Source organism: Cryptomeria japonica, chromosome 10, assembly GCF_030272615.1.
Source record: "Cryptomeria japonica chromosome 10, Sugi_1.0, whole genome shotgun sequence".
Lineage (NCBI taxonomy): Eukaryota > Viridiplantae > Streptophyta > Pinopsida > Cupressales > Cupressaceae > Cryptomeria > Cryptomeria japonica.
In genome coordinates this window covers 896,537,531-896,681,709 of record NC_081414.1, presented here as the reverse complement: position 1 = coordinate 896,681,709, position 144,179 = coordinate 896,537,531, and the positions used below count along the sequence as shown (strand labels likewise).

At 35.0% G+C, this 144,179-nt stretch overlaps 1 protein-coding gene and 2 long non-coding RNA genes across 9 annotated transcripts; 2 read left to right on the top strand and 1 right to left on the bottom strand.

Annotated features, from left to right (window-relative positions):
• Positions 1 to 13,371: 13,371 nt before the first annotated feature.
• LOC131046403 (uncharacterized) lies at positions 13,372 to 14,627 on the top strand. The gene is made up of 2 exons (XR_009105993.1): positions 13,372 to 13,865; positions 13,966 to 14,627. It is a non-coding gene; the product is annotated as an uncharacterized LOC131046403 (long non-coding RNA).
• Positions 14,628 to 46,151: 31,524 nt separating this feature from the next.
• LOC131046378 (serine/arginine-rich SC35-like splicing factor SCL28) lies at positions 46,152 to 128,009 on the bottom strand. 7 transcript variants are annotated; one of them, XR_009105989.1, is made up of 4 exons: positions 127,917 to 128,009; positions 124,439 to 124,511; positions 49,360 to 49,437; positions 46,152 to 46,642 (listed from the first exon to the last, which is right to left on the bottom strand). XR_009105989.1 is itself a non-coding variant. In XM_057980130.2 (3 exons), the coding sequence occupies exons 1-3, from the start codon at positions 79,959 to 79,961 to the stop codon at positions 46,474 to 46,476; spliced, it is 432 nt and encodes a 143-aa protein (XP_057836113.1). In that variant the 5' UTR covers positions 79,962 to 80,197; the 3' UTR covers positions 46,152 to 46,473. The 7 variants fall into 7 exon arrangements, 3 of the variants coding, with proteins under 3 accessions (XP_057836113.1, XP_057836107.1, XP_057836101.1); XR_009105991.1 differs by having other exon boundaries at positions 124,445 to 124,511; XR_009105990.2 differs by lacking the exons at positions 124,439 to 124,511; positions 127,917 to 128,009 and adding an exon at positions 72,304 to 72,577.
• LOC131046408 (uncharacterized) lies at positions 48,270 to 49,119 on the top strand. Its single transcript, XR_009105996.1, has 2 exons — positions 48,270 to 48,362; positions 48,796 to 49,119. It is a non-coding gene; the product is annotated as an uncharacterized LOC131046408 (long non-coding RNA).
• Positions 128,010 to 144,179: the final 16,170 nt, after the last annotated feature.

Genomic DNA, 144,179 nt, shown 5'->3' with positions numbered 1-144,179 from the left:
AATGTGGCCACAACTGTAGATCCTCTACCCCCAAACACCCAATGTTGATCGATATGATGAACCTCTTGTCCCCAGCCTTTGCAGCTATTAGTAATATGCAAGTTGGGACTACACCTAGATGCTCATACATCATGCAACTTAATTCCGGTGTAAACCAGGAGTTGCTTGCTCGCATAACAAGTTGCTTACAAGCCCCTCCAAACTAAGAAAACACCTCTGCTGGGCTTGGATATGTGACACCTCCTTCATTTAATACCCATGTGGGTAATTGATCTATTATGTGATTATTTTTTGAGCACTTCGGAGAGCAAATTTTGAGTTTAGATATAACTATGATATGATTATAAAATGACACACTGCCATATTTTGTAATGTTTTAAAAAATTCATTGTTGTTTTTCAGATATCTCATATGATTATACCAATCAATTGATGATATTGTTATAAATCTCATATGATTTTTTTTTGTCTTCAAATAAGTGTGTTGCTTGCAACGATATATATGTGTTGTTCCATTGTTTTTCTGAAATCTCATATGATTGTACCAATGAATTGATGTTGTTGTTATAAATCTTATTTGATTTTTTTTAATGTCAACTAAGTGTGTTGCTTGCAGCCATATGATTTTTGTCTAATGATTATACCAATGAATCTCGGATTATTTTTTTCTAATGTCAACTAAGTGTGTTTCTCACTATCAAAATAGGCCACATAAGTGTTGAAATTAACAAGATATGACATAACAAAAACATAAGAATATAAGAAGAAGAACAAAACAAGATATGCATAAAAGTGTTGAAATTGATCACTATAAAAAAGGCCACATTAGTGACATCCGATTATTCAGATGCCATTGATATGCCCTCTTTTGATAGTGAGCAATTTCAACACTTATAAGTATTTAAATTGCATGCATTATATATAAACAATCCACAAAGACAAGATTGAAACATAAAAAATAAAAGAAGACAACAATTCACAAATTACAGTGTCTACTAGGTCTACTAGGTCATTACCAAAGTAAAGTAAAGACTTGCATTGAAATGATAAAAGGAAGTGTCCTATTTGTAAAAGGCACCAGAGGAATAATTATTTTCTAGTGCCTTACAAGATATTTTGTTAGCTGCCAAGTTTTGGTTATTAGCAGTATCTAACAAAAATCTTGTAAGACACTATTAAATAATTTATCGTCTGGTTTTTAATGTAAATGGGACACTTCCTTTTGATCTTACACACACACACACAGATAACAAGAACAACAAAACAATATATGCATATAAGTGTTGAAATTACAGACATTATATATATATATATATATATATATATATATATATATATATATATATATATATATATATATATATATATATATATATATATATATATATATATATATATATATATAAGAAGATAACAAGAACAACAAAACAATATATGCATATAAGTGTTGAAATTACAGACATTATATATAAACAATCCACAATGAGAAAATTGAAACATAAACAATTCACAAATTGCAGTGTCTACTAGGTCATTGCCAAAGTAAAGTCATAAAGACTTTACTTGAGAGGAAGGATTGTTGTCTTCTATACAACTCCTTATCGCATCTCTAGATGTCTGCCACAACAATCACAACAAAATGCAAAACAAGTCATTTCTATATAACATCCACTAATACACAAATTAATAAAAAATGTAAGAATAAAAGGCATAATTTCCCAAAGAATTAAACTGTGTTAACAAACACATTTACATTGGTATAATGATCTTCCACAAGTATGGTTCTTCCCTCGATGCTCCAACATGCTTGCAAAAAATTGTAATAATCAGAGGTAGTAACGTTGTCACAACAAATCATCCATATATTAATTGCATGCACAACAACTTTTTGACCGTCTTCAACATTTCACAACATTCATACAATCCTTACACACATTCATACATACATATTCAAACGTATAAGTACATACATATGCAAATATACATAGAATTTGACAAATGCACATATACATACATATGCATATGCATATAAATAGTTACATAAGGAATGTGCACAGGAATATGCAGTGAATTGGATTGTAATGAAAGTGACATGGGAAATTTCGTCTTATAAAATAATTCAAATGTAGAATATGAATGCATTCATTTGTAGTAGTTGATTTTTAAATTTGAATTGTTGTGGGAAACAATTGGTCATCTCATATTTAATATGCAATCATTCAATGCAAGCAAGGTATGTTTTCTTCATTGGCTTCAATGAATGAATGTATATATATATGGGTTGTTATAAACAAAGAGAAATCATTGAAGTGAAATCATTTGTATACTTGTTAATATTTTTTACAGTGCATAAAATATATTATGTTCATTGCAAAACGTGATTATGTAATTCATGAAGATTTCATATAATTGCAGGTTGTTTGTAAGTTAAATGAAGCAATGAAACTGGAGTCAAGTTCACACTATAATGAAGCAAAGAAACTGGAGACAAATTCACACTATAATGAGTCAAGTTCACACTATAATGAAGCAAAGAAACTGGAGTCAAGTTCACACTATAATACAGGGACATTGTAAACAGAGAAATATCATTGAAATGAAACCCTCAATGTCATTAAGAGAACTGATGAAAAAACAAATCAATTTCTGCAGGTACCAATGGGTACAATCCATCATTGAAAACCTTTGAACAAAATAAAATGCTATTGTGTGTAGAGAGCATTGAAATGAAACCGTAAATCACATACAAAAAAATCATCAATATATAAAGCATAATGTAGTTACGAAGGAGCATAAACCATCATTTGACATCCAATATGCCTGTTAATATTATTTACAGTGACTATATTGAATGTAAAACTTGGAATGAAATACAATTACGAGATATTGAAATAAATATATGAAAGAAATATTGGTTTACTGAAAACAGTATAATTTAAATTGAAAGATTTATAATATTAAACATTGTCTACAGAGCGAATTTAGTTATTTTGTGTGTACCAAGCTAAATGAGTGCCCTTGAATAAGGAATTTAGTAATTTTGTTGTTGATTACAACAAGTATATACTCACAATAAATAATATTATCAGGCATACATATTGAAATAAAAAATATTAACAATTTTTTAAGTTTTGAGGCTATATGGTTATTGTCCATATATATATATATATATATAGAGAGAGAGAGAGAGAGAGAGAGAGAGAGAGAGAGAGAGAGAGAGAGAGAGAGAGAGAGCCACAAAACTTGAAACAACCATCATTGAACATCTTTGAACAAAATAAAATGCTATTGTGTGTGTTTCTATATGTATATATATACAAATGCATGTATATGTATATGCATATATGTACACACACACACACATGGACAATAACCATATAGGTATAGAACCTGAAACTTAATATCACAAGGACAAAAAATAAAAGCATGAGATGCAAGATTGAAAGATGTAACTGTGATGTGATTAAAAACTAGATATTACTGATATTCTATTAGATGCGGATTCATTTCTCATATGATTAATAACTAAATGATGTTGCTATATTTCTCATATGAAATTTATTGGAAGTAATAAATAGAAAATATTAATGTTGTCTGAAAACAATGTAATATGTATGCTTGATAATATTATAAAGTTGTTTGAAAATAATATAATATGTGTAATGTGGTGAAAAGGGTTGATGGATAAGTCAAGACGAAAGATTTTCTCTCCTCAAGGGAAGGAGTGAAAGTTTTGCAAAAGATTTTCTTCAACCTCACACACATTACATTTAAAAGAGAGGGGAGAGTTCACTAGATCCAATCTCAAGAGATTGAATGCTAAGTGAATTGACAATGGATTTGGAAAGTGAAAGTAACCCCTCTTTTAGAATGCAATAGGTTGAATTATGTGATTTAAGACCAAATGTAAAAGCGACAAAGAAATGATTATAAGTTGAGATAGAAATGCGGGGTGAAGTTGTGCACCTAAAATTAGCAGTAATATGTCGAGGGGAAGCTCCCCTGCAAATTTTGGCAAAAGTTGTTGGGACCATGTTGAAAGTGCACACGGTCCTTCAAAAAATCCATGTGCCGAAAAGGGTTTTTCCGCCTCTGAGAATGGAGTTTGAATCTGCAAATACAGTTGCGCACTTGCAACCTACACACAAAAAAGAGAGGAAATGTTGTTGGGATTGGGGGTTTGCCTTCAGGTCAAACCCCAATTTTGGAATTAACCAAATGATGAAAAGTACAAGCAAGTAATGAAAGTAAATGACTGAAATAGAATTCACCTCAAGAGAGGATGCAATTGAAATGTTGATAGAGTTATTTGGAAGGATATGTAGAATTGTATGTCACAAGATATCTCCTCTTCAATGGTTGAATCCTTGACTTGAATGCAACACCTAGCCTTGAAAGGACACTTGATAATGCTCGATGCTTGAAAGGAATGCTTGAATGCTTGAATGCTTGATTTTGCTTGGGATCACAATTTCCACTTCATGTATGCTTATTGAACTTCCTATTGCTTATTGAACTCATCATATGCAAATAGGAGAGAAGAATGCATTTTATATACCTGTCAATTAGGGTTAATTGACTGATTTTTCATCATAGGCTGACATAGGGAAACTTTTCCCGCTTTCCAAATGCAAAGCCCAATGAAGGATAAATGCAGATGGGGCCCAAAATAGGGCGTGGCGCCCTTGTCCTACCCTAATTAAGGACAAGAAGCAACAAAGGAGAGTGTGGGATGCAAGGAAATGCAAACGTCGGGTAGTGTGAGCATGTCTCGGGTCTCCAATCAGATTGAGGGATTCGTTTCACCAATGTGAAGACCCAAATGTGGTTGAAAATTGCAAGGTTGCAATTTTATGATGCTACATTTAGCCCCCACTTTAGCGGGAGTATAAGCATACGCCAATACTTCTAGTAAAGTACAAGGAAACAAGATTGAAAGACTTTCACCACGCCAAGGAGGCAAGATACACCAATCCCCGGATGGACTAAGGATCTTACGATGTCAATTGACAAAGTACAAGGGAAGATCAAGAAGGAAGGACCACGACTTCATGTAGCAAAGTTTCCCTCACTATGAGTCATGAAAATAAAGGATACCAAAAATTATAAAGTAAAGCCAAGTTCACTAAGTAACTTTGAGTATCAAGAAGGAAAATATGAGCAGAGTGTATGCCCCCACATTAAAGTGATCGCGCATGCCTTATCGGGAGCGATTGCTTTAAGGTAGGATACACCTAAGAGAGAGAAAGAGAGAGAGAGAGAGAGCATGTTATCACAAGGATTTAGCACCCAATTGAAAAATAACCCAAGGATAATAAATACAAACACAAATCATGAGGTAGTTTCTCTTTTCTCGGGGTCAATATGTTGTATGATAACTCATGTATATCATATATATATATGCATAGAATATTCGTCATTCCCCAAAGAAAGGAAACTACCTTGGAAGAAAGGGAATAGAAGGTGCCTTTTGAGTCAACATGAAAGAGACCAAAAGAGATCTCAATGCTTTGCATCATTCTCAAGTAGACATTACTAGGGAACATAGAAGAAAAGGGATACACATAGAGGAATAGTCACAAAAGAGTAAGAAGAGAGAGCGAGATAGAGGATCTATGGTGCTAATGAAGCTAATCTAGCACGTCTTCCACCTCTCGATCTTGCTGATCACTATTTCGAGAAGGTGGGAAACACACCAAAGGAGCGACATCGAGCAAAACAGATGGAGCTATCACAAGATCCAAACAAGGAATATGCTCATGTGCTAAGTTGCTTTGTTTGTTTCTAGGAGCTAGGATTAAGGCTTTTAAAAACTCTGCAAATAAATGTGTGTCCACATCAACATATTCATAGTCACTATCAGAAGCATTAGGAGTTGTATTGCCATCATGAATAATATTTTCACTTATTTCTTCATCAAGATTTATAGAAAGAGGAGCACGAACATGAATGGGACTAAAACCATCACATGTTTTTTGCAACTTATGATTTGGAGATGTAGGTTCAACATCTTGTGAGGAGAAGAGGGAATCATGCCAACTGTTGGAGTTTTGGGAGATTGAATATTCTGAAGCATAGCTTCACGAGCTCGAGCACAATGCTTTCACCGACGGTCTCTCGCACAACGATTTTGTCAAGTATTAGTAGAAGACTGAGAAGAAGGAGGAATATTTATGAAAGGAGGAATATTTGTTGAAGGAGAAATATTCTCATATTTGGTAGTTGAAGGTTTAGGTTGAGGTCTTTTAGGTTGAACAAGAGGAGAGGCAAGTATCTTCCCTCTATAAGAGCAAGGAGATGGAACTACACCATATAAAGGAGGAATGTTTGGTGTAGGAAGGAGACCAAGTCCATCATGATGAGGAGGTACAAGTCTAACCTTAGGAGGAATATTGTTATTCTTCTTAGGAGAAGACATAGTTTCATCCATTGGAATAGGTTGGGAATCTTCCTTAGGAGGAAGTTTAGTTCTATCCATCAAGGGAAGAACTTCATCTTTAAGAATGATAGGAATGTCAAGTTCTGGAGTTCTAGGTTGGCTTAAGGATAAGATCATATCTTTCTTCCACTTTTGATAAGATTGAAAGAGAGCATCACTTCTCGGTGGAAGAGATTGAAATTGTTTAGGCCAAAAGAAATCAATAGGAACACCTGCGCTTCTTTCAGTTGGTCAAAATAAGCTATGGTTAATAGTTATGATTTCTCCATTGTGGGCAAATTTCAAACATTTATGGATTGGAGATAATATAGCCTTCATTGAAGATTGCTAAGGATAGCCCAACTTCACACATAATTGCTTAGAGGAAGGGATGATAAAAAAGTTGACATCCATAGATTTAGTGTGAACCTCAATAGGAAGTGTGATAGAACCAATGGTAGGACAAGAGAATCTATTAAATAACTTAACAACCACATTATTGTCATTATAGATTGGTTTATGCAAATGTAAAGTGAAAAGATACTCCTTAGTGATGACATTAACCATGTAAGAGGGATCGATAAGCACACCATGACAAGGCATTTCTTGAATCTTTGCAACTATATATAAAGGCCCATCAGGTGCTCTAATGGTCTCACTAAGGTCAAATGTGATACATAAGTCCTTAGGTTTTCTTTGTTTCTCTACCATATTCACCAAAATTTTTGAACCGTGGTAGTCACATCAGAAGGAGAGAAAGAGGTATGTTCAATCTCAATCACATTAGAGGTGTGAGAAGGTAAATGATCGGTAAAAATCTTAAGATTTTGATTAGGAGCTACTGATTTGTTTCCCTTGTCATTCACACCGACCACATATATAGTATTATTATCAATCAGGTCCCGAATCTTACTTTTTAATGCAAAACACTTCTCAGTGTTATGACCAGGTTGACGATGAAATTGACAAAAATAATTATTATCAAAGTAAGGTGAGGCTGCCTTAGAAGGGTCAACTGGTTTTATGGGAGGAAGTTTGATAACATTTATTTGTAACAATTGAGACATAATGCTATGTAAAGATTCATTCAAAGGAGTAAATTGTCTTTCTCTTTTGAAAAATTTAGAAATAGGAGGCACACTTGTTGTAGCATCCACATTGTTGTTGTTGATGTTGTCATTGAGTTTGATGAATCCTTTGCTTGGTTTGAAGTTCACAAATGGTTGTTGAGCACTATCACCTTTATCACTCGAAGCCATAGGAGTGGATTGCTTCAGTTGACTCACAGTCAGTTGATAATTGTGAAGTGTTGCGCACAACTGCGAAAAGGAAGTAAACTCTTAAAGGAGAAGATTTTCTCTAATATCTTTTTGCAAATTAGAAATGAAAATTATTTGAATATCATTATCAGGCACTTGAAAATAAATTTGAGAACAAAAATGTTTATATCTACCAATGAAATCAATCACTTTTTCTTTAACACCTTGTTTACAATGCATTAAATCAGTCAAAGTGATCTTAGGACCTATGTTGTTTTGAAATTGTTGAATAAAAACATTTGCTAATAGTTGAAAAGAAGTAATAGAATAGGAAGGAAAAGAGAAATACCATTGTAAATCTTTATCTCTCAATGTTCTAGTAAACAATTTAGCAAGCAATCTTTGATCATAAGTAAAGTCAGTACACAAAGTTTGGAATGTCTTGACATGTGTTAAAGGATCACCTTTTCCATTATAGAGTTCCAATTGAGGGACTTCAACATGTTTAGGAGGGTCGACTCTAACAATATCAAGAGAAAGTGGGCTCGCAACATCAAATGTGGGCACACTAAACTTGGATTGACTCATGGAAGTGATTTGTTGTTCCAATGATGACACAGTTTGAGCAAGATTATTAATGGTTGCTTCAGTTGAAGAATTCATATTAGACATGTTTGATTGAGAAGGTGGTGTGATGTTGTTGAAAGAAAGCATTGATTGAGAATAAGGTGGAGGAACACTATGGTAAGTAGGCATAGGAGATGATTGAGTAGGAAATGGGACACTGAAAGGAGAAATAGAATGATTGGATGAATTACCCCCTTGTGTCACATTTATTGGGTGAGAGACAAGGGGAATACTTATTGAAGGCATGGGTAAGGATGAAGGATTGATTGAAGAAGAGGGATTGCCCCCATGACTAATGGTGGTAGGTATGACATGTTGAGTGGATGTAGCCATGATATTTGAAGTGAAAGTAAAAATACTAGCCATCAGAGTGGTCAAAGGAATAGAATGATTGATTTGTGTAGAAGGTTGTGAATAATGCAAGTTCTAAGAACAACTCTTTATAGGCATGACATTAGAATCAACAATATGAGCAATGCCACATAATATATCAATTCCATTCTTATCACTTTGAATCATACACTTTAGGCCTTCAATTAATGGAAGAGCATCACTATTAGGGTATTCTTGGGACATCCATTATTGAAAGTTGTCAAATTGATTTTCCAATTTTGAAAGTTGATCTATGGAAAATCAATTGGGTAGATAGGGATGTTATTAGGAGGAGAAGAATTAGCATTATCCTCATTGAAAAAGTCACCCAAATTAGGCTCCATCTCCTCGGTAATTAAACCTTGGGAAGCCTTAATTCTAATGCTTCATCTAACAGGGATAGTGTAGGTAGGACTAATAGTGGTAAAACTCATGCAATAGAGTGAAATTTGAATTTTGAATTTTAGGAATAAAATTTGCAAAATTCAAGGAAATTATGATACACAATTTGACTTGTGTTGAAAGGAGAAATAACACAATTTCCAAAATAATTTAAGAAATTGAGATTTAAAATTAAGGCCAATTGAATACCACTTAATTTCAAAATTAAATTTGTTAAAATTAGGACAAATTAGAATTAACCACTTAATTTCAATTTTTTCCTTGAAAGTTGTGATATTGAAATTAGGAAGTATTTTTTCTTTTAGTGAGAGAAAAATTCGAGAAAATCAACCAATTTTATGAATTTAAGCAATTAAATACAATCATAATAGTCTCCCAAAATTTTGGGAAAAAAGCTAGGGACTGTGTTGAAAGTGCACACAGTCCTCCCAACTTTTTCGAAAATTTTCAGGGATGAAACTTATGATGATTTTAGAGCTAGCCCCCAAAAATTGGTTGATTTTACGAAATTTAGATAGGCAAAATTGAGGTTTGAATGTGAAAATAGGACCTTATTAGGGTTTTGAAAAAGACAAGAAATTGAATTGCAAATTTGAAAAAGGTCAAACCTAATGGGTAGAGCCACCTTGAATAATGTTTAGAAAATTGAAATTGATTGAAATTTGCACAAAATCCAATTAATTTTCAAAATTAGGGATTTAGGACTTTAACCACTTAATTTTAAAATTTTGAATTTTGGTAAAGGGAGGGAAATTGAAAATTTGAATTTTAGGCCAGAAGACAAATTTGAAAATAGCTCTAAATTTGAAAATTAAATGTGAATTCAAGTTTTGCACAAGTTGAAATTGAGTTTTAAAATTTAGGGTTTCGACAATTAACCACTTAATTTTGTAAATTTGATTTGCAATTTAAACAAGACAATGATGAATTTGAATTTGACGATCAATGCAATTTTCAAATTTAAAAACAATAAATAACAATTTTTACAAGACAAGTTCAATTCCAATTTTTGAAAACTAGGGTTTTGATTGAATTAACCATTAAACTTTGTAATTTTACACTAAAATTAAACTTGTAAATGAAAAATATGCAATAATTTGAATTGTCAAGCATGTAAGACGTCGGGTTCACCAAAATGTAATGTGGTGAAAATGGGTGATGGAGAAGTCAAGAGGAAAGCTTTTCTCTCTTTAAGGGAACTCACACACATTACATTTAAAAGAGGGGGGAGAATTCACTAGATCTAATCTCAAGAGATTGAATGCTAAGTGAATCGACAATGGATTTGGAAAGTGAAAGTAACCCCTCTTTTAGAATGCAACATGTTGAATCATGCGATTTAAGATTAAATGTAAAAGCGACAAAGAAATGATTATAAGTTGAGATAGAAATGCGGGATGAAGTTGTGCACCTGGAATTAGCACTAAAATGTCGAGATGAAGCTCCCCTACAAATTTGAGTGAAATTTGTCGGGAGCCTGTCGAAAGTGCACACGGTCCTTCAAAAAATCCGTGCATCGAAAAGGGTTTTCCGCCTCTGAGAATGGATTCCGAATATGCAAATATAGCTATGCACTTGCATACACACAAAAAAGAGAAGAAATGTTGTTGGGATTGGGGGTTTTCCTTCAAGTCAAACCCCGATTTTGGAATTAACCAAATGATGAAAAGTACTTGCAAGTAATGAAAGTAAATGACTGAAATAGAATTCACCTCAAGAGAGGATGCAATTGAAATGTTGATAGAGTTGTTTGAAAGGATATGTAGAATTGTATGTCATAAGAGATCTCCTCTTCAATGGTTGAATCCTTGAATTGAATGCAACACCTAGCCTTGAAAGGAGACTTAAGAGTGCTCAATGCTTGAAAGGAATGCTTGAGTGCTTGAATTCACTTGGGATCACAATTTCCACTTCATGTATGCTTATTGAACTTCCTATCGCTTATTGAACTCATCTTATGCAAATAGGCGAGAATAATGCATCTTATATACTCGTAAATTAAGGTTAATTGACTGATTTTTCATCATAGGCCGACATAGGGAAACTTTTCCCGCTTTCCAAATGCAAAGCCCAATGAAGGATAAATGTAGAGGGGGCCCAAAATAGGGAAAGGACAAGGGCTCCATGCCACTGTCTTGCCCTAATTCAGGACAAGAAGCAACAAAGGAGAGTGCGAGGTGTGAGGAAATGCAAACTTCGGGCAGTGTGAGCACGTCTTGGGTCTCCAATTAGGCTTAGGGATTCGTTTCGCCAATGTGAAGACCCAAATGTGGTTGAAAATTGCAAGGTCACAATTTTATGACGCTACAATATGTATGCCTGATAATATTATAAAGTTGTTTGAAATCAATATAATATGTATGCTTGATAATATTATTTATAGTGAGTATATACTCACTGTAAATAATATTATTTACTCACTGTAAATAATATTATCAAGCATACATAATATTGAAATAAAAATATTGACAAATTGTTGGAGAAATGGCAGAGAACAAGGGATTTTGCAGAGAAAACAATGAAAATGGCCCCCAAAAACTTCATTTCCCAAAGTTTTTAGGGCAACGTAGTTGGCGTTAATTCATGCTAAGTGAGCCCATAATGTGTACGCACGAAGGCAGCAACAAACATACATATTAATGAAATGATAAATAATGAAGGCGTTTCAAATAATTATGAACAATATTCAATTTGTTTTCATTCTTTGTAATGATTTTGGCTTTATAAACAAAGAGATACCATTTAACAACACACCCATAAAATGAAATGATAAATAATGAAAGGGTTTCAAATAATCATTAACAATAATCAATATTTTTTGCATTCTCTGTAACGATTTTGACATTATGAATAGAGAGACCATTTAACAACGCACCAATAAAATGAAATGATAAATAATGAAGGGGTTTCAAATAATTATTAAAAATAATCAATTTTTTTTGCGCTCTGTAATGATTTTGATATTATAAATAGAGAGACACCATTTAACATCGCAAACATAAAATGAAATGATAAATAATGAAAGGGTTTCAAATAATTTTTTAACAATAATCAATATTTTTTGCATTCTCTGTAATGCTTTTGGCATTATAAACAGAGAAACCATTTAACAACGCACCTATAAAATGAAATGATAAATAATGAAGGTGTTTCAAATAATTATTAAAAATAATCAATATTTTTTGCATTCTCTATTATGCTTTTGGCATTATAAACGAAGAGACACCATTTAACAACGCACCCATAAAATGAAATGATAAATAATGAAAAAGTTTCAAATAATTATTAACAATAATCAATATTTTTTGCAATCTTTGTAATGATTTTGACATTATAAACAAAAAGACACCATTTAACAACGCACCCATTAAATGAAATGATAAATAATGAAGGTTCGAAGAAAACAAAGAGTTAATCAATTTTTTTGCCATTCTCTGTAAGGATTTCGACATTATTAAACTGTAATAGAGCATTAAAATGAAACCCTAAACCGCATACAAATAAATCATCAATAAACAAAGCATAATGCAGCTACAAAGGAGCTAAACCATCATTGGACCTCCAAAATGTGAGGAGGAAGAGCGCGAGCGTTTCCTGGGAGCGCAAAAGACTCATTTTTTGCATAGCAAACAATGAAAATGCCCCCAAAAATCTTCATTTCCCTAAGTTTTTAGGGCAACGCAGATGGCGGTAATTTGTGCCAAGTGGGCCCATATTGAATATGTGGGAAGGCGGTTATGGGTGGTCAACAATTTTTTCGACCACCCATTTAAAACTTTATAATATGAAAACATTTTTTAATAATATGCATAAGATGAAATATTTAGGTTAATTTTATTTTATAAAAAGGTGAAAAACATACTAGTTATTAGGTATTTTAAATGGATATTGACTTTTTCAAATGAAGATTAAGTATCGGGCGACACTTTCAAATGACCACTTTTTGATCTTTTGACACATAACGACCCGTAGAAAACAGATCGTTACTACTCAGAAGCTAGATCAATAGCTATAAACAGTTAAGTCGCATACGAAGACAACTAAAAAAAATTTCAAAATTTGATGGACCATTTCTATGAGTATGCAAAGTTAGCTATAACAACTAGAGGTGCTCTTCCCCTAATAAAAAATTGATATTTACTTTCATATCGTACACGTTGGATCCCGGCCCTAAAATTAATACTTAAAATACTGGACGAGCATTGATTATAATTGAGAAAAAAAAGAACAAACTACTACACGCCAAGAAACTTAAAGTTCGAAAAATTAAACATTAATCTCCTGCTTGCAAGACGCGTGTTCGCTTTCTTCTTAACAAATTTATGGATACAGGAAATGCATCCGTAACAATTTAATAGTTAAAAGAAAGAATTAGAAATTCTACAGGCCAAGAAACTTGGCAAGGTGAAACTGTTTGGCATTAAAAATTATAGAAAATTCGATTTCTAAAACCCACAGAATAGGAATTAATAACAAAAAGAAAATTGAACATTAATCTCCTGGATGCAGCCGCGTGGAATAACTTTTGCAGTCTCTTTCCTTTTAAAAAAATGTCCGGATAGAGATAATGTATCCGTAATAATCTAAAAGTTGAAAAAGAATGAAGAGTTCATCTGATGATCTGAGTAAATGGGGTCAAAGGAGAAGGAAGTAAAAAATCGGCTTCGAGGATGTGCAGAATTGTAGACGAGAGTCTGTTAACTCTGAATCAGACCTTCATTGCCTTATTGCAGGGAAAGTTTCTTCAGTAAGCTTTACATTACCAGTAAATCGGTAACAACAAATTGGGTGTGCAAACATGTTTTCCAAAGTTATTTTCTATTTTGTTACTTTTACTTTGCAAAGTTGTTACTAAAGTTAGTTCGCTTTTTTTCTTTTTTCTTTGTAGTACACTGTTTAAGAATGGCTGTTCATAACGGTTCATTGCTGAGGAAACGGACTATTTTACCCTTCATTTGGGAGGAATCTGTTGGCAGTTTGTTAATTTACAATGATTTTCTGGGTTATACTTGTGTAGTTTTTACCTAAACAAGCTACAATTCAACATACCTCTGCAGTCTAACCTAGAGTATCATACCAGAAGATAATCGAAAATTGGAATGATCTTCTGGGGCTGACTCTGTATGTTGTTGAAACCTATTTAACCGACAATTTAAACAGTTTAAAAAACCTAGCCAAAAATATTATTTTAAACTTTATCATAACTGTAATAATGTTCTTGGTTAAATTGTGTGGCTTTTTTTGTTAAAATTTAAAGAACCTCTGCATTTTATCCCAGAAAATTATATCAACTTTTATCATTAGCCTAAAATAAGAGACCCTCTAACATAGTTGCAACTGTTCTTGGGGTTAGACTATGTGGGTTGTTTTTAACAGCATTGCAAAATTGATCGTTATTACAATTGATAGGCCCTTCCAACACAATAGCAATGATCTTCTGGTTACAATACATAGATGCAATGGTCTTCTGATAAGATTGCATAGGTTGTTTAGGCAATGGTTTCTTAGAACCTAAACCACCTAAGCAGTTAACCCAAAACATCATACCAATTTTATCCTTTGTCATAATTGATAGGCCCTTAAAACATAGTTGAAATAGGTTAGACTGCGTGGGTTGTTTGTTAGAACCTAAACAAACTACAGAATCCACCAAGAAGATGGTTGCAAAATTTACTATTATTGATGGGCCTTCCAACATGACTCTAAATTACAGTTAATGAAAGTCATTGCGCTATCTACCACTCACCCATTTCCAACGGGCATTCATTTTTCATCATCAATCATGAAATCTTGCTGACAAATCTAAAGATTCCTCATTCGGTGTTAGCTTTCTTTGAAGTTAAGCTTCATTATGAAGCAACAAAATGGTCTTGTTTTGCTTTCAAACATAAGATGAATTTGTGTGGCTTGGTGGATTTGAAATTGTACAAACTTTTTGCCTATTAAACATCAGTGAATGTTCCATGCCCCGGTGAGTTGGAAATTGAACAAAGGTTTTGGCATTCAAACACTCGAAGAATGTTCCTTGCTGTGGTGGGTTTGGTTTTGCAGTAAATTTTACATCGTTGTCTTCAAAGATCAAAATCAGCTACTTTGACTGTGTTTATGGGACACTACTTAAGGGACATTAAATATTCCTTTTGTTTTTTCATCTCTTTGGACAACACTGACATATTCCTATCCAATTGATTTTGGAAGTATAGTTTTGTAGATATTAGAAAAAATGGTTTAGATGGGGCAATGAAAATTATAAAATGAAGTTCCAAATCTGTAGATGGTGCTCCTGAAATTGAATAAATTTTTAGGGAGCTGCACATTAACCAAACAAGATATGGTCAAATTTGCAATGAAACATTATTTTCTTGTGGTTTGAAAGTCTGACATAGCTGTCAATATTGTTTTGTCGCTTTAGTTCAATGGCATGGGAGAGCAACAAAATAGCAGAGCAAAGGGCAACTTAATAAGAGAGGAGTGCAGAGGTTCTACAAGTATAACAGCAACAACAGAGCTTCCAGAAATCCTAGTTTTGGGCTCGGAACAAGTAAGTAGAAAACCCCAGCTCCCCAGTTTTTTAAATCTATTTTATGATACATTATTTAATATAAACAAGCTGCGACATATTACATGTTCTTAACAATTAAAAAAGCAACTAACTAGACTTTCATCATCTCAGAAGCATGAGTTTAAAATCTATATTAAAAAGGTCATTTTAGGAGTTTGTGTGTTCACTATTCAGTGAGGGGACGGCTTATCATTGAGAAATACAATCCAAATGAGAAGAGCTTAAGGGGCTAGGATGCTGTTCTCATTTGGGGTTTGGATGCTCCAAATAAAGAACAACGTGCTGGCTATTTAAGCTCAGATATTAGAACAGAGATAAGATATTAGAGATCAACAGCTCCTACTATTGAGCAGAATGACACAACCAGACACATCTTTGTGAGTGGAGGGTAATGATGGGGGGCCAAATGCTTCCAACATATTCATGCCTGAATCTTTTCTCTTAGGGAGGGGTAGTTGGAGCATGTGGGGCATATGGTTCACATACTTTCTGTTCCCCCCAATGAGAGTTTCCCCATACGTTGTTGTTGGACCTTGCTCATTGGATGTAGCCCCCTTAGAAGTAAATACAAAACCAATCTTTCTCCTAAGTAATAGTATTAGGGTAATAAGGTGCTAGCAAGATTAAGCAAGGGCAGGGATTATGAAAGGGCTAAAAAAACAGATACAGACACAGAAGCAAGAACAAGCCCATGGTAAAAGAAATATCCAATGGTTTTACGTAAAAGAAAGCAGAAAACTCAATCAGATCCAGACCTGGGGTGGGGAAGGATAAAAGCAAGGTACATGAGGTATTGGTAACAGAAAAAGACACTGTTAATTGGCAATGCAACAACCAAAAGCCATAGAAGGAAGGGATCAGGCACTTGCACTTGATGTTAGAAACCTATTAGGTGAATCTCAAGATGATGAGGAGATCTACATCACCACAAAATAATCTGCTCATGTGGTCACTGATTTTTTATGTACAAGATGTAATGAGCATTCAAAAGAGACTAGAGAACATAGATGCAATGTAGAAAGTGAAAGATCTCAAACTAGAAATGTAAAGACCAAGAAAAAACAGGAGGATGACAAAATGTTCAAAGAGCAAGCAGCAAAAGTGTAGAATCTTTTGGTTGTTGGGTGACGGAAGTGTTGTACCCCAAAGCAAACTATCTCTCATCCAAACAAGGACAAGGACAGTTTTTACTGATGGAATGAGCAAGCGGTGACTGTATAAAGGAACTGCAAAGAGGCACTAAAAGACATGCAAATGAAAGAAAACAATCGAAGAAATGAGCTAGAAGAGTTGAAGACATGGGCACAGGCAGCAGAACTGTTAGATAAACAAACCAGCCAAGTTAAAACAGATAAGGAGTTGGGCTCCTCTGCAATCAACTTACATTAGTAAGCTGGAAATGTAGAGGGTACCTTTGGTTAAAAGGACCTTGATTAGGGCCTATAGCTAAGGACAAAGATACAATCATAGTCACAAAATGGCATGAACATGTTGGGTGCAGCGCTCTAGATTTTGAGGGATCGGATATGTAGCAGTATGGAACAAGGCAGCAGAAAATACCAAAGAACACGGGAATAGTGGTTTTAGTAAAATAAATTTGGGACAGAACTAGGATAATAGAGAAATAAGGAAGCAAATGACACTGTATAAATGAACTAGAATTGGAGAAGATGATACAATAGTTAGTATAGTGATGTTTTATTCTACCCCCCCAAAAAAAACCCTTATAACAAGTGTGACTTAGATTGTAGGATCTTTACTCATCTTTAAAAAGGGACATTTCAGTTTACGATAAGCTAGGGAAGATAATGCTAGCTAGGGATTTACAAAATGCAAGGAAAACAAAGAATCAAGCCAACATTGCATTAAAAATGATTGCTAGGTTACCAATGTTTTATGGCTTGAACAAAGAGGAAAGTGACCATCAGACTAGAGTCTCAGAAGATGAGCATGGGACCATTACTTCTTTGAGGAAGAGCTGCCAGGTTTGTTTAACATATACAATTTGTTTGTTTGCGATAGAATGAGCAAATGGTGTAAATTGGAGAAATATACATGCAAAACCTAAGATGCTGGTCTGCCTCTTAGAGGACCTAGGTCTTGGTTTTGTCCAGCTTGGGTTTGAGGTTTGGATCTGATCCTTCAATGCGGCCAGGGCTTGTTATTTGACTTGTGGGTTCATCCTGGACGAACCCAAGAGAACCCATGTTGAATTTTGTCACTATGTCATAGGGTTTGGTGTTAACTTTCACTCAGTGGCTTCTCTTCCTATCCAATGTCCTTTGGCAACGGTGTTTAATATTACTTTAGGCCTTTGACCTATGTTTTGGATGCATGTATGACATTTAACCTTTTGTCACATCCCCTTTCCATCACACAATCAACATTTTCTCTACATCCATCGCCGTATGAATGGCATATTTTCTCTGCAGATCAGCGACCACCTTTTTGGGTGGTGAGCAAGGAAAGAGCTGAGATAGACCTTGGAGACGAAGCTGGGAGTTGTGATCATTGGAGGGGGGGAATGTGTGGTGCACTTTCTCTCACTCCCAAGAATAGTGATGAATCCTATTTGCCGATATCTTTTTTCATATTTTATATTTGTATTTTCATATGAATAAATTAATCATTGATATTAAAAATCTAATATTAATATTAATGTTAAAATATATTTTATTTATATATTAAATATTAATTAATTAAAGAATTATTACATTAATAAATTCTATATATATATAAAATTTTGATGGATGAACCCAAAACAAACACAACCCCAAAAGTTTTTTTGACCGAGCCCTCAAACCCAAACTTGAACTTGGACCATTTAGTAATTTTGCATTTATTTTTCTTCTCTGAACATGGGTCAACCCATGTATAGATAATTGTGCAATTTAATATATTTCAATTGCCTTCTTGTCCAACAAAGCTCGAAAATAGTGTCATAACTTTGACACAATCTATCCTTCAATCTTGGTCTTAAAATGCCTTTGACATCAACGATAACAATTTCCAACAATCTCCCCCTCTGTCATTGATGGCAATCTTGTAAAGAAATAGTTTGTTAATTGCAATAGGACCATACATTTCCCCCTGATTGAAATGCTCCTCCTTAGTCTCCTCCTCCCCCTTTGACATCTATGGCAAAGGCTTTCTGGGGTCAAAAGATAGACGATGAATAGCTCCCCCTAAAGACATGCTTCCCTCGAAGAATTTAGTGAATGGATGGGAGTGATATCACTTCCAATTTCTCCCTTAGATATTCAAAGGTCTCTTTTGGAAGAGGCTTTGTGAAGATGTTTGTAATTTGTTCCTTTGTAGCGATATATTCCAACTTTTCTTGCTGATCGGCTACCTATTCCCTTAAGAAGTGATAATGGGAATATGCTTTGTTCTGGAGTGCATGATTGGATTCTTCGAAATGTTGATTAACTTGTATTATCACAGAATATAGATATAGGATGATCATATTCTATTTTGATATCTTTCAATGATTGCTTCATCCATAAAACCTCAGTGCAACAAGATGTTGCTGCAATGTACCCTTTGTAGTGGATAGGGAAATTGATGCTTGTTTCTTACTCAACCAAGAGACAAGATTATCTCCTAGAAAGAATGCATTGCCACTTGTACCCTTTCTATCATCAACAGTACAGGCCCAATTTGCATCTGTATATGTTGTTAAGTAGAAATCTTCACCTCGTGGATGCCATAAGCCAAAATCCAATGTGCCTTTCAAATATTTGAATTTCCTTTTGACATGAGTTTCTTTAGGTGCATCTTGAAACCTTGCTACCTTACCAATTGCCTGCATAATGTCAAGCCCAAGCCTTGAAGTTGTTACATACAAAAGGATTCCAATCATCAACATATAGAGTATTTGATTTGCCTCAGGTGATTCATCATCCTTAATTTACATCTTATTACCATGGGTGTGTTGATGGGATCACAATCCTCCATTTTGAACTTCCTCAACATTTCCTTAATATACTTGGTTTGTGAAATGAATTTCCCTTTATTTGATTGAGAAATTTGTTTCCCAAGGAAGAAAGATAACTCACTGAGCATAGACATTTCGTATTCTTTTTGCATCTCCTTATCTTATCAAAGTTTTGATACATATTGTCACTACTTCCCCCGAATAGAATATCATCCATGTACACTACAACTATCAATTGTGCTGGTTAACATATTTGTCCTTCCAAAATAATAAATAAATCGACTCTATTTACCAAATATGAAGACAATTTGATAACAAATGGTTGGGTAAACTATTGATTAGTTTCCTTCTGAATTTTAATACAAGGCACAACTTCTTTTATAAGATCAAATATTTTAATTTTTGTGAATATTTAAGTGGGGTATACTTTTAACCAGAAAGTAGGAAAGGCATCTAACATTTGCACATCACTATGCAACAAATGCGAAGAAAATTGAAATAAATTTAAGATATCAGCTTTTGGGCTCACTCACCATTTAATTTTCTGAAAAATGAACCACCTTTGACACCAATGCATAGATTGAAATGCCATTATAGAAATAGAAATCTTTAAATTAAAACTTTACCAAGTTTCTAAGATGATGAAAGTTACTTATATGAACATCAAAAATTCTTAAAGGAAATGACATTAAGGATGCTTAAGTTCACAGACTTAAAACAAAATATAAGCACACTTTCAATTTCTACGCTTATAGACAAGGAAATTCTTAGAAGCACAACAAAATTTTATTGACCTTCAAGTTTGATTATTTCTCACTCTGGCACTACAATGCAATGGGGATCAAAATTTCAGACCCCACAATAGTCCATTAACCACATATTTATAATGTTTAACTATGTAGCTGCCCAAAGTTCTTGAAATTGATTCTTTTAAAAGAATCATTTAAATGGAGTCTTTTAAATACATTTGAATTTTTAAAACATTAAATTTTATAAGTAAAGAGAGAAAGCGCTAAGGTTGAGGTGACACTTGTTGTTGGTCCACATTGGCACCATCTGGGTTATTTTGTTGTTGAGTTGCCACTTGAGCTTTGTAGTCCGTTAGCACTTGCATTACTATCGAGATTCCTTCTTGATTAGGAATGAGGACGTTCTTAGTCTTGAGCTTTCATAAGGCTTTGTTGGCCCGAACAACTTCGTTTCTAGAAGAGGTGGTCTTTGTGTGGTTCACATACCAAGACAATGCCAAATCAATTCTGGCTAGTTTGCTCAAGTTTTCTTAATTGAAAGCTTTTGGGTTCGAGAGAGTGTCGATTGTATTTTGGAACTCAACTTTTAGCTCTTTCGTAGTGGCATCTCTTGAATTGTCTTTCCTTTTAATTTGGCACCCAATATTTGTGAACTCTTGGGCTATGTCATTCAACATGCAGTTGCAATCCTTGAGCAACTTGCCTTGCTCTTTGATGTTTTGCTTGAGAAAAGTATCCTTCCATTTGATGCTCTCTTTCCATATTATACATTGAGTATCTTGGGCATTTGGGACGATATTCTCCATTGCAGCTTTATCCATGCCCATCACAACAATCTCCATAAACCATGTGGCTTCATCTTGCATGGTGTTCTCAATTTTAGTATTAATGCTATTATGTGTTACAACTAGACAGCCATACACTTTTCTCATAATTTCAATGAACGTAATTCCTTTGGTTTTTATCTTTCCGATCGATTCTTGTGTAGTCCTACCAAAGAAACTATCATTTTGCACTTTGTTTACCATTTCCTTACCTACATCAGAACTTGGATCAAAAGAGGCTCTAGATGAGCTAGTGGACCAAGGAGATGGGTCCACTAGTGACTTTAAGCAATCAGGAAGCAATCTTATTGTTGTCTTTAGCTCCTGTTTTTATCTTTCCGATCGATTCTTGTGTAGTCCTACCAAAGAAACTATCATTTTGCACTTTGTTTACCATTTCCTTACCTACATCAGAACTTGGATCAAAAGAGGCTCTAGATGAGCTAGTGGACCAAGGAGATGGGTCCACTAGTGACTTTAAGCAATCAGGAAGCAATCTTATTGTTGTCTTTAGCTCCTGTTTGTCATATTTATCCATTTTTGTTCTTTTCATCAACTTGGTGGTAGTCACTTGAAAATTGTTTACATCCCCATCTCTACTTGGAGGTCTTAGGTCTATTCTAGTCATGTTAACATCAGCAACAATGGCTTGGTTGGACTCTTTTTAAACTGAGGGATGTGCAATTTCTATAAAAAGTGTTCAAAATTTTCATCTTCTATTAATCTAGTAGTAGTCTTTAACCATTAATCTAGAAGTAGTCTTTAACTTTTTGGCATTGGGAGATGTCTATAATAACTTACTACAATATCATTTGTTGGCAATTTAACAGGCTCAACTTTTCTCTTCTTTGACAATGTATTTTCCAACCATGATGGCTAAGAAAGGGGGCCTAGAGAGCTTTTCAAAGAATCAAGCGTGAATTGGAGGGTCCTCTTAAGTGGGGGAGTCTTTGTTGCATTTTGTAAATTGAAAGGAAACGAGGAAGGAGCCTTATCTTTGAAATGATAAGCACAAGAAAAAATGTAGATAATCGAATATTTACAAAGGAGTGGAATACTCCTAAAATAGAGATTACAAACAATGTTTCTAAAACAAAAACGATCTAGAACGAAAGACTTAAAAGAAAGTTTCTAAATACTAACTAGCTGACTTACATGATCATTATAGCAATATAACTTTAATACCCTTCCTTAATGGTCATTCTACTAACTACACCAAGTTTGTCCCGAAATATTAAAAATTTGTCTGGACTCAGGGAGTTGGTAAGAATGTGTGCAATCTGATCCTCAGTTAGAACATATTTCAACACCAGTGATCCATCTTCAACTAGTTGTTGTATGAAGTGACAATGGGCTCCTGGAAGACTGGTTTCTTAGCAAGCTTTAGCACCCCTTGATTGTCACAAAACAAGTGTGAAGGCCTTGTCTAAACCAATATTATCCTTTGTACGAATTCTGCAATCTACTACTTTGTAACCAAAATGATTGTATGAGAAACAATGGCCATGAAAGGAATGAGGGAACTTGGTTATGCATGGCTGTCTTTGATGAAAGGGCTTTTTGAGGTTGTCCTTGTTTGCCTTTGGAGGTGGGTTGTTCTTTTGTGGGACTTTATACTCCTCCTTGTTCTCCTCCTCTTTGCCTTCCCTTTTGGTGGAACTCTTGAGAGCCTTAATGTATGTTTTCGGCTTTTCTTCACTTGTCTTTTGTGGCAGATCCATAGCATTGGAACTTGTAGCCTCCTTTGTCCTCTTTTGATTTTCAACGAAACCAAGACAAGTTTTAATAAATGGCGACCTTTGTGAATTGGTTATATCATCCAATATTTTGGGACTTTTGTCAAACTTAAAACTTCGATTCAACTATTCAATAGATTTCTCCAACTCCTTTCCTAAAGAAATGATTCCAAGTTCTAGTTTTTCACAATCAGATTCTTTTGCCTTAAAGCTAATCTCCTACAACCTCCTCAATCCATTTTGGCTCTTCTAATTGTACTTTCAGATCTACAATCATTTTATCCGATTTTTCAAGACTATGTTTTTGGTTTTTCTTGGGCTTCACTATCCTCTTGAATTTGTAGCTCTTTTTTTGAAATTCTTTTCTTAAGCTTCTCATTTTCTCTGTAAGCATAATAGAGTTCTTCGTAAAGATCAACTTCCTTGTCATATTCATTGCTCACCTCTCTTCCTTCCTTCTCTGTCTCTATCATCCTTTATTTTATTTCCATGAAGAGTATTTCTTCTCCATTACTACTTGAACTTTCTTCGTTGCTTCCCTCTAATTAGCTATTGTCATTCTTGAATAAAGACTCTTTTTGTATTTGCGAGAATCCTCCTTTTCACATTGAACTTTCTTGTGACTTTTCTTTTGATGATGCTTTCTTCCTTTCTTTATGTAGTGATCATCTTCATCCTCATTGCTCTCATTCTTATCTTGCAAACATTTAGAAGCAAAATGTCCTATTCTACCACAATCAAAGCATTTGAATGGTAACTTACCTTGTGTTTCTTGGATCCTTTCTTTAGCTTTCTCATGAAGCAAGTCTTCCTCATTCATTTCACTACTTGAATTCTCACTTGGTTCGCATGCTTTATTCTTTCCCTTCCTTGATGCTTTAAAGGTTTTGTTTCTTGGATCCTTTCTTTAACTTTCTCATGAAGCGAGCTTCTTCCTCGTTCGTTTCACTACTTGAATTCTCACTTGGTTCACATGCTTTATTCTTTCCCTTCCTTGATGCTTTCAACGTTGTGTTTCTTGGATCCTTTCTTTAGCTTTCTCATGAAGTGAGCTTCTTACTCATTCATTTCACTACTTGAATTCTCACTTGGTTCACATGCTTTATTCTTTCCCTTCCTTGATGCTTTAAAGGTTGCCTCCCTTTTTGATGGCTTGTCTTCAATCCTCATTACATGGGCAGTAAGAATCCCAATGCAATTCGTCCTTTGTCATTTTGTCTAGATTGCTCATTTCTTCAATTGTTGAAACTTTGGAATCAAATCTTAGAGGTAAAAACCTTAGTATCTTTTGAACAATCATGGCTTCTTCAACTTTTTGACCAAGACCTTTTATTGTGTTCATGATCTCATCAACACGAAGCAATAAGAGGCTACGGTTTCTTCTTCGTTCATCTTGAGTCTTTCAAAGTGTCTTTGGTGAGTTTGAAGCTTTGCTTTGTAATGTCCCCTTATTTGATTATTTAGAAAGTAGGGACAATTATCTATTAATAAGAGATAGTTTCAATGAATACAATTGTTGAACAGTAATAATAATAATCAACAGTACCTAAATGTGAACGGAAGGACAGATGGATGCAATATGTGTTACAACCCTTAGTAGTTTGAATGTTATATTCTTTGGATATGCAATTTAAAAAATACAGAGATACGAGCCCCTTTCTGATATTCTGATATGAGTACACAACAACTCTGTGGTAAGGTTGATAAACCTTCCTTTTTCTTCCAAATTGACGTAGAGTTTGATAAGTGTGATATCGATGCCCACTTAAGTCTTTACTATATCTGATATGTCAATGAATATGTAACTATAAATATGTTTATATCAGCCTGAATAATTGGTTGCTGTTCTGATCTGAAAGTACATATTTACAGCCACGGATGTGCTTTATCTGGCCCAAGTCGTGTTCTCTCCAACCTGTTACTTTCCAAATGTTTTTATTAAGGTTCATTTTATAATGCTCTTGCAATACCGAAGAGATTGCATCCCTTGATTGTTAAAGAGACATGTCTCTTCCAAATCGCTACTCTTCATAATAATCGATTTGTTAATGTTTATTTGTTATTTCTTAATTACTGCCACCCATAACCATCACATTCGAATATGCATCTTACTACTTTATTCTTCTTCCTAATGTGTCTGTCTATTGTGAGGGGACAAACTCTGACACCAAAAATCTTCTTATATTTAATTTAATAATTAACTACTCTATTTATTGTTTAGGATGATTGTTATTCTAGTATATATTATTTTATTTTTTGTTTAATAGTTGTTTTTCTGAATTTATTTATTATTATATTTGTTTTCTTATTACTTTGTTATTTTGTCAATAATATAATATGGTAAAATTTATATTATTATTTGATAACTATGAAATTAATATTAATATTTAATAAATATAAATTATATATTAAATCTTGTTTATTATTATCATTAAGATTTTATTTAGTTCATTCTATTCATTTATTTGGTTATATATATATTTTAATATCTTAATTGTATTATTATTTATTATTAAAGTCTATTTTAGAGTGGGTATTATCATGTTTTGATTGTTTAGATGGGGACATCACATGCTTTCTTCACTTTATCGTCTATGAAAAGATATTCTTCAACTTATCTTACATTTCTTTAACTAATTGCAATGCATAACCTTTAGAAGCTTTGATTCACATAATCCACACAAAATTGCATACTTGGCTTTCTCATTGTTCTCACTTCCTTTCTTCCTAGCTTCATCCGTTGTGGGAGTTGAAGGGACTTGTTGATGTGTGTTTTATGCACATAACATTCAGAATAAAATACCAAAGTACTTTACCTTCTCTTGAACAAAATCACCTCAGATGCTAAGGATAAGATCAACTAAAATGATTCCAAGGTTTCTACAGTCAGGTCTTGATGAGCGGGTAACTCGATGGTCGATGTGAATTGTTTTCACTCGGGGACTTACATAATTGTTCGAATTAACTTCATTTATCCTGCTATGGAATGGGTGTGTTGATAACTTAGGATTTGGCAATGTAGTTCTGAACTTAATTCTAACAAGACTTACTTAAAAATGACAAAAGGGAATAGGGTTCAGGAAATCTTTTCTAAGCCTAGGAATGCAGGAAATGATGAACAAATTTAGTGGAATCAAACTAGGCAAGGTCTCACCATCAAATGGAATAGATCTTGACACGAGCTTAGTGCAATCATCTAAGGTATACTTCATAGATTTTCAAACTATTACCATCAAGCATTGAGACCATCCAAGTTGATGCATAACAATGGGTATGTAATAATCAAAGTTAAGTTTGCATAAATTTCCAGTTGACCACGCAAGGCACACTTACAATCAGCAAGAGGCTAGTGGTATGGATTAATAGATTCCACACAAATATACTCAACAATTCTTCATTCAATCTAACAAACATTGAAAACAAATTCTAATCTAACTTGGAGGAATTGAGAACCTTGAATGCAAGACAACACTTGAAAAACAAAGTCACCATCAAGTCGAACAATGATTTATATTCGAAAGCTGTAGCATATACCAACAATTCTACAAAATCTCTCTTACAAATGAGAGGCAATGAAGTATATATAGTCCCATACAAAATGGATGGCCAAGATTAAAACTAATCAAGGGCCCAGATCATGTCAACAAAACCCTAGAATTGCCCTAATTAGGGTTTACATAAAAATGGAGCCACCAACATATGGCTCAATAAAAAGATACTTAGTCATCAAGTAAGGAATCTTCTAGAAGATTCCTCCCTGCATCTCTCTCTCTTCTAGCATACTCCAAGAATCTAGCCAATACAAAATCTAACTCCTCCATGGCAATGCTGGGTAAGGTATCCTACTGTAAATCAATCACGTCCAAAGCATCCGAGCAAGCATCCAAAGTGTTCTCCCAATCTAGCATGAGCTTTTGCAAATTATGAACATGAATCAACAAAGAGACCAAATCATCGATCTGATCCTTCTTCAAAGAGTCCAATTGATTGAAATACATGAATTTCATTGTCTCTTAATTTTGCTAAGTGTAAACCACTGGCTTCATTGACATCAACTCCCAATAACTCCTCAATTGAGGCAAGGATTTTCAATTGAATATCATGAATAGATCCTTCCATCTCTGCACAACTCATTTGTGCGCTATCATAAGTTGATTTCTACATGGCTAATGAACAATACCAGCCATGGAAATCGTATCGATCTCCATTGTGCACAACATTCTCCTTGATCAACGTGGACTTAGGAATCTTTTTCAAAGCTTTGAGGTGTGGAATAGTCTTCTCTTAAATAGGTCGGGATTCCTCCCAAACTCCCTCCAAATGCTGTATTCTGAATATGAGCCTTGTTGTGCTGTCAAATGCCTGGACAAGCTAAGTAAGGAAATCATCCGCTTGTCTCTTTGTATTTTCAATCCATTTCTCCACCTTCGAGAGTGTATCTCTCAATGCCTCATAATGTGAATGTAGTCCACGATCGATTGCAATAGGGGAAATAAGGGTGGGATTCTCACGCCTTATCCCTACAATATACTCTAAGTTTGATATTCTCTGCTTCGTACTTATCTCTTTTCTCTATTTCTCCATCCAATCTTGCACTGATTGCCTTGAGGGTATCACCAACCTCCTGAAATTCCCACTCTTTTGTAGTACGACCAAGGGCAATTGAAGTAATCTAGAAATCCATGGGAGTAGCAATGTCCGTTGTCACACCTCCAATAGGAACAACCACCTGTGCAATCCGCATTTCTGTCTCATCTCTAGGTACGTGTGACGAAATCTCAGCTCTTTTAGGTTCTTTCTCCTTATTGCTTCTAGCTAAGTAGTCATCAATGTCATCAATAGGCTGTGCCTCTATCATTTTCTTACTTTTCTCCATACTCTTCATTAGCCAATCAGGAATAGCGGCCATCTCCATACCATCATCGAGACACATCTCTCGATCAAGCCCTCTCAATGCTGAGATAACATCATCATCATCATCATCATCAGGATTATCCCTGGTCAAATCATATACATTCTTTCCCAAACTAACCTCCAAAAGGACAGTAGGGGATCCCGACTGATCATCATCCTCATTTGGTGGAGCAGATGTCGTTGTGGCATGCAAATCTTGAATGGTCTCTGGCAACATCATTGTGTTGGAACATTGCTCAATCTCCTTGTTTTGTTCTAGCACTTCAACTTCCTTGATTGATGAGACATTGAGGGGTGGTGAAGGAATGCTAGTCTTTTGCTGCTTCTTCTTAACCTCCTCAATCTTCTTCCCTCTAGCCTTGACTTCTCCTGGTGCATTCTTCCTTCTCTTGGGATCTTGGCTCTCCTCATCCGCATGAATCCTGAAATCACTGATAGTCCTCTGATCATCTTTGGAAGAGGATTTCTCCGGTTTCATCTTTTTATAAGTGAAGGCAACACCCATATCAACTAATTTGTTCATCTGAATATCCATCCATGCTCGGGAGAAACTCAAGACCTCTCTCATCAATATATTCAAATCTATTTCTTTTGGTTCTGACCAATTAGGTAATAAAATCGCCCTCTTCATTTCATTTTCATATTGTGGATGCGTATGATCCTTATCATCTAATACTTGATCAGGAATGAGGAAAAGTCCACACTCCTCGTGAAATCCACTGACATTCTGGACCACATTCTTCTCTTTACTGCTTGCTCATCCATCAAGTTGGCCCAATAATCTTCTATGTCTACCTTGTGGATGAAATTTTCTCCCCTGATCCTTCCAACTTTCTTATCTGGATCAAACCTTTCTCTTCTCTTGTATGTTGCAAATCGATAGAATGCAAGCTCCTCACTTGCTGTGCTAGCTGTTAAGGCGCACTGACAAACCTCCGATGTCTTCTCCACCGAAATAGGAAATGACATGCCCGTTCTGTGCTTTTCCTTTTGGATAGAATCAAACTCCATAAGCTGTCTCACCACTTCCAACGAGATCACTCTCGGAAGGATACCTAGGAAGCCTGTAGGGTTCGGATTGAAATCCATGAATCCTTAGGTATGTGAAAGTGGGAAAATGTATATACCACGATCCATATTTCTCTATCAGCTCCGTTGCCTCTTTGGACAACCTCCTGTGGACTCCTCCTTGCAAAATTCACGTTATGTACATTGTGAATACATCATTCACTCTCTTATAATCTTATTCGATGCATATTCAACTATGGATAGCACTCAAAACTCCTGAATTGTCCTTGTCTATTCACAACTTTTACAAATTGTGCAAGCAGGTACACCAAATAGGAAGTCATGGCGAATGACCTGGCTTCAGCTGAAAATCCAGATTGTCACTTATGATTTTTGACCAATTAATAAGTGTTCCTTTTAGACAATCCTGGACGAAATAGAACATCCATCCATCGTATATTGCACCCTGCGGCATCCCCATCACTCGGTTAAGCAGGAATACTAAATCACTATGTTCATCTTTGAAGTCTGTGCACATGAGTGTCTTGGGAGCCTTGGAATGATGAGTCCTAAGCTCAATCATCAACTCCTTGTTTACTACGGTCTTGCACGCATCCACCACCTTCTTATATGTATCTTCATATTCATCCTTAGTTATATCTTTCATGTTTGCTCCACGTTGAATTCCAAACACCTCAACAATCGCATCCTCAGCAAGGTAGATAATGATGGCACCCTTAAGAGTCTTGATCATTTGGGAGCGAGAATCACAACATCGTGCACACTCCAGGATAAACTCACTGCACTGTATGGATTGTAGAAATCCAGCGGCTTGATAAATGCCACTCTTCATAATGTTCACATACGCTAGGGAAAGAATCTGGCTTCCAATTCGGAACATCTGTTATCGCATCTGGCTTCCAATTCCAAACATCTGTTGTCGCATCTGGCTCATGTTCAGGAAATGCATGTTCGTGTCCCTAATCTCCTTCCATCTGGATGACATCTTGGATTCTGGATAGAATCCAGTCTCAACTATCTTCTGTTCTCTCTTTTCCTTGAGTCCAGACTTAGACATCGTACCTGTACGAAGCTAGAAATTAGAACTTCGGAAAGTATTCTTGACAAAAATTCTGATTTCCTAATGATTTAGACAAGTTTGGGTATGGAAATCAGGAAAATAATCCACATTCTCAATAGATTTCAACAATAGAATGCAAAATGTGACAAGGTTAGGGTATAAAACCCTCATGAAATTCATTAAAATCAATAATTTTCAGACCAAAGTGTGAAGACACCTCCTTATACTTAGAAATTTTACCAAAATAGAGTGCAAAGGAGTATACTGGATCAAACAATGACTATGGAAAGGTGTGAAAGGTTATGTTTTCACACAAAACTATGTTTGAAGACACCTTCCGAGGTCAACAATGGCTGCTAACAAGTCTGAAGACAACCTGCAACTTCACAAATTAATCTCTAAAAAAACATGTTGCAATTACCCGAATGTGCACAAATTTGATGAAAATCGATTTTCCAAGGCAAACATGAGAAAATCTATGTATGTAGGTAGGGCTGGAAATGAAAACTTAGTTTGAAGACAAGTCTGAAAATGGAGTTTCAGACTTACCAACACCCTTAGGAATTATAATAAACTCAAAAAATGGCCCTGGAATGAAGCAAAAATGCTTCCCAAATGAAATCGCCAAGTTAGGTAGTTGGCTGGAAATGAAAACTTTCTGAGGACAGCCGTCTATCAATGAAGTTTCAGACCTGTGACAACGTGTAAATGGTCTGAAAATGCACACAAAACTCCACAAAATCTTTCCAAATGCAAATCGTCCAAGATGGAATTAGCTGGGCAATGAAAAATGAAGTCTGAAACTTAATTTCCAGCCAACAATGGAGGTCACATAGGTCTGAAAAATGGTGCAAATCAGGTCTGAGAATAATTATCAGCAATTTTCCAACGATGGCACCACCCTCCAAGGAGATGCAATCACCAAAATGGAGGTAAAAACCTCCCAAGACAAAAATTACCCAACTCCCAAAAATGGCGCCACCTTCCCAAAATCGCCAAAGTCTGAAAATGATGCTTCAACACACTCAAATGGCTGCCAAGAAAAATCGCCTTGGCTAGGAATGAGGAAAAAATATATAACAAAACCAACTTTCAGCCCAATGTGTCAACTTGACACCTCAAAAAAAATCGCTAGCTGGAGGAAAATTGCTTGTCTGAAATACACCTGACAAATATAATAATATAGTAATGTTGGCCTCCTCCCTTTAAACTTGATTTTGCCTTTTACTTTCACCACACAAGCAATGTGGGATAAAACACTTGTACTTATACTTGCTTGGTAAAAATCGATTTGGTTTTAGAAGGTGAAAATTATTAAATGCTCATTGCAAATAATTTATTACTTGTTTTTATTTTTTTAAATAATCGTTGCACTTCGTAAAAACAATTAAATTTGGGGCCCATTCATTTAAAATATTTCAAAATTTGAATCAAAATGGCCGCTTGGGGGAAAATCAATTTTACTTGGGATAAAAATCCCAATAAAATTCATTAAAAATCATTAAATACCCCTTCAAGGGAAAATCGAACCATGTAGGGATAAAAATGCCAACAAAAATCTTCAACTTTGCACAATTGGGTCCAGGGGAAAATCGACCCCTATTGGGATAAAAATCCCAACTAAAAATTCATCACTTAGCACAAAAAATCATCCTAGGGGAAAATCGACCCATGTTTGGACAGTTATTCGGACTCAAAATTGTCAAAACATCTCCAGTGGAAATTCACCTAGGGTCTAGAATGAGTATCTGCATAAAAATCCACAAAATCTCGTCACAAAAGTCCTGATAGAAAATCGATCCATGTCAAGAATCATCATAAAGTCATCCGCAACTTTATCCACACTCTCAGTGGAAAAACGTGCGTTGTCAAGAAAATCTCCAACACTGAAACAAACTTTCAAGCTTCTGGTGGAAAATCGCCCTCAGTATGGATTTTGAATGGTGGAAAAACAGGGCATGTTTGGATTCTAGGGGAAATTCATGTCCACTCTAGATTTTGAGTGGGGAAAACCATGGGTAGTTAGGAATATGAGGTGAAAAGCACCTCTGGTGTGGAATTTTGACCTTTTAACCCTTAGAATATGGATTTTCATCCGGAAAATGATGATTTTTCCACTCAAAACCACTAAGAAACTTCAAAACTCAATAAAACTCATCTGGACTTGGGCAATTTGACCAAAAATTGGAGCGAAACACAAGGAAATCTATCAGGATAAGTGCAAAATCAATTTGAATAACTTCCTAGGAGCGAGAAAACAACTCCAAAAGGTCTTGAAACACCTTAGCACTTAAAAATCACCAACAAGGACTTTCAAAACAAGTTAACGCTCAAAAGGTCTACACTTAGACAAAATTAGGATCATTTAAAATCTCAACTTTACGAACTTGATCCTATAACTTCAAAAATCCCTAAATGACAATTAGGCATGATAAAAAAAATCTGAGACTTGGGCACAGGAAACTCAAAATTGCCCACTATGCTGCCAAAACCCTAAACTAACAACACAAAAAGCAAGAAAGAGGGGGGTCCTTGTTTGCAATGGGGTGATGTGTGAAAAGGTCACAATAGGACTGTGTAGCCATTTACAACTGATTGCTAAATATCATACGCTTGGGCATTCAAATAGTTATCCATCCTTATGCTCCAAACGACATAATTTGTTTTATCAAACAATGGTGCCTTGTTTGATAAGAACCCATATCCTTATTGCTCGGGCATATGTGCTCTCTTAGATCTTCCTTCAAGCAGTTAGGCTATATTTGAAGGAACCATCTTTGATGCTAATTGATGAACACATGATTATATTGAGAGAGGGGGGAGGAGGGAATTAGCATAACAACAAACTTTTACTTTTCAAAACTTAGTTAATCACAGTAACAGTACTTCAAAACTTAACCATCCACAACAATAACACAAATGCAAGATCTAGAGCAATTAGGAACATAAGAACACACAATTTACGTGGAATTTCTTGTGGGAGAAAACCATGACGAAATATTACTTGTATTAGAAACTTCTTACAAACTTCATAGGCACCAACACACAAGCGACACCAATCCCCTTTAGATGATTCATGGGCATCAACCCATTGGAGACACCGATCTCTTTGACTACGAGGCACCAATCTCCAAAAGAATGATGTGATGAGTACTTGATTGTCTTCTTGAATTAGACCTAATTGTCCTCCACAAACCTGCTCAAAAAAATTCTTCTTTAAATCATCTTATAGTCTTCAATATTTTCTGCTCATAGGTCTGCCATAATTCACTTTAAAATCTGCTCATAATCTTCAATATTTTCTGCTCATAGGCCTGCAATAATTCACCTCAAAATTTTCTCATAATCTTCAATATTTTCTGCTCATAGGTTTGGTCTATATCTTCTCTAAAATGGGAATAATATTCAATGAATGCTTGTTGAAATAAACCCCAAATGATCTTTTTATACATGCAAATGCACCCCTTTACCCAATGGATTTAACTCTCTATGCTGGTCAGTTAACATAACATTATTATTTTTTATTTATATTTATTTGTTTGCCCAAAGTGGGCACTCATCTCAATGAGGTTGGCCCAAGAAAAAGGTTTTTAATTAATTTATTTGCAACCCCCAAGTTAGGGTGCACCTCTCAAGGAGGTCATCATCCCTCATTAAAAAATATATAAATGCATTTTAAATTCCCTTAAAGTAGGGTGACATTAAGAGGAGGTCATCCCTTGTATTGCATGATAATTTTGCATTTATTTTTCTTCTCCAAACATGGTCGGCCCATGTATATAATTGTGCAATTTAATATATTCAAATTGCCTCCTTCCTCATTCTATGAAGTTTGAAAATAGTGTAATAACTTTGGCACAATCTATCCTCAAATCTTGGTCTTCAAATGCCTTTGACATCAATGACAACAATTTCCAACAGTTTGTGCAAGGCACAATTGATAGATTTTGCATTATGAATGTGGCATTTTCCATCAACTATGACTTGACACGTATTCAACATTATAGTGACTATAGCATGCCAACTTTGTGGTAGCCGTGTTTCTTGAATAGGATATGAAACATGGTTATCCTTGATTGTGACTTCAATTGTGAAGATAATTGAGATTTGCAACGAGGGATACATATTTTATAGATGTTGTGATCGTGATTATGTTGATGTTATAGCGTCAGTCGATCTCCTTCAAGCCAACTAAGCAAATCCAAATGTGTGAATGGCCTATTGGCCTTACACATTGTGTGTTAGGATTATCTATTTAATAATGCCTTATACCTTATTCGATATGCATGATTAATAAGCTTGCTAATGATATTTGGTATGTGTATAAACCGATTGGTCATTTGTTAATATTTGTTAAGTAGTCGACTTATGTTGAAAGTCGCCACCCTTCATTGGGTTGTGATTCTTTGTAGGGTGCCAACCCTTGGGGAAGGGTCACCCTTGACGGATATAAAGGAGATTATATTTCTCCTCCTTGATATCAGATAATGCAACAAGCAGATCGATATTGTATGGCAGACAATCAACGAACACATACAGCAAGTTCGATAGCTACAGCAGTTCGATATCACAGTCTATTGATATTTATTCATTGCAGTCGAAATTCATTTGTGGCAGAGCAAATTTCTTGTGGCAGTCCGTATTCATTCATGGCAGATGATATTCATTCTGTGACAGAGTGAAGTCATCTTCAGGCAGATTGAATATCCACAGTAGATCGAGTTATTACATCAGTGCAGTTCAGATTTCATGTATTGCTGTGTATGGTGATTTATTGATATCATCCATTGATATCAGATTGTGATCAAAGTACAAATAAAATTTTAAAATTACCTGCTTATTCAAATCTGATTGAAATTTAACAGATTAATCAATTGGTCTATTACTTGAAAACTTTATATAAATTTGAGGGTTGCAAACTCTTTTGGCCAATATGGTTTTGATGTTTCCCAATGGTAGTTCAGTGTTAGTACTGCTAAACTCTAATCATGACATCCTTTAGTCTGGGGGCATGAACTTTGTGCTGAATCTTGATTGATAGAGGATTAATACAACTTCTTTTTAATTTTGCAGATCTTAGATGGGCAACTTAAAAACCAAACATGCATTGAAAAGTTGTAATCCTTTTGAAAAATAGTATCTAAAATGTGTCTGGACTGAAGGGGGTGGTCAGTTGTCCCTTAACGTACCGACCAAGGAATTTTAACAAACTTGGAATTGTTTTTATTTTTTGGTGGAGCATTAGAATTTACAAATTTACTGATTATGAACATCTGTAACTATTAATTAATCTCATAGGAATTATGATAGATGGTTGTTCTCCATCCATTTCATGCTTGAATGATCACTCAAATTTTAAGGATAACATGGAAAGGCTGATCTCATTGATTTCTAGATAAATTTACACAGTTCCTAATACTGCTACAATTCAAGTTGTTGATACAAATCAGGAATTCATTTATAACAGAGTGGATTCTAATTCTGACCTGGAATGCTTCAAATTTATGCTAACAAGATTGTTGACTTGCTTGAATAAAGATGACTGAACTGAAGTCTGATTTAAACATTCAAATCACCTTTTTGACTCATAGGCATTTTGTCAAACATTTGGTAGAACAACAAATAACATTATTTCTGAGTTTATACAATATAGATCAGCTACAACCTTTATGTGTGATCATAGACATTCTCACAAACAGTTTGGAGACATGGAATAATGGATAGACATTTTGACAAACATTTGTCATACAAGTAGCTAAAGCAAATATTTAAACATACAATGCCTCAAATTAACAATTTATGACTTTTTAGCTGATATAGAAGATGCTGGTATAATATTTTTGAGTATAGTGATCAGCAGATACAAGAAAATGGAGGAGTAACCTTGACCAAATTTAATACATTAATTGCTGAAACTGATTTACACTCGTATTAGTGATAATAGTGGACTGCTCTGCAACCATTTTTACCTCCTTATTCTTTCCAGAAGATAGCAGCACGCCCAAGAACCATTAGTAATAGCCCTAGAATCTCCTTCAAGTTGGTATGACCAAGAAAAAGTAAGACTGTCCTTGGATTTATTATTTGAATCACAAATCTTCAATAAATTTATAACTTCCAACACTCATAAAAATAAACACCAAACTGGAAGAATAGTTGTCTTCTCAGCACAAATCTTTAAACTTGAACATTCAGCTCCAATATATATCCTGTGTGAATCCACTCGTGTTGGCTAGGGAATATCTTTTACTCCCAAAACCAATCTTCGTTTGAGGGTTTTTGTCCTAGAGCTGTAGAAATCTGCTCGACTCTAGAATATCAAGAATAAGGAAATGTTTTCTCTCAACCTCCTTTCATAACTCCTTGGGAATATTTCTAGAAGTTATATTTTATAATTTTTTATTAACTTTTTAGAAAAATACCATATTTTATCTGTTTATAAAGTGACTTATTTTAATTTACTTTTGAACTGTACGAGTCACTTTATAATTATATTTCCACACAACCATCAAGTTGTGGAAAACATTAAAATAGGCCAATTATGAATTTTGACCATGCCAACGTAATCTTGAGTTTGCAAGACATCAAACTTATTAAGTTTGGCATTTTCCAAAATTAGCAGACTGCTCTAGGAAACAAGTCAACAATCTTGTTAGCAGCAATTTGAAGCATGCCACGTCAGAATTATAATCCACTGTGTCATAAATGAATTCCTGATTTGTATCAGCAACTTGAATTGTAGCAGTATTAGGAACTGTTCAAATTTATCTTTAAATCAATGAGATCAGCTTTTCCATGTTATCCTTGAAATTTGAGTGATCATTCAAGCATGAAATAGATGGAAAACAACTATCTATCATAATTCCTATGAGATTAATTAGTAGTTACAGATGTTCATGATCAGTAAATTTGTAAATTCTAATGCTCCACCAAGTGTTTGATGAAATGTCTATGAACAAAAAATAAAAACAATACCAAGTTTGTTGAAATTTCTTGGTTGGTACATTGCAGGGACACTTGGGAAGTACCACGGGACTCGCCTTGGTTTTTTGAACTCACTGCCATCATTGAAATTATGTCCTAAAAAGATTGGTGGTCTCCAAGAAAGTTGGATTTCTTGAAGATACTAGAAAGGCCATAAAATGGGGACTTTATAGTTGTCCCTTCCCAAGATTGCTTGTCCTCAAGCAATCACAACTCAACCATTGACCATTCCTAGATAAAATTCTTTGAGATTCTGAGATCTCAAATTAATCCGAAGAACACTACACCATGCTTTTTCTGCACCAATCTGATTAAAATTCAAATATCAATGTAAATTTCTTGTATTCTCATTTCTTGTGGCTAAGTTAAAATATTCACAAAATTCGGATTCTTCTTCTGAAAAAGGGAGCACCTCATACTAGGTGTGTTATGAAATCTTTTATCTATTTGTTGTGACGTTTTCACACATCACCCCATTGCAAATGGGGACTTCCACTTTTTTTTCTTTTTCTAGGATAGTTGTAGAGTCTTTGCTATGAGCCTTTGCTTTGAAGAGGTGTAGTTGGTCAAGATTTAATCAAGAAAGGGCTTTCTCTCTTTAGGATGAAATGAGGTACAACACTTTCTTTACCCAACCAAGCTTCCAACCTGCCTCTCCCATCACTGCTAGTGGGTGCCCAAGCCCGATCTCTTCCCTTCCATCTCCCCTTTCATTTCCATCTTCCCTCACTTATCCATCTTTCCTTCGTACCTTCCCATTCTAACATCCACTCCCATCTCCTTTCACTATCTCTCCATCAGTCATATCTTCCACTTCACCTTCTCCCATTCTCCATCCATCCTACATTTCTACTTTCCCTTACTCCCTTCTATTCCCTTCCTTCCTACCTATCCACTACCCTTCCTAACCTACTCATCCACTATGTATACTCCCTTACCACCCTACCTCCTACCTCAATCCTATCCTAATTAACCTTCCTTTCTACCCTCACTAACCCCAACCCCATCTTAACCTACCTATTCTAACCCACCGTCAATCCCTTAACTACCTCCTACACCCTATCCCTTACTTGCTACAACCCCTTTGCTATCCCCTTATAACTCCCCATGTCCCGATACCTCACTTATCACCTTTCCTTAGCAAACCCCCCTCACACCTTCCACTCACCCCTACCCCTGCGACTTCTACTTACCATTCTCTTCTTCCCGTGGCACCCTTTCCACCTTATTGACTTCCACTGCACCCTTTCCACCTGACTAGCTCTAACTCTCACTACCATGCCACACATTGCTTGGGCCCCACAAACTATAGGATGGAGATCAAAAGTTTTTTTAATGCATCATTCTAATCCACCGACATAAGCATTCCACATGCCTTGCGATTTCTTATGACTCCCAAAGGAGGGTGAAAGTTTTCAAAGGCATTTACAATGCCAATTTATAAACCGACCAGATCATCAACATTTTCTTTGCCCATTCAAGGGCACAAACTAAGCCTTGTCCTTTCCTATGCCCATACAAGTCAGTGACCAGATCACATTTCCTTTGCCTAGCCAAAAGCAAATTAAACTCTTCTATTTTCTTTGATGCTTTTAAGGCACGAATTTGGACTTGAATGAATCACCTTAGATATAAAAATTAGGCTAAGGCATGGAAATCAAGGGACATCTCGTCCCTTGACTAAGGATGTCTATATTGCAGTATGCTTGAGCCTTCCTAGGCTAGGAACGTTTCGTCCCTTGGCCAAGGACATTTCGTCCTTTGACAAGGGACGCTATTACTAAGACAAGACATCTCGTCCTTTGACCAAGAGCATCTACAACTTGAAATTTTAGGACCTCTCCTGGCAAGGTTAAGTATGTCTTAAGGATATATCATTCAATCAACACCAATTTGAGAGATGATATTGCCTTGGGTTTAAAACAACATGAAGCAATCCATTCAATGGGCACAATGCATGTATGATTGGTGCTTCTTCAAAATTAAACTTCACCATGATGCAAGTTGGACACATGCATTTAAAATATGAACTTCAAGGCTCAAAACCGACCACAAGCGTTGATTGCAAGGCATTTAATGAAAGTTGCTGTACTGGGGGTGTGACATTTGATTTGATCAGCACAATATGATATGATTCAATTGATACAAATATTTATTCTTCCACATGTGTTGATTGAACCATATTGAATATATGGCGTTTGCATTCATGAATTGATCGTGAGGCATTTAATATAGGTGGCGATTTGAAACCAATTCACTTCCAGGACCCCACGATTTTGAAAAGGATGCTTTCATTTAAAATCTGAAATTGATAATTATAAAACATTAAATGAATGCAACTAAGTCGGCCTATTGTTTTAATTACAAAACATTTAATGGAATTCACCAGGCCATTTGTGATGAGGTTTTGGATCTTCCAAGTAATTATAAGTTTGTGTTGATCATTTCATTTGATCAACACCAGATCGATGTTGCAATTGATCCCATCAAGGCAGTGATTCCACTTCAACCAAAATTGTTATTAAGGAAGCTTTGAATTCATTCATTATCAACAGTGATTTTGATCAAAGTGAAGTGAATTTGCCATTGAAGATGCTGATTGTTTGAAATCAAGCGAATTCTATCTTCAGCAATATCAATTCAGGTTCGTGTAACACACAGCTACAGGGAATCCACTTTGGAGGCGCGATTCTGATCCAGGTTGCATCATGCTCACACAGCCACAATGAATCCATCCAGAAGTGGGATTTTGATTTGGAAAAGGATGAGTATATCCAAGGTGTCAAACTTGATCATTAGTCACAGCGAACCGGCCTCATTGACTCAATAAAGTGATCTTGTTAAGGGCAGCAATATTGAGGTTGTTAGATATCAGCGATTTCATAATGAAGCAATCAGTCTAAAATCGTCATTGATAGGAGGCAATCCCATCGTAGATGCTACGATTTTCAGTCTAGACAATAATATGCGACAACAATTCAAATTTGGAGATGTGGCGTATCTGTCCCAGAGATACGATTCAGATTGGACTAAGGCGAGTCGATCAAGGAGGCAAAGTTGACAATCAAATTCCACGAAAAACCACAGCAAACTGACTCCCAGACAGCAATGTTAATTCTGATTGTGCAGCTGATTCCATAATGAAGCAATCAGTCTAAAATCGTCATTGATAGGAGGAAATCCCATCTTAGAGGCTACGATTTTCAGTCTAGACAATAAGAAGCAACAATGATTCAAATTTGGAGATGTGGTGTATCTGTCCCAGAGATACGATTCAGATTGGACTAAGGCGAGTCGATCAAGGAGGCAAAGTTGACAATCAAATTCCACAAAAAACCACAGCAAATTGACTCCCAGACAGCAATGTTAATTCTGATTGTGCATCTCCGGAATCATCATTACATATCAAAGCGAATTCTCCTTGAAGTGCGATTGTGACTTAGACTGAACAGATACATCCAAGGCATTGAATCTGATCATTATTCGCAGCAAGCAAGCCTCTTGACTCAGCGAATTCGGAGAGAACTATTGAATCTACACCACAATTTGACAACATACAGTGACTGATCAAAGAAACATATTCATTGAGAGAGGGTGAGTTTTGTAAAGGGTAATTGAATTAGTGAAATCAGTCTATTCAAAATTGTTTAATGGCCTGAAATAACCTTCATTTGGTCATTTTTATAAAATCAGATCTCATTTAGAGACTGATCTAATTCCTTATTCATTATTTTGAGGTTTTTGTCTTGGATATGTTAATTTGATGTGCTTTAATTGCTTTAGGAGACGTGGATAGAGTAATTTTGTTTAAAAAATTAGATTCACAAGATTTAGGGCCTAGGTTTTGAAAGAATTGCCGTTCTAATGTAGAGATGTTTTAACGTAGGCAACCGATTTTATTTGCAAGCGTTATTGTCATCATAAAAAATAAACATAAAGGATGAAATTTTCACAATCTTGTATTTCCTTCGAAAATCCAAGAATCATTGCCAGTATAGCCAAACGGAAGCTCCAAGACAAAAGTGATCAAGACAGGAGATAGTTTCAGAATAGTTAATCAAAGTTAGAAAATCATGCAATTTGGGAATGTCTCCTACCATCGTCTCATTCATTGATCAAGCTTGGACATGTTGAGTATCTAGAGATATGCCTCATTCATCCACAACTTGTGATGAGTTACAAAGATCAATCAAGTCATCATTTATCCAATCACATCATTTCAAGCTAAGGCATCCAGATTCAATGCACCTAGCTCATCCAACAAAGAGGATAACTACCACATGTGGGCACAAAGTTTGATGCACCTACCATCATCATCTATTGGTGAATAATTCAAAGGACATCTGTCCCATCAAATGTAATTTTGTCATTGGTCAAGCATTAAACACTTTGTAATGGGTTCAACAAACCCTAATTAGGGTTTCTATCTTTCAATCTTGGCCATTGATTGTGAATCAATCTGAGCCATTCAATTGTAATGAGAGTACTATATAAGGCTCCACTCTTTCATTTGTGAAGGTTAATAGATAGCGAATAGACAATAGTTAGTAGTTCAATAGCAAGCAGCTAGGTTAGAGTAGGAAGAGAAGACAAAGATTGTTGCCAAAATATTGTTGTAAAAGGCATGTAAACTTCATTGAAGATATGGTGAAATTGATATGTCGATTTAACAATTTGCATGGTGTCTACTTCTCATTTTGATTTCATGTTGTTTAGATGAATGGAAAACTGTGTGCATGATCAATGGTGAAATTCTTACATCTATACTACTAACACCTTGCCGATGGTAAAGTGCCTTGAGTAGTCAATTGGATCCATCTTAGCCAAGCTTAAATTCAATTATCGCTTCTTCATTGATATACATCAACTTGTTGGTGTCCATGCTTGTGGTGGTGATTTGAAAATCAAAAAGCTATCTTTAGAAGATCGCACTAGCCTTGTGGAGATGTTCGTTGCATGTCAAAGCAAGACTTAGTTGAATTCCACCAAAGATTGTTCATTGCACTTGCATTCCTAGGATTAGAATAGCTTTCTCAAACCTTACCCTTTTTCCTTTTTTTTCAAATCAAGTTAATTCCCATGTTCCAACGATATTTCAAGCATTTAATGTAAGTCCACCTTGTGATTCTAGCAATATCACATCATATACAACTAAGTCTATCCAAGAGCACGTCAAGACCTGGCATTTGAGAACCTTGGAGTCCTCCCATTTGATTACATAGCTTAGCATTTGGGAGATTTTTTCAAGAGAGGATAGAATACTTACTATTTTATTTTGTGTTGCATAGTGCGTAAAAACACCATTAACACTATCCCACTCTTTATGTGTCATTAGAAACATTCCCAAATTATTTTCATGCGGGCTGAAAGAAAAAAAGATGCATACCTCACTATGCCATTCGTGTGAGCTTCCCACTTTGAAGTCAGCAATGTGAGCAAACTTTTCAAATATTTCATTTTGACTTGAAGACAAATGGGGAGATTTTTTCAAGAGAGGATAGAATACTTACTATTTTATTTTGTGTTGCATAGTGCGTAAAAACACCATTAACACTATCCCACTCTTTATGTGTCATTAGAAACATTCCCAAATTATTTTCATGCGGGCTGAAAGAAAAAAAGATGCATACCTCACTATGCCATTCGTGTGAGCTTCCCACTTTGAAGTCAGCAATGTGAGCAAACTTTTCAAATATTTCATTTTGACTTGAAGACAAATGATATCTTCTAGTGTGTGCATTATTGGATCTTCACTTTCAGCTTTATTTTCATGAGTTGTCTTGCAACCCTCTTGAATGGTTGGCATGGTAGTGTTGTAGTCAAGGAATGAATTACTAATAAGTTCATTTGCTTGCTCCATTTTGACTTCTCGTGGGTATCCCAAACAATCACCTAGGTCCCACATCTTGTTAAGGCCACAAGCTATGTTACTAGAATCAGAAAATACCTCACCACCCATTACAATAAGTGGATTATCAAATGATAACTCTTCCTTCATGTCAAAAAGGGATTACCAACAAATTGCCCGTTGAAATGTTTTGTAACAGCAAGCTGCTTGTCTATGTTTCTAATGGTTTCCTTGCAAACTTCCTGAATAGATAACACTTTTGCTTGAGCAATGAATCATCAATAGTTGTTGCCGATTTGGCAAATTCCAAATCAGCATTTCCTTCAATCTGAACACTGTCATGACAACTCATGTACTCACTTATGGATGCACCTGAAAATTTAGCTTCATCATCATCTTGACGTTTTGTACTTTGCATTGAGGAAGTCTCTTATTCCGAGATTTGAAATTGCTGGGGTGGTTATCTTTTTTTGTTGTCACACATGTAAATCAACACCATCATTTGTTCTTGACCTTATTATTTAGTCATGTCTGTCATTTTTATTAGGATGCTCTATTTCAAGTAACTTAAAGAATTCATCAAAGGAAAGTTGACCTTTGAACTCATCTGGAAATTCTGGAAATTCTTGATATTGATCAAGAATTTTGGTGTCTTCATGTATATAATCCCATTTATCCTTATCGCTTATCAATGATGTTAGGTCCTTCTGATATTTTTTAAATACTTGCAATAGCTCACTCATGGATTCTTGAAATGAACTTTTATTTTGCTATAGCCACTGAACGCTGTCATGCACTTTGCTAAAACCAACCTAATTATTGAAATTGACATTCACTGTTGGAACTTTGTCATGCAACTACAAATCTATTAAAAGTCTCCAACAGCGATTAAACACCAATAGGCTGTCAAGACCACTAGCTCTGATACCACTATAATGTCCCTACCAAGGAATTACTACTAACTTGGAATTGTTTTCAATTTTGGCACTCAGTCATTTTGTCAAGCACTTGGTAGAACATTAGAATTTACGAATTTATTGATTATGAACAACTATAACTACCAATCAATCTAATAGGAATTATGACAAACAATTGCCATGCATACATTTCTCATTTGAATGATTACTCAAATTTCAAGAATAACACAGAAAGGCTGATCTCATTAATTTCTTGATAAATTTACACATAATTCCCAATTCTGATACAACTCAAGTTGCTGACACAAATCAGGAATTCATATATAATAGAGTGGATTATTGTTCTGACTTGGAATGCTTCAAACTGCTGCTAACAAGATTGTTGACTTGCTTGAATAAAGATTATTCAGCCGAAGTTTGATTTAAACATTCAAATCACCTTTTTGACTCACGGGCATTTTGTCAAACATTTGGTAGAACATTATTTCTGACTTTTTACAATTTAGATCAGCTGCAACCTTCATGTATGATCATAGACATTCTCTCAAATAGTTTGAAGACATGGAATAATGCATAGACATTTTGACAAACATTTGTCATACAAGTAGCTGAAGCAAATATTCAAATACAATTAATTTCTGACCTCTAAACTGATATAGAAGATTCTGGGATAATATTTCTGAGTATAGTGATCAACATGTACAAGAAAATGGAGCAGTAACCTTGAACAAACTTAATGCATTAACAGCTGAAAGTGATTTACACTCATATCAGCAATAATGGTGGACAGATCTGCAGCCGTTTTTACCTCCTTATTCCTTCCAAAAGATAGCAGCACACTCAATAACCATTAGCAATCACCCTGGAATTTTCCATTAAGCTGTTATGACCAGGAAAGAGAAAGATTGTACTCCAAAATTTTATTATTTGAATCACTAATCTTCAGAAAATTTGTAACTTCCAACACTCATGAAAGTAAATACCAAATTAGAAGAATAATTCTGTTTTCAACACAAATCTTCAAACTCAAACATTTAGCTCCAATGTGGATCTTGTGTTATGTTGGTTATGGAATATCCTTCACTCCCAAAACAAATCTATGCTTGGGGGTTTTTGTCCTAAGGTGATAGAAATTTGCTCAACTCTACGATTGAGGTTTCAATAAAAAATCAAATGCCAAGAATATCAAGAATGAGAAAATGACTTCTCTCAGCTTCCTTTTATAACCCCTTGGGAATAATCTTTTAATAACTTTCTAGAAAAATATCATAATTTATCTCTTTATAAAGTGACTATTATTTTAATATACTTTTGAACTATATAAATCACTTTTATATTTAAAAATAATTATATTTCCACACAAACCATCAAGCTGCGAAAAATATTAAAATAGGCCAATTATGAATTCCGACCATGCCAACATAACCTTGAGTTGGTAGGATATCAATCTCGATGAAGTACGGCACTTTCAAAAATTAGCAGACTTCTCTAAGAAATGTGAAATGCTCTCAAAATGTCTAAACTGCATTCAGAAAGTACCATGGGACTTGCCTTGGTTTTCCGAACCCACTGCAATTGTTGGAATGCAGTCCTGAGAAGACTGGCACTCTCCAAGAAAGTTGGAGTCCTTGAAGATATTTGAAAGGCCACAAAAAGGGGACATTACAATCCCCTAAAAAAATCCGTGCTCATTGGGGATATATCAATTTTTTTTTGCAAAATAGGGGATGTGAGGGGACATTTCCTATCTATCCCCCCAGGAAGCTTTCATATTTTATGATGCTATATGTCTGGTATTTTGTAAGTTAAGGGGTGATAAGAAATCTAGATATTTGGAAAGTTGGATCCATTGTTGGTGAACTCGAGTAAGGAATGTCTTCCTAGTTTATGGTTCATGGAAACAGAAAAGAACTTCATCATATAAAGGCCAATTTATGAGGACATTTGCTTTAGGTGTATAAGGACATTGTAAGTAGACTCAATATTGTAGGCTATTTGAAAAGATTTGGATAAGGAATATTCCAAAACAGTTGATTCCAATCAAAAGGAGAAAATGCAAACTATGACCGAATATTGGAGGCTATTTGAAAAGATTTGCATAAGGAATATTGCAAAACAGTGGATTCAAATCAAAAGGAGAAAACGCAAACTATTTACTTTGTCCTCAAATTCAGCAACATTGGGTAGTTGAGAGTTTAGACATCTGTAACATTTCTGGTCCAACTCAATTAAAATCTCTCTCTCACACACGATATCCAATCAGACAACTGTCATAAGTCATATTGTTAAAATTAGCTCATATCATTAAAATTTCTTTCACAAATATAAACTTATCTTTCTGACGATAAGATATTCAATTTATAACTAGTGTCCCATAATGTAGAAGAAATGCCCACTTTCTTAATAACTTCGTAGTGAGAATGTTGAGCACATGTATTTTGGGAAGCAAAAGGAGAACATTAAGTGAAGAAAACTGAAATAATTGACAGGGAACAGGTTTTTGTGCACTTGAAATACTAGAAATTTCGAAGATCTATTCGTTTGGAATATGACATATGTACAGCTTCATGATCAGACAAGCAAAGAAATGACTCATGCATGTAGGCATGCTTCAAACAACATGGATAGACACTTGAGGCTGCATTGGTAAAATAGTCTGATAATATTACCATGTATAAATGCTTAACATATAGATATCTAACAAGGAAAATTAAATTTGCATGAGAATGTTTGTATTTATGACTATATACTTGCAAGATACTGTGTGAGGAGGACAGGACAATCCTACAAGTATCTTATTTTCATAATAGTAACTAATCTTATTTTCATAAAGTAACTAAGAGTCGTGTTCTTTTGCAAGCATCTGTTCTGGACGTTTAGCATCCTCCTTAGAAAAGACAACACTGATCTGATGCCCGCATATAATTTGATTATTCATATGGTGTTTGGCTTCTGCAGCATCCTCAGCGTTTCTGTACTTAACAAATCCAAAACCTGTTGGCTTTCTGCAGGGTCGATCAACATAAATTGTGAGTTGGTAGTAAAAATTCGAGAATATCCATATGATTTTTACTTTGTAAACTCTATTCATAAAATATAAAATCATTCTAAATTGGGTTTTAAATTAAAAAACTTACAGCCATCACACTCATTGTGTTTTAAAAGTAAAATAAAATAAAATACTTCTAATGATCACACTCAGTGTGTTTTAAAAATAAAAAATTTCTAAGTTCTAATGGTCACATTCATTGTAACGGGTAGCATGTTGACCAAATTTCAATTTTTTCCCAAAAGCAATTAAAAACGTGCACACATACAAGGGGTGGATGGGTGGCATTCAATGCTTGAAGCTCTTCTTGATTGATAATTTTTTGTTTAATTTTAGGGACTATAATGGAATTTGTTCTACTACAATAGGCTGAAATAATAAGCGGAAGATGCCAAGGGAGATAGATTTTGTTTATATACCTATGTTTTAGCTCCCATAAATTTCTATTAAAGACCAAATGGTTCCACACAGTTTTCTTTTCCTTGGAAAATTGTCTTCAACCACTATCTATAAGAAAATATAGAACTAGATAAAGAGCTATTCATCAGTTGCTATCAGTTTTTTACATCGGAGAATCCTCTTTTGGAGTAAAGATCAGTGGCAACTTTCTAGAAACTGCAGTTCTGAATTCGGATTGCATATATAGATTGCAGAAAGTGCATCACAGAACCATAAGATTAGTATTTGAATTTTGTTGTCTTGAAGCCATAGCGATGATTATATGATGTGGAATCTATGTCATGAGTTATTACATTATTATATTCTGAACAACACTTCTTCCATATCTAGAATGTGATCACGACCATACAAACAACTTTAGGAATAGCATTAAATTTACTGCTTAAGTACTAGAATTTAAAAGAATCAAATGTTCATCCATCATCTCCAAATATGATATAAATGTTAGTATAAGATCAATATAGATTAATGTTAGCATTATAGGAAATATGTTAGTATAATGGAGTATATGTTAGTCTTATATTTATTATATTATTATTGAGATGTAAGCTGTAAAATGTAGGTTGTCCTGTGTAATAAGGTTGGTTGTTTCATTTTTTGGCTTATGTGATGAGCCCTTCCGCAATGTAAGATTTGCATATTCCCGATGATGAATCACTGCGTGATTCGAAACGTCGATAAAAAATTACAGTGTAATTCCAAAAGCTTGTAGTCTAATTCTATGGACTGTGGAAAATTATTTCCTTCTAATATTCATCGGTTCAAGAATATAATGATAACATGGTATCAGAGCCATATCAATATATCTGTTAATTATTCTAGTGCTGGAGCAGCTGTAATCATTATATTTCCCACTGTAGAATAGGAGGTGACTAAGTACCTGGCAGTGATATGAAGGACTTGGAACTGAGTGAATTAGATGCTGGAAGCGGTGTTGGAGCTGTAGGATGTTCAAAGACTGCTGTATTTCCATATGGGTAAGCTTGAAAGGGTGTAAGAATATAGGACTGCTGTTTTGACTGCAGTAAAGTTGTGGGATAGCAGTGAGGCGTTTAATTTTTTGACATTGTTCTTAGTTGGCATTATAGTCCACAGCTTCAAACAGTCCAAGGTCATATTACAGATCAGCTTGCATTTTGTGAGATCAAGCTTTGTTGAGATCGGTAAGGTATGAGGGTGGTAGAGAGGAGTCATGGCAAGATCGTTTGCAGCCAAGAGTAATCATTTTTTGCTTTTCTATTTAATTATTAATATGAATTCTAAAGCTTTATAAAGATTTAGGATTTTATCAAATCATATTTTATAATGTTTGAAATTTGTAGGTTCCTAAATTTTTCCTTATTGGCCTAATTCGTGTTAACTTTGTATCTTCTAATCTAGAAGGAATTTTCATTTGAAAATTGGTCACATTTTAGATAGTAACCGGTAACCCTATAAAGTCGCCTATCAATTTGTTTTGTTGCAGCATTTATAGTCTCCAAATTTAATTGTTATTGCAATTTGTTGAAAGTTATTGCTGATCTACCTATTGGGTGGAATGATTTAGATGTTTACAATTTGTTGAAAGTTATTGCTGATCTACCTATTGGGTGGAATAATTTAGATGTTTACAGTGAAAGTTGCAACTGTTGAGTGGATGTGTATCTACAGGTTTGCTGCTCGTTTCCGTCTTTTTTTTTATGGTTGGAGTATCTACAGGTTTTGCCATGTCTTTCACTTCTGCTCTTTCGTATGCTATGCAAATTCTGTCCATGATGACCTTGCATGGCCTTTTGGTAGTATGCTATGGTATTAGTGTCCTTGCATGGCCTATTACTGCTGTTTTAGTTACTCATGAGCTTCTAAACGGTGACCCTGCGTGGTCTAAGGTGTTTGATATATTTTGTTAATATCCTCTGGAATGCAGTTACACCTGAACTTGGATCTAAAATCTTTTTTGTCAGAAATGTTTGGTAGAGTTTTTCTTGTACTTTATTCATTTGAAATAATTCGTGGGTCTCTTACTACCAAGCTTACTTATACTATCGGGTCACATAAAGATTGTGAAATGGGAAAACTGCAATAGAGATTGGTCGATGAAGCTTTAATCCCATAAAGCAAAACCCAAACATCATTATAGGATACAAGATGTCAAATAACACATCAATTTTACAGAAAAATGAATAGATTTAAAGAAAGAAATGAGAGACTGCGAAGAAGCAAAAATAAACATACCCTGTATGGTAATTTTTAGGAAGATATACATCATTCATAGGTCCAAAGCTCTCAAAGGGAATGCGAAGATCCTCTGGCCTGTAAATAGAAAGTCATATGTTAATCCAAAATTTGAAGGTGGTAGCAAGCATAAATATAACAAAAAATCTCGCTCAAAAAGGTATCATATTCATACACAAATATTAATGAACTAGAAATTACTTATAGTCAATGTGATAAGATGAAACAAATTTTTACATTGAAAATTGTAGGGTTATTCAATTCTTCTGTAATTATCAAAGTTCCATTCTCCAAATTGTCTGTCCTTACGTGGGAAGTTTTTATAATAAATAAAAACTGTATATTGATAGTATCTTTTCAAATTGGCATCATTTTTTATGTATGAATAACAAAATACAAAAAATGTTTTTGGGACGTGTAGAGGTAACATTGGTTCTATATTTTACTTCAAAACTATTGATGTGGGATCCGGTCTCAATTTAAAAGTTGATATTACGAACAAACCTAATGGCTGTAAGAAAACTCTCATATCTAGCTAGGAAGTTTTTTGATTTCTCTTTATGTTTTCCCCCCTTCTATTGTTTAAATGGTTCTTGTTGTGATACTATATGATTTTATATTTCTAAGAAGTTGTAAATTTTCACACCATTCATTCTTCTAATGGCAGCTCCAATGTTTTTAGGGGGAAATCATTTTTTTTACAAGAGGAATCCAAGGTTAGTTTGATGACTCGAAGCTTAGCTCTTAGTTACGGGGTGGGCGCTCCCCCTCTCAATCTCTCATGCAATGGACCTCACACCACACATTGCATTTAAATAAGCAAAAAGATGTCAGTTGAGACCAAGTGAGTTGACCCAAGGGGCCTTAGTGGGAACCCATTATTAAACTCATGTAGACTATTCTCCTAATACCTAGTTGTGGGTGTGTCAATCCAATGATTCTTATCCATATTATTACCATACCATACAACTTTATGTTTGCATCTCTTTTGTCAATTAGACTTCATTGCAAATTAATAGTTGAGTTTGAGAAAAGTCGTGTTCCAACATTCAACACTAGTTATATAGAAATGTTAATAGTGCATCTTTTTGATTCTTAATGCCATTTTTAAATAATTTTATTAGGTTGGGTTTTGTTTGGGTCCACCACAACACTTAAATTTAGGACAATGGATTCTAAGCTTCCTAGTTAATTAAATCTTCAAATGAAGATCTTCTAAAAACTTCAAATGAACCCTTGATTAGGAGTTATATTGTGGAATCTATTCTGCTTTGCATGAGAAAAAACAGTAGTTGAGGTAAAGCCTTGGGTGCCTTCCCTTTTAATGTTCCCCAAAATTTAGCCTTTTCTACTTCTTCATGACTTTGGCTATTGTAGTTGAAATAAATGTTCAAACCATATTTCTTATGAAGCATTGGCTCCTCTTATGAACTTTAAACATCAAATATTTGTTTCAGTCGAGTCTTTCCCACCTTGTACTTGTAAGGCTTGTTTTCATGGTTCTAATTTCATTTAACACACTATTTCAAATTTGGTTCAACAAATGTTTTTCTTTATGAACCAAGTATAATGCCCTTGTTGAGAAAGATGCCTTTCAATAAATCATAGCTTGCAAATAAATAGAAAAAACCCTAGGCGATGAAGTAAAAAATAATAATGTTTCCACTCTAGGGGTCAACCTAGATAGGAATTTAACGAGGATCAATTACACAACGGAGGTTGACCTGGATTATAAAGAATCAAATTGCCAACAGTTTATTTAAGGAGCTGACTTGAGTAAAAAGGAAATTAATATAATAAATTATGTTTATTGTTGTTGGGCCGACCTCCTTGAAAGGATATGACCTTTGGGGGAAGAGTCATCTATTGCATATAAATAAGAGTTTTAGGTGGTCATTTGGGGGGATTCATTCAAGGAATATCTATCCAACTAAGAGCATAAATAAAGAGCCGCGAAAGGGCAAAAATGGAGAATATCTCCTAGATTTTGTAGTAGATTTAAGAGCAGATTAGACAATTTAAGGGATAGGAAGGTGCAATTACCTCCAAAAAGGGCAAAGATCATTTGTTAGGAAATTGGACAAGGTAGTGATCATCCTAAGAAGAGAGTAGCAATATAATTAATAATTAACACACAAGGAGAAGACAGAGATATAAAAAAGGAGTAGACTTCCTTGGAGGTAGGCTTAGAACCCTCAAGGAATCAATCAATCAACATCAAAGAAGAGAAGTCAACCAATCTTAACTGACTATTTGACTTGAATGTGTTAATTGATAATTTGATTATAGAGTTGCTAAGGGAAAGTCATCAGACTATGATAAGTGCTTGGGACAATGCAAAGAATTTTGTTATGGTTGATTGGTTATCTTGTTTTCCACTTGATAAATGGTAGAAATAATATGCAGTTAATATATAGACTTTTAAAAACTTTAACCAATGAATTGTCCCATTATGGAGCGAAGAAAGTGCATACAAGGAAGGCAAGTAGCTAGGAATCAATTTATGTAGAGACACCCTAAGTGGTTCTAGGAGGTCGAATAGTCGATGCCATTTCGTGCTCTTGGACTTGATGGAATGGCTTGAGGTGCTTTGTATGATCTTCCAATGGTGCTCCATAATGAGGATAGGTCGTTAGAGAAAGTATTATTGGAATACATAGTAAGGTATGCATATAGCTAGGGACCCATTCGGGTAGAGACACCCCAAGTGGGGTTGGGAGGTCGAATGGCTAGGGTCATTTTGTGCTCGTGGGCTTGATGGAACGATGGTGCCTTATATGACTTTCTAATGAACTCATTTAATGAAATTAGTTATATCATATGATTGAGTTAATGTTCCTGACTTTAGTAGGAAAGATCTATGTTTTTTGATTGAGATCATAGTTCTAGGAGGAAAGATCTATATTATGGATTATACTTCAATGGTTACCAAACATAATTGCAAGTTCTCAATCAGGATCTATCTTGTTCCACAATTGGTAAATGATATCGCTAACTCTATCCCATTTCTTGTTTTGGAATGATAATTTTAGGGCAAAACCTAGGGCATTGGAAATAGGGACATTACACCACACCTCTAAATATAGGCATGAAGAGTATGGTTGAAAAGTTGTTCATAAGATTTTGATTTAACAAGCACATTCTCATCATTATATGTAGCTTTGAGTAATATTAAGGATTTTATAAGATACTAAAATTTGTTCTTTATGAGGAGCTATATTTGATTAGTTGTTTTTCCTCATGCAATGTTTTCTTCATATTTGACTAAAAAAATTTAATCTCTCACAAAAACCAAATTAAATCCTCATCCAACTCAATTAATTATTTGGTCATTTATATTTTCATCTCAGATTGGGAAAACTACCATTTGTAATATAACAAGTATTTAAATCCCCTATTAATGGGGTTAGGAAGGATGTTCTTCCTTTAAACCCCTAGATTGGAATAGAGTGGAAAGATCTTGAACAAGGTTGGGTTAAGGTGAATTTTTCTTGGGTTATGTCTAGATTTGTTGGGAAGTTTGATTCTTATTTTCGCTACGACGACAAAGCCGTTGGATCGGGATACTCCTCCCTAGGTTCTCCAACTATGGGTGGCGTCGAGTACATAGCACACAATCAAACTAGTAGAGTTATAGGAAAAAAAATTGAATTCTTGGGCGATACAATGAACAACATTGTAGATTTTAGGTTGCCCTCTTAGGCCTAGAACTTGATTTGGAATTGAATGCAAACCGATTGCATCTTGAAAGAGATTCCTTAATTACGACAAACACTATACACTGAAATTCAGCTCCCAATTAGAAATTGGGTCATAAGACCAATTAGGACTCTCATCAATCGATTCACGAAATTCAAATTAATACATGTTTATGAGATTGCCAAAAAGGCATTTGACTATGCTTCTTAACCGACTTGGCATTTGTATTCAAGTGAGTGATAATCATTTTTAATGATATTGGAATGCCGTGATGACTTGTTCTAGGATTGACGTCACCCCATTATGAATGCAAGTGGGTTGAGGGGTATGAGATGACAAACGTTCCCAATTGTACGAGCTCTTCCTAGTACCACGAGGCCATTGGAAAAACAACCACTAAGAGGTTGCATTTAGAGCGATGCGATGCAAAAATGATGGCGAATGTGTGATTGTTTCTATTGCCAACATGCTAAACATTATTACTTGGTTGCTCGATGATCCTCAAGAGTGTGCTAAGTGATTACATTGCATTTATATCTTGACTTCTTTACATATATGGGAGATATGACAAGACAGGGTCAGATTACAAAGACATCATGATGAGATTGCCTTGGGATAGAAGCTTATGTTATGGTGACAATAGGTTGAGACACCTATTTATTGCTCTCAGTAGTTGTGGATGACTCACTTCTTTGGTATTGCAAGTATTTGATGTCAACAGTAGATAATGGATACTCCTATCAGGCCAGTTTCAAAGAAGCATTAACTATCAGGGGGAGGGAGGTTTTTGAGAAGCCCCTCAAGACAATTCCTACCTTTGGTCATTGTCTAGTTGTCCATGTCGTGTAGACCATTCCTAGTGATGAGTTTCTTAGAGCATGTCATTGATACTGGGTTAAAACGAATGTGACAACCATGTTCTTGGCCACCATTTTGGAAGTAGGGGAGTCACAGGAGAGGGTTATGGTGCTATGTTAGAACCTTTTCAAGAAACCTCACCTTGGTACTATATGTAAGTTGAAATGGTAGTTTTTTATCAAGGTAGTAGTGGGGTGTTTGGTTGGCTCATCAGGCAGGGTAAAGCTATGAACATTGTACTTTTTTTATTCTAATACAACGGGTGCTGCCCCTAGTAGCTATTTACTTACCCAAAAAAATATAACAAGTATTTAAATAAAGATATTAGCATGGTTATGGCTCTTGCCTACACAAACACTAATCACATAAAATATTATTGGCAATTTAAAAGTGTTTAGAAGTGAAAAGTTAAAAGTAATCCTTAGATGAAGCAAAAATATTTTGCAATGATTTGTCTCTCATGATAGGAAATGTTTTACCAACCTACTTCGAGCCTTATAGTGTTGCCCCCATATTTTTAGCAAAAAATGATTTTGTATTCTTCCACGCAATAGTAATTCGATATAAATTTTAGTGTTACTATGATATTACACTTGCACTTTTTTAGATTAATTGATCTACATTTTGTTAGCATCCTTTTTAAAATCACATGACTTACTCTTTGTTTTTATATTTATGGTTATTGACGAATCCTTGCGTGCAATTTTGTCATTGGTGCCTAATCAATTTGAATTATATATGTTTGAATGCATGTTGTAGTAATAAGAATAATCAAATTTTATTCAACTATATAATGTGGGTGTCTTTATTAGATTGTAAAATGAATTCTTACAATCTAATTTAAATGATTTATCATAATTTAAAAATAAAAATATATAAATTTCAAAATTAATTAGTTAATGTAATTTCTGATTCGAAGCTAAGCCTTGATCTTCTAAAATCATTTGCATGTTCGCAAATTGCACCAACACTTTCTACTAACAAGAACATACATTTGAATTCTTGTGATTAATAATGATTGCAACGACCATACTAACACTTTCCAAGGGCCACTCCATTTTTGCCTGCATCTTAATTGACCTTGACATCTCCTCGCCTCTTCTTGGGGTTGTGGTTCTTATGGTTGGGGATAGGCCTTGGACTCAACTGTTGGATTATGAGGACCTCCCCTTTTGCTGTTGGAGATGTTTTTCTAGTAGTCATTTAGCTTTGGATTGCTTCTTTTTATATCACAAAGTTGTAGCTACTTGGTGGATGCTACAATAGATCACTTGATTGTCTATGCTTTTGACTTTCTTGACTCCTCTCATGAGGATGTGTCCTCTCGGAATGAAGTTCTTACTGCCATTGATGTTGCTATTAATGTTGTTGTTGTTGTACTTGAGGTTTTTGTCCCTCTCGCTTCTCCTGTTTTGTCGCCTCGATCTATTGTTGAACATGCTTCTGGTATACTATCGCAACACTTGTTGTTTTGCAACAACACTCTACTAACACTACTGATTGTAATCTTGCGTGGTCCCTCCCGATTGATCTCTCTTGTTGTCCCTCTCGCTTCTCCTGTTCTGTCGCCTCAATCTATTGCTGAACATGCTTTTGGTACACTTTCGCAATAGCCTGTTGTTGTTCTGCAACAACACTCTACTAACACTACTGATTGTAATCTTGCGGGGTCCCTCTCGATTGATCTCTCTTGATGGTCCTACTGACAATATCGCCTAAACAATGGTTTCTCGTAGGAGAACGAGGAAGTCTTCTCCCCTCCCCTAAACCCCTCCTTGTTTGGATTCAGGTGTTTCTCCCCCTCCTTGATTGGGGTTTTTGGGTGTTTTCTGGTTTGACAAGTTTTTCTTTGGACCCTCCAATTGTGTTTTTTGGGGTTTGCCCCCTTGTTTTGTTGGTTCTTACTGCCTTCGGGTTGTTGTTTTAAGGGTCAACATCCTTATGTTTTGGTGTTGTTATTGTGTTGTTGATAGTCTTTGACTATGTTAAGGGCCAACGCCCTAATTAACGTTGCTTTTCTAATAAAAAACACTATCCAACATTCTTTATTTAGAAGCAACACAAATGAGTAAGGCCTTCATTTTCAAAACTTACAAAAGTTTCTAACAAATATTTGTGTTTTTGGCATATACATCATTAAATGAATATAATGATAAAAAATATATATACAAAACATTTTTTATCTCCCATCTTTCTCCATGCTAAAGTGTAATGAATAGCAAGGTGTATTAAGGAGACGTTAGGTCATTTTCCTTTTATTATTTCTAATGGTAAATGTATGATAACATGTTCAATTGTTTTGCCTCATCAACTTATAGTTTGAATGAGTCATCAATAGTATCATTCGTGCCAATCTAAATTTTGAATTAGTTTTTCTCTTAGCATCATTCTTCTTGTATCATTTTTGTGAGCTAGTAAACTTATTATTGAGTCAATCTCATTGACCCATATTTTATAACTAGTTGTTTCCAAGAACCCATCTCTCATGGGCATGAATGGTTGATTTGGTACTAATTCATCCAGGTGATACTCATAGAATCGAAGAATCAAGAGTTCCCAATATGTCACCCAAATTAGTACAACTCATGTATGCTCAAGAATAAAGATTTTATACAACTTCGACCACTGAGCTTGCTACCCCATTTACTAGACCTTTAGCAAGTATTTTGTCTTATGAATTCTTGGAACTCTCAATGTCTTTCATTATCAATATTTCATGTTCTTGCAATATACCATTATGTAATATGAGTTTTGGGAATAGAGTGCAATAGAAACAATCCAATGCCATTAAACAAAATTCAATGCAAGCTAGCTTCATAAGAACCCATCTCATGAACTTGAATTGTGTAGTTGGCACTTATCGCATCCAGGTGCTACTCATAAGTATGGACTCACAAATTTTGTGAGGCTGTTCATTTTAGTACAATATTTTAATATTTCGTAATAATTTACTAGATAGGTTACTATATATAAATCATTAAGATCAAAATATTGATTGCCAACAATATCTTTCACAAAATATCACACACAAAAAAAAAATCCAATGTCAAAGAGTACTTGGAACAACATTAAAATCAAAGACTATATGCTTATAATCTCATTTATTGTTGCTACTCTAGTGTTTACATTTGTATGATTTAGTGTAATGATAGGAATTATTAGGTTCTTAAAACAAATATTAACTAGCACTTACATCTCAATTATCGAGTACTCCAACACTTATAAGTACAACAAAGGCAATGGAATATCTTGAGAATTGGTAAAATTATTTTTTTCATTATGTACAATAAAATCTTTATTTGCATATCAATAAAGATGTCCATATTCTTGGGTACCTTAATTATGCTTATTTTCATCATCTAGAATTCCACAATACCTCTTTATATTTGACCACCGTTTTGCATACACAATGTTAAATTTATGGAGTATGATTTTACCATTATTTATAGTAAAAATTGTCCTTTGGTATCTTCATAGTCAACATAAGTTGCAAAATAATGAAAAAGAAGGCACCTTCTCTTTCCTTAGAGTACTTTCATTTCTATCTCTCCATAAGTAGCATGTGATTTAATTAAATAGGATGGCCCGAAAATCTTTTTAAATCTTTGTCAAAGTGTTAAACAAAACAAAAAATAAATCACACCAAGTTATAACACCTTTATTGTCCCACCCTCTATTTTCATTAAAAGACGAGGACCAAACATTTTTTTGAAAAATTACATTTTGAAAATAAAAATAATAGAATGAAAAACGTAAGGAGTAAGGTTAACAAATTCAAAATAAAGCCAACAATAATTTGTTTAAGGCCTAATAACTATCTAAAACAATACTTTAGTTTCTAACTAGAAGGACCACATATTCTAAAGTATGTTTCCTTTACTAGATATGTTATGTTTCCATAACGTAGTATATTTAAAAATTGGGTATGAGTAAGCATACAATATATTTCTTTCATTTTTACCTTAATGAATGAAGAACCATATCTCCATTTCAAGTTATCAAGAATCTTTATGTTGGAGTTTTTGGTTGAATGGAGTGTTTTAATATCATTTAGAGCTTTGCACGTCATTGAAATCTTTTGTTTGGATTTCGTTCCATGTCATTAAAATTAAAAACCTTTTGCAACCCACCCTTTTACAAAGCAACTTTTTATTGGTGATAAGGATTTGTTTTACATGTTAGACTCCACCAAATGGATTAAAACTAAATTTATCATCTTTCTTAGAAAAAAAATCATACCTAGTTCACAAATGCTTCATTGGTCCCCAATCTCTCCATGTGGTACAAAAACTAAACTAAATTTATCCTCTTTCCTAGAAAAAACTTCATACCTAGTTCACAAATGCTTCATTGGTCCCCAATCCCTCCATGTGGTACAAAAACTAAGCCACTGGGTTTAACAATAAATTTCCCCAATGGAATATCACGGGGATGAAGACTTTTACACTCTCTGGTTTTCTTTGAAGTGATCACATTTATATTATTTCTAATGTAAACTTTTCTACAATTTAAGCCCTTTAGGAGCTTTGGGAATCTATATTGTTGCCAATGTATTTGTTGGATTTTTAAAACTTTACAAGTAGTCTATCAAAGCTAGTGGATTTTCTATTTTTAATGGATTTGATTGAGACAGAGAGATTTTTTCTTTTGAAGTTCTTTGTCTTGCTCCAAGGTATCTTCATCATCAATGTATTTTGGGGACAATTCTCATACACAAGTTCCTAGCTTCTTCATTTTCCTTAACCAAATTCAGAAAACATGGTCTTGAACAAATTCATGAATGTCTTTTATGTAGCTTTAGGATTTGCATTCATCTTTCCTACAACATCAATAAGAGCTACCCATTTTTTAGCAAACTTAGCTTTCAACATGTTAAACCAGTATTTAATGCCTTTATCTCCCATTTTAGTCCAATTAATCTGAGTTCTTAGTTTAGCTTCTAGGGCTAAAAGGATTTGATGGCATGTTACTTGTGCCTTAGTTTTATTAGTTTATTTTTAAGGTCATCATTGTTAGGGTTCTCAAAGTAGTTCTTCACACAACCATTTTTTTTCATACCCATCTCTCATCCTTGCTCTATTAAGAGCATTTAACATGCTTAAAAATGTTTTCCCAACCATTTGTCAAGTTGCTTCAAAATTCATTAGCAAAAATGGAAGGAAATATAAGCTCATTCAAATTTTAATAGTATGCATCACATTTTTATAATCTTTATTAACTAGTAATTCCACTCTCAGTTCATATAACTCCATTTCAATTCCCTTTTTATTTGTAATTTCATCCTAAAATATAGCCATCACTCGAATTGAATGATTGCCAAACATGTTGGAGAGTATTACCTAAACGATTATTAGCATTACCTTGAAACTATTATTAGCATTGTATATTTGGAAGAAGAATCCATTTATATAGAACCTATCTAACCTTGAGTAAATCCTTTTATTTCCCTTTTCATTATGCTCTATGTATACCAAATAATTCTACACTTTTTTTTCTTTTAATCTATTAGATTTGAGATATTAAGGAACCTTTTTTATTTGGACTAGAACATAAACACATTTCTTTTCTAATTTGATTTATTTCCTCCTAGCTTATCTTCTTTATGTTCACCATGTTAAAGTTTCCACATAATAAACATAGAATTTTCTAAATTTTGTATGTCATCCATCTCCAAAGTTCACATCACTCTATATGGTCATTAGATGTTTAGACAAATGCATTACCACTTTTTTCCTTCACCTTAATGGTAATTTATACAACTCGATGACAAGGTGAGCCTCCATAATTATTTATCGAAGGGGACCATTTAGGGATAACCAAAATAGAAACACTTCTCTTTTCATTGTTTGAAAAAACAGAATTTTGATTCTTTTTAGGAAAATTTTAAGCTACATTTTAAATTAAAATCAATGACTTTAATTTCCTAAAGTAGCAAACAATCTAAATCCATATTTAAAATTACAAAGGGATTTTAAAACATATTTTCTATCAAGGGTCTCAAAAGTCCTTATGCTTGAACTCACACTAATCATTTAAAACTTTGGAGATTGGGAGGGTTTGGGTCCTTTATATAGCCTATCAAATAGCTTGGGATTTCCTCTCCTTTCCCCCTTTTTGTGATATTGGATTACCAAGGGAAGGGTCTATTGATTTCCCCTTTGGAAGGTCATCCACTATTTCATTTATTAGATTGTCTTATTTTTTCACTTTTCTTGACAAATTCAATTTCCTACTCTTCCTAAATAAATTGGGATGCTTGAGACATATGGTTCACTTCTACAATTTAACCAATATCATTTGACAAATACAAGGGCCCCTATTATTTTTGTTTTTAATTCTTCCACTATTTGTAAGAGGGAGCTCAACTAGAATTACAATATATTCTCCAATTAGTTATCTTCAACTGATGAAAAAAATCATTTCCTTGATAGCATTAACTACTCTCCAAAATAATTTTACCAATGACACTCTCGTCCACTTTGATGCAGGAGCATTGGACTAGTTTTAATTTTTTTGTTTGCCTATTTTCATTTCATTCTATTTATTCAAATTTGGCTTGGATACAGTTTTGGGGGGTAGTAATGGATGTTAAAGGAAATTGTATAGAACGGTTGAAAGGCATAAGAGAAAATGGACAACAAACATCAGAGGGGGAGAACAAATAGGTGCCTGGGAAGAGTGATGCCAGATTGGAAATGGAACATATAATTTTGGTCATGTGAAATTGAGTAGAAGGAGATAGAAGAATCAAAGATGGATCAAGACGAATAGACTATGGAGAAAGGGGATTATAAACTAGAGTTCAAGAGGTGAGAAGTTGCATCAATCTTAGAGGAAGGAAGATTGGGAAGTTCTGGTTTGGATCATGCAATTTGAATAAGATTGCAACAATGCCAAAATAAATTGTTCACTGGTTGTTGCTTTCCAAAAGTCTAATACTGTAATAATAGGCCATATAATTCTACTAAGTTTTGTTAGTTTCTATTGCTTCTATGTGCGTGCATGAGCAAACTATCTTTGTGCTTGATAAAGTTACTACCATCATCTGAAAGGTTTTTGATAACATTATAGTTCGTCACCATCGACAAAGTGGACAAATATAGTTAGCGAAGTTGTTTGTCATCAGTTTGGTATTAGAGCTTGTATCTGTCATCAATTTGATAATCATTGGAAGTGTCTCAAGTATAACTTGGAAGGAGTTTGTTGCAAAAGAGGAGTCTATAATTTCATATGGCTTGAACCCTAGAATAATTTGTTGCAGGTGAGAGAAGACATGTAATTGTAGAGGGTAGAGAAGGAGGCATAAAAGATTGCATAAGATTGTGAAAGAAAATTTGTTTGTGAGGGACATGAGAGTCTTTGAGGAAGACAATGAATTCAAAGGGAAAGATGAGACGGGACATGCGTAGACCTGTAACAATCCCATTTTGGGAAGAGTTTTAAGTAGAAGTGGAGAATAGAGAGCTTTGTAAAGAATTGGCAAAGATTGAAAGTAGAGTGGATGTCTTGGAAAAGGTTTATTTCCCTAATAATGGCGTGTTTGCAAGAAGTGGACAAGAGGTAGAAGATAAGGAGTTTGCCGCAAAGATATGTCTCTTGGAAGACATGCAAGAAAAGAATGAAGATGAGAAGATAAATCTAGTAGTGGTTGAAACTGAAGCAACAAAGAATGCGATTGTAGTAGTTGACAAAGTTACAACAAATAGAAAGAGACTCTCTTGACAAAATGCTCGTGTCATTCCATTGATGACCTCATGTGTAGGAGCAACACAATTTCTTTTATCTCTAGGGGAGCTTGATGCAGGAGCATTGAACCTATTTTACTTTTCTTGTTTACCTATTTCCATTTCATTCTATTTGTTCAATTTTGACGGGGACACAAATTTGTGGGAAAGTTATGGACATTAAAGGAAACAGTGTGGAATGGATGAAAGGCATAAGAGAAAATGGAGAACAAATTTCAAAGGGGGAGACTAAATGGGTGCTTGGGAAGAGCAGCGACAAATTGGAAATGGAACATATAATTTTGGTTGTTGTGTGGAATCAAGTAGAAGGATAGAAGAGTCAGAGATGGATTGGGAAGAATAGAGTGTGGAGAAAGGGGATTTTAAATTAGTGTTCAAGAGGTGAGAAGTTGCATTGATCTCAAAGGAAGGAAGATTGACAAGTTCTGGCATGGATCATGTGATTAGAATAAGATCGCCAATCGATGTTTGTAATCAATGCGTTCCTTTATAATGCCAAAATAAATTGTTCACTATGTTTCATTGGTTGTTGCTTGTCAAAAGTCTGATCATGTGATAATAGGTGTGTGAAAAAATTGTCTTTGTGCTTGATAAAGTTCCTGCAATCATCTGTAAGGTTTCCATTAGCATTATAGTTCCTTACAACCATTAGGGTTTCATAGTCCATGATAGTAGATGTGAAGTAGAGCTTCTGGATTTGACTGTATATCTTTTTTGCATCAACATTTCGAATCATACTCTATGATTCATCATAAGAGCTAGAGAAGAAAGTCAAATCCAGAAGTTTTAATTCACATCTATTATAATTCCTGTCACATCGGCAGAGCGAGCAAAGATAGTTAGTGAAGTTGTTCATCATCAATTTAGTATCAAAGTGTAGGCTGTCATTATTTAGTATCAAAGCTAGTGTCCATCATCAATTTGGTATCAGAGCTCATGGCGGTCATCAATTTGGTATTAGAGCTCGTGGCTATCATCACACTCCTACACCCCTAGATTCACTTTCAAAAAAGTTTTAGTCATCTTTCATGAATCCCATTTGCAAAACAACCATAATACCTTATGAACCATTCATTTTGAAGGCTCATGACTCATTTTTTATATTTAGTAGTTTTGTAATGTATTTTGGTGTATTATCATTTTTCTAGTATCAATTATATCCTACTTACCAACATTTCATTAGCTATTGAGAAGAACACATCCGTCAAAACCATAAATGATCAACTTTACATATCACATCTAGCTTCTCCAAGATCCAAAACTAGTATGCTCCTAATACTTTACATGTATCTTTCATATGAGATCAACAAATAATAAAATATTTATACGTCCATCAATTTATCTTTTCATAGGTCGGATAGCAGGAAAAAGAAACCAAATGTTTTCTAGTATATGTTCCCAGAATTAAATAATAACAAACACTTTCAATTTAATAAATAATGTTGTCCTTAGTCACTGCAAGTGTAGTGACTCTTTGGCTATTTAATGACAATTTCACATTAGAATTTACAACTATATGTTGATTATCACATTTGCACTTATAGTTAGAAGTTTATTAAAAATTTCATGCAGGTTTTGATGTTGGTTGACTCTACTAGGGTTTTTCTAGTTTTATGATGCCTTAGTCTTTCTTGTTATATTGTTGTGATATCTATGGCGATTTATTAGTTAGATTTTTCATAGACAACCTTTATATTTATCGTGGGGTCTTAGTTGTTTGTACCTAGTATGGTTGCCTTTTATTTTATTGCTTCACAACCTCTACAAAAATAACCATATTGTAACTACTACTAGAGAAGCTTGATGGTACTCAAAGAAGCTAGGGAATTTATCCCTAAAATTTTCCATGAGGTAATAATAATCCCTTTAAGATAACCTAATGTTTCACATTTGTCATATTGTGATGATACATGTAAATGGCTTGACTAATACACTCATATTGGTTATTTTGTGCATGGATCTCCATCTAAAAGTATGTTACAAAGTTTATTCAAGATTTCTTGGAAGCAATATGGCATAAATTTTGATGCAATCTAAAATACAAACATCATTTATTTATTTAGGTTTTGAAACATTGATCATAAAATGACCATCATGAACCACATGTCCTATATTATTAAAAGCAATTTCCTCACATTTTCATTGGACCTATATGACTTTTTGGCATCCAAGAAAGATAGTTTCAAATACGCGTCTAGGTTGCGTTTTCAAGGTTCTCTCTTCCCCTATAAGCATTTAATTACAATCTAATTTCTTTAATTCATCTCATTTGCCATGAATAAAAGAAATTTTGCTAAACTCTACTCAAAAAAGGGTTTATATAGAACTTGATTTTTCTATGAACTGCCAAGCAATCCATTATTTTTTAGGTTACTCAATGTGTCGCATTAATTTTTCCAACAAATATTGTCACCAATTGGAAAAGCATAAGATCAAAGATTTCTTATTAAAGATATAATTAATATCTCATTGTTTAACCCACAATCAATAAAGGGAGAATCTCAACCGAGTCACATCATGACTATAACAAATTTAAAGCAAAATAGTTGAATATTGCGCACAAGGATTTTGGATTAAATCCCAAACCCTTTCTAGTCATGGTAGTCCCTTCTCTATGCTCTATCTTCCATTCCACAACTAATCTTGCTACTCCTTCAAAAGCTAGTATTTTTTCAACATCTCAAATTATTGTAAGAACATAACCTAGTTTCTCAGTGACAATGTTCCCTACACAACCGTGTGATATATTGCTATGGAGGTCAAAAGAAAGGATTTATTGTGTAGCTCCCACAACCCATGATTTGTGGATGTGAATGAATAAAAACACTATAATAACGTTGCTCTTTTCAAATGGGAACATTTATGTTAATCAACTCAAATTCCTTCTAAACAACCCTTGAGAAATTAGAGAGTGAAATGAACTTCATTACTATTCTACAATAATATACTAGGAATGTTAAGAGGTTTGATTGACTCAATGTGTAATTGCATCATTGAGGACATTCATTGGATATTTTTTTACCTTATACGCATTGTGATTGTAGGAAGCCAAAATCATGGGAGTTTTTCTTCAACCCTTTATCAATGTATATTCTAGAATTCTTTCTTTTCATAGAAGCCACAAGTTGGGAAAATGAGGTTTCATCACCTCTCTCACCATAATAGACTAAATGTATCATTGAGCAAGGAGATAACTCTTCTATTTAGACGTTTAGATTTTGATAATGACAACCATTCACTTGGTATTGTCAAACGTTATGCCTCCAACAATGTTGTTGAGTAACTGACCTTTTGGGATTCATCATTCATGGCATATTGGAGATCTACTATATCCTTTGTGGACATTTAATATAGTGGGTCTTTGGAAGAAAGGAGGGGTTTTTCTCCATGCTTTCATATCTTTGATGAAAAAGAGAAAAAGTGTAGGGATTTGATCATGATTTGTAAAGCTAGAAAAGTTACTTTGTCCAACCATTGTCAAGATCCAACTAGAGTTCTTTAATGCCTTACTATGGGCATGTTCATAGGCCAATAAATTTTTTTCTTTTGTTTATCATACTAATCAACTAGTTGTTGTATTTTTTGATCCTCTTTTGTTGGAACAATTAGCCACCAAGGTGATGTTTCATGGGCAGGTAAACAAGCTAAGGTTTTCTAAAGCTAGTCTCATTTCGAGATTTTCCATGAATGGAAAAAAAACACATTAATGTGGTTAGGAATCTTGTTCCTCAACCCACAATCGATGCCACATGTATTGGTTATGGATAGCCGACTATCAAATGCACTATCAATTTCCTTTGTACTATTGGTAGTCAACTTGTAGCCATCCATTAATGTTAGAGGCCACATTTAAGGAGCTATCCCACATAAAGTTGTTGGTGGCTTCTCAACAAAACTTTAAAATTTGTTGACCTTAATGTGAAGCCTATAGAGAAGAATTATGTGTTGTCTCAAATGACAAATTTGTCAACTACTCAAATTGATCAATTGCCTTGGTTCTATAGTAGAGCCTAGTTTGTATAAAGGTGGGTTCCCTCCAAAAATCTTATCACAAGAAATTTTGACATGACTTACAAGGAGATTTTGGTTGACTTCATACAAAATTCAAACAAATAGTTTGACAAATACTTCAATTGAAATTTTTATTTCAATTAAAAAAATAAAAACAATAAAATATTCTTAAATAAATGACATCTAATATTATACTACAAAATGAACTAGACCTATATAAATTTAAGACAAGACATTGGACTCATCATGAAGATACCAAAACATACCCTAGATTCTCTATAAACTCTACCCCTAACATAATTTCATCACCCATACAAATTAATGGGTATGCTCTCATAATGATATAACATTAATATCTAAAAGATTGTATTTAGAAAATCCCGGCTCTGTGTCACTTTCAAGTGTACCTTCACTGTACTTATTCTCTAGGAACTTTATGTTAAGAGTTGACTATTTTTTCAACATATTTTATCCTCACAATACGTCCTCCCTAAAGATCAAACCCCTATATGTGTCGTGACATTCTGAGATCTCTAATCCTTAATAATAATCACACAACTAATTCAGTAAATCATCATATTAACTTTAGTCACAGCAATATTATTATTATTATGGTATATGTTTTTAATCTCTTAGTTTACATAAGTATTTGATTGTCTCTATTATTAATACTATGCTGTCCTGTTCAATGACAGCGAGTGTCTCGAAAGACGTACACCAAAGTTGTGAAATTTCCCGGGCCAATTAAAATCTTCCAGCCAAGTACTTAACCCATGCTGCCTCCACATTCAAGTCGGAGAATATAATTGAACAAACACTCACGGGGTTGGTTAGTTTACCAGATTGCCATCAGTACTGAACGGTTGATGTTCATTCCAGACAAAAAATAAATCGGAATGGAATCCAGGTGGTCAGAGGCTGAGAATTTCCGCAGTCTATAATGTAATTGTGTGAGTTCGATGTTCATAATGTAATTGTTTATTATTGTGGTGAGTATATTTTTTCAGACTTTTTATGAATTGTGGTGAGTTTATTTTTTCAGATTTTTTAAATCAAATCACATGATCTATCATCATGAAGTTTATTGCTTATGTAGCAATAAACTTCGAGGAAATAAACCCATGCAGCTATTAACAGTAATTATGCACAATAACATGAGTCATGTTATTTCAAGCTTCAATCTAATTTACACCTTCAACAAGAAAATAAATGCTAGAACGAGAGAGATTATCCTATCTGAACACCCTCCCTCCCACTCAGAAAGGAGAGAATTTGCTAGCACAAAGCTATGCTATGCACATCCACCTCTGAAACTAGTTTAACAACATGATTCTGTTGTAGACATGTGATTTACAGAGTCTGAGTTTATTTTCTCGACACTTGTTATTGTGCATGAGTTTATTTCTTTGATGAACATAGAAGAAATAAACTCATGCACAATAACAAGTGTCGAGAAAATAAACTCAGACTCTGTAAATCACATGTCTACAACAGAATCATGTTGTTAAACTAGTTTCAGAGGTGGATGTGCATAGCATAGCTTTGTGCTAGCAAATTCTCTCCTTTCTGAGTGGGAGGGAGGGTGTTCAGATAGGATAATCTCTCTCGTTCTAGCATTTATTTTCTTGTTGAAGGTGTAAATTAGATTGAAATAAACTCACACAGCTATAATCAAAAGCTATGCACTATAACATGACTATTATTTCAAGATTGGATCTAATTTACACTTTCAAAAAGAAAATAACTACTACAACAAGAGAGATTATCCTATCTGCACACCCTCCCTCCCACTCAGAAAGGAGGGGATTTGTTAGAACAGAACACTCAAACTATAAACAAAGAGCAAACAAGATTGTCTGTAGAAACTCCCACACGGAAGAAACGAGGGTGGGCAAAAGATTTCTCTATTTGTTTCTGAAGTAAAGAGCTAAAAAGATTATCGGCACAGTGGGGATAAAAAAAACTCCATGTTTTTGAAAAAAAGCAGTGCATCAAGGAGAGGAGGGTTCACGATTTGAATGAATGAATGTATGTTTTTAATAATGAAATCAAATAGTTTATGAAATTTATGGATAGCCACCAAACAGATAAACATATAAAATTCAAAACATTATGTCAATTAAACTTTCTACTTATCTTGATCAGAAAATGCAATGTAGAAATTAAAAAACAAAAACAAAAACAAAAACGTTCAGTGCAAAATTGGCACCTTGTGGTTTTGGACAGGTTCCTAACTAGCAGAGTTGTGGGATATGCTGTGTAACGAGTTGCAGAGGGGTTGGCATCATCATTAATGGAAGATTTTTCTCGTCTTTCACGCCGAGGAGGAGGAGAAGTGGGGCTCGGCGTTCGGCGCTTCAGCTTTGGGTTACGATTGCGGCTGCTCATCTTCACTTCACTGAAATATCCACGTCTATTTTCTCTTCTCTTCTGTTGTGTTCTGTTCTGTGTGGGACTGAGCAACTAAAACAGGAGTTTATAAGCGTATGCTAACTATTTGCTGGGGTCCGTAGATTCTCGTGCTTTGCTTCTTATTACAACCGGTCCTTGAGCTAAATTCAATTCCAGTGAGTGCAGGACTCGTACCATTATATTCAATCTCTCATGATAGTTTTCTGTCTTGTTTACTGTCGCAAGATCTCATAGACCAAACTTAAGATCGGTCATGATCCTAGACATTTTTTGTTTTTAACAATGGTGAGAGAAACAAATTATTGCCTCTCAAAAGATATAAACTCCTGGTTATTATTTTAAGTTATATGCAAAACATTTGTTTATGTATTATAAACATTCCTTAATTGTGTTGGAAATGTGTAAATTTGATGAAGTGGAGGTGAATTTTGAGTCAAAGTTTATTGTATCTATATTTCATAAGTAGTGGTCTTTTAGAATCCATCTTTTATAACAATGAATGATCCATTTAGCACTCATTGCATCTAGATGGTGCATCTTTTATGAGAATGAAAGATCCACTTAGCACTCATTGCATGTAGATGATGCATATTTTATGACAATGAATGATTTACTTAGCACTCATTGCATCTAGATGATGCTCATTGGAGTGAAGTTTCGAGACTTTGCAAATGACCACACTTGCTTAATTGTAAAAATTCTTTTAAAATTGCTTAATTGCTATCCATTTACAAAACTACAATGATGACTTGACTTTTAGTATATTGGTGTGAATAAGGTTTTATACCTAGCTAGTTCCTAGTAGCAGACTTATTTACATGACTTAAGTTTTACTTAAATCCTAGGTGTTGTTTCTAGAAGAGATAAGATCTTATCATATTTTTATCTTTATGAATTTTATTTACTTTTCATTACCTAGACATTTAATGTTTGTGTCATGTTACTTAATCATGCTACATCACACATTGCCTTTATAAACAAGGCATCTCATTGTATATTTCATATTCAATCAATCAATCTTGCTTAATGAAGCAAGCTATCCTTGCCATTTTCTCTCTCGTGGAAGATATTTTTGGTCCAGTAGCTAGTCCTAGGAATGTTGAGGAGTCCCCATTAACTCCTACATAATATAAAGAATACATGTAACTGAAAAACTATTTGGTGTATAAAGACACATATGCAAACATTATGCAATCTGACTTGCTTCCATCCAAACCAAAAAAAAAGTTTAATTAAAGATATTAGGTTTTGACAATTCATAGTGTTTAGGACCTATTATTTTTGGGTTCAACTATATAAGAATTATTTTGCATGGATCAAAGAGAGTGATCATCAAAAACATTTAGGGCTTGGAGATTCAAACAATACTTATTGCCCAAATCACTATCAATATTCCAAATATTTTTGTTGCTAAATATTTGAAAAATGTAAGATCCTTGGAAGTTGAGCCATTGATAACCACTCTTTGTGATGGTTTCTATTTATAACTAAAAAAAGACAAGTACTTAGCTATCATCTTTATAATTAAAGCTTTCAAATTTATTAAATGGGGCATTTGTGTCATTGTTCATATGTTATGTGAATCTTGGCACTTTTGTCTCTCTTGATCCAAGTTTAAATCTCAATATGATAGTTTTGGGATGGACTTTGATATCGACAATAAAATCACTATGACTGATTTAAATAATACAACCATAAGAATGGCATTTACCCTCCCTATAATTTGTGAAGGGAATGAAAATGATTGGTAGACAAATCTCACTCCTTATAAGCTGAAGCTTGGATATGATTGTTGCAATCTAAACCCCCTCTAAAAATCTTAATTGCATATAAATTTTCAACTATTCCCCATCTATTTTATATGGGTGATTCACTAGAAAGCTCTTATTGAACATAATAGAAATCTCAAATCAACTGTAGTATATCATATCCCAAGGCCTCATGATTAGTGACAATATGAGACATGGAAATTTTCATGTTTTAAATAACAAATTTGTGAGCTACTCAAGTTGATCAATTGCCTTAGTTCTATTGTAAAGCATAATTTGTATGAAGGTAGGTTACCTTCTTCAAAGCATTATCAAAAGAAATGTTCACAAGGATTATGATGTTGCTAGGGGATATTGGTCGACTTTGTACAAAATTCAAACAAATGATTTGACAAACACTTCACTTGAAATTTTTATTCAAATTTAAAATAATAAAATATAATACATTATTTTAAAATAAATGCATACCCAATTTTTTTCATTTATATCTTAACCTATATAACTATCTACTGATATGTCATGAATTCAAATTTATATCTAAAAAATGATCTTAAAGATTCAAATACTTTTAAAGTTGGAATTGGCTATGCAGCCATAAATTTAGCAAGTTAAATAAGAGGCACATCTTTGTCCTTATATAACTTGCTAAATATATAATTGGATAACCACTTCCTTTAAACTTTAATAACTTTGATTCAACATAAGAACACTTTGAAATACATTAAATGTAAACATACCTGAGATTCTCTAGGGGAAGAGCACCGGTAGTGGATAGCTTTTTGTCAACCCAACCCCCCAATTACTAATTTTAAAGGAGCCAGAAAAATGATAATGAAAAGCTCATTAATAAATTTCATATGTACCAATAGTCGATATTTTTTTACCTTTTTTGATCTATAATTGGCTCATTTGTGCACTACTATTGGGACATTTGTGCACAAAAACTGGGGCGTTTGTCCACGATTACTGACAATTTTGAATTGATGGTTATTGGAACATCTGTAAGTAGGTATCGGGTGACACTTTGAAATGTGTAATTTTACAACATGCATCGTTACTACCCAAAAGCTAGAACTTTAATTATACGCAGTTAAGTCACATATGAAGACACCAAAAAAAATTCATCAAATCCGATATACGATTTAATAATTCTAAGTGAGTGAAGTTAGCTATATCCACTATTGGTAATCTTCCCCTATAAACTCTCTCCCATATCTTAACATAATTTCACCATCCATGAAGACTATTGGGTGTGGTATTATAATGATAAGATTAATATAAAAAGGTGTGTTTAGAAAAGCCCGCCTCTATGTCTAACCACATAGACACTTTCAAATAAGATGAAATACACTTCCCGTGTAACCAGAGCCATATTCCATTATTCTCTATGAACTTCATGCTAGAGTTGACTCCTAACACAGTCGTTTATAATTTAAGTCAGAAAAGAATAAATAGGTACCTGGTTTGTTAGTTTACCAGATTTCCAAAAGTACAGTACAGTACTGTACTTTTGGCGTCCTGTTATGAAAACATGCAATTAGAAACTAATTGAAATGGTCGGAGGCTGAGACATGAGACCAGTGAAGAATCTCTCTCTCTCTGACTGACACACAAATCTCAGGCTGCAGTGAACCAGACATATAAAAGCTGTACTATGCACACCGACCTCTGAAACTAGTTTAACAACATAACTAAATTATATCAAGATTCAATATAATTTATACCTTCAACAAGAAAACAGCCACTAGAGCATGACCATATTTTTTTCATTAACGTTCTAGGATCTATTATGAGAATAAAAAAAGAGAAATCATTTCTTAAAGCTTGCTGGAAAAATTTCACACCATCAAATTTAATAATCATCAAATTAAACTATATATAAATTGTGAAAACTTCATGCATTTCAAGAGGAGAATTTGTCAGAACAAAATACTCCACTGAAAAATGAAAAACAACTAGAGTAAATAAGATTATCTGTACAAAACCCCTCACAGAAAGGAGGGCAAAAAGATAAGATTATCTGTACAAAACTCCACACAGAAAGGAGGGCAAAAAGATAAAATTATCTGTACAACCCACACAGAAAGGAGGGCAAAAGGATTCCTCTGTACAAAACTCCACACAGAAAGGAGGGCAAAAAGATAAAATTATCTGTACAACCCACACAGAAAGGAGGGCAAAAGGATTCCTCTGTTTTTATTCTGGAAAAATAAAACAAGTAGAGAGCTAAGAAGATTATCAGCACAGTCGTGCACAAGGAGGACAGAAAAAGATTTACATGATTTGGAAAAAAAGTAGTGCATCAATAAGGAGGGTTCGGGATCAGTACAGGAAAGGCAGAAATCAATCATTCCAGAAGATAAAAACGACGGCTTGAGGTAAATGATTCTATTGCCTTGTCTGCAACAGGAATTATGAAAAAACCAAAACTTTCAGTGCAAAATCGAAACCTTGTGTCTTGAGAGAGGTATCTAACTAGCAAAGTTGTGGGGTATGCTGTGTAACGAGGTGCAGATGCAGAGGCATTGTAACTTTCAGGTGTTGCTGGAGAAACATAAAAAAACCAAAACTTTCAGTGCAAACTTGAAACCTTGTGCCTTGAGAGAGGTATCTAACTAGCAAAGTTGTGGGATATGCTGTGTAACGAGGTGCAGATGCAGAGGCATTGTAACTTTCAGGTGTTGCTGAAGAAACATAAAAAAATCAAAACTTTCAGTGCGAAATTGAAACCTTGTGTCTTGAGAGAGGTTTCTAACTAGCAAAGTTGTGGGGTATGCTGTGTAACGAGGTGCAGAGGAGGAATCATTGTCGTCATCCTCTGAAGATTTCTTTCCTATTTCACGGCGAGAAGGAGGGCTCGGCGTTCGGCGCTTCAGCTTTGGATTGCGGTTACTGCGGCTACTGCTACTGTTACTGCTCATCTTCCCTGCAATGAATAAATACTCTTCTATGTGGGATTAATAGTCAGTCTTCTATGTGGGACTGGGCAACCAGAACAGGCAAGCGTTATGGTGGGGTGGGGATCTAGAGCTTAAGAATCTCATCTCCTGCTCTGCGTCTTTTTGAGCTTGCTTAAATTCGATGGTTTTCTTTCAGCACTGGTATCTACTGTTGGTTATAATATTCCATCAATATCTCTTAGTATAACGTTTTCTGTTTGTTCGCTCTTATAGACAAACCTGAAGGTCGGTTATGCGCGTCGACAATTATTTTGTTTTTAACTACGGTGAGAACAAAAAATTATTTGCTTTTCAGATTTAGGGGTTAAAAGCATTTGATATAGACTAATTTCGGTTTTGGTTTGAGGAATATTTGCATTGCCTTCATAGTGTAATTATAAGTTTACATTTATAATCGTTATGTGGGTCAATAGGTCTTCAATTTAGGAAAAGCATTTCATTAGATTTTGTTAATTAAAAGTATATTAAAAAAATTAGTGGGTTAATAATGGTTTATTTTTAAAATTAGGCATTATTTTGTCAACGTGTCTTCAATTTAAGAAAAGCACTTCATTAGATTTTGCTAATTAAAAGTACTAAAATAATTTAGTGGGTTAATAGCGATTTATTTTTAGAAAAAAGATAGTATTAGATCAATTGTGCAACTTTATTGGTACCAATAGTGCATGATTATTGGGGCATTTGTGCATAAGTATTGGATCAATTGTGCAAGTTTTTTGATTGTTAAAGCGAATGGGTAATGGGACAATAGGAATATGTTTCAAGCCACATCGTTTGTCTTTACTACCCAAAAGCCATATCAATAGCTATAATCAATTAAGTCGTATACAAAGACAACCAAGACAAAATTATCAAAATCCAATGTACCATTTAAAAACTTAGGGTATGCAAAGTTAGCTATAATGACTATTAGTGCTCCTCCCCTAGTGATGTATGCTAATAGAGTATGTCGTTGCATTATAATATTTATGTTACTTATTTTAGTTGTATGTGCAAAACATTTATGTTGTTTTCTAGTACATATTTTACTCTATACACTATTTTAAAATAAATGCATGTCCAATTCTTTTCATTTATATCTTAACCTATAGAACTATCTAATGATATATCAAGAATTCAAATTTCTAGCTAAAAAATGATCTTAAAGGTTTAACACCTTTAAAGTTGGAATTGGCTATGTAGCCATAAATTTAGCAAGTTACTTTATATAACTTGCTAAATATATGACTGAATAACTGCGAACTTCAAACTTTAATAACTTTGATTCAGCATAAGAACACTTTGAAATACATTAAATGTAAACATACCCTAGATTCTCTAGGGGTAGAGTACCAATAGTGGATATAGTCCCAATAGTGGATAGCTTTTTGTCAACCCACTCCCCCAATTACTAATTCTAAAGGAGCTAAAAAAATGATAATGAAAAGCTCATTAACAAATTTCACATGTACCAATAACTAACAATTTTTTAGTTTTTTTTCACCTTTTTTGATCTAAAATTGGTCCATTTATGCACCATTATTGAGACATTTGTGCACAACTACTGGGGCATTTGTGCACAAGTATTGGTAATTTTGAGTTGATGGTTATTGGTATATTTGTAAGTAGGTATTGGGCGACACTTTGAAATGTATATTTTTCGACACTTGTGCACATAACTGATCCCACAACATGCATCGTTACTACCCAAAAGCCAAAACCTTAATTATAAGCATTTAAGTCGCATATGAAGACAACCAAAAACAATCATTGAAATCCGATGTACAGTTTAAGAATTCTAGATACGCGAAGTTAGCTATATCCACTACTGATACTCTTCCCATCCACCATCCATGAGAACTATTGGGTGTGCTATTATATTGATAAGATTAATACATTAAAATGATGTGTTCAGAAATTGCCCGCCTCTATGTCTAACCACATAGACACTTTCAAATAAGATGAAATGCACTTCCCGTGTTACTAGAGCCATACTCCATTACTCTCTATGAACTTTATGCTAGAGTTGACCCATAACACAGTCGTTTATACCTAATTTAAGTCAGAGAAAAGAAAAAATAGGTACTTGGTTTGTTAGTTTACGAGATTTCCAAAAGTACAGTACTGTATTGTACTGTTGGTGTGTCCTGTTATGGAAAACACGCAAATAGAAACTAATCGAAATGGTCAGAGGCTGAGACATGAGAACAGTGAAGAATCTCTCTCTCTGGCTGACATACAAATCTCAAGCTGCATTGAACCAGACATATAAAAGCTGTACTATGCACACCGACCTCTGAAACTAGTTTAACAACATAACTAAATTATATCAAGATTCAATATAAGTTATAGCTATTAGAACAGAGCATTTCTTTTTCATTTACGTTCTAGGACTTATTATGAGAATTAGAAAGGACAAATCATTTCTTAAAGGTTGATAAAAAAAATTAATACAATCAAATTCTTATATTGTTAGCAGTTTCTGGATTAGATTGTGTGTATGAATGTTTTGAATCACACTCAATAACAGGACAGAATGCCAAAAAGTTCAAAAAGTTATAAAATAATGAATTGCAGACAATCAAATTCAACAATCATCAAACTAAACTATTTAAATTGTGAAAACTTCATGCATTTCAAGAAGAGAGTTCGTTAGAACAAAAATACTCCACTGAAAAGATAAAAAACAACTAGAGAAAATAAGATTATCTGTACAAAACCCCACACAGAAAGGAGGGCACAAGGATTCCTCTGTTTTTATTCTGGAAAATTAAAACAAGTAGAGAGCTAAGAAGATTATAGGCACAGTCGTGCACAAGGAGGAGGACCGAAAAAGATTTACATGTTTTGGAAAAAAGTAGTGCATTAATAATGAGGCTTCGGGATCTGTACAGGAAAGGCAGAAAACAATCATTCCAGAAGATAGAAACGATGGCTTGAGATAAATGATTCTATCGCCTTGTCTACAACATGATATATAAAAAAACGAAAACTTTCAGTGCAAAATTGGAACCTTGTGTTTTGAGAGAGGTTTCTAACTAGCAAAGTTGTGGCATATGCTGTGAAACGAGGTGCAGATGAGGAATCATTGTTGTCATCCTCTGAAGATTTCTTTCCTCTTTCACGCCGAGAAGGAGGGCTCGGCGTTCGGCGCTTCAGCTTTGGATTGCGGTTACTGCGGCCACTGCAACTGCTGCTCATCTTTCCTGAAATGAATACTATTCTATGTGGGACTTTAACGATTTTATCTTGATTGTGGGACTAATAGTCAGTCTTCTATATGGGACTGGGCAACCAGAAGAGGCAAGCGTTATGGTGTGGTGGGGACCTTGAGCTTCAGAATCCCATCTCCTGCTCTGCGTCTTCTTGAGCTTGCTTAAATTCGATGATTATCTTTCAGCACTGGTATCTACTGTTTGTTATATTCCATCTCTATCTCTTATTATAACGTTTTCTGTTTTTCACTCTCAACTATCTTATTGGCCAACCTGAAGGTCGGTTATGCTCGTCGGACAATTATTTTGTTTTTTACCATGGTGAGAACAAAAAAATTATTGCTTTTCAGATAGACGAGAGTGAAAATTTGTTGTTTAAGTTGGGTGACCCGTTTTTATAAAGTCTACATTTATAATTACACTTTGGGGGTTGTGCAAATAATCTCCCCATCACGGAGCTATTTGGTCAATGGGTCTCAATTTAGAAAAAGCATTTATTAGATTTTGTTAATTAAAAGTTTATAAAAAAATTTAGTGGGTTAATATGATTTATTTTTAGAAAAAAGATAGTATTAGATCAATTGTGCAACTTTATTGGTACCGATAGTGTACGATTATTGGGACATTCGTGCATAAGTATCGGATCAATTGTGTGCAAGTTTTATGATTGTTAAAGCAAATGGGTAATGGGACAATAGGGAATATGTTTCAAGCCACATCGTTTGTCTTTACTACCCAGAAGCCATAGCGATAGCTATAATCAGTTAAGTCGTATACGAAGACAACCAAGAAAAAATTGTCAAAAACCAATGTACCATTTAGGAACTTAGAGTGTGCAAAGTTAGCTATAATGACTACTAGTGCTCCTCCCCTAGTGATGTATGTTAATAGAGTATGCCATTGCATTATAGTATTTATGTTACTTTTTTTAGTTGTATGTGCAAAACATTTAAGTTGTTTTCTAGTACATATTTTACTTTATACACTATTTAAAAATAAATCTATGTCCAATTCTTTTCATTTATATCTTAACCTATAGAACTATCTAATGATATGTCATGAATTCAAATGTATATCTTAAAAAAGATCTTAAAGGTTTAACACCTTTAAAGTTGGAATTGGTTATGTAGCCATAAATTTAGCAAGTTAAATAAGAGGCACATCTCCAATGTGCTTTATTCTCCTTGTCTTTATATAACTTGCTAAATATATGACTGAATAACTACTTCCTTCAAACTTTAATAACTTTGATTCAACATAAGAACACTTTGAAATACATTAAATGTAAACATACCCTAGATTTTCTAGGCCGTGACAATTTTGGCTCCAAAACGGACCTTTCGTATAGCGTGATAGTGATGTGTTAGTCAATCGTAGTTGTTTATTGCAAAATCGCCGGTATAAAACGCACGACTAACACACATGTTAATCAATCCGTACTGCTGTTTTGCAGCCAGAATAGATGCGTTCGATTCTCTAGGGGCAGAGTACCAATAGTGGATAGCTTTTTGTCAACCCAATCCCCCAATTACTGATTCTGAAGGAGCTAGAAAAATGATAATGAAAAGTTCATTAACAAATTTCACATGTACCAATAACTGACAATTTTTTTAGTTTTTTTTTTAACCTTTTTTGATCTATAATTGGCCCATTTATGCACCATTATTGAGACATTTGTGCACAACTACTGGGGCATTTGTCCACAAGTAGTGGTAATTTTGAGTTGATGGTTAGTGGAATATCTGTAAGTAGGTATCGAGCAAAACTTTGAAATGTGTACTTTTTGACCCTTGTGAACATAACCGATCCCACAACATGCATTGTTACTACCCAAAAGCCACAACTTTAATTATAAGTACTTAAGTCGCATACAAAGACAACAAAAAACAATCATCGAAATCCGATATACAGTTTAAAAATTCTAGTGCGTGAAATTAACTATATCCACTACTAATACTCTTCCCTATAAACTCTCCCTCGATATCCTAACATAATTTCACCATCCATGAGGACTATTGGGTGTGCTATTATAATGATAAGATTTTTACATTAAAAAGATGTGTTTAGAAAAGCCCGCCTCTATGTCTAAACACATAGACACTTTCAAATAAGATGAAATGCACTTCCCGTGTAACCAGAGCCATACTCAATTATTCTCTATGAACTTTATGCTAGAGTTGACCCTTAACACAATCGTTTATAATTTAAGTCAAAGAAAAGACAAAATAGGTACTTGGTTTGTTAGTTTACCAGATTTCCAAAGTACATTACTGTACTGTACTGTACTGTACTGTTGGTGTCGTGTTATGAAAACATGCAATTAGAAACTAATCGAAATGGTCGGAGGCTGAGACATGAGACCAGTGAAGAATCTCTCTGTGGCTGACACACAAATCTCAGGCTGCAGTGAACCAGACATATAAAAGCTGTACTATGCACACCGACTTCTGAAACTGGTTTAACAACATAACTAAATTATATCAGGATTCAATATAAGTTGTACCTTCAACAAGAAAACAGCTCATTAACGTTCTCGGACCTATTATGAGAATTAGAAAAGAGAAATTATTTCTTAAAAGGTAAAAATTAATACAATCAAAATCTTATATTGTTAGCATTCTTGATTATAGATTGTGTGAGAAATTTTTTGACCATCAACGTTTTGAATCACACTCTCTATAAAATGTCAAAGAATTCAAGAAATTATAAAATAGTTTTCTTATAAATCACACTCTCTATAGAATGTCAAAGAATTCAAGAAGTTATAAAATAGTTTTCTTATAAAATAGTGAATTGCAGATAATCAAATTCAACAAAACTTCATGCATTTCAAGAGGGGAGAATTCGTTAGAACAAAATACTCCACTGGAAAAATAAAAACAACTAGAGCAAATAAGATTATCTGTACAAAACCCCACACAGAAAGAAGGGCAAAAGGATTCCTATGTTTTTATTCTGGAAAAATAAAACAAGTGGAGAGCTAAAAAGATTATAGGCACATTCGTGCACAAGGAGGAGGACCGAAAAAGATTTACATGTTTTGGAAAGAAGTAGTGCATTAATAATGAGGGTTCGGGATCTGTACAGGAAAGGCAGAAATCAATCATTCCAGAAGATAAAATTATGGCTTAAGATAAGTGATTCTATCGCCTTGTCTGCAAAAGGATATATTAAAAAACCACACACAGAAAGGAGGGCAAAAGGATTCCTCTGTTTTTATCCTGGAAAAATAAAACAAGTAGAGCGCTAAGAAGATTATAGGCACATTCGTGCACAAGGAGGAGGACCGAAAAAGATTTACATGTTTTGGAAAGAAGTAGTGCATTAATAATGAGGGTTCGGGATCTGTACAGGAAAGGCAGAAATCGATCATTCCAGAAGATAAAATTATGGCTTGAGATAAGTGATTCTATCGCCTTGTCTGCAAAAGGATATATTAAAAAACAACACACAGAAAGGAGGGCAAAATTAAAAAACCACACAGAGAAAGGAGAGCAAAAGGTTTCCTCTGTTTTTATTCTGGAAAAATAAAACAAGTAGAGAGCTAAGAAGATTATAGGCACATTCGTGCACAAGGAGGAGGACCGAAAAAGATTTACATGTTTTGGAAAGAAGTAGTGCATTAATAATGAGGGTTCGGGATCTGTACAGGAAAGGCAGAAATCAATCATTCCAGAAGATAAAATCATGGCTCGAGATAAGTGATTCTATCGCCTTGTCTGCAAAAGGATATATTAAAAAACCAAAACTTTCAGTGCAAAATTGGAACCTTGTGTCTTGAGAGAGGTTTCTAACTAGCAAAGTTGTGGGATATGCTGTGTAACGAGGTGTAGAGGCGGAATTAGAGGCGTTGTTGTCATCCTCTGAATATTTCTTTCCTCTTTCACGGCGAGGAGGAGGGCTCGGCGTTCGGCGCTTCAGCTTTGGATTGCGGTTACTGCGACTACTGCTCATCTTCTCTGCAATGAATACTGTTCTATGTGCGACTTAATCTATTTTCTCTTGAATGTGGAACTAATAGTCAGTCTTCTATATGGGACTGGGCAACCAGAACAGGCAAGCGTTATGGTGGGGTGTGGACCTTGAGCTTAAGAATCTTATCTCCTGCTCTTCGTCTTCTTGAGCTTGCTTAAATTCGATGGCTTTCTTTCAGTACTGGTATCAACTGTTGGTTATATTTCCATCTCTCTCTTATTATAACGTTTTCTGTTTTTTCACTCTTATAGGCCAACCTAAAGGTCGGATATGCTCGTCGACAATTATTTTGTTTTTAACTATGGTGAGGTGGAAAAATTATTGCTATTCAGATTTACGGGGTAAAACGATACACGTCAGGGAAAACTTGTTATTTAATTTGGGTGCACCGTCTTTCTAGTATATTATAAGTCGACACTTATAATTACATATGGGGTCGATGTGTTTTGAATTTAGAGAAAGTATTTTATTAGATTTTGTTAATTAAAAGTCTATTAAAAAATTTAATGACTTAGCAGTGGTCTATTTTTTAAAAATTGATAGTATTAGATCAATGTCATTAGATTTCCGCAATCCATTAATCTATTTGTATAATGCTTCTAGATTTGATTGTGTGAGTTTTTAGTTTTTTGCAATTTTATTGGTACCAAGTTTTCGATTATTGGGGGCATTCGTGCATAAGTATTGGATCAATTGTGCAAGTTTTTTTTTATTGTCAAAGCGAATAGATAATGGGACAATAGGGAATATGTTTCAAGCCACATTGTTTGTCTTTACTACCTATAAGCCATAGCATTAGCTATTAGCCGCTGAGTTGTATATGAAGACAACCAAGAGAGAATTGTCAAAATCCAATGTACCAATTAGGAACTTAGGGTGCAGAAAGTTAGCTATAATGACTATTGGTGCTCTTCGCCTAGTGATGTATGTTAAACGAGTATGTCATTGCATTATAATATTTAGATTACTTATTTTAGTTGTATATGCAAAATATTTATGTTGTTTTCTAGAACATATTTTACTTATCATAATGTTATTTCCTATTTATCCTAAAATATTTGTTTATGTATGTTAAATATTTAGTAGTAGAGGTGATTTTTAAATCAAATATATCAATAGTGGTGGTGTGCATAAATTCATCTTTTGTTACAATGAATGATCCACATAGCACTCATTATATCTAAATGATACTTACTAAGTGAAGTATTCACACATTCCAAACTAGCCAATAATAAAACCTTAGATCATAAGGCCCACAAATCTATTTATTTAATTGTAAAAATTCTTCCACCTACTTCATTTACTTAGTACTATTTATTTAACCATGGGTTGATTACAGCAAAATTAACCATGAAATTGATGGTGCGAGGTGAATATTACCTAAATATAAAGATATTTGTTTTCTCTCAAAAAGTATACACTTTTTAAACTTATGTTTATTACCGGTCAATGGCGGTACAGATGTAATGTGACAATTAATTTAAAAAATCAGATTTGAAAGGCTATCGACGTTTTATTCCGAGTCGATTCGACTTTCCATGAACCAATACAAGCGTTACACGTGGTGTTGAAGTTTCTAGGCTTTATGATGACGCACGGACAAAATTATTCCAAGGACGGTGTAGATTCTAGAAAATCTAAAATTGTATGATACGTCACTTTCTCATGCGATCTTTTCGCGATTGAAACCCCGAGCAGCGCGGAGTTTTCCCCCCTCCGTGGGGAACACAACTAACTATTTAGCGGACTCTGTTACAGCTGTTAAACGATACAGCTGTCATTAAATGTCTAGAAACTTCTTATAATCTTTGGATTGAACCTCAAAACATTTTTGACAATTTTAAGGTAAGATATAGGTCGGTCTCATAGGCTGTTTGACCTCATAAATGTTATTAAAAAATATTCATTTTCATTTGTCCATCTATCTGGTCCAACCAATTATAACTCTCTTAAAATAAAAATATATTTCAAAATGATAGCAATTTAATCATTTTTTTTATGATAGTACTTGTATTATTAAAGTTACGTAGTGTTAATTGTTGTTAGAGATTTCAAAAAGTTTTTGAACATTCAGTAATAATAATTTGATTAGTTATATCTATTAGATTGAAAAGCAACAAATCACATTACATCATGTTAGTGCATGGGTAGCTCATGACTTGATGCACAACTACTTGTTGGTTCTTAAAGTACAACTATTGGTCAATCTATTTGGAGAGTCTATTATGACACCTCAATAAAAAAACAAATTTTGATTGTATTTTTATGACCAAAAATGCCTAAATATAGTCATGACTATCAAATTTTGGTCTTGGACTAAGTATCACACCACTGTAAATTATTATGGACTAAGCATCATTCTACTCATTTTAAGTTATTGAATTTAAGAGATAGGATTCATTAGTTGGGTATTTTGATATTATCTTAGTTGCTTCTGAATTTGATTATGTGTCTTTTTAACATCAACATTTCGGATCACATTGTGTGAGCCATCATCAGGATGTTTAGAGAATGCCAAGATATGAAAGAATGCTAGGATTTTAATATTCTGTCTCTCAAAATTATTTGTAGTTATTTAATGATTTTTAAATTATTAACACAATTTATTTAATAGCATGATTACTATTAAAATTTAAGGTTTCAAGTTCATTTTGAATCAAATTTGATGGTTTTTTATTGGGGGCTGAATTAATTTTCATCGGATCTACAAACTTAATCACAAAACAGATTTGATAAATTGCAGCAATAGTAAAGATAAGCAAATTGAAGGCACAAAATACAACACCAAGATTTTGACGTGGAAAACCTGGTTAAGGGAAAAACCATGATGGGAATCTACCCACAATAAGATGATAATCTGCAGCAGTATGTGAAAATATTAAAATGGAAAATGCACATGCATTCAAGCACACTGCCTAGAGATCACTGCTCAAAAGATAATGGCCCAAAAGGCTACAACCTTAAGGGAAGTCTCACTAACTTACAACAAGATTCAGACTACAATCCAAAAGAAATGAACTGAAAGAATACCATCTCTAAATGCTTGATTAGAGTTCTGGTTAAGCACAAATGTCTGCTTTGCAACACCAATCTCTCCTCAATCACAACACCAGAAGATAAATCACTTGTTCACACATAAACCTCTCTTTGATAATGCAGACACACGTTCGATACCTAAATTACATGACAACATCACCTATTTATACAATTCATCAACCTTGACAACAAGGTTAACTAAACCCTCAACTCTCAATTACAAAATTACATCACACGATACAAAGATCGACCCCCAGATCAATATAATGATTTACATGACATAACATGGACCTAATTCAAATTCTCAAATGCTCAACTCCATCGAAAATTATGCCAAGATCAACCGCAACATGCTACACCACTAGAAATACCGCATAACACGAAAATCATCACTGATTCAATAAAATCACCAAAAACTCGCACAACGATCAATGCAGATCATCAAAACAAATAGGACACAATTAGGAAACACCAGCAAGCACGTTAGAATCATCAGAAACAGTTGCACCAACACCACTTATCAAATCTTCACTTGTTAACGTTTGAAAACTCAAGAACACAACCAATCAACAATTGTCACGAAGAAAGATAACTTGCGGAGCACCAAATCGCGAACCATCTAAAATGAAGATACACAAGACCATCCCAAACATCATCCCGAAGAATCAACACTAGATTTGATCACACCAGAATATATCGTAGGAAATACTGAATTTTGCAAAGCACTGATCAACAAAACACAACTGCAAAACCGGATCATAAGATCTTCTCAATTTGCACACACCGAAACAATTCACAAGAATATGTTGACATCAATGACAACGTATCCTAACAGTAACAATGTCCAACAATCTCCCCCTTTGGCATTGATGGCAACATATGAATGTGAAAAACAATCAAATGCAAAGAAAGAAGATATCTCCAACAAACTCCCCTTAAGATCAAGACAAATAAAGCAGTTTTTCACTGATCTCTCTCCCCCTTTGACAACAATGCCAAAGATCTCAAAACGGATAACCAATTATGATTCTCTCTCCCCCTTAGACACATAACTAGATCAACAAACTACTCCACCAGAGGAGCAACACTAAATCATCAATCAAGATAGAAACATAAGGCTCTGAGATCCACTAGATTGATGCAAGTCAATGCATCTAATTATCATTAGGAGTAGATACCCCTAACTTGTCTCTCAAATAGACAAATGTATTTGCATGCAAAGGATTAGTGAAAATATCAACAATTTGTTCCTTTATAGATACATACTCTAGCTTCACTCTCTTTTCACATTCTAGTGCTATTAACATGTCGAAGTCATATATTGTGATTGACACATGCTTAGTCTTAGAATGTTGCACTGGATTCTTCAACATGTTAATAGCACTAGAATTATCACAATATATGACAGTAGGCTTATCATAGATAATTATGATATCCTTCAACATTTGCTTCATCCAAACTATGTGAGTGCAATTACTAGCAGTAGCAATGTACTCTACTTCAATAATAGATAAGGATATTGAATCTTGTTTCTTACTAGCCCATGAAACCGATTTCTTATCCAAAAGGAATGCTCCATTGGTAGTGCTTTTCTGGTCATCTACATCACCAACCCAATTAGCATCAATGTAAGCACATAACATGAAATCATCGTTCCTCGGATACCATAAACCATAGTCCACAGTTCCCTTCAAGTATCTGAATATCCTCTTCACAACAGTGACATGCCTCTCTTTCAGATCAACTTGATATCTAGCAGCCATACGCACAACATGCATAATGTTTGGTCTAGTCTAAATAAGATATATTAGTCCAACAACCATAGATCTATACAAGCTTTGATTAGCTTTCGAAGATTCATCATTCTTAGACAATTTACAACCAGTCACCATAGGAGTTCCAACCGGTTTGGAGTCATCTAACCCAAACTTCTTCAACAATTCCTTTACATATTTAGTTTGAGATATAAATATACCTATTCCAGTTTGTGAAATCTGTAAACCTAAGAAAAATTTCATCTCACTGTAGCGTCCTAAAATTGCGACACTTGCAATTTCGACTGCATTTCGGTCTTCACGATGGCGACGCAACATGCACCCTGAATGGAGACCCTGAAACTTGCTCACGACACTGAAAACTGCATTTTTCAAGCACCCTGGCCTGAACCTCCTTGCACCCTGCTGTCCCGGGAGGTGGGACCAGAGCGCCCAGCGCCCTGGTCCCCAGGACCATGGCGCCCAGCGCCCTGGTCCCTGGGTCCTATTTTGGGCCCGGTCTCCTAAGGGGCTCGGGTCTTTTTGTTTGCAATTTGGAAATTAACTTTCCCTGGTCGGCCTAAGGTCGGGAAAATCAGTCTATCAGCCCTAAATGACAAGTATATAAACTACATTTTTCTCTCTCATTTGGCATATGAAGAGGATAGGTGTACAAGGCGTGGAAATTATACTCAAGCATTCAAGCATTCAAGCATTCAAGCAATTGATCATTTCAAGTCTCCATTCAAGGCTAAGTGTTGCATTCAAGACAAGGATTCAACCATTGAAGAGGAGATCACATACTACATGCTACAACATACAACATCTAAACCTTCGCACATAAGGATACAAACATCCTTAGAACAAGGTATTAGTACTTGTTTTACAGTCATTTACATTTACAGCTCTTGCTCATTTCTTGGTTAATTCCAAAACCGGGGTTTGACCTAAAGGCAAACCCCCAATCCCTAACCCCCCAATCGTCTTCGCTTTTTTGTGTGTAGGTTGCAGGTACGCGGCTGAAATTGAAGATCTGGAATCCTTGTGCAGAGACGAATAGATCCCCCTTTGTTTCGCGGATTTTTCGGAGGACCGTGGCACCGGGCGCCATTGTCCCGACAACTTTTGCTCAAATTTGCAGGACAGCGCCGTATAGACATTTTACTGCTAATTCCAGGTCCGCAGATTCATCCTATAACCCGAACTCAGTTTATAAGCGAATCTTTATGACTTTCTATGCATGCTTAGCTTAATTTCCTTAACAACATTCTTTACAAAAGAGGGTAGCCTTACTTTCCTAACCCTTGAAATTCATTTAGCATCCAATCTTGCATTGCGTGGGATTGGATCTTATGAGTTTCAACCCCTCTTTTGAATGTAAAGTCTCTCCCCTAAGTGAAAAACCATCGAATCCTAGCGAACCTCCCTTCTCTCTCCTCGGAGTCGGAAGAGGGGAGAACAACTAGGGTTCGATCGCAATTTTTCCGCTTTACATTTTGGTGAACCCGACGTGAACATCCTTTCTGATTTTTCATGCTTAGATCTAAAAAAATTGATTACATTTCCATGTTTGATCTTTTGCAAAATTTTAGAGGTGATTGCATAAAAACCCTAAATTTTCTTTTTGGTAATTGAACTTGCGAAATGTCTAAATGTTAATGCCTGTTTCAGATCTGCCTTTCTATTACAAATTTTCAATTCATATTTGTGCTTTAATTCTGAAAATTAAGTGGTTAAATGTCAAAACCCTAATTTTTGAAACCCTCTTAATTCAACCGTTGTCCGATAATTTGACCAATCAAAACATCTCCAAATCAGCTGTAACTTTGGATTCTGCAATAAAATCACAATATCCTTCATCCCTGAAAATTTGGAAAAAAGTTGCGAGGACCATGTTGCACTCCGAGCGCCATCATCCCTGACATTTTTTCCAAAATTTCGGGAGCGAGATCTTGCTGTATTTTCCTGCTAAAATCCAGAATTTTGGCTGATTTTGTCAATTATAACACTTTCAAAATTACAGTCAAAGTTGGTCTTGTGTTTGCTTGGTTTAAGGCTTCTAATCATTCAAAAGTCATTGAAATTAAAATTTTGTGTCAAAATTGTGTTTTTATTATCATAAATCTAAAAATTGTGTTTGCAATCATTCGAAATTTCAGTGCTTTATTCAAATTCTTGCATTTTGTGACTTTTGAAATTAAGTGCTTAATTACAACAACTTTGATTTCCGCTTTCAAAATTGAATTTTGCGTGAAATTGAGTCAATTTTCAAATTTCAAAATTTGCATTGCTCTTGACATTCCCTCTAAAATCATAAAATTCAAAATTTCAGTTTCCCTCTCTTTTTCAAAATTCAAATTTTTGCATTTTTCGACAATCTTGATAGGGTTCAATTTTGAGATTACAAATTTAATTTGGCCTATCTACAGATCGTAAAATCACTCAATTTTTTCAGATTAGCTCTAAGATCATCATACCTTTCATCCCTGCAAATTTCGAAAAAAGTTGCAGGGACCGTGTTGCACTCTGGGCGCCACGGTCCCGGACATTTTTTCCGAAATTTCGGGAGACTGTTGTGATTGCATTTAACAGCCTAAATCCAGAAAATTGGTTGATCTTACTGAAAATTGCTACCTCTAAATTCAAAATTTTCTCTCCTTCTCTAATGCATGAGTTTTACAACAATAAGCCCTACTTACACTATTCCCGTTAGACGAAGCCTTAGAATTAAGTCCTTCCAAGGTTTAATTACTGAGGAGATGGAACCTAATTTGAATGGTCTTTTTAACGAGGACATGGGTAATTCCTCTAATCCTCCTAATGATGAAGAAACTCTCCATGAGGTTTCTGTAGAACAACTTTCGAAATTGGATAACCAATTTGACGATTTTTGACAATGGATGTCTCAAGAATACCCTGATAGTCAAGCTCTTCCTTTAATTGAGGGTCTAAAACGTATGCTTCAAAGTGATAAGAATGGAATTGATATTTTGCGTGGTATTGCACACATTGTGGATTCGAATGTGATGCCTATGAAGAGTTGTGTTGAAAATTTAGGTTATACACAACCTCCTACACAAGACAATCATTCTATTCCTTTGACAACTCCTATTGCTAGTATACCTACCTTTACATCAAACATCATGGCTACCTCTATACAAGACATTCCTCCTGTGATCACCAGTCATGGGGGCAACCCTTCTTCTTCAATTAACCCTCTTCCTTCATTCAATCCGACTTCTTCATTCATTCCTTCAATGAGTGTCCCTATTATATCTCCACAAATGAACATGACGCAAGGGGGCAATTCATTTAACCATTCCATCCCTCCTTGTAGTGTTCCTCTTGTCCAATCATCTCCTATGACTAATTATCATAGGGTCCCACCACCTTACTCTTTACCTTCTTTCAATAACATAACACCTCCATCTCAATCTAACACATCCAATATGAATTCTTCGACTGAAGCGACCATTAACAATCTAGCACAAACTGTCTCTTCTTTACAGCAACAAATTGCCTCTATGAATCAATCTAAGTTCAGTGTGCCAACATTTGACGTTGCGAGCCCACTTTCTCTTGACATTGTTCGAGCTATCCCTCCTAAACATGTTGAAATCCCGCATTTGGAACTTTATAATGGTAAAGGAGATCCTCTAACACATGTTAAGACTTTTCAAACAATTTGTACTGATTTTGCTTATGACCAAAGGTTGCTTGCAAAACTGTTTACTAGAACATTAAGAGACAAAGCCCTACAATGGTATTGCTCGTTGCCTTCCTATTCCATTACTTCTTTCGAACAACTTGCAAATGCTTTCATTCAACAATTTCAAAACAATATAAGTCCTAAAATTACTTTGATTGATTTAATGCATCGTAAACAAGGTGTTAAAGAAAAAGAGACTGATTTCATTGGTAGATATAAGCATTTGTATGCTCAAATTTCTTTTCCAGTGCCTGACAATGATATTCAAAGAATCTTTATTTCTAATTTACAAAAAGATATTCGAGACAAACTTCTGCTTTCTGAGTTTACTTCTTTCCAACAGTTGTGCGCCACTCTTCACAATTATCAACTGACTGTGAGTCAAATGGAACAATCACATCCTATGGCTCCGAGTGATAAGGGTGATAGCAGTCAACAACCATTTGGGAAGTTTAAACCGAACAGAGATTCCATCAAATTCAATGAAAACATCATCAACAACAATGTGAATGCAGCATCAGGTGTGCCTCCTATTTCTAAATTTTTCAAGAAAGAAAGAAAGTATACTCCTTTGAATGAATCATTGCATAGTATTATGAATAAGTTATTGGAACAAAATGTGCTTACTCTTCCTCATATAAGACAAATTGATCCTGCAAAGATTACTTCACCTTATTTTGATAACAAAGCTTTTTGTCAATTTCATCGTCAGCCTGGGCATGATACTGAAAAATGTTTTTCTTTAAAGGGTAAAATTCAAGATTTGATTGATAATAATACTATCTCTGTTTCTGGAGTGAATGATAAAGGCAACACATCTGTAGCTCCTCCTAATCAAAATCTTCAGATTTTCACTGATCCATTGCCTTCTCATACCTCTAATGCGATTGAGACTAATGATTCCTCTCTCTCATCTGATGGTCTTGTGTCTATGACTCCGAATGTGATTAACTTTGTAGAGCAGCAAGAAATCCCTGAAGAACCTTCCATCACATTTGATTCTAGCGAAACCATTAAGGCACCTGATGGTCCTTTATACATAGTTGCAAAAGTTAAGAATACACCTTGCCGTGGAGTGCTTATTGATCCTTCGTGCATGGTTAACGTTATTACTGAAGAATTTCTTTTTACTTTGCAATTGAATCAAGTGATATATGACAAAACAGATGTGATTGTGAAACTATTTGATGCATTTTCTTCTCCTACAATTGGTTCTATTACATTGCCTATTGAAGTCCATAACAAATCTCTTGATGTGAACTTTGCTATTATTCCATCTTCCGAACAATTTCGTGTGAAGCTTGGCTATCCTTGGCTATCTTCCATGAAAGCTATTGCTTCTCCTATTCATAAGTGTTTGAAATTTCCCCATAATGGTGAAGTTGTTACTGTCAATCATAGTCTCTTTAAACCAGCTGAAAGAACTTCTAGTGTTCCTATAGACTACTTTTGGCCTAAACAATTCCAATCTCTTCCTCCGCGAAGTGATCATCTTTTCAAATCTTATCAAAAGTGGAAAACAGATATGATCTTATCTCTAAGTGAACCTAGAACACCTAAACTTGACATTCCTATCATTCTTGAGAAGGAAGTTCTTCCTTTGAAAGATAAAACTAATGTCTTTCCTCAAGAAGAATCTCAACCCATCCCTATGGATGTGACTATGTCTATACCTAATAAACTTCCTAAGAGTAGACCTATACCTCCTCGTCATGATGGACTTGGTCTTCTCCCTAAACCAAAAATTCCTCCTTTATATGGAGCAGTTCCTCCTCCTTCTTTTTATAGAGAGAAGAGACCTTCTTCTCCTCCTATTATCCAGCCTAAGAGACCACAACCTAAACACCCAAGTGCTAAGGATGAGAACATTCCTCCTCCTCAGTCTTCGCAACTTCCTACTAAGACTAGACGAAATCGTTCTGCACGTGAACGCCGACGAAAGCGTCATCTTAGAGCTCAGGCAGCTGCTTCTCAAACTTTGCAATCTCCAAAAACACCTTCAACAAGCATTATTCCATTTTCTCCTCAGCCGGACATTGAGCCTAAATCTCCTAAACATAAGATGCATGATGGTCTTGATCCTGTGCGAGTTAAAGATCCTATTTTTATAAATCTTGATGATGATATAGATGAAAATGTTACTCCTCTTGCTTCTGATAGTGAATATGAACTTGTTGATGTTGATAACCATTTATCTAATGAATTTTCTAAAGCACTTATCCTAGCTCCTAGACAAGAACAATGTGGCTCGGAACATGAACATAGCCCTTGTTTGGATCTTGTGATAGCTCCATCTGCTGTGTTGGATGTTCCTCCTCTAGCGTGTTCCCTGCCTTCCCGAAACATTGATCAGCAAGATCGGGGGGTAGATGACGTGCTAGACTAGTTACATTAGCATAGTAGACTCTCTCCCCCTCTCTTTTGTTACTTATTCTATATGTTATTCTCATTCTTCTATTTGTTGTCCTTGGTGTTGTCTACTTGAGGACGATGCAAAGCATTGAGATCTCTCGGTCTCTCTCATGTTGACTCAAAAGACACATGTGTTCCCTTCTTCTAGGTGACCTTCCTTGATTGGGGAATGAAGAACAATTATGCATACATACATATGATATATATACATGAATTATCATACAGCATACTGACCCCGAGGAAAGCGAAGTCACCTCGTGCTTTGTGTTTTGTGTCTATTATCCTTGGGTTTATCTCACACTTGGGGGCTAAATCCTTGCGATAACGTGCTCCTTTCTCATTTCTTATATGTATCACTACGTTAAAACAATCACCCCCGATGAGGCGTGTGCGATCGCTTTAACGTAGGGGGGGCATACATCCCGTTCATATCTTTTCAAGATACTTGAAAATTTCTTGGTAAATTTAGCTTTGCCTTGAAAAATTTTGATATCTTTCTTGCATGACTCATAGTGAGGGAGCCTTACTACTGACAGTCATGGTTCTTCCTCGCGATCTTCCCTTTTACTTTGTCAATCGAAGTCGTAAGATCCTTAGTCCACTGGGGGCCCGGTGTATCTTGCCTCCTTGACGTGGTGAAAGTCTTTCAATGTTGTTTCCTTGTACTTTACCGGAAGTATGAGCATTCATACTCCCGCTAAAGTGGGGGCTAAATGTAGCGTCCTAAAATTGCGACACTTGCAATTTCGACTGCATTTCGGTCTTCACGATGGCGACGCAACACGCAACCTGAATGGAGACCCTAAAACTTGCTCACGACACTGAAAACTGCATTTTTCAAGCACCCTGGCCTGAACCTCCTTGCACCCTGCTGTCCCGGGAGGTGGGACCAGAGCGCCCAGCGCCTTGGTCCCTCAGGACCAGGGCGCCCAGCGCCCTGGTCCCTGGGTCCTATTTTGGGCCCGGTCTCCTAAGGGGCTCGGGTCTTTTTGTTTGCAATTTGGAAATTAACTTTCCCTGGTCGGCCTAAGGTCGGGAAAATCAGTCTATCATCCCTAAATGACAAGTATATAAACTACATTTTTCTCTCTCATTTGGCATATGAAGAGGATAGGTGTACAAGGCGTGGAAATTATACTCAAGCATTCAAGCATTCAAGCATTCAAGCAATTGATCATTTCAAGTCTCCATTCAAGGCTAAGTGTTGCATTCAAGACAAGGATTCAACCATTGAAGAGGAGATCACATACTACATGCTACAACATACAACATCTAAACCTTCGCACATAAGGATACAAACATCCTTAGAACAAGGTATTAGTACTTGTTTTACAGTCATTTACATTTACAGCTCTTGCTCATTTCTTGGTTAATTCCAAAACCGGGGTTTGACCTAAAGGCAAACCCCCAATCCCTAACCCCCCAATTGTCTTCGCTTTTCTGTGTGTAGGTTGCAGGTACGCGGCTGAAATTGAAGATCTGGAATCCTTGTGCAGAGACGAACAGATCCCCCTTTGTTTCGCGGATTTTTCGGAGGACCGTGGCACCGGGCGCCATCGTCCCGACAACTTTTGCTCAAATTTGCAGGACAGCGCCGTATCGACATTTTATTGCTAATTCCAGGTCCGCAGCTTCATCCTATAACCCGAACTCAGTTTATAAGTGAATCTTTATGACTTTCTATGCATGCTTAGCTTAATTTCCTTAACAACATTCTTTACAAAAGAGGGTAGCCTTACTTTCCTAACCCTTGAAATTCATTTAGCATCCAATCTTGCATTGCGTGGGATTGGATCTTATGAGTTTCAACCCCTCTTTTGAATGTAAAGTCTCTCCCCTAAGTGAAAAACCATCGAATCCTAGCGAACCTCCCTTCTCTCTCCTCGGAGTCGGAAGAGGGGAGAACAACTAGGGTTCAATCGCAATTTTTCCGCTTTACACTCACCAATCATAGACATCTCAAATTCTATCTGCATATCATCGACAAACTTCATGCTCAAATCATCATCTCCTCCAAAGATAATATCATCAACAAAAACTTCAATAATCAAGATGTTATCATTCTCAATCTTAAAGTAAAAACTACTATCAACAACTCCTTTATTAAATCCTAATTTCAACAAATGCTTATTTAATTTGGCATACCAGGTTCTAGGGCCTGTTTCAATCCATAAAGAACTTTCTTCAGTTTACATACTATGTCCCCATCATCTGATAATGAATCCTAATTTCAACAAATGCTTATCTAATTTGGCATACCAGGCTCTAGGGCCTGTTTCAATCCATAAAGAACTTTCTTCAGTTTACATACTATGTCCCCATCATCTGATAATGAAAATCCATCAGGTTGCTCAGTGTAAACTTCTTCCTCAAGGCCACCATTCAAAAAGGCAGATTTGACATCCATCTGATATACCTTAAAATCTTTATAAGAAGCATATGCAAGTAACAGTCTAACAACTTCAAGTTTGGCCATCAGAGCAAAAGTCTCCTCATCGTCAATCCCTTTTTTCTGCGAATATCCTTTGCAAACCAGTCTAGCTTTGTTTTTGACAACTTCACCAACCCCATTCAGTTTGTTCTTGAGTACCCATTTAGTACCTATAACATTCTTATCTTTAGGTCTAGGCACAAGCTCCCATGTGTTATTATTTTCAATCTGATCTAGTTCTTCCATAAATCTCATCCAATTTTCATCTTTACAAACTTCAACATCTTTAGGTTCAACTTTGGAAATCAAACATGCTTCTTCAACAGCTAACCTTCTTCTAGTCATCACACCTTTGTTTTTATCACCAATAATTTGATTTTCAGAATGATTCAATCTTACATGCCTCAAAGTCTTCTGATTGTTCTGATTTTCATGTTCTTGGATCTCTTCACTAGCAACAACATCTGAATTAACTGTCTCTACCAGATCAATCTGCTTTAGTTTTTTAGTCTTAATAGGGTTTAGAATAATATGTTGACCATCATCATATCCACATGCTTTGATCTCTTTCCCAAGGTTCTCATCCACCTTCACACTTGCACTTTCCACTATCTTTCTCAGTCTTTTATTATAGCATCGGTAGGCTTTGCTCTTTGTAGAATATCTCCAAAAAAATCCTTCATCACTTCTAGCATCAAACTTTCCTATATCCTTATCTCTCCTAATATAACATTTGCTACCAAATATTCTGAAATATCTCACAGAAGGAACATGACCAAACCATATAGCTCATAAGGGGTCTTACTAGTATCATCTTTGATGTGAACTCTGTTGAATGTGTAAACAACAGTGTTAATAACTTCTCTCCAGTAGATCTTTAGAACATTCCCTTCAATTAACATAGTTCTTGCAACATCCAAAACAATTCTATTCTTCCTCTCTACAACTCCATTCTGCTGAGGGGTTCTAGGAGCAAATAATTGTCTTATAATCCTATGCTTCTCACAAAATGAATTGAACTCACAATAACAAAAATTTTCACCTTTGTCAGATCTCAGACATTTCACCTTCAATCCAAACTCAGTCTCAACCATTGCTTTGAATATCTTGAATTTGTCCAATGCTTCTGATTTCTCCTTAAAAAAGACAACCCCACATCATCCTGGAATAATCATCAATTAGCAGCATAAAGTATCTATCACCCTACACGCTTCTAACATTTGTAGGTCCACATAGGTCAGTATGCATAAGATCTAGCAATTGATCAGATGTGTATTGTGTGCTCTAGAAAGAAATCCTTGTTTGCTTACCCATATGAAATTCCTTGCATACCAAATTAGCAGGCTTACCAATCTTAGACAGATCTCTAACAAATTGTGTAGAACATATCTTAATCATTGAATCAAAGTTAACATGAGACATTCCCCTGTGTCACAACCAAATCTCATCAATCTGAGCAATCAAACAACTTTTCTCACCAACATTCTAGTGAAAAATGTTACCTTCAGCCTTAGTTCTAGACGCAATTTCTATACTAGAGGCATTTAGGATCTTGCATTTTCCATCCTTGAATTGTAGATTATAACCTTTATCAACCATCTATCCAACAATCAAAAGATTATGTTTCAAACCTTCAACATACAAGACATCATCAATGCTATGTTTATCATCAAAAGAAATAAAACCTCTACCACAAATCACACAGGCTTTGTCATCTCCGAATCTTACTATTCCACAATCATATCTTTCCATACTCACAAATTTACTTTTATCACCAGTCATATGATGTGAACAACCGCTGTCAATCACCCATTCATCCTTCTCTTCAACTTTAGCAACTAAAGCTTTATCCTCAATTGAACAGCTTGTGGAATCAACAGGTATTGGTCTATCTTCTTTAATGGCAATAAACACAACTTCATCTCCTTCTGATTCTTCATCTGTAACACCTTCATCAACAACATAATAACAATTCTTTTGGTTCCTATACTTTCGGTTAGACTTGTAAGGCTTATCATACTTGTCATGCTTCTCATTCCTATCATGCTTATCAAACTTATCATGCTTGTCATACTTAACCATTCTCTCCAGACATCTAGAAGTAAAATGTCCTATCTTATTGCATGAGAAACATTTCAAAGGCAATTTTCCATCATACTTACCAGCTCCCTTAGGCAATCTCAAGGCAATCAATGCTTCATGTTCATCCAACTCTCTTTCTTGTTCTTCCATTTCTCTTCTCTTTCTTTCAAATCTAGATATTCTGCACTCATTAGGATCATACTTCTGCTTTTCGGATACAAATTATGATGCTCTAAATGTTGTCTCAGACTTTCTATGTGATTCTCCAAATTTGCTCAAGCTCAAATGCAACAATCTTTCCAACCAACATATCTCTTGTCACTGTAGTCACACTTTGGATCTCATCAATATCATCAACCTTATGTTTATATGCAAGAGGCAAAGATCTCAACACCTTACCAAAAAATTTCATCTTCTTCAATGGTTCCACTGACACATTTGATACCTAGAACAAGGTCATTCACCTTAGCCATGAAAGAGTGTATATTCTCATCATTTCCCATCTTCAGTATCTCATACTTTCCTTTCAAACTCTGCAACTTAACAACTTTCACTTGTTTATCTCCTTCATACAAGATTTCAAGCTTCTCCCAGATTTCATGTGCAGTTTGAAGTCCCATTACATTTGTCATCTCTGAATCAGTTAGGGCACTAAGTAATGCTTCCTTGGCTCTAATATTATGTTTAGCTTCCTTGGTCTCATCAACAGTAACTGGTCCATTTAGGGGAACATAATCGACATTCTTTGTAATCTTCCAGTAATCTTCTCCAAGACACTTCAAGTGCACTTCCATCCGGTTCTTCCATATAACATAGTTATTTCTATCAAATCTTGAACTGTCCTTCTTAGAGATAACCCCTGCAACTGCCATCCCGAATCTCCTCAAGCGATTAAGCTTCTTTTGAAGGATCTAGCTTTGATACCAATTGTTAGCAGCAATAAGGAAGAAAATTGAGAGGGAGGAAGGGGGGAGGGGGTTGAATCAGTTTTCACCGGATGTACAAACTTAATCACAAAATAGATCTGATAAACTGCAACGATAGTAAAGATAAGCAAATTGAAGGCACAACACATAACACCAAGATTTTGACGTGGAAAACCCGATTAAGGGAAAAACTACGATGGGAATCTACCCACAGTAAGATGATACTCTGCAGTAGTATGTGAAAATATTACAATGGGGAATGCACATGCATTCAAGCACACTGCCTAGAGCTCACTACTCAAAACATAATGGCCCAAAAGGATACAACCCTCAAGGAAGTTTCACCGACTTACAACAAGATTCAGACTACAATCCGAAAGAAATGAATTGAAAGAATAACATCTCCAAATGCCTAATTATAGTTCCGGTTAAGCACAAATGTCTGCCTTGCAACACCAATCTCTCCTCAATCACAACACTAGAAGATAAATCACTTGTTCACACATAAACCTCTCTCTAATAATGTAGACACACCCTCGATACCTAAATTACATGACAACATCACGTATTTATGCAATTTATCAACCTTGACAACAAGGTCAACTAAACCCTCAACTCTCAATTACAAAATCACATCACACGATACAAAGATCGACCACTAGACCAATATAATGATTTACATGGACCTAATTCAAATTTCCAAATGCTCTACTCCATCGGAAATTACACGCCAAGATCAACCGCAACATGCTACACCACTAGACAACAAGGTCAACTAAACCCTCAACTCTCAATTACAAAATTACATCACACAATACAAAGATCGACCACTAGACCAATATAATGATTTACGTGGACCTAATTCAAATTCCCAAATGCTCAACTCCATCGGAAATTACACGCCAAGATCAATCGCAACATGTAATTTATCGTCTTCCACATTAACTTTTCTTTTAAATAAAATATTTCTTTAAAGTTTAACAAAGTGACATTTTCAAAAACATCAAATGGCGACGAAGGCTCCTGCCCTCCATGCCATTCCCGCCTAGGCATTTTCAAACTGCCATGCATCTGCGGCGACCAATGGCGCTTCTGTCGGTGTGGCGACGAAGACTCCTGCCGTCCATGCCATTCTCGCCCAGGCATTTTCAAACTGCCATGCTTCTGTGGAGGCCAATGGCGCTTCTGTCGGTGTGGGTTGCGGTGGGGGCGATCCCGCTGTCCCTGTAGTTCCCGCCCAAGCGTTTTGCCCTACATCTGCGAATGCTAAGGATGCTTCTGCTAGTATGGGCAACGGTGGTTCTATTCCAGTTTTGGACTTGGATGCCCAAGCTGCTGCCACTAATGCTCAGGCCAATGGTGACTCTCCTTATATTGACGGGGCTCCTGACGACCCTCCTGCAACTGCTAATGTTCTGCACAGACCACCTTTTGTTCAGAACTGTAGCTTTGCTCATGTGGCTAGATCTGCTGTCCATCCTTCCAAGGGGGTTCGTCCTCTTCCTCGTGCCAAGACTTCTCCTGTGGTGGTCTGTGGCCAAGAGGTCGTGGAGAATATCGATTTCTACCAACACAGTGCGTTGGTCTGTAGATTTGCTGGGTTTTGGCCTTCCCTTCCTGACCTTCATCATTGGGTGAGTGTTTCTTGGAAGCCTCTAGTTGCTTATAGCATTGAGTTTTTCCTGTGTGCTAAAGGTTTTTTCATTGCTTCTTTTACCTCTACTCTTGACCGTGATTTGGTGTTAGGAAAGTTGTGGTCTTGGGGGGATCACTCTCTCTCCATTAAGCCTTGGTCTCCTTTCTTTAACCCCCTTACTGAATCTCTTTCTATTCGTCTGGTTTGGGTTTGCCTCCCCAATCTCCCCCTTCATTTCTAGGAGTCTTCTTGCTTTGAGGCTATCAGTAACTCCATTGGCAATTTCTTGAAGGTTGACGATGCAACAACATCCATGGGTCACTCTACCTTTGCTCGCCTATTGATTCATATTGACACATCTCTAGCCCTCCCTAGGGATGTGGTGCTTATGGTTGGGGATAAGCCTTGGGCTCAGCCGCTGGATTATGAGGGCCTCCCCTTTCGCTGTCGTCGATGCTTCTCAACAGAACACTTGGCTTCAGCTTGCTCTTTCTCCCGCCGTAGAGGCACTGCTACTTGGTGGAAGGATGCTACTAAAGATCACTTGACAATTAATGCTTCTGACTCTGTCTTGGTTGAGTTCTCTCGAGAGGAGGTGCCCATTACTGTTGATGATGCCTTTGCCGAGGCTACTACTGTGGTAAACTCTTCCGTCCCCTTGGCTCTTACACCTGTTGCTTCTAATCCTCAGCTTCACTCGTCCACTGACAATTCTGTCCTTCTTCAGCAACAGTCTGCTGTGTTTCTACAGCATCAGGCGGCCAGTGTTTTGTTGCAACAGTCTGACAGTGTATCTACGAGGTCTCCCCCGCCTGATTTGTCTTTGAATATTCCTAATGATAGTGTCGCCTGGACGGTTGTGTGTCGCAGGCAGAAAGGAAAATCTACCCCCCTTCGTCAAGGTGTGGACCCTCCCCCCTTGAGCTGGGTTGATTTGTCGATGGTTTGACAGTGGGTTTGTTTACCCTGTCTAACTTTGTTTGTTTTGGGTTTTCACCCCTTCTTGGTTCCTCTTTTTCAATTTTCCGTTCAACTTTGTATCAGGTCAACCCCCTTGTTATCGCTGCTCTATTTATCAAAAACATGCTACAGCACTAGAAATACCACATAACAAGGAAAATCATCATAGGTTCAATAAGATCACCAAAAAATCGCACAACGATCAATGCGGATCATCAAAACAAATAGGACACAATTAAGAAACACCAGCAATCATGTTAGAATCATCAGAAACAACTGCACCAGCACCACTTATCAAATCTTCATCAGCCAACATCTGAAAACTCAAGAACACAACCAATCAACAACTGTCACGAAGAAAGATAACTTGCGGAGCACCAAATCACGAACCATCTAAAATGAAGATACACAAGACCATCTCAAACATCATCTTGAAAACTCGACACTGGATCTGGTCACATCAGAATATACTAGAGGAAGTACTGAAATCTGCAAAGCACTAATCAACAAAACACAATTGCAAAACTGAATCATAAGATCTTCCCAATCTACACACATCGGAGCAATTCACAGAAATATTTTGACATCCATGACAACAACATATCCTAGCAACAACAATGCCCAACAATCTCCAACATTTTTCTATTCAGAAGCTTGTATGAGAATATTAAGTTTGATGTTTGATTATTAAAATGTAAATTGATTTATTTAAGAAATTGAAAAAAAAATTAAAGTCTTGATAAAACATGGGTTTGATCAAACTCTAGGAGGTTCTATCGAACCCACCTGCTAGAGATCTTCACCCCAAACTCTCCTAGATCTACAAATTTATGGCCTTCAAACCTCAAATGGAACAACCTTGACAAATCCAAATGCATGACAATAGTACTTGAAACAAGCTTTGCAATGATCATTATTTTGATATACATTAAATTTATTATGATTTGTTTTTTAGATTTACTAAACATGGGTTTCTCACCAAACATCAACTCTTGTGTTCAACACTCATGGAAAAATAGTAAACAAGTGAAATTTTTTTTTGAAAAATATCTACACAATAGGTATTAAAGTCCTCTTTCCATCCAAAAATAAATTAAAAAAATCAATACATACACAACAAGTTACGAGCTACCAAATGAACATATGTCAAAATTATAGTTAACTCGACTTCAAAACTTAATAAAATATGAAATGTTGAAGATAATGTTATGAAACCAATTGCAAACATTATATATGGGTGTTACAAAACTAAATTCGAAAGAATCACATTCATATCTATTTTAGAAAAGAAGTTATGACATTCCAAATGAGTATCACTCTTTAAAAATGTTGGTTTTTTGTAATAAACTAGTTTTTATGGGAGAGAAAAATGGAAACAAATGATTCCTATATATATATATATATATATATATATATATATATATATAAACTACACACAAAATGTCATAAATCACTAGTTCACATCATCTACAAATTCCTTACAGTTTAGCAGTAATAGGTGGCTGAATGTGAAGTTTTTTCTCAAAGTGAATATTGTAGTGTCAAAGTTGGCTAAAAAGTGTAACCCACTATTGTGGGTTCACCATATCACATGTGGTATCAAAAGTTTAGAGGTTACAACATTTGAATCTTATGGGTTCATGAGTTGCTACTTTATTCAAACTTACAAAAAAATGAGAAAGAGATAGATGACTTGACATTATAAATCATTCTAAGGAGTTGCATGTAATTGGTCATAAGATTCAATCACTTCCATCATATCTACGATTTTATGATCAATCTAGTATGAGAGTTGATTAAGTTGTTTTTAGCCATCCCATTAAATTCGGGCTAACTCTAGTCATTATAACTAGAAGAATCCAAAAAAATTGTTGTCTACCACCTCAACTATAGGTCATGGTTGAGTCAACATTAGTTTTAACTTCTTTCAACCCTTGAGACCATATGATCTTTAAGCGTTGGTTCCTTCAATTTCTTATTTCAATGTGTTTTTATCCTTTTTTTTGTGATTATTCTAGTTGCATGGAGTTCTTGGGGAATATGTGTTTGCCTAGAAGTATACTTTTATATTGCTCATTCCAAATTACCCAACAAACCATAACATTAGCTATAAACCCCAAAAATGTTAGGGTTTACAAGTCATTTTTAAGTTGCCAACATTCAATATATCCAACAATATAAAATAAAATTACCCATTTGATACCAAAAGTGTCAAGAATACCGTCTAAATTTCAAATTGATAATGACATTTGGCTAAAAGATGTTATGCATTTTCCTCAACATTCTAATAGTTCATTTTTAAATGAACCATCAAGCGTATCTAAATTTTAAAGATTCTCTCTTTTAAGACTTTCTCATGGATTGCAATCTAAAGAAAATATGGTTTTAGGCCAAAACATTTCTCCATACCTTTCATGCTTGGGCGTCTTAGGCCTACATTACCAACTCTTATAGTCTACATGGATCAAGAATTTCTTGTTACCTAAAAAAATATAACAGAAAGCTGCCCTTGAAGGCAACTAATGCAATTGGAAGTTACCAACTTCCCATCACTCTTTTTCTTTCAGTCCCTAGCATGCCATGAAGATGCTCAAGTTCCTACTCCTAATGAGATATTTGTTTTTTTCATTATGTCTTTTGGGTTGTTTTCAACTTTTCTTGTTGGTGTTAATAAGGTCTTGTACCTACTATTTTTGCTAGTTTCTAGTAGGGGACTTATTCACATGAGTTAAGTTTTCTTAGGTCCTAGCTATCCTTTTAGAAGATTGATTAGTTGTCACGTGACCTCATCTTATTTTTTGACAACTACGTTTAGTTACTTAAGCATTTAATATTTATCACTTAGTTGTCTCTCTATATATGATTAAGACATGTCACAATCCTATCTAATTGTATTTCACATTTTTTTATAAGCAAGGCCTCTTATGTACATTTTCTTACTCATTCTTGCATTCATAATAAGCAAGCTATTCTTGCCACTCTAATGAAAATTATTTTGGTCTTGCAGGGTTCCTAGGGGTGTTGAGGAGTCACCAATCAACTCCTACATAGTATTGGAGTTCCAGATCTAAAGACTCTTCCCAATTTTTAGGGATGTGATTTGGCTTAAAAAATTTAATGGGTGCATTTTGGGGTTTCATTGACCTCACGATTGAATCCAAGGCATTGAAGAAAATCTGATTTGTCTTTCGCTTCATCAAATTTCATTGTGTTTTGCCAAATCCATAAGGGTTTGAAGTTGTGTGAAGGTTTGTTGATCTAAGAGGTATCCGATATTTGGATGCACTTTGGACCCAAATCAATGTTTCCATTGTGCTCAAGAGGCCAATTAAACAAAATTTGACTATAAATTCATCCATTTTTTATAAAGTTATTTTTAAGACAAAAATATTTGCCTCGGGAACTTGTATGGTCCCTTGATCGTGTAGGTTGTCATATGTATTTCACAATATATAAAAATTAAATATAATTTTTAATATTTTCGCATTTTATTTTTTTCATGCAAAGTATTGTAAAGTTGTCAGTTTTTTGTTGATTATTATATAGCTTATATCAAAGGAAGAAAAATTCAAAAATTTAATTTGGCTATTCATATTCAAGCAAGCTATTCTTGCCATTCTCTTATGAAAATTATTTTGGTCTTGCAGGGTTCCTAGGGGTGTTGAGGAGTCACCAATCAACTCCTACATGGTATCGGAGTTCCAGATCTAAAGGCTCTTCCCATTTTTTAGGGATGTGATTTGGCTTAAAAAAATTAATGGGTGCATTTTGAGGTTTCATTGACCTCATGATTGAATTCAAGGCATTGAAGAAAGTCCGATTCGTCTTTCGCTTCATCAAATTTCATTGTGTTTTGCCAAATCTATAAGGGTTTGAAGTTGTGTGAAGGTTGGTTGATCTAAGAGGTATCTGATATTTGGATGCACTTTGGACGCAAATCAATGTTTCCATTGTGCTCAAGAGGCCAATTAAACAAATTTTGACTATAAATTCGTCCATTTTTTATAAAGTTATTTTTAAGACAAAAATATTTGCCTCGGGAACTTGTATGACCCCTTGAACGCGTAGGTTGTCATATGTATTTCACAGTATATAAAAATTAAATATAATTTTTAATATTTTCTCATTTTATTTTTTTCATGCAAAGTATTGTAAAGTTGTCAATTTTTTGTTGATTATTATATAGCTTATATCAAAGGAAGAAAAATTCAAAAATTTAATTGGGTTGCAGGGGACCAGCCCATCAAATTGTAGGTTGTTGGCCCTTTCTAGAGTCTCAATTGACACTTTAAATCACTTGGTTGGTGTCATGTAGTCCTTGTCGACCCCTTTTTAATTCCTTATGGGCATGTTTTATTTGGTGGTATTATTGGCTTCAAGGGTGCGCTCATGTATGGAGGCGTGTGACGCTAGACATTTTCCCTACACCAATCTGCCACTCCTTAAGTCATCACCACCCCACGACCATGTGGATGGCTATTTTATTTTTGCTTAAGTGTTGCTTGTGGTCACATGGAGGGCCAACAACCAACCCCTAGGGGGTCTTCTTTTAGCCCCTAGGACTCTAATAGGCCATTTCTTTCAAATGATCAAAACCTATTCCTATGGAGGCAATATTTTAAAACAAAATATTTTAGAAAAGTTGGCTTTGTAAAAAATTTAGTGATATAGGTGTTTTAGCAAAAAAAATTGTTGTTTTGTATCATTTTTTTCAAGTTGAAGTCAAATCTTGTTTCTTCACCTCTGAGCTCATAACTTTTTGCTATAGATTTTTTTTTCTCAATTGTTGCAATATTGGGAGGGTATTCAAGAGCTCTATAGTTTCTTACATGCACTTTTTATAGATTTATTTCTAGAATTTTAGTTTTGTTGGTTAACAGATTTGTCCTTAATAAAAACAAAATGATCACAACCCTATCGCCCCTTTGAAGAACAAAACAATAACCAAACAGTTGGGTAAATTCATGAAAGTTTCCCTCTAAATTTTCTGAGGTACAACTCCCTCTTTAGATTTTCCATGAATGAAAACAAGAAAATAAACTATGCATATACTTTTAACCAGAAAGTACGAAAGACATTTTCACATCTACACATCACTATGCTGTAAATGCAATTTTTTGAAATATACTTCTTAAATGACAAAGCTCGTAGACTTTGTTATATTTGCACTTCTCATTCAAAGAAACTTTCAGACTAAATTCTTCCTCAAATGCATAACAATCCTTAAAGAGACGAGACTATTTTGATAGAAATGAACTCCAATGAAAATTCGATTTCATTCATAAAACACATAGATTTGAAGCACCAAAATATTCACTTTCATTCATTAATAGATAAATGAGTGTTTCTTTTCTTAAAAACATTATGCAATTGCAAATAAGATGTATCAAGTTTGAAAGCCATTAATTCTTGGACCTTTACATAGTCTTTTTAAAACATATAAATAGTCATAGATTGGCTAACTGCAACTTAGGGAAATACAGAGTTACATAACTCTACCACTGAGTCAAGATTCAATTTTTAAAACATAACCAAAAAACTAAATTTTGAAACTGTCCTATAATTCATCACTAAATAATTTTAAAGGCCCTGCACGACCGAGATTGCAGCTATCAAATGAGATCCTCGGGCTGGTTCTGCACTGTGCTGGTGACACGTTTCCAATCTAAATGAGTGGCTGAAAATTTCTGTATAACAACAAAGTTTGGAAGTGTGATGTGAGCAATCCTCTGACACCACATTTCCTTGTGTCGTCGGACCTGGGCCACAATATCTATATGACTTCCCAAGTGTTCTATGCAAAGGAAAAGGAGTGACTCAATCTTCGCCACAGTTGACGTGTCATTTGTTGTTAGAGTTTTTGCTTCTCTAAAATAATTAATTTTCCCTTCAAAAGACTGAGTAATGACTTTCAGACTTTCTATCGTTTTCTCGTCCTCCTTCAGACACTTGATTCCTATGCATTCAAATCATTCTACATGGATAGAACGAGTTGAGCTAACTCGTCCCACAATTTAGTAGATTCTTCACATCCCTATTCTACTACAAAATTTTGCCACTCAATGTTTTTCTTGCATACATAGAGGATATTATCATCCAAGCCCTGCATTTTTTTTTTGATAGAAACTTCATGATGCCATACTTTTGTATATCAACCATTTGAGCTACCACAACTCTCCACTTGGTTTCCTCCTTCTTCCAGTTGGCAATTTCTATCTCTAGCTCTCTCATTACAGTTATGGTGTTTTCGTACACCTTGCTCATATTCTTGAAGTATTCCATGTCGGATGAAGTATTCCAGGAAGATCTCTGTGACCATCTTATTTTTTTGAATTTGACCTAAAAGTTTTTGATTAACAAGTGACTTAGGATCAAATGACATGGGCAACTGTGAAATCGGTTGGGCATTGGGATTATGAATAGTATCTATGTACTCTGCCATTGCCTCGGTGTTTTCTTGAGATCCTATTTATCCCTTTCATCCTTCCATGTCCTGCTTATTATTCTTTTGGTGGAGGTCTCCAAATGGTGTACATCTGCCACACGTGATCCACCACCAAAATTAATCTTTTAAACAATGAAATCCTTTGCTGAAGAATTTTCTACTTATTTATCTAAAACAGGTCGAGCTATCTCAGTAGTCCAATTACCTATATCCTGGTCAAAATGCATTTTTGAAATTGTCTTTAGCCTTTTAGACTTTGGAGTTTTACCCAAGCATTTACTGACCATATCTTCAATAGGAATAGAAACATGAACCCCATTTCTCTTTTTGCAACTAAGGGCAATGTCTAACCAATGGGGAGCACTGGATTCAACATCCTTCTTTGCTTGGGATGGTTCAACACTAACATTTGCCAAAATCAATGAACCTCCAACGCCTTCTTCTTCTTCTTCAGGTTTTTCAGTGTCACCAACTTCCATGGAAGACATCTCGATATTTTGTTCCGCCATTATAATCTCTACCTCTAGAGATCCTTCCAAATCAACCACTATTGTGTTTTTTGACAACTTTTTGCCATCGTTCTTGGTTCTTGATCTGGTGACACGAGTTGGAAGCTGGCTTTTCCTTCTTCTTCTTCTTCAGGTTTTTTAGTGTCACCAACTTCCATGGAAGACATCTCGATATTTTGTTCCGTCATTATATTCTCTACCTCTAGAGATCCTTCCAAATTAACCACTACTGTGTTTTTTGACAACTTTTTGCCATCTTTCTTGGTTCTTTATCTGGTGACACGAGTTGGAAGCTGGCTAACAAGGGACTTCTTTGAACCTTCGACAATATCTGCATCAAGTTTAACCTTAGCACCACCTGCAACACAAGTTTTAACAAATTTATTAGACAAAACTTTTTGAACAGGAGAATCTTCGATTTAGTTTTCCTAGTCTCTACTTTTGTAAGTATTGCTCAGTTCTGCGGATAACAGGGAATGTTCTCATTTGGATTTGATCTTCCTCCTTATCCCATTCTATCTCAAGGATTGGGGAACTCTATACTTTCTCTGCATATTGTGAATCGATCAAATCTTCACCATTATCCACAACCCCTGTTACATTCATTTTGATTTGAAAGGTAATAATCTGATCCACTATAAACCTAGAAAATGTTCTCCTCCTCACTTCAAATTCATCTCCGCAATCTTCCCAGAAATCTTCAAGTTGTGAAATATGAGAGAAGCCCTCTTTAAGAGCTAGATGCACCTAAGCATAACCTTTGTTGTCGAAATTAGGTCGAGCTGCATAGTGTTGAAGGTTAAGCTCTTTGAAATCAAATTCTAGGTTCAAAGCATCAAAAACAATATGGCAAATATAATAACCTAATTCAACTAGGAAAGAAACACTTAAATCTCGTCTTGCTAGTGTCTTCTTGTCAATATGAGCAAGCTGCTTGCACAGTTCAATTAGCACGAAGCGATCAAGGGCAAATCTCAGTAATTTAAATGGTTCTCCTTTGAACACTCCAACCCTGATGTAGGTGAACCGAGGATACTGAATGAAATAACTTCCATATGTACTCACTAGCTGCATAGCCTCATCAGATAATCGCTTGTTAACATTCCCTTGAAGTTCATAGACCAGATAGCTCATGAAACTTCTGTAGTTGAAGGTGTAAATGGTAATCATAAATTTTCATCCCATCAACCCATTCATCATGAGGTAGACCTGGCCAAGGTCTAACATAGGCCAAACAATAGAACAAGTATGAGGACATATAGAAGTTCTTATTTTCAAGGCAATTACTTAGCCCTTCATGTAATCTCTCAGCAATTAACTCTGCCCAATAAAACGCATGTTGGCTTCCTTTCATCTTGTGCAACAAAATGACAATGTCCCTTACTTCCTTGATCAAATGCTCTCTCGTTAAGGGCTTGGGCAACCTAGAACCACCCTTTTGAAATTTCAAGAGTCAATTTATGGCTATAACACTTCTATATTGGGATTTCTTTTCTGAGAAAAATCCGTAAGATGTGGCAATTGTCCAATCCTCATACGGCTCTTTGGCAGGAATTTTCAAGACAACCATAACAATTTCTCTATTTACATTCAATAGGACACCCCCACATGCATTTTTAATACATTTGTATTCTAGGTCATACTTGCTCATGCATTCGAGCACTAATTTAGGGCATTGTATAGCAGGAGGGAACACAATAGCTTCTATTAACCCATTATCCACAATCTTCTCCATCATGGGTGAACCAAAGGGATTCTTAACTCTTTCTAAAAATTCATCTAAATCAACATGAGTTAAGGACATGTCCCCAAATTCTGGGAGAGAGCAACTAAGACCCAATTCTGACAATAATTTTGGTGGAATGGGTCTCATTTTCAATACTAACATAGACTGCAATAACACCCACTATGGCTAGTACAACAAAAAAAACAGTTTCTTCCTTGAAGCACGAAAATGACAAAGACGAAGAAGATTTTCAACTCACCTTTCATGCAACTAAGTGTCTGCTAATTTTGAGAAAATTACCTCTAGCACCGAACCTCCACCTTTCCTAATTTAGCTTCTTCATGAAGATACAAATCTTTTTGGTAAAAATCGATATAAATGGCTTAAAATTCGGTTTCATGATTACCACAACTCATTCACTCGTGTTGAGTGACGACGGAAATGACACTTCTGACACCTGTTTTTCTTACAAAACACTTCGCCAATCTCTTACAAGAAAATGATTACCTCCTTAAGTGAGAATTTTTCAAATAAATCACCGAGATGCCTAGAATATTCCCCTTCATGCCGATTATTTCCCTCCTTCAACCTCCGCTTTTACAAAAACTTCCATTTTGAATGTGGAACCGCTGAACCATTGAACTCTTGAACCAACAAAGGTTCAAAGGTTCAAGTTCATTATCCGCACGAGCTTTCTACACAAATTAGAATTGCTGCAACTAAGACATAATACACACAAAGACTCGACGAACCAATTAACCAATGAACTAGACTTCAGGTTCAAACAAAAGGTTCAAAGACACAAACACTTTAGACATAAAAATGTATCAGTTGAGATAGACTTAAAGGAGGAACATAGCAATTTAAGAGAATTGACTATGCTAGAGTAGACACACATTATCTTGGCATGAATATTCTAATGCAAGGAAAATCAATGAATGCAAAATAAGAGGTAACATGTTTGAAGTTGATTTGATACTTTTGGATATATTGTTGTACATTTGCAAACAAAGTGTCAATTTATTTTGAACAAAGGTTTTGCTTGTTTTATGAGGAGGGACTTGTTGTTCCTCTATTACTCTCTAATTTTATCATGGATTTGCAAGAATTTGTACTTCTAACTCCGTACAACTATCATGAATGGAAATCAAAAAAGGAAGTTTTGTTGTTGCAATTGAAGATGCAAAGAATCACATTTGATAGATCTAGAACCAACATGTGCCACATCCCGATCTTAGATATCATGTTGTATCTTGTAAACATCCTAAAAAACATTGGACTATCTTAGAGAGTCTATTTAGTAAACTATATAAGATGAGAAAATTTAAGTTGGAGAATGAAGTAATGAATCTTAATCCTTCAAATTTTGATAATATCCATGACTTCTTTAGAAAGCTTAATTCTCTTAGACTATAGTTATTTAATTGTGGGGTCACTAAAGAGGATGATTAGTTGATTCTCTTCATTCTTGCTAAGCTAGGTCTTGATTATTCAACATTTTTTCTACATTTTATGCTACTATGGATGCTCTAGGCAATGAACACAAAAATGTTTTCTCTTGATGGATTTGCAGTTTAGTTCACAAGGGGACAAGCCAAGTTGGCACACATGGACATATTGAAGTCTTCAAAGTCTCAAGCTCTTCTTACAAAAGATCCAAATCCAAAGGCTTCAAGTAGCAAAGGTAAGAAGTAGAATAAGGATCCAAAGTCTAAGCAAGCTAATGATTCTCCTTCATAACACACCCTTTAGTGCACATCCCCTTCCAAAGAGGAATCATCTAAAAAAGAAATTGAAATGTGCCTATTGTAAAGGGTTAGGACATGGTGAGCATAGGTGTTATGATAAGAAGATTGATGAACTCTCACACCTTCAGAAGAATGACATTTGGTTACCCTCATGTCTCTTCTTCTTCTTCAACTTCACAATCAATAACAACTTCATCAACACATTTGGGGACTATATGCGTTTCACATGGGACTAAAAAAATGAAATTTAAAGCACTCTTGGCCTCTTTAATTCCTAAACATGGGAGATGGCTTCTTGATTCAAGAGCATTTCATCATAGGGCATCTTCTAAGGATGTGTTCTCTTCTTTTGAGCATTGTAATTCACCTAATATATTGATGGGTAACAAAACATAGATGACAGTTTGTGGGAAAGGTTCTACTAACATGGGAGACGACACTTTTAATAATGTACATTATGTTCCCTTCTTGTCATCTAATCTCATTTTTTTAATCAAATTATTCATTGTGGAAAAGGTAAATAAGATGAGTTAACTCTTAATTATGTTTACATTAGGGACATTGAGACTACAAAGATCATTGCTAAGTGGATAGTTGACCATTCATCCCGTTTATATTCCTTTTCTCAAATTTTTCCTGATGATGATAACGCTCCTTTGATTGATGTTCACAGACTTTCATAGAGGGCCAATCATGTTTGTGAGGAGAAGTTTGGTCATTTGAATCTTGGTATTCTAGACACTCTTGCTAAGCTTCCTACTCCTCAACCTCTTACTTCTTCAATCTTCAATGCTTTTATTCAACAAGATGATTATATTTTTTTAGATGTTTCTTTTTGGGATGAACATTAGATAGGGATTTTAGAGTTGTTTGTGGAGTCTTATGCTATATGATTTGGGAGACACTTGAGGGGGTTTCACTCCTCTTTGATGATAGTTTTAGTAGAACTAGGGTCTCATCTTCATTGTCTTTGGAGATTGATATTCATGAGTTTCCTCATTCACTTGATTGGTCAGTTTCTTGGTTGAGTTTGATCATGATTATGTTGTGGCTTATTCAAGCTTGGAGACTCCCCAATTTTAAGAAACACACATTTGGAGATTTCCTTCCTCCTTTCAAGTGGACTTGTTTCTTCCTAAGGGAAGATGTGTTTCTTGCAGGCATTTTATCATCTTTTGTTTTCAAGCATACTTCATTGACATTGGAGCATATTCATTATGGGGGGATATCTTGTCTCTCTTTTTCCTTCCTATGCAGTCCTTGGGGGTATCATTGAGTCCTCCATACATCATCCTTTATTTATTTCTATATTTTCTCTCTTTTGGAGAGGAGTTTTGTCCCACTAGGTTTTCTCCTTTTATCAGTTTGTGAGAAATTTGCATTGTGCATGGGTACCTAACATGGCCTTGTAGCCAAGACCCATCATAATAATCTTGCATCTTTTCATAACAATCTACTCCTTAAGTTGCACTTAAGGTGGGTGTTGGTGTGAATAAGGTCTTGTACTTAGTATTTTTGCTAGTTCTTAGTAGGGGACTTATTCACGTGACTTAAGTTTTCTTAGGTCCTAGGTGTCCTTCTAAAAGATTGATTAGTTGTCACATGGACTCATTTGATCTTTTGACAACAACTTTTAGTTACCTAGGTCATTTAATATTTATCACATTACTTGTTTGAACTATAGGATTAAGGCACATGTCACCATCCTATTTAATCTTATCTCTCACCTTGCCTTTAAGCAAGGCCTCTGACGTACATTTTCATACCCATTCTTGCATTAATAATCAAGCAAGCTATTCTTGTCATTTTTTGTCTTGTACTCTAAACTAGTTTGATGAAGAACAAGGGAGAAATGTTGTTTTCAATCACTATTAAAAGGAGTTATTGCCATAAGGAAAGAAGAAATTATTGTTGTTGCAAAAAGGCTGACCATTAGAATTTGAAGGGCATAAATCAACAAAATATTAATTTTAGGGGCCAACTTACTGCAATAAATATTGTTACCTTGTTGCGTCCAACCTTCTAAAGATGTTATTTTACGAGGGTTGACCTTTTGAAGGTTTTGGAGGGCCAACTTGAAAAAAAGAACAACTAGATTTGAGAAAGGAAGTACCAAGGATTTGTTGAGGCCAACTTTAACTAGATTTATTCGCTGTTTAAAATTATTTTTAGGGGATGATTGTTTGTTTTCAAAGTCATTTAAAGAATAAGGGGACTACTGTCAAGAGTTTTCTCTTTAAGGAAATGTTCTCAATGGGTGATTTTCACAAGAAAGTGTCCCCAATTCAAAAAAATTTGAACCCTTTACAATTGTTTTTAACAAATGGGCAAATTTTGTATATCTTTTTTGAAAAATCTTGCATTAGTCTTCAAAATTTTCTTCAAGAAATATTCTTCTGAATCCTAGTGCATGTTCATGGCCAATATGAAAACTATAGTTTTTCTCGAAGTCTAAAATTTGATAGGCCAAAACTTTAATATCTAAAATCACAAAATACTCACCATTATCCTAAATACAAAAACTAGAATGGCTTCATTATCTTTGGAGATTGACATTCATGAGTTTTCTCCTTCACTTGATTGGTCATGTTTCTTGGTTGATTTTGATTAAGTTTATGTTGTGGTTTATTCAAGCTTGGAAATCCCTCTTTAGTTTTCAAAGACACACATTTAGAGACTTCCTTCCTCCTTTCAATTGGACATGGAGTGACCTTTTCATTATCATAGGGACTTGTAACCGATGATGTGTTGCTTGTAGACATTGGATCATTTTTTTTTTCAAGCAAAATTCATCAACATTAGAGCTTCTTCATTATTGGGGACATCTTGTCTCCCTTTTGCTCTCTTATGGAGGTTCATTGGTTGTAAATTCACGACAGATGTATTCCTTGGGGGTATCATTGAGTGCTACCCCATCATCATTTATGTTTTGAATCTTTTCTCTTTGGAGAGGAGTTTTGTCCCACTAGGTTTCTACCTTTTCTTTTTTTATGAGAGATTACATATGCATTGTACATGGATACTTAACAAGTTTTTGTGTGTAGGACCCATCCTAATAATCTTTTATCTTTGCATAATAATCTACTCAGGGGCTTCCGTGAATAAGGTCATGTATATAGTGTTTTTGCTAGTTCCTTATAGGGGACTTATTCACATGACTTAAGTTTACTTAGGTCCTAGGCGCCCTTCTAGAAGCTTGATTAGTTGTCACATTATCTTATCGCATCTTTTGACAACTATTTTTAGTTACCTAGGAATTTAATATACATCTCTTTTGTTGTCTCATTATATACGATTAAGACACAAGTCATAATCTTGTTTGATCCTACCTCTCAACTTTCCTTTATAAGCAAGCCTCTCATGTACATTTTCATGTCCATTATTGCATTCACAATCAAGAAATCTATTTGTGTCATTCTCTCTCTTGTAAAAGTTATTTAGTCTTGCAAGATTCATGGGGTTGTTGAAGAGTTACCAATCAACTCCTACATTTCTTATACAAATATTTTCATTAGAGGTTGTTAACTAAAAAATGTTGAACCAACAATTGACCTCCAACACTACAACTCCTCTTAGAAATGAATATTGTCTCATAAGAGTATGTTGAAGATAAATGCAAAGTACTCATATTGTTACATATTGTAAACCCATCTAGAAGAAGGGTAGTGTTAAAAAATCATTCTCAGTATTCTTTAAGAAATACTTCCCCTATATAATCCTTCTTCAAGGAGCCTTCAATAATTATTGTACATTCTCCAACATTCTTTTGCACAAATCAATAATTTAGATTATCTTATGTTGGAATACAACTATACCCAACCTCTTTGGTAGATTCCTTTGAACTTGTGACACTCCATAGGGAATTTCTTTCTTATACGCTTTACACTACTAGAACATGTGTATTAGGATAAATATTAGGTTTCTAAAAGATGAACTATCGAAAATTTGGGATGGATTGAAGCACAAACATTGTAAGGGCAAGTTACCTTACCAAAGATAACGATTTGACTTTTTGACTTGAAATCTTATTCTTGATCTTACTTCTTAGAGCTCATAAAATTGTCTTGGCATTACCTTCAAAAATAGTGATGCATATATGTTTGCAAGGGAATCCTTCTTGCAAGCTTGAAGACTAGTTAAAAATGGTTGTTGCTCTCCTACCACATGCATAGAAAAAGATTCTAGTTTGCATCTACTTATGCTCTATTCAAAAACCAACTCATGATCTTTAAGAATGACGTTGATATCATTTCATTCCCCAATTCAAGGTAACGATTTCTAATGAAATCCACAAAATCATAAATAATCAAGTCACCTAAGTAGGTGTGTGTGATTCGTGGAATCTCCCTCCTTTACTCTTTTAACATACTTCTACCTAGAGCTTCAACCAAAATGGTATTGAGAGGAGATCCCCTTGACACATGCCTATAGAAGAGTGGAAGAAACCTAAAGGAGAGCAAATTACCAAGATAAAAGATATTGGAGTATAAAGTACTCTTGTGATCAATATTAAAGTAATATGTTATTTACAATGGTCAATTAGTTTTTAGGATAAGCTTTAGGAATACTCTTTTTTCTTTTTTCATCTTTTCCTCTTTGAATAAAGAATTTGTAATCTTATTTAAGGATACGTTCGCTCCTAAGTTTAATATCAAATATGTTGGTAATCATTATGTCTATATTTTTTGTCATATGGTATCAAAGCCCAAGTAGAAACTCGAGACTAGTGAAAGTGTAAAGACTGAGGGAGTACTACTGATAGTGATGGTTCAAAGAATATGTATAGCCCACAAAAACCCTGAAGACGTCATACATATAAAACAATATAGAAGTATTAAGGGTTTTAAAATCATTGATTTTTTAAAGCAAAAAATAGCAATTTTTTTATTATAGTTTTTAGGCAAAATAATTCTAAGAAAGATCGTGTCATTTTTTTTAAAATTTGAGGATTTTTATTCTATAAATAACGAGTTGTTTTAGTTTAAAAACTACAACGGTTTTTTTGTCTAGAGACAAGGAATTGCAAATATTTCATGTAGAATAGCACCATTTTTTATGACCATGGCAAGTAAAAAGTGATTGTGTTTTGTCACATAACACGTGATGGATTTTATAGAAAATTTAAGGTTTTTAAGCCATCTTATTTCTTAATCATAGTTGCTAGGGTTACAATTTAAAATTTTAGCAATTTTAAAATAGAACATGGGTTTTTTTAACATTTTTTGCAAATCTGCGATGGTTAAGTTTACAGGTTTGGTGGATAGGGTTTTGGCCAAATATTTTAGGGTTTTTTGTGCAAAAATTATAATTTGCACTAGTGCAACAACAAGATGGCCTTTGTATGTTCGCTCTTACTCCATGATTATGATTTATTGTAAGGTAGAAAATGTTAAATAGCCTCTTTATCCAACATCAATTTGGAAGGTAGCCAAAATTTTACTAGAAAGAATTTGATGTGGAAGCAATGAATATTAACATTCTTTTAGTACATATGCCTCAAAAAGATTTTCCTTAGTATCGACACCTAGCTAGCAATTGTGAGTAAGGTCAGTTGTGAGTAAGGGCTAGGATAAGTTTGTTGATGAATTATCAATTACTAATGACATGCTTTTGAAGATTTAGACAAGTACGACCTTAACAAAAAATTAGAAGCATTTACAAGAATTGTATTAATTCAAACTGAGGCAGACCTTTCTTTCTAAAAAATATGATCTTTTTTATCATGATGGATGAGAAAGTGTCCTTGTAGGAGCATTTATTCAAGATCAAGGAAATTTGAGATCAGTTGTTTGCCATAGATCACAAGATTGAAGAATAGGACATGGTGGTAATCATGATGAAAAACTTATTATGTTCTTATGAGCAATTTATTGAAGCACTCAATATCACCTACACAATGTTAACTTGAATTTTAAAGAGCTCTGCAATAAGTTTTTATGACAAGATAGATGGAGGAAATAGCTTGATAGTATCCTCATTGCCACTATCATCAAACCAATAGACATTTTGTTCTCTGCATTGCAATTAGTGGATGTAACAATTTCATGATTCCTGAGATTAGTTATACTTGCTTGTAGGAACAAAATTCAATGGTTGCAAACAAGTGACACAAATTTGTCTTTGGTATAATGTTCTTCAAGGAGTTGAGGATGTGAACCATTATGGTGTACTTGATATCACATATTGTTCATTTAGTGGGATTTTTTTACCAAGGACATGGTTGATATTTATAGAGGGAAATTCATTGGGTACAAATGGGTGTCCCAAATGAATTTCAAATATAAAGGTCTTTAGGATGTTGAATAAAAGAAGGTATTGAGGGGAAAAAATGTCATCATGAATGTTACACATTCTTTGAATAAGCTTGTAACCACTAGGAAGTCTGTTTGGTGCAAGAAAGCAATGGGTAGTGTTGCACTTAGTTGTTAATCTATGTATTTTTTGATTATGCAACATATACATTGTCTTTTGCATTGTATTTGAACATTTTTTGTTCAAATAGGTTGGAGCAAAAGTTATTGTGATAGGTTTCTAAAGTAGTTACATGTTGAATTGATCAAAATATTGACAGCAACTCATAGCGTGTATTGAAAATGGGTTATTCCAAGGTGCATGTTATCCAATCGAGCTTAAGGTTGAGGATACATTTAGCATATTTAAAATTTTCTAAAATGTAATAATATTCTTATTGATAATAAATTGAGTGTTGTGTAATTGACAGGATTTTTTCCAAAATGATTCTTATGGTATATCTTGTGCTCATGTGTGTTTACTATTGCTTTCCATTCTTTTAATGCAATAATTTGCTTTCTAGATTTAGTTTAACAACATAGAATTTTTGTGTATATCGTATTTCCTTCCATTCTCATATAATGATTATTAAGCATATTTCTTTCTTGCACCATTTTCTAAAAGGAAATATGCATAACTTCCTTTCTTATTTCCTTATGAGATTTGAAGATAGCTTCATACTCTATTATTAGATTGGAGATCTTATTCCTTTGATGATTCAATTTTGTGTTATGATATCAAAATTTAGCATTTAGATTTTCTCATTAAATTCATTTGATTCAAGGTCTCTATTTCTAAAGCATTTCTTCTTTTCTATAGATATGATTAAGTGAGTCTAATGCTTTATCTTTCTCAAGCAAAATTTTGTCAAATAGTCCCTCTTTTCTAATATCAACTTTACTCCAATGCTTCATCTTTCTCAGGCAAAATATTGTCAAAGAGTCCCTATTTTTCTAATATCTACTTTATGTTTGGAATCAAGTAGGTTTCTGAAGACCTATTTGGTCCATTTCTTTATCCTAAAGAAAACTTAACTTGCTCATGAGAATATTTCATTGTTCATATCTAGCCATCAATCAACCAATAAAAAATGAGATGATCAATCCCTAGATGTTCTATTCACATTTTTTCAAATCTAAAATAGTAGTTTGGTAGAACAACATTCTTGAAGATCTAAAGTTCAATCAATCCCAAGGATTGACCTAGAAGTGTATATTGTGTGATGTATTTATTCTTTGTTGTTGGCATGCATTGACTATAATTGGCTATGTTTTTTTTTGGATATCCATACATGATGTATGGAAATCCAATATACACTTAAGATTTAATGTATACATATAATCGCAACCATTTCATTTACCTAAAATATATCAAAAACAAAGAAAATATATATATTTCAAGTGTTATTTAAGTGAGATGTATTATTTATTAAAACATGTTCATAGTAGTTATTAACTATATGGACCATATATAATATAAATTGATATGGGAGGACTAGGAAAAGCTATAATGCTAGTGCACAACTTGAATGTGAAACCTTCTATTTGTAGATGTGATTAATAATACAATAAAATTTGATATACAATTTGTTAAAAAAATTGTATTGTGGTTTGAAGCCTTTATGTGACAATTTTTTATGCCTGATAAAAATTATCTTTTCCATATGGTGAATATCACCTTGGCAATGGTATCATGCTCAAGTTGTATATTGGCAAAGGTAATAGACATGGAATCATATATTAAACAACAATACTAATAGGCTTGATGACCCAATTGTGATTTTAGGATGTTCATATAGTTGCATATCCTTGTCACCATTGCATTACACAAGAATTATGTGATAAAAGGAACTAATGACTCTTCAACAAGAAGAGAATTTACTAAGCATAAAATTATTGACTTGCTAGCCCAAATAGGCCTTAATACAGTTTGAGATTCAAGTATTTTATGAGGAGGATCTACGCCATTAGAGACAACATGTCTAATTATTTGAATAGTTGTAAATCACACTTATATGAATCTTTCTCGTGGTTCACTAGTTTAAAAAAGAAAACAATACTCATTGTTAATATTGATGTAGTCGCAAGAATTATTTTTTAGATTAATAGGTGGGCCAATTGGAAATCATTCATAGTTAGGGGTCATGTCGATCTTATTACTTTGGTAAAATTGCAGGTGTTATGAATAATGCAATTGTTGTAGGAGCTATAATGTGCATAAAAGAGAAATTGACTTGGGTCATCTCATGAATTAGAATTTTTTCTTATTAGGACCACCTTCATTGAGAATTAGATGATATCCTAAGAATGACAAGGAATTCCTCCATGACTTTAGTCAATGTTTTAACACCCTATGAGTCATTCAGGTAACAACAATTTTTACCATCCAAAAGGTTATATGAAGATATTAAAACTATATGGGCAGAGCATTTTGTTACAACCATAGGAACTAATGTTAACAAGGAGTATATTGAATGGTGTTGGAAGAGACAAATATTTGGGACAGTATCATTCAAAATATTATGGAGAGAAGATAGCCTTTCCATTTAGTAATTATTGATTTTGATGATAAAACACATGAGGTAAACAAAAACATCAATCTCAAAATTCTTGTACACGGGTCTATGATGTAGGAGCTTCGAGATGCACAAGCAATCCTACATCACCCAAAAACATTTTCAAAATTTCTTCTTCTGGTTCATGTTCAAGTTTTGCTTCAATATGGTGTGTTTGTTAGTTTTCGCTTATAGAAGAATTTTTGTCCATGTTTGAAAGCTTCACTATCTAAAAGGGCTTAATGGGTATCTAGAGTTTCAATTTGGTGAAAGAAAGATAAAAATTGAGTGAGCTATGCCAAATTAGATGCTTGGCCCTACTTAGGAATAGAATTGGAGGTTATGGGGGTTCTTAGAACCCTTAGGACCCTTGACAAGTTCTTGTTCCTTATCAAAACCTCGACGTTGTTGTAGTTTGTAGTGAGGTAGTTATCATCGTCAAAGAGAAGATCAATGCCATATTTTGAAGCTTTCAAAGAATCCGAGAGGAAAAAGGAAGCCCAACAGGTTTTGGTACATTTGAAGGTTTCATAATGCATCAAAAGCCTTGACATACACTTGTCGAAGCTCGCATGGGGTGGGTTTTAAGAACCCCCAATGGATTATAGTTCACATTGTTACTTCCTACTCTAAGCATAAAACCAAGTTAAGGTTAAATTCTTTTAAAATGGTTTTGAAATTCATCAAAAGTTTGGATGTGTATTGGAGCTCAGGTGGGTTCTAGGATCCTTGAGAACCCTTGAGTTCCCTCTACTACCCCCGATCACAAGTTCAAGGCAAGGTAAAAGCTCCAACCACCAATAACAAGCACTAGAAAGCATTTTGGAGGATCATTTAGTGGCAAAATGGTTCAACTTCCTCCTATTGCATAGTTGAAGGACCCTCTACCCAATTTTACATCGCAAACTATTTAGTTCTAATAATTTTCTTGCCATTGATAAACATACAAGGTCAATAACACAATTGGTTAAAGAGTTGCCAAACACTGAAGAACTCGTATGGGAAATGGAAGAAGCCAAGATTTGGTGAGCCTGGGAGAGGAGATATAGTGAGAAATTGCAAAACTCTGAGATCTAATGTATATCAAGTTGAGAACATCAAAAGGGAAATTCTTTTGGAAGATTTAAAATTTCATGAAGGGATTGTTCTTTAAGTAGACTTCGTTATATTTCTGAAATTTTTTAATTCAAAGTAAATATATTTGTACTTTCAATGATTTGACTACTATATAAGATCAAAGGTTCAATTTTGTCATTCTATGTAATTATTTTTATTGTGGTTATATGGTGGAGTTGTTTAGCAAAACCCCTCTACCACAATTGCACAAGTCTTAGGTAAGACCATAATTGTTATCTAACCCATAAAGATGGATCTTGTTTTCATGCACAATGAGAACAATAGTAAGAATAGGAGTTCCTGTTAGTATCCTAGAAAGTTTTCAATTGAGTTTCAACATTTATAATCTACATTTTTTAATGTCAAGTAGGAAGTTTGCATCGCTAAGTTCATCCAACTTTGGTATGCACCATTCTAAAACATTGTATTCCTATTTTTCCTCTTAAAAAATATGTTTTGAATTGATACATATAAAAGACTTATGTTTCTTGCTCATAGAAATTGTCATCTCAATAACATCAATACATTATAAATATTCTTTATATTTTGCCTTTAACCTATTAAAACTCTTTCAAAGGATTATATCTTACAAATGCAAATGACTTTCTTTTTCCAATCTTACAACTTCATCTAATTCTTCAAGCTAAGAGTATCATCCTTGTCATTGATCTATCCACGACCTAAAGTACTAGATAATTTTCATTTCATTTGAGGTCTATAATAATTCAATTCCATTCAAATTTAAACTTAAGCATTCTTAATTATACCAAATAATAAAACATTTGTATAAAAATTAACCTTTTAAAGGGAAGTCAACAATGAGCTAGCTAACTAACTTGGGAAGAATGTAATATTTGATACAAATTTAACGATTAAACTTCAAAATTAAATTCTCAAAATTTCAACCCAAGACCAACTTCCTATTACTTATTTTCTTAACAACCATCACAAATAGAACATTAAATCCATTGTCTCCCTCAAAGGTAATGATATTGGCACCATATATAATGATTTTCCAAAGGAGTTATATTACCGATGCCAAAAGGTCTTCATATTATAGTAGCATCAAAGTATCTTTATTATGTTGAAAGCAATCAATTGTTATTTTTTTATTATGGTAATATGGAATTTTGAAAGGGCCTAGACACTTGTACAAGAGGGAAGATAAGAAAATGAATCTCAACAAGACAACAAAGGGCAACAATCCGACACTAGCAACAAAAGAAGCACACAACTTAAAACAACTAGCAAAGGGTAAAACAATGCTTGATAAGGAATAGCGAAAAATTCAAGGTGGTTTGAAGCCAAATTGTTCCAAAGATTTTTATTAACCACAACCATGTTTTCCTTAACATTAAGGTGAAGGAACACAAATAGACCACTGAGAGGGTGGGAGGGGGGGTGAATCAGTGGTATCTCAAAAACTTGAACTTTCTAAAAGATTAAAGATCTAAAACAATGATCAAGCAACTATGAGCAAGGATATCAAACTAAACTTCACACACACATAGAAAGCAAACCCATCATGGGAAAAAACTTGGTACGAATGTTGCTGGAGTCTATTGCTTCAATCCAGCCTCACAAGCAAATCTGATTACAATGTTTATGGGCACCAACCCCTGATCTGAGCACCCACTCAAATGATTACAAAAGATTTATAACTACTACATATTGAATACCTCGTTACAAATGATGTTTTGTAACACGTCGTGTTTTCCATTCCTGAAACTGAAACTGCTCTTTTCAGCTTACAGGCTTTGTCTTCTACTTTCTGATCTCTGCAATAGCTCTCTACACCCTATCTTGTCTTTTCACCAACTCTTTTGATCTCTGCAATAGTACTTTGCACTCTATCTTGTCTTTTCGCCAACTCTTCTTATCTATGTTCTGATCAAATATCTACTCTTTGCTTATCTCTTACTCTGCTTCGCACAGTGTGAAATACACATTGTATTTCATACACTCTGTTTTCTTACTTCAATTTCGTCTACAACAACGCATTCTGGTTTTCTTTCAACAACACACACACATTACTTTACAATTTCTTCAACTAAAAATCATTTTATCACAATACTTTTTACTCCTTAGAATTTTCCCTCCAAAGAAGAATTCGAAATATTCTTATCAAGATCTAGAGCTTAATCTGCCTTAATTTGTGCTTTCTGATTTTTTGCCTTTTGTATCACATTCTTTCTAAATTCAATCAGTTAACTCAACATTCTAGAGAGATCTTTGCATGCAACACTTATTCTCATAAATAAAACTCCTAGTTGTCATTTCCTTAGCAACCATATCTTGCTAGCGATCTTTGATTGGTCCTGTACATGCCACGTCCTCCATATTTCCTTTTAAATCGTCGTGTCAAACTTGGTCAAACGCTGAGTACACCGCTTCTGTGTCAGCAATTTGTAGAAAACACATCGTGTTCTCAACCGTTCAAACAACACCTACAGGATGGCGGGACTGCACACTTTTTTACACTTAACTTGTCTCATGAGAGATTTTTTCATTCGACTTCTTGGCTATGAGTTGGCAAGACATGGTGCAAAAAACGTTGTTCGATCTTATGTGGCAAATATTCCTTCCTTCTTCTCGCAGATACATAGATGACTCTGAAGTCAAGGCGAGTTAACGTGCGGGGTTGCAGAGACACTTACCTTTCTTCCCGGAGTTCTGCAGATGGCTTTTTAGCGGTGGACTTGGAGCTTGCAGAGACCATAGTAATAAACACGATGTGATATCTACTCTTCTTTTCACCATCTATCTTTGATCAACACAAACAGGTTGATCTACGAAACAACCACCACCCCCTATTCTCTGTGTGCGAGTGTAAGTGATAAACACATTGGGTTTGCCACAACCTATTTATAGAAACTTTATCAACAAAACTCAATTGATCTTCTAGGCAATCAAGGTATCTTGCAAAATAAAGATCTCTCATCAATAAACTCAAGTGCCCTGTTGCATATCAATAACATGGTGGGATTTCTATACTGCAAAAATACATTTTCTGAGCCATTCCAATTTGCCCAGTGCCTTCACAATTCTATTGCCTTTGTCCCTTTATCCAATTACAGTTCCAAATAGCTGACCTCATTTTCTTCTTTATTTTTAGTGGCTTGCACATTCCATACTTATTCAACTTGCTTGTATACAATAAGTTCTGCTCAAACCTGACAACATGAATTAATCTGCACTTCATCAACACACAACAACACACCTTCAACCAATTTGATCTTCCTTTGGGATATGCATCATCCAACGTGTCTATCCAATCTTATCTCCACACTTTAGCACTTATAAGTTCTCAACTTTGCTAATCTGAGACCATGCTATCTCAACCAAACCTAATTTTCATCTGGGGTATTCATCGTGTTGCATGACCACACCATCTCAACCAAACCTGCTCTTCATCTCAGGCATTCATCATGTTGCAACATACCTTTAGCCAATCTTATCTTCCTTTGGGATATGCATCATCCAACATCTCTGTCCAATCTTTTCTCCACACTTGAGCACTTAAAAATTGCTCGACTCTGCCAATTTGAGACCACGCCATCTCAACCAAACCTGATCTTCATCTGAGGTATTCATCATGTTGCATAACCACACCATCTCAACCAAACCTACTCTTCATCTCAAGCATTCATCATGTTGCATCTCTGTCTAATGCATTGCTTCAATTGTTAAAATCAATGACATTCTAATGCCAACATAAGGTCCTTTCACAAAAGTCCCCTTTTCTTGAAAGAATTAGAAGATATAGAGGACTACATGTCAACCTACTTCCATCTGTGAAGCCCCACCAAGAACCTCCATTAAAGGGATCTCCATCCTAGCACTATAAACTTTAAGAGCACACTCCTTACATCTCATTTGCACAACCTCAGTGGTGGTGTTACAATCCTAATCAAAAAATTGTGCTTAAACCTTTTTTCACCAATCAAGATAGTATTTCTTATTGCTTGGGCAATCAACATCAACATGGCCCACTTTTGAGAAATAATGGCAAAATACTGGAGAGGTTTTATATTAGGCATATCTCTCCATGTTGCATATACATTGATATTGTATGTACATCACAAAATCTCTCATTATTTTGTTTCTCTAGAATTGTTTATATTGATTCAATATACCTAACTAATCCATGCCTAAACTTTTCTCACTCAACAACCATCTTTTACTTAGTACCAATACATATTGCATTGCTCGAAAGAGTAGCCTTCTAGGCAATATGTTTAATACCTTACAACATCCTCAATACTCTTTTTGGTGTCTCCCTATGAAACATTGTATCTTTGTTCAATCTTTCTTATAGTAAAGCATAATGGAACAGATCAAAATTATACTAATTTAAACTTGGGACTATAGCATACATTCATTCAAATTTGAGGTATGGTAATAAAATTAGGAGATGTAAAAGAACATGAATACATGCCTATACAAAACTTCCCACAATAATATGCATGTCATTAATCTAGTTTCAAATAGTGAAATGTTGAAATACTTGGAGCCCTGAGGATGAACCTTAGATTTCAAGTGTGCAATTTTACCTCCATACTTCCATTCAATTTAATCTTCTTTTTTTTTCAAATTTAAAAAGCATAAAGTTTATGCATTTCTTTTATCCCTTCTCAATTTTGCTTCTAATATATAGAAGATTGAATACATTCTCAAAATCATAGAATATTATATTTGAGCTCTCAATAGCATATATGTTGGTTGATTACTTAAACCACTTTTCGAGAATGGTAATATTTCCTATGTTGAACTAAACTAAATTCTTTTGAAGAATTTATGTGACTCTATTACATGAAATAATCTTTAAGATTTTATTTTTTAAATATAATGTTTTCGATGGTGTATATAACAAGCTACTAATATTTTGTCAATTAGTAGTATTTGTGAAAACCCTATTGAAAAGATGAAAAGAGTGCACCAATATTAATATGATTCGACTGGTTGTAATCTCTCACATGTTGGAGTTTTTCTTAAAAATTCTTAACAAGGACAAAAATATGTCTTTAATATTACTAAGTGTATTGTGATATCAAAGTCCCACCACTACTATAACATTTACTAAAAAACAATAAGTAAATAGCTTGGATATTGTTTCCTTACTTTGACCTGAAGGTTGTGGAGTTCGTTGTCCCTGAGTTGAACTTTTGAGGCAATCAAGAAAGGCTAAAGGCACCTACAAATCCAAGGTAGAAGATAAGCTCCCTTGCCCTAAATATTCATTTTATAAAAGTTATCCAATATGAAAGAAAAGGAGAAACTCCCATTTATATATGAAAAAAAAGAATGGGACTACTCTAACATTGAGGTAATTATTATTAACACATTTATATATAAGGTCCTTTAAAATTAAATATGTAATATGATATAACCCATATATAAAACATAAAGTTAACTTAAGAACTATGAACTTATCTAAATGCTTAATGACAAATTATGTGAACATGTCTTGATTCTCCATCTTTTCTTTCTTGAGTTATGTCTGTCTTTTACTATTGTGTATTATATCATTAAATTAATGTGATTTTAACCAACTATAATTCTTTCACACAATACACTTAACTTTAATACAATCATCAATATGATAATTGCTCCAACATTAAGGACCAACTCTTGTATCAAAAAAGTAAGCCGGGTCGTCATCATATGAATTGGCCTTATCTCAATTAGTTACATTAATCTACTTCAAAAAATAATTTACTCAATAATTTATTCCACTTTAAATGTGAGCTTTTAAAACTTTTATTTAATTATAGTTATATTATTTTATAAATTCATGTGATTTCAAGTACATTTCTTTATACACTTGTGTTTAATATTTTCATGAATATGATAATTGCTACAATATTAAGAACCAAATAGTATATCAAACATATATGTGTTGGGATAAATCAATTATGACAATCTAGATCATAAAGTCCTTTATTCCACTTTAAACTTAAAAAATGTTATATATATTCTTTAGTTTCACCTTGAAGTTCTAAACATGTACTTTTGCTAAACCATTTTCATAATTCTCCCACAATCAAATTTTACATCTTATAATGCCCTTTAAAGAGTTCTTTAGACAATAAAAGAAGAAATATTAGTTTCTCTGTTAAAAGAAGATTAACCAAGTTCACCTTGGAGTTCTATTTGTGTGTTGCTTACTAAACTATCTATATACTTGTCATAAATGCCAAATATTTGTGTATAGTCTTTGAAATGAATATTTAGCCAAGAAAATAAGTAAAGATATTAGAATTTCTCTCAAATGCATGGCAACTTCTAAAAATCGAACAATGATTTTTTAAATTTCATTGAAATCCGAATGATTTAATAACTCTTCAAAGTTAGATTGAAGCCACCCACAACTTTGATTACTTCTCCCAACTTTCAAATACGAATACCTATTTCTAGAAATTCTCTCTTCAAATAAACCAAGTTCTAAATTAGACTTGTGCTTAAGAGACACGTTCATATATTTTTGCTTTCACATAATAAATCTAAGTGGCTAAGGCAAATTTGAAGCTCTAGCATTTTATCTAATGATCATTAAAACTTAAACTCAACAAAAATGTGCAAAATTGTCAACTCCCAAATGGTATTAACTAAGCAAACTAGGAAGATAAAAATTTGACATGAATTTCAAAAGTCATATTTAGGCAACTACTTTTCCTATCATAAGGCAATCTCCCTTCTTCAATGTTAGGAAATTCTAGGGGTAAGAAATCTAACAAAGATTAGATATGATATGTTTCATCATTTACCCATCATTGTTTCTTCTCCAATCATTCTCGTTTGTCTAATTTAATCACGGAAGACCACTATTAATTACAAGGAAGTGTTTTTATTCATGGAATTATTTTCACTCATGATCTAAGTTTTTAATAACAATCAAGCTCTTTTTATTTGACAGTCTCCTTGGATTAGCTTTGTTATTTATTAGTATAGCAACATTAACTAGGGCGCTGACCCTTTAACATAGTCAAAAACTATGAACATACAACAAGCAACATCAAGAGAGATGATGTTGGCAAAAAGAACAGCCACCCAAAAGCAGTTACAAACAAACACAGTCAGACAGACAAGGAATCCTATCCAACTGGAGAACAAAAAAGGCCCCATTCAAGGGGTTTGGGGGGGGGGGGGGCGCGCGGGAAGCCACCCAAACCCCAACGAGGGGGGGTTTGGGGTCCGCTTGTGAGCAACCACAGTCCAGGCGATGTTGTCATTAGGTCCATCAAAAGAGAGATCAATCGAAAGGCACTCCACAGGGTTACAAACAGTGGTGTCAACAGAGTGCTGCAACAAAACAACAACAGGGTACTGTAGAGCAACAACGAGTTGTGATGAAACAACAACAGCAGAAGTAGATCCACCAACAAAGGATCGTGGTTGTAGAACAGAAGAAGCAGAAGAGGGGACTTCAGGAAATGACGCCACAAAAGGAGCAACAAGAGCATCAGTAGCTGTGAAGGGCACAACATCAACATCATCCTCATGAGAGGAGCCAACAAACACAGAGTTAAGAGAATTGACTGTTAAGTGATCCGCAGTAACATTCTTCCACCAGGTAGAAACACCTTTGTGGCATGAAATAGAGTAGTTTGAAGCAAGATGACCCATAGAGAAGCATCTCTTGCAGGGGAAGGGGAGGCCCTCAAAATCCAACAGTTGTGACCAAGGCCTATACCCCACCATAAGAACCACATCTCCCGAGAGATGATAGGAGATGTCAATGTCCACAATAATGCAGACAAAGGTAGTGTGGTCCATTGAGGACGTAGCTTCATCGACCTTCAGGAAACGACCAATAGAGTTACCAATAGCCTCATACCTTGGATTAGCCAATGAGGCAAGTAGGTGATTATAAAACATGTCTTCCAACTTTTTAACTGTAGTCTATAACTTGGTCTACCACCATAACTACCATCCATATACATTGTATGAGATCTCAAAATTATTTGTTTCAACTTTAGTTTTGTAATGATACTGTTTTATTTTCAATCATTGTACTCCCTATTTCTTAATAATTAAATAAATTAGCTTTGAGTCCCCTTCTACCTAAAGTTGCTACATTTCTTACACTTTAGCCAATATTATTCTTTATGAGAAAGCCATTACTTTTGTCACATCATACGGATCAACTTCAATTGACATTAGTATGAAGTGGAGCTTCCCAATGATATTGATAACACAAAAGATGAAGAGCAATCCTTACCAAATGAAAAAAAAAAGCCACCGGAGATTAAAAAGATGCAACTTGCCAGCATAAGACACATTCAGGCATATCAGTAGAACCTACAAGTTTGGAAGATACTCCCCAATCCATTCATGCAGCATGGAACAAAGAAATGCATTCAGGATATGATTTGTTAAAGAAACAGAAAAAGCAAACCTAGAAATTACTTATTCACCCCCAGGAAGGAAAGCTACTGACAGTTAATGGAAGGTGTCAACTATTTTGACACATTCTTTCCAGTAGCAAAAATGCCTTCTGTAAGGATTACTGGGCATTACTGCAAGACTCAATTCAGAAATTCATAACTAAATGTTAAAACTTGAATTTCCAAATGGTGATGTGGATCAAAATTCTTACATAAAGAAACCGGATGAGTTCATTGCTGTTGGAAATGATAATGTCTGCCACCTCAAAAATATCTACAAGTTTCAAGGAAATCTCTAGAGGCCTGATATAAGCGAAAGAATAATTACTTGTCAATGTCAGCTTCAAAAAAGTAATTGTCAGTAAAAATATCTACATAAAATGAGAAATAGGATGATTGTCTTTTCTGTAGGTGATACAATTTTAACAACTGATAATTTGCAGCTCCTGAAGCACATTAAAGCTCATTTATTTGCTGAGTTTGAAATGGCAGATTACCAGGAAACTCATTATTATCTTGGCATCACAATCATTTGTAACAGGAAAGAAATGAGCCTACGTATAGGTCAGTGGCAGTATTTAGTGTTAGTTTTAAATGTTCTTTCTGGATAACTGTAATGCAGTAGCCACATCTAAGGAAATAGTCTTAAATTATTTCTGAATTCTGTCCTATTGATGATCACCAAAAACAGGAGATGCAATTTGTTCCTTATTAAAATACCATTCAAAGTCTGATGCACAGAATGATATGCACATGACTTGATCTAGCTTATGCTGTGAGTGGTTTAAGTCAATACATGGCAAATCCAGGATCAACTCACTAGACTGCAGTAAAAAGAGTGCTAAGATTAAATAATGTAGCTTGATTATAGTCATATTTTTTTAGCATAAGGAGAAATCAACTTGCATGTTACTGTCATTCAGATTGGAGCAGTAACCTCGACACAAGAAAATCAACAACTGGATATTGTTTCCTGCTAAATGGGGGCGTTGTTTAATGAAGAAACAAACTGCTACAGCTCTTTCAAGTAATGCAGCAGAATACATGGCAGCCTCACATTCTGCAAAACAGGTAATTTGGATCCGAAGATTGATGAAAGATTTGCACTTCAAGCAAAGAAAACCTACAACTGTTTTGTCACAATCAAACCCACAATTTAATCACCTTAGTTCAAAAGGTTTCATGGAGAAATACAGCACGTTGCTCTAGAATACCATTTCCTTCGTGACGATGTTCATGTGAATGAAATAAACATGGACTATTGTCCTACAGTAAACCAGATTGCTGATATCTTTCACTAAACCTCTACATCAAATCAAATTAAAATTTCATAGACACAACCACAACTGTGGCATGAAACTAAAAAGAAGATATTCAGAAGGATAATGTCTAGGGAGCATTGGAAAAGGCAGTCAATATGTCTTCTAGTTAATTGTAGCTTTTGCAGTTTCAAATTCAATAAATGAAACTGGAAGATGTTTCCAATCAAAGTTGAAGACAAGATCATAACAACCAATGAAAGCTATGCATAAGTGGATTATTAGGTATAAAAAGGTTCACAAAGCTATTGTATTGAACCTGAAGAATTCAGTAGCTGCTCAAGCGAAACAGGCTAAACCATTAAAAGAGGCATTTGACAAGCTAAAGAAGCTATGAGACAAAAATCATGACTGCAAAGCCATCTCTTCAGTAAAAGCTTCTTCAATTTTAAATGCAAGAACGAGAGAGCTTGTCAAATTAGGTCAACCAAAGAAAAGGCATATTATTTTCCAGGTTGCAAAAGAAGTCAAAATTTAGGGGAAGAAAGAGTGATTGGTGTCAGAGCTTGTCTCAAATAGCCCTTTGGGGTTGTGTTGTGACATAATCATACATCACCCCATTGCAAATGGGGACCTGTTGATGTGTATTTTGTACACGACCAAACACAGAATAAAATACCTAAAGGTACCTTATCCTCTCTTGAATAAAGTTTCTCGACTGCCGAAGGATCAGTAGAGGCAACTCCAAGGTTCTTGTTTGTAGGTTCTCTACTCATGGATAAGCTCTCTGTGGTATGATGTGATTTTGCTGGAATCACAAGGGGACTTACACTTGACGACCTAAACGTCTGATTTGCTTTGAATATTACTGGAACACAGGATTTCACTAGACTAGATTTTGAAAAAAGAAAAGAGGATGAGGGTGAGGAAAGGATCTAATTCTGACACTAAGAGTGTAAGAGCAACGAATGACCTTTGATGAAATTCTAACTAAGTCTTGTTTTGACATCCCAGGACCATCTCCACAAGGTTAGTGCGATCTTCGGAGGAAAGCTTTATGATGTTCAAATCATCACTATAGGCATAGACACCATCAGACTGATGCATATCAATGAAAAAGCGACAATTGAAGTTAAGCTCAAGCTGAATGATTCCAGTTGACTACACAAGGCAAGTCTGCAATCAACAAACTGCTAGTAGTATGGATATACAAATTTCACCATCAATCAAACACATTTCTTCCACTCATCTAATTAACATGAAATCAAAACCAAGAAGTATAAAAACCATGGAAATTGTTGAATCGACCCATAGATTTCACCATTTCTTCAATGAAGTTTTACAAGCCTTTTACAACAACATCGTGGCAACAATCTTTTGCCTTCTCTTTCTATTCTACTCTAATTGCTATACTATTAACTAACTTATTCACTATTCTAACTATTCACCTTCTAACTCCTAACTAACTAGCATCCTTTACAAATGAGGAGCCAGGGCTTATATAGTGCCCACAATACAATTCAATGGCTTAGATAAATTTGAGATCAATGGCTGAGATTTTACAATGAAAACCCTAATTAGGGTTTGTTACAACAAACTTAATTCTGACCAATGAAATAATTGCATTATTTGGACACATGTCTTCTCTGGAATATTCGACCAATGGATAGCCGGGGTCGGTACATCGAAGTTTGTGCCATCTCCCATGAGTCAGGTACATTGAATCTGGACATGCTGAGGTGGACCAATCCGACTAGAGGAGTGATGACTGGGATGCCACCTTGTTTGACACTTGTAACTTGGTAGATAATCAATTTGATGTTGCTAAGAAGCTAGCTTTAATTAACTCTTCTGAAATTGTCTGCTTCTTCAACAAACCCTTGCTTTAACTTCCTTTGTCTTCGATGTGCAGGATGGATGGTGTACCTTTCCTTCAAATGTTGGACTGGAAGAGGTCGTCCCTGATGATGCTGGACCGGAGAAGGTCGTCCTTGATGATGCTTTGCTGGAGAAGGTCGTCCTTGTCTTGGCTTGATCTTCTCTCATCTACAAAAACAAATCAAAAGATGATTAAGGGCATAATAAATTCATTTCAACATAGTATTTCACACCTTAAATCATCAACAAAAGATATCAACATGAAACTTGCCCAAGATTTTCTCCAAGAACAGACCCTATAAGAATTTCGCTCTGGACCCTCTAGAAGGGTCAGGAGCGAATTTTACATTCCTGGCTCATTTAGACCTCCTTTCAACGTTACCTCACGATTAGCTCCTCGCCTGGCCTTGCCCAAAATTTTGAAAAAACAATGTTTTCAAGGATTTTCGCTCTGGACCCTTTGGAAGGGTCAGGAGCGAAAATCTTGTCTAGGCTCAATTCCCTCATCATTCATGGTCTTCAACAACTTAAAGTCATTCTTAAGGGCATGCTCTTCTTGATTTTGCCTCATCCCACACTTGACCTAGCAAAAAACTTGATAGCAAAAGAGGTTTTGAGAAAATTCGCTCTAGACCCTTTGGAAGGGTCAGGAGCGAAATTTTCATTTTTGACCCAAAATCATCTTTTCCTATACTTGAAACTTCTTTGCAAGGTAGGATTTCGTCCTTCATCACCCTAGGAATAAGATTTCATGTCCAAGAAAGGTCAAAAGGTAGGTTTATAAGGAATTTCGCCCTAGACCCTTTGGAAGGGTCAGGGGCAAAATGTCCTTTCCTAGCTAGAATTCTTCATTTCCACAATCTTATAATCATCTCCAAGGATTTCAACATGTTCATACTTCATCTCATCATGCCTTGGACATCAAATTTTGGCCAAATAAGGCAAGAAATGTGTCTTAGAGAGATTTTCGCTTTGGACCCTTTGGAAGGGTCAGGAGCGAAAATCCCTTCTTGGGCTAAATCTTTCATTTCCACTTTCCAAAAGGACCTCAAGAGGCAAAAGTAACTCATTTTCCTTCCATCCATGCCATAACAAATCAAAACTTGATTTCCTTTACTGCAAAATTAAGAGCTTTTAGGAATTTCGCTCTAGACCCTTTGGAAGGGTCAGGAGCGAAATTTCCCTTTTTGGTCCAAAATCCTTCATTTTCAATGCTTTCCAACCTTTCAAAGGCAATAAGAATATCCAAGCTTCCTTCCAAGGTACCCTACAAATCACAAATTAGCCAAACTTAAGATGAAATGTGCTCTGGGAAGATTTTCGCTCTAGACCCTTTGGAAGGGTTAGGAGCGAAAATCACTTTTTGGGTTGGATCCTTGACTTCATTTTCACATTTCTTCATTCAAACAAGCGTTTTTACCTTGAATGTCAGGAGCGAAAATCACTTTTTGGGTTGGATCCTTGACTTCATTTTCACATTTCTTCATTCAAACAAGCATTTTTACCTTCATTCAAGCCTGGGAATGCGTTAGTTCTAGGTTTTGGTCAAAGTAGAAGGGTCAGGAGCGAAATTCGCTTTGGACCCTTTGGAAGGGTCAGGAGCGAAATTCGCTTTGGACCCTTTGGAAGGGTCAGGAGCGAAATTCGCTTTGGACCCTTTGGAAGGATTAGGAGCGAAATTTGACCTTTTGAACTCTCTGTCAGGATCATTTTATGGAATATAACATTTAAGTATAAGAATCTTTCTTATACTTTAAGTTATGTTCCATATATACTTTCAGGATGTTTGAGAGTGGTTTCGGACCTCTAGGAGTTATATTACAAAATCTAGTTTTTGGAGGATTCTTCAGTTTTCCAGACTTAGTCAAATTTCAGGATGAGGACATTCCAGACTTAGCCAAATTTCAGGATCAGGACATTTTTAGCCAAATTTCAGGATCAGGACATTCCAGACTTAGCCAAATTTCAGGGTATTTGAAGATCAGGATGACATTTCAGACTTCATCACTCACCAACTCGACCTAGCTCGGACCTTCAAGAATGATACCCACTCACAAAGCAAGACACAATTAGCAACAAGAGCAAAACCAGGCCCTAAGGAAGACTCTCAAAGAAACCCTAATTCTAGGGCCCTGTGGACTCACCCTAGCTCAAGCAAAGCTTGAAATCCAACGATCCCCTCGACAGCACTCATCTTGCAAGGGCTAATAGACAAAACCCTAAAAGACCTAGAAAACAAACCCTAGAAAGCAAAAAGCAGGGGTCCCCATTTGCAATGGGGCGATGTGTGAATACGTCACAACAGGACCCCCACTTATTTGCTTTCTTGCTTAGTTCTTTGCTTAGATTGCATAGCTTGGCGACATTTTTTAGGTCTCTTAGTCTCTTAACTCTTGGAGATAGGTGATGTCTTGTCAATTAGGATGAGGGAGCTTTGATCAATCCTTGACATGATGAGGAAGAGTTGTCCATTTCATAAGGAGTTCTTTGAGAAGATTTAAAGGGATGAATGTTTGAACCTAGAAGAGGTTGTTGTCAAAAGTAAAGAAGTGATGTGAGAATGAAAGAAATGAGAGTAATCAAGCAAGTAGAGCTTCATAGGGGTAGGATGAGGAGGCAAAGATCGATCAAGCCTAAGTGAATGATGAAGGAATATCAAAAAGATGATGAGTGAGAATGAAAGATGAATGAAGGATAAAAGTGGAATACCAATTGTTTTCCTTGGATTTCTAAATGTAAAGAGAACTCTATAAAAGGCCTAGTCCTTTCATTTTTAAAGGTTAATAGTTCAATAATAGTTAATAGTTTGTTAGATAGCAAGTAGATCAGAGTAGGAGGACAAAAGAAGAAATTGTTGCCAAGGTTTGTGGAAATAAATCAAGTAAATGGTGGATCTTTATGTTGTGTTTCTACATTTACATGGTTTCTCGTTACTTCTCAAAGTTAATTAGAATTCATTGAGCATGGTGCATGCTTATGAAGATATAGCGATGAATTCTTTGGTTCATACTTTTTGTGGTTTGTTGATTGTAAGCCACAGCGTATAGTTAGCCTGAACCTAACCATTGTGCTAAGTTCGATTGCAGATACTTGTTCAATTTGCGCCAGCATTGGGTATTTGAGTGATGTTTGTACAATATGAAAATCTTCCATTTCCTTATAAGATTGCATCAAGTTTGTGTAGTTGTCTTCACAGCGAAGCAAACCTTGGTTTAAGGGAATTTGACTAAGTATCCTTCATCATAATCAATTTTCTTAGAAGTAGATGAGATTTCCCATCTCTTTTACCTCTTTTGTCTCTTTTTTTCCAAACAAGTTCAATTTGATCCCACATTCCAAGAAGAGTTCAAGCAAAACATAAGTCCCCTTGTAATTCCAACAAAATCACATCATATACATAGAGCTCATCCACACGTCAAGACCTGACAATAGAAACCTTGGAGTCACCTCATTTGATCACAAAGTTAGCACTTGAGGAGTCTTTTCTCAAGAGACAAGTATTTTATTCTGTGTTCGAGGTGCATAAAAAACACATCAACTGGGTGTTTCCCAGATAAATATTTAGTTTGTCAATTCTTACGTTTCCTTCCATTGGAATTGTCTATGTTTTCTTTTAAAACACAACACTAGATCAGTTCAATTAGACATTCAAACACACATACTAAGCCCTCACTAGAAGTGATTTTAAAGTAGGATGTACGAACACACCACACTTGCTACTAAGATTTTTTATCATTTGCCTCATGTTGATTCACTGTGACATCAATCCCATAAACCGATACTTTGATATTCATGATTAGATTTATGGTTTATTGCAGTTTGAGGTCTTTTATTGAGGATTTGGCAAATGTATAACATCATAGACAGATATAATCAAGTGCAAATTAAATAACTCTAGTTCCGAGATAATATCAGGATATCTGTTGGTATTTTGGTATGGTTTTGTCATTGATGTCAACACTTGCTAAATACACCTACTTTGGAGATCCAGCAACATTCACCGACAATCAGTAAACTATTCAAAACAGTCACCGGTATATGGTTAACGGGCAGGATATAATGTTCACCGGTACCTGCATTGACATGGAAGTCACCTGGTAATGTCGAAGACATCATGTGGACACTTTTCTTTGAAGTAATAATCATTGGCATATTCTTATTTGCATATTTGCTTTTACCGGCAAATAGGTCCAAGTTATCTAGGGTTACACCGACAGGTTTATCTTTTCCAGATCAGCATGGCACGCTATGGAGATGATTTATTATTGTTGTAAATGCATTAAGCCGACATGTTCAATCGGTTATTGCATCGGATATTATATTATTTGTAAAATGTTTTATTGTAATATCTTGTAGAGCCGACCTACTAAAATTGGGCTTAGGGTATGGTATAAATGTAAGATCTTATTTGTAAGATCAAGTGTGGAATGCGAAAAAGATTTAAGGAAGGGTATATGCGAGATCAAGCAAAGATATACACAAAGACATCATTTGAAGGTGAAGTTAGGTTGTTGTAGAAGCATATCAGCATTACACCGGTACTGAATCCAGCATATGAAGATGCTATTTTGTGCAATACATTCTCATTGGATTTAACCATCCAACTGTAGTCAGTGTGATTCCCATTTGTGTTTGAGCAGTGAGCTCTAAGTTGTTGGTCTTTCTGCATGTGCAAACCCCTCTTTGTACACTTACTATCTACAGTAGTAACATCTGATTGTGGGTAAGGTTTCCCACCGTGGGTTTTCCCCTTACGGGGTTTCCATGTACAAATATTTGTGTCGTGTTGTGGATGACTTTATGTTTATGTTTCATGCATTAATTCTTACCGGTATAACAATTTTTTGTTAACACTGTTTACCGACATACTTAACTATCTTACCGGTACTAAGCATTAAGTTGGTTAATAAGATCTTGGTTTGAATTTATTAGACAACTGATTCACCCCCCCTCTTAGTTGTCCCCGGGACCTACAATTGGTATCAGAGCATAGTCCTCTTTTTGCAAAAGTTTAACAACTTGAGGAGATCCAATGTCTACTAATTATTTCAGAAAGGATAGTCCTAAACTTGATGGAACCAACTATGGAATATGGAAAATCAAAATGGAGACACATCTGAATTGCATTGGTAAAGACATCTGGGAAGTTACTAAGAATGGTTATACTGCTGCTGTAGCTGGTCAGCCTGCTCCTATCACTTTAGCTAAAGATGAAGAAAATGATTGCAAAGCAAGAGAAGCACTTTTGAGCGCATTATCAGATCAACAAATCATGGGGTTATCAGATAGATCTACTGCAAAAGCTATTTGGGATCATTTGGAAACACTGAATGAAGGGGATTCCACAGTCAAAATTGCAAAACTTGAAAGCTTCCGAGTCAGGTATGAACATCTGAAAATGGAAGAAGATGAAAGAATTTTTGCTTTTATGGAAAGAGTAAATGAAATTGTTTTAGATATCAAATGTTGTGGAGGAACCTTGAGTGAAGATGAGATTGTTTCAAAAATCTTAAGAGGTTTGCCACCGGCATATAAAATGAAGGTTACTGCTATTAATGAATTGAGAACAATGCCTAATACATCAGTAACTAGGGATACATTGATTGGAAAACTTTCAGCTTTTGAAATTGAGGAATTTGGTCTTGTTGCTACTATAAAAACTGATTTGGCCTTCAAAGCATCAACATCATCTGCTCCATCTTTTGATAAATCAGACTGGAGAGCATTTTATGCAAGAGAACTTGAAGAAACCAGGAAAGAGAATGAAGAGCTTGAAGCACTTGAAGCACTATTTGCAAGAAAAATGCCAAAAGGTTCAATTGGAAGTAAGTATGAAGGTAAAGCACCCTTTAAATGTTTCAACTGCAATAAGATTGGTCATATGGCTTCAAGATGCCCTGATAGACATGCTAGACTAAGAGAAGAAGCTAGAAGGACATACAAACATAAACCTGAATATCAGAGATACAGATTTAAGAAAAACAAAGATAAATCTTGTTACATTGTTGATGAAAGTGTGACTGATGATTCTGATGAGGATCCAGCAGACAACGGATGGGTCTTTGTTGCTATAACAAAAGATCAACCGGTACCTATTGCTCAACCGGTAGAACAAACCCTAGCAGCTAAAGTGGAATCAAAGGATGAATGGATTATTGACTCAGGATGCTCACATCACATGACTAGAGACAAAGATAAATTCTTGAACTTTCAAGAATACAATGGAGGTTTAGTAAGATTCGGAGATGACAAAGCCTGTTCAATCAAAGCTAAGGGTTCAATATCTCTTGATGGTAAACATAACATTGACAATGTCTACTATGTTGAAGGATTAAAACATAATCTTTAAGTGTTGGTCAATTAGTTGAGAAAGGTTTTCAGTTACAATTTAAAAATGGAAAATGCAAAATCATGAATAGAACTGGTTTGGAAATTGCAACCGGTAATCAAACTAGAGGTAATATCTTTCATTTGAATAACAGTGAAAAAGCATGCTTAATTGCTCATATAAATGAAAGTTGGCTATGGCATAAAAAACTATGTCATGTAAATTTTGATTGCATGGTAAAAATCAGTACTTCTAAGGCAGTTAGAGATCTACCTAAAATTGTGAAACCTCAGAATACAATTTGCAAGGAATGTCAATTTGGAAAACAAGTTAGAGCTAGTTTCAAAAGTATTCCAGAAAAATCCAATAATGCTCTTAATTTAATTCACACTAATTTATGTGGTCCGGCTAGAACTAAAAGCTTACAAGGTGATAGATATTTCATGCTAATTATTGATGATTATTCTAGAATGTGTTGGGTTACTTTTCTCAGAGAAAAATTAGAAGCACTTGGGAAGTTCAAACTATTCAAAGCAATGGTTGAAAATGAAACCGGTAAGAAAATTAAATGTTTAAGATCAGATCAAGGAGGAGAATTCACATCTAGAGATTTTAATACATTCTGTGAAGTAAATGGAATCAAAAAACAGTTATCAGCACCTCGAACACCACAACAGAATGGAGTTGTTGAAAGGAAAAACAAAACTATTTTGGATGTAGCAAGAAGTATGTTATCAGAAGCAAATCTACCACGTGTACTGGAGAGAGGCAGTAAGCACTGTTGTCTATACATTCAACAAAGTTCACATCAAAGGTGAAACCGGTAAGACTCCTCATGAACTATGGTTTGGTAATACTCCTACTCTTAAGTATTTCAAAATTTTTGGAAGTAAATGTTATATTAGAAGAGATGAGTATAATGGCAAGTTTGATCCTAGAAGTGATGAAGGAATATTTCTTGGTTATTCATCTAAAGATTAAAGCTTATAGATGTTTTAATAAAAGATTACAAAAAATTGTTGAGAATACAAATGTAAAGATTGATGAACAATTCAAAGGAACTTCAAGGTATATAGACTCTGAACCGGTAACAGAAATTATGACAAATGAACCAACAGTAAATCCACTGGTACAAAATGATGATCCAGTTACTCCGGTATCATCAGAGGATTCCACAGTAATTGAAGAACAACAACAGACTAAGACACCCCGGTATGTAAGATTGAATCATTCTGAAGATCAGACAATTGGAAGCAAATTTAAAGGAGTCATGACAAGAGGAAGATTGGCAAATGAAGAGGTATGCCTTATTTCTCAAATTGAACCATTATCTATCAATGAAGCATGTGAAGATAAATTTTGGATTAAAGTCATGGAAGAAGAATTAGGACAAATTGAGAAAAATAATACTTGGACATTAGTTCCCTAGCCTGAAAATAAAAATGTAATTGGAACCAAATGGGTATTTAGAAACAAACTCAATGAAGATGGTAAGGTTGTCAGGAATAAAGCAAGACTAGTGTGTAAGGGATATTCTCAGAAAAGAGGAGTTGATTACAATGAAACCTTTGCACCGGTAGCCAAAATTGAGGCAGTTAGATTATTCTTGGCCTTTGCAGCTCACAAGGATTACAAAGTTTATCAGATGGATATTAAATGTGCATTTTTGAATGGAGATCTTGAAGAAGAAGTTTATATTGAACAACCTGATGGATTTTCTTTGACAGATGACAATGATATGGTTTGTAGATTAAGAAAAGCTCTGTATGGACTAAAACAAGCTCCAAGAGCCTGGTATGCAAGATTGGATAAGTATCTTTTAAAAATTGGTTTTACTAAGGGAAATGCAGATAGCAATTTATATTACAAAGTAACTAATGATGACATCTTGATTATGGAAGTATTTGTTGATGATATAATCTTTGGAGGAGAAGATGGATTATGCAAAGAATTCTCTTAAAATGCAGCATGAATTTGAAATGTCTATGATTGGAGAAATAAAATTCATTTTAGGATTGCAGATTTTACAGACTGATAAAGGCATATTTTTGAGTCAATCTAAGTACTTGAAAGAACTACTTAAGAAATTTGGGATGGAAAACTCTAAACCGGTAAGCACACCTATGACTACAAATGACAAATTATCTCAAAGGGATGAATCTACACCTGTCAATCCAACTAGATACAAATCTATGATAGGAGGTTTACTGTATTTGACACAAACTAGACCTGATATTATGAATGCAGTATGTATAGTTTCTAGATTTCAGAGTAATCCTAAGGAAAATCATGAATCAGTAGTAAAAAAGATTTTCCGATACTTACAAGGCACAACAAATCTTGGATTATGGTATCCTAAAGATGAAAATTTTGATCTATATGCATACACAGATGCAAATTGGGCAGGAGATGTGGATGATAGAAAAAACACCACTGGAGGAGCATTCTTTCTTGGAAAGAGATTAGTTTCTTGGTTAAGTAAGAAACAGAGTTGTACATCTTTATCAACAGCAGAATCAGAATATGTTGCAGCAGCAACAAATTGTACATAGGTACTTTGGCTTAAGCAAATGTTGAAAGACATAAAAGTAAAATGCAAGGAACCTATTACTATATATTGTGATAACACTGTAGCAATTGATATATCTAAGAATCCAGTATTACATTCTAAAACAAAACATGTTTCTATCAAACTAAATTTTCTAAGGGAAAAAGTTGAAGAAAAGGAAATAAAACTGGTTTATGTGAATACTAAAGAACAACTTGCAGATATTTTTACAAAACCTTTGCCTAAGGAAACTTTTGAGTATCTCAGAAATCAGTTCGGAGTCTTACCTCCACCGGTAGAGACTTAGATAGTTGATGATTGTCATCAACCGACAGAATTAAATGGACAAATCTTTTATTCCGGTATTTGATGAGGAAGCTACTTCTCAAGAGGAGTAGTTGGTTTATTGAATTGGTTGGTATTTTGTATGAACTTGACCTTTTGTGACTTTGGCATTTGATGTCAAAGGGGGAGAGATATATGGAAAAACATTAAGGAAAGATATATTGAAAAATGCATTATCTTTTTGAGGAGAGATTGGTATGAGAGTTTGGTATAATTACTCCCAGGGGGAGAATTGGTTTCTGTACTTGGCATTTCTGTTTTGGCACTTTGATGGTTTTTCCATCTTGTGTTGCCATCAATGCCAAAGGGGGAGATTGTTGGTATTTTGGTATGGTCTTGTCATTGATGTCAACACCTGCTAAATACACCTACTTTGGAGATCCAGCAACATTCACCGGCAATCAGTAAACTATTCAAAACAGTCACTAGTATATGGTTAACTGGCAGGATATAATGTTCACCGGTACCTGCATTGACATGGAAGTCACCTGGTAATGTCGAAGACATCATGTGGACACTTTTCTTTGAAGTAATAATCATTGGCATATTCTTATTTGCATATTTGCTTTTACCGGCAAATAGGTCCAGGTTATCTAAGGTGACACCGGCAAGTTTATCTTTTCCAGATCAGCATGGCACGCTATGGAGATGATTTATTATTGTTGTAAATGCATTAAGCCGACATGTTCAATTGGTTATTGCATCGGATATTATATTATTTGTAAAATGTTTTATTGTAATATCTTGTAGAGCCGACCTACTAAAATTGGTCTTAGGGTATGGTATAAATGTAAGATCTTATTTGTAAGATCAAGTGTGAAATGCGAAAAAGATTTAAGGAAGGGTATATGCGAGATCAAGCAGAGATATACACGAAGACATCATTTGAAGGTGAAGTTAGGTTGTTGTAGAAGCATATCAGCATTACACCGGTACTGAATCTAGCATATGAAGATGCTATTTTGTGCAGTACATTCTCATTGGATTTAACCATCCAACTGTAGTCAGTGCGACTCCCATTTGTGTTTGAGCGGTGAGCTCTACGCTATTGGCCTTTCTGCATGTGCAGACCCCTCTTTGTACACTTACTATCTGCAGTAGTAACATCTGATTGTGGGTAAGGTTTCCCATCGTGGTTTTTCCCCTTACAGGGTTTCCACGTACAAATATTTGTGTCATGTGTTGTGGATGACTTTATGTTTATGTTTCATGCATTAATTCTTACCGGTATAGCAATTTTCTGTTAACACTGTTTACCGGCATACTTAATTGTCTTACCGGTACTAAGCATTAAGTTGGTTAATAAGATCTTGGTTTGAATTTATTAGACAACTGATTCACCCCCCCTCTCAGTTGTCCCCGGGACCTACAATATCATTCAAACCAAAAATACATGAAGGTTTATTTAATTTCTGACCTCAGATAAGAGTGATACAAGATAGCTGAACAGCGGTAGGAAATGTAATCACTCAGTAAGTTAAGTCTACCTCCAGCAAATAAGACCATACTACATTCCAACGTCTCAATATTGTAGAAAGACAAACATTATCAAACATACCCAGTTCTGAAATAAATCTTTCTTTGAATGGGCAGGTTACAGTAGATGTCTTTGACTTGCCCAGCTGATTGAGCAAACCTCATGCACAGCAGTAGGAAATGTAATCACTCAGTAAGTTAAGTCTACCCTCAGCAAATAAGACCATACTACATTCCAACGTCTCAATATTGCAGAAAGACAAACATTATCAAACATACCCAGTTCTGAAATAAATCTTTCTTTGAATGGGCAGATTACAGTAGATGTCTTTGACTTGCCCAGCTGATTGAGAAAACCTCATGCACATGAAGTGAAGAGTTCAATACATGCGTCCAGCTCACTGTGATTCACTTCAGCAGCCCACATGTGCAGGAAGTGAAGACTTCAACACATGCGTCCAGCTCACTGTGGTTTGCTTCAGCAACCCACACATCCTCCTCACTCTTGTGAGCATTCTCAAAGAGGCGTTTCACTCCAGGAATGTGCCACGACTGCAGACAAGGTCATACGCTGCCAATGAATAGATTTACATATAGCTTGATGTGCTCTTTTTTTTTATCACACATGTTTGCTAATTTTTCTATGATGTGGCTCGAATTTTTAATGACTTATATTATCGACACCCCAAGCAATAGTGGCATCCCAGCAAATTCCCAAAAGCTCAATTTGTCCTATTTCCTTTGTCTTTATCCTCTCATGTGCCACATCTCCACAAGTCACAAAAAACAAAGATCATTGCCTAGCATAAAGTCCTTAGCACCTTCAAATAAATATCAAATTCCATCCAATAGTTCCCCTAATCCTCCATGATTCTTGATAAGCATGCTTTTTGTCTTATCCTCTGCCACATAAGTCCAAAATGAGACCATGTCTGCTTCAGAAAAAAAGTATGTTTTATTGCATAAACCCCCAATCTCAAACATGGCGCACAGCAATAAATCTCTTGCCCCCATAATTTTATAGAAGTCCTTGACTTACCTTTGTGAAGATCACACCACAAATAAGGAGTTTTCAGCAAGTAAACATTAAAATATTTCAATGCTCTCCATTCTCTATGACACACAACCCAAATAAAAGTCTGTATCGCTAATCACCGAAACTGAGAACTCATGCTGGAATTGAAGAACCTGAGTCGAACACATATCATTTCCTTCCCACACCAAAAACTTCAATCAAAACCATAATATTAAATCGCCCAAACCAAAACCCATAAGAATAACTCTTTGATGAAATATTTGATTCTTCTAAAAAAACTCGATTGATTTTAATATCTGAAATTTGTCTTTTCTTAAAAAGACTTCACAAAAATTCAAGAAACTTCAATTGATTAAAACCAATTGCAAACCAGTAAACCTCCTTATGCATGAAGAAATGAGGTTTTTTGTCCCTGCTCTTAATCTTTAGCTCTCTGCCGATCCCTAGGTGGAACCGCTCTGGTGAAGCACCAAGGTGTTTGTCCTCAACTCCAAGAATCCTTTGGGGTTTTCGTCCCACAGGCAAGAGTTTGGTCTTAAGCTCAAACATCAGAAATCTCCATAGAGAAATTAACAAGCTCTTAATCTCTTGTGAATGTCCAAATGAGACACCCAACCCTCTTTTATAATCTTTTTGAGAAACTTACGGAAATAATAAAATAAAATCACTTTATAATTCAATTTGTCCTTATGGCTCCCAAAATAAATATTTCGGCACTTAAACACTTAACCTTTACTTTATAAATAATTAATCAAAGTTGTCTTTTAATGTGCTTTTCTGGACAACTTATGATTAATTATCTAAATAAATAATAAATTTCCCACACAACCAACATACAGGGTCACCGGAAACCAAAAAATGGGGATATTACATAGGAACAATAGCTATCATAGTCTTGTGAATTATACTAGTAGGTAGCTTGAAAGTTTAGAGATCGTGTTGGTATCATAGCTTTTCTCAAAAAACTCTTTGGGTATTGTAGACTTGTAGTTTAGTTTGTTTGACAATTGCAAGGTCTACTAAAACAAAGAGTTGTTACCTTATAATTTAGTGATATCTACAAGGACGTGGAATCAATTGATGAGAGAGAGGACAATGGAAAGTTGAGATGATCTTGTTAATAAAATAGCTGTATTAGAGAATAACATGGAAAGAGTGATCTAATGAAGAGAAGGTATAATCATGAGAGAACATTATCTAATAGTAGGAGCTTGCTGACGGAAACCAAGATATGGTGGTTCATACTCTAGCCAAGAAGTTTGGTGTTGGCAAAGAAGAATCCCAAGAAGAAGAAGAAAATGAAGAATTAATGGGTTAACTGCAAACTCTGAAGGTCAAGGTATAATCTGAAGATACTCCTTTCAAGGATGAAACTAAAGTGGAAACCAGGACTTTAAAAGAATAAGTAAATGCTGAATTGCTAGACAAGTGGTTAAAGCGAATAGAGATAAACATTAGTTTGTATAATTTTAATGAGGTTCAAAAGATTTATTTTGTGTTTCACAAAATGGAAGGTCATGTTCTAATTTGGTGGGAAAGTTATTTAACATCTCATGAATACAAGAAAAAACATGTTTAAAAGAATTATCATGTAAAAAATTTCAT

Coding starts and splice junctions, on each gene's coding strand:
- LOC131046378 (XM_057980118.2), bottom strand. CDS start 72,774: ATGAGCAGTAACAGTAGCAGTAGCCGCAGTAACCGCAATCCAAAGCTG. Junction 49,438..72,583: donor AACCTCTCTCAAGACACAAG/GTTTCAATTTCG, acceptor TTCTATTTACAG/GCCAGAGGATCTTCGCATTC. Junction 46,643..49,359: donor CCTAAAAATTACCATACAGG/GTATGTTTATTT, acceptor TCGACCCTGCAG/AAAGCCAACAGGTTTTGGAT.